Source organism: Populus alba, chromosome 4, assembly GCF_005239225.2.
Source record: "Populus alba chromosome 4, ASM523922v2, whole genome shotgun sequence".
Lineage (NCBI taxonomy): Eukaryota > Viridiplantae > Streptophyta > Magnoliopsida > Malpighiales > Salicaceae > Populus > Populus alba.
In genome coordinates, this window is record NC_133287.1 from 10,211,380 (window position 1) to 10,347,072 (window position 135,693).

The 135,693-nt window shown below is 32.4% G+C and overlaps 6 protein-coding genes and 1 pseudogene across 12 annotated transcripts; 4 read left to right on the plus strand and 3 right to left on the minus strand.

The window, feature by feature from the left end:
- Nucleotides 1-19,146: 19,146 nt before the first annotated feature.
- LOC118039032 (6-phosphogluconate dehydrogenase, decarboxylating 2) lies at nt 19,147-20,888 on the minus strand. The gene has a single exon (XM_035045595.2). It carries the CDS (start codon nt 20,886-20,888, stop codon nt 19,422-19,424), a length of 1,467 nt encoding a protein of 488 aa, XP_034901486.1. The 3' UTR covers nt 19,147-19,421.
- Nucleotides 20,889-28,284: 7,396 nt separating this feature from the next.
- On the minus strand, nt 28,285-31,020 carry LOC118039033 (6-phosphogluconate dehydrogenase, decarboxylating 2). Of its 2 annotated transcripts, none has more exons than XM_073408747.1 (3): nt 30,909-31,020; nt 30,756-30,806; nt 28,285-30,094 (listed from the first exon to the last, which is right to left on the minus strand). In XM_073408747.1, the coding sequence occupies exons 1-3, from the start codon at nt 30,951-30,953 to the stop codon at nt 28,604-28,606; spliced, it is 1,587 nt and encodes a 528-aa protein (XP_073264848.1). In that variant the 5' UTR covers nt 30,954-31,020; the 3' UTR covers nt 28,285-28,603. The 2 variants fall into 2 exon arrangements, with proteins under 2 accessions (XP_073264848.1, XP_034901488.1); XM_035045597.2 differs by having other exon boundaries at nt 28,285-30,077; nt 30,909-31,009.
- A 12,481-nt stretch (nt 31,021-43,501) lies between these two features.
- On the plus strand, nt 43,502-44,932 carry LOC118039007 (phenolic glucoside malonyltransferase 1). Its single transcript, XM_073408898.1, has one exon. The coding sequence runs from the start codon at nt 43,502-43,504 to the stop codon at nt 44,930-44,932; it is 1,431 nt and encodes a 476-aa protein (XP_073264999.1).
- Nucleotides 44,933-46,527: 1,595 nt separating this feature from the next.
- On the minus strand, nt 46,528-48,560 carry LOC118039034 (6-phosphogluconate dehydrogenase, decarboxylating 2). 3 transcript variants are annotated; one of them, XM_073408439.1, is made up of 3 exons: nt 48,433-48,560; nt 48,280-48,330; nt 46,528-47,618 (listed from the first exon to the last, which is right to left on the minus strand). In XM_073408439.1, the coding sequence occupies exons 1-3, from the start codon at nt 48,475-48,477 to the stop codon at nt 46,590-46,592; spliced, it is 1,125 nt and encodes a 374-aa protein (XP_073264540.1). In that variant the 5' UTR covers nt 48,478-48,560; the 3' UTR covers nt 46,528-46,589. The 3 variants fall into 3 exon arrangements, with proteins under 3 accessions (XP_073264540.1, XP_034901490.1, XP_073264541.1); XM_035045599.2 differs by having other exon boundaries at nt 46,528-47,601; nt 48,433-48,536; XM_073408440.1 differs by lacking the exon at nt 48,433-48,560 and having other exon boundaries at nt 46,528-47,670; nt 48,280-48,401.
- A 12,459-nt stretch (nt 48,561-61,019) lies between these two features.
- LOC118039008 (phenolic glucoside malonyltransferase 1) lies at nt 61,020-65,869 on the plus strand. Its single transcript, XM_073408899.1, has 2 exons — nt 61,020-62,380; nt 65,707-65,869. Exons 1-2 carry the CDS (start codon nt 61,020-61,022, stop codon nt 65,867-65,869), a joined length of 1,524 nt encoding a protein of 507 aa, XP_073265000.1.
- Nucleotides 65,870-81,856: 15,987 nt separating this feature from the next.
- LOC140954241 (uncharacterized) lies at nt 81,857-105,715 on the plus strand. 4 transcript variants are annotated; one of them, XR_012169661.1, is made up of 5 exons: nt 81,857-82,141; nt 82,267-82,336; nt 82,463-82,522; nt 82,615-82,690; nt 82,840-82,875. XR_012169661.1 is itself a non-coding variant. In XM_073408606.1 (3 exons), exons 1-3 carry the CDS (start codon nt 82,064-82,066, stop codon nt 89,303-89,305), a joined length of 441 nt encoding a protein of 146 aa, XP_073264707.1. In that variant the 5' UTR covers nt 81,857-82,063; the 3' UTR covers nt 89,306-89,361. The 4 variants fall into 4 exon arrangements, 1 of the variants encoding a protein (XP_073264707.1); XR_012169663.1 differs by lacking the exons at nt 82,463-82,522; nt 82,615-82,690; nt 82,840-82,875 and adding an exon at nt 105,697-105,715; XR_012169662.1 differs by lacking the exons at nt 82,463-82,522; nt 82,615-82,690; nt 82,840-82,875 and adding an exon at nt 88,890-89,361.
- Nucleotides 82,639-85,182, plus strand: LOC118039030 (beta-glucosidase 12-like; annotated as a pseudogene).
- Nucleotides 105,716-135,693: the final 29,978 nt, after the last annotated feature.

The window sequence follows — 135,693 nt, forward strand, 5'->3', positions numbered from 1 at the left end:
ATTCGCTGTGGAAGTCTAATTACTTTCATGCTATAAATACAAAGTCTATCAACCCCATTATATTACACTGAAAAAATAAAAGTTAAAAAACTAGTGAGAGAGGGAAAGAGAGAGAGGGACTTTATTGGAAATGAGGCCTTCTACCAGCTCAACAGCTGCAGGTTCTGCTCATGGGGGATTCTGGCATTGGAATTCCCCTGTAGCTTACGTCTTTGTTGGTCTTGCATTCATGTTGGGTCTTATCACAGTATCATTAATAATTCTTGCTTGCTCCTCCGGAAAATCTTTCTCCAACTCATCAACAAGCGAGGCTGGAGATGAAAAATCAGCAAAACAAGTGGAAATACAGGTGGAATTTGAGCCAAGTATTGTTGTGATCATGGCTGGGGATGATAATCCCACATACTTGGCCAAGCCTGTCTCTTGCAATTGTCCCCGTGAACAAGTTTAAGTTGATCTAGCTATGTATCCGTCTAGCTTCAACTTGGAACTAAAGACACCCTCCTTTTGTAGTTCTTGTTTAATTTGCTTTTGTAGGGATTCAGTTTTGGCTTTTGTTCTGTTTTTTAAATTTGCGGAATATGCAAAATCATGAGTATAGAAATCAAGTGATGATATTTTCTTGATGGTGTAATCATTCCTTTTCGTTTCCATTTTTATTGGTTATTAAATTTTGGGATTGTTCTGTTTAATGTTTATTTGATATCATATGATTAGAGCAGGAATCAAGCTGCAATAGTGCGTCAAATTCATCAAATCCATCTCTGAATTTGGAAAAGGAGTTAATGGTAAAGAATTCTTGAAGGATTGAGGAAGCAGTCAAACGTTAACAGCACAGGAAGAGGAAAAAGTACAAAGGCTAGTCTTCAACATTTTCTCCGTTAAATTAAGGTTGTTCACATTGATTTGTATCGGAATTTGAAGAAGAAATTAGCTAGAGAAAGGGATCAAAGAGAGCAGCGGACAAAACTGCTAGGTCAAGATACCATGGACTCGAAAATATTGATGATGTAAATATGATCTTTTATGGGTCAATCTGTCACACATCAAATTACAGCTATGACATAATGTTTCTTTCACAATAATGCTATCTTTGAGGCATGAAGGTGTTGTTTTGGTAATTGAGGTTTAATGGTGTTTTTGAAAGTTTTTTTTTTTAAATTATTTTATATTTTTAAATCATTTTGATATATTAATATACAAATAAATTTCTAAAAATAAAAAATATTATTTTAATATATTTTTAAATAAAAATTAATTTGGAAAGTAATATTTATTACCACAACATGTCTTTCACGGAAATTTGAAGGGTCATTTTTTCCACTTCTTCAAACACGATAGGCACATAAATAATCATTTAATCTGTTCATCAATAGTAATTTCAAAGTTTAATTAAACTGCCTTGTATAACAAAATTGTAAGTGCGTTGCAAGATGTTATAAGTTTATTTGCATGTCTCTTCCAAAAAAAAAAAAAAAAAAAAAAAAAAAAAACTATCTATGTACATTAAGTTTACAGCATATGCTCCACTGCATTACAATCTCTTTGACATTTGAGGTCTAATCATAGCAATTCTCGCCTAAAACCACATGTTACTATCATTGACAGAAGGAATGAAAAATATGATTTGTTTTCTGTGTTGGATTAGGTTAACGAGGGATGTAACGGGAATTAGCATTTACTAGCTAGACCCGCGCTCCAACGCATATCAGATTTTTTTTTTTGAAAGATGTAACTAAAAATTATGGGGAGTTTATAAAAGAAATTTAATATCATGACATGGAATATTTATATACTTGTGTTCAATGAGTTAATAAAATTAATTTTTTATTTAATCAAATAATAGTAAAAATAGATATACACATGACATTTATTATATAAAATCAAAGAGAAAAAATATTACACGATACTTATTAGAGTTACTAAAGAAAAATAAATATTTTTACTTTTAAAAATAAAGTTCATAGATGAATTAAATACTCTCTTTAAAAATTAAATGCATAAAAATAACTATAAATTAATTTCTATATAAAAAAGACTAAATAAAAAAATAGAGAGAAAATGCATTAATTTATATATAAATAAAAAAATATTTTTTAAAAAATATATATTAAAAAAATCATCAGTTCGACTCAAACTTTGGGCTAGATTTGCTACCCACAATCATTGATACACTACCAGAAAATTGATAAATGTAAACGGAAATACCGAGGGAATATTTTCGTCGGTAAATTTCCGAGGGATTTTACCGACGGAAATAATCCCCCGATATATACCGAGGGACAATGGGAACAAAATTTAAAACAAAGCAAAAATAAAATAATGACGTGTCATTTTTACCAAAAAACTTATCGACGAAGTCGGTAAAATCCGTAGGTAAACTCATTGGTAAACTGTGAACATTGTTCATCATGTCAATTACAAAGGAAATAACCGACGAAATTTTTCATCGGTATTTTCCAGAGAGCTCCAGAACTATTCACTTTCCAATTGCACAGTTAATTGTTGTTCTTTACAGACAAAATCACCGAGGGATTAAAAAGTCATCAATGTTATCTAGCAGTTTTCTGAAAAAAATTCAATTGATTTAATATTTTCATTTAAATATTACAGACGGAATCACCGACAGATTGAAAAATCATCGGTGATTGTTGGCAGTTTCTGAAAACCTTTTATGAAATTGAAAATTTAAATTAAATATTACAGACGAAATTACCGATGAAGTAATTAAAAATATTAATATTTAATTATCCGTCGGTAAAACCATTACTAACATGCCTTAATAAAAAGCTTGAATCCTCTTATTTCGCAAGAGACAGGCTCATTTCTTATTCGTTTTCTTCTTCGTTTCTTCTTCTACTACTTCTTCTTCTTTTTCACTATATGTAAAAAACATCAATATTTATTTATTTCTCTTCTCTCCTCATCTCCTTCTTTTCTCCTCCATGCTCGGGTATGTCTTCATTTGCTTTCTTCTTTTATCCTCTTTGTTTTTTTTTTTTATTATTATTAATATGCTTTACGAAATTTTCTCTCTCTCCTTAGCTTCACTTGCCACTACATTAAGGTAAGATTTTCTTTTTTCTTCTTTTTTCATGATTGTTTTCACTATATTTTTTTTATTTTATTTTTATTTGTTTTTGTTCTTAATAATTGTATAAATGTTGTTGTGAGATTATTTTTTCATATGTGATCAATTTTTAGTTGATTTATTTATAGGATTTTTAAATTTTTAGCCATTGCAACTTTATTTTTTTCATATGAATTTTTTTAGTTGAATTTATTTTTTGGTTTTATTTATTTGTTGCAAATTTGTTTGAGTTGATTTTCTTATTCTTTTTTCCAAGCATTTTGAGTATATATTATAGAGTGTTGATTTATGTTAATTTAATTATTTTATAATTTTATAAAATGGATTTTTTAAAAAATATTTTTAAATAATTACCGACCGAATTACAGATAACATTTTTTGAGGATATACCGACGGAATGAAGCAGATAATTTTTTTTTACGCTTCTGTTCCGTCAGTAAATCCTTTGGTAATAATATTTTTTATTACCAACGGATTTACCGACGGAAAAAAAATTACCGATGAAAGATTAACTGACAGAGCATTTCCATCGGTGATTTTGTTGGTAAATTAATTACAGACAGAATATGTGTTTTACGCCGACAGAAAAATTCTATCGGTGAAACTGTTAAATGTTGTAGTGATACATTATAGAGGAAACTAAAAGGTATTCATTGTGCATGCTTGCATTGTGAATTCCATCACAAAACATTGTGCACCCAATATTCATAGTTTTTATGTCCTCGTAATTACAATTTCAAAGGGTTATGGCTTGCATTACACCGCGAGCCAAAAACTTTTTTTTATCGATTAAAAAAGAGATACCTAGATGATGCAGGCGTGTTTTAAAGAAGCAAAAAAGTGTGACTTCTTGATTTAAATGGATACTTGGCATATGGTGATATTTGTCCAGAATGTGTTGGAATAAGGTTTGGAAACCTTGATGTTGAAATTTCTAAATGGAAAATGTGTATGTGTATGAAATTTTAAGAATTATCATTGCTAATAGTTTGAAAATGATGATTGAATGAGAATTGAAATGAAATATTGATATTAGTTACATTGTTGATGATAAAGGTATCCCTAGTCATATATGTGAGGCTAAGAGGATATAATAACAGCAAAGAGAGACAACATGCACACAGGATCAAGGTGAGTGCTCGACACCTCATCTTTTTAGAATTTATACAATTTTGATTTATATAATTTAGAATCTTTATGCTATAATGTAATTGTGAATTGATATTGTATTTGATGGGATTGTGTACTAATGTTTCTATGAATATAATGGGATATGATGGGATTATATGCTAATGTGATTATAAACTGAATTGGATACATTGAAAACTATGTGTTAATTTGATTGTGAGTTTAAGGATAAGAAAGGAATGATACTTAATTACCATGGTATCAATGACTAAGGACAAGATATAAATTGATATTTGATAATCAATTATCGGTATGTAAGAATATAGCAAGTGTTGATGTTTAATTGCCAAAAGAATGACAACCAAGGAAGCGAAATATGAATTGGTTAATGATAGGATGATGATGTAAGTTCTCCTTTATAGTAATGTTACAAATAAATTATGTTAAGTGATGATGATGATGTGTAAACATGAGACTAATATAAATGGTTACTTCAAGGATTGTATCCAAAAAATCGGTAACTAAAAAAATGAAATATTAATTAGTTGATCGAGGAGTCAGAAATTGAGAAAAAGAATTGCTATGTAGTGACGTGTAGTTGTAACCTTAGAATTGAATGTATTATGTAATTCTCCGTAAAGACAACGTCGAAAGTGACAAATGATTAGTTGATAACCCTAATTTAATCCATTGTATTAATTGCATTCCAGTTCTCAATTTCTAAAACTTATTTACAATTAAGTCACAATTGATTAATCATTTCATTTTAGTTACTGATTAATGATTCTTTTGTGTGTGACTCATTAGGTTCCCTAATAAATTGGTCTAAATATAATTCATAATCCTAAACAAAATAAAATAAAAAATTTAATTTATTATTAATTCAATAATTAATTAATTTATATTTGAAGATCAGGTACAATATCTAGCAACTTATCATAATCTTCTAAATATTAGAAAAATCATAAGTGGTTTGACTTAATCATTTAGTGAGCAAGTTTCTCAGTGTAATTATTATCCTTTCATCAAGAATGTTCTGATTTAGATATTATAGCATGAAGTATGTCTTCTTTGTTAAATTATTTTTGTCCTCAATACTATAGTTATTGATTATTTGAATAAGATTTGAAATTATTTCAAATCTCATTCTATCTTAGCCAAGGATTTCACAATCAATACAATTTAAGAACATATGTAACATTTTTTCTAATTCATCTAAGGTGATGAATTCTCTCATGATTACTCAAATATCTTTATATAATTTATGTTATACCTAATATATGCTCATTTGTTACCCTTGATTAGGACAATATGTAGTCTCTTCATATGATTTTTTTTATGCAAGCTGGTTCAATATACGTGTCATCTAACAAGTACCTACATATTAGTTTCAGGTATTTTTCATAACTCTACTTCTTTTTTAATCAAAATATAAGATGGATTAAAGAAAGAAGCAAGGCTGGAGAACCAGCGAATTACAATATACATGTAAATATACACAGAAACAAAGAAAAACATGTAACCTAACAAACTAGTTACAACAGGGCCAACAAAAAACGAGACCTTCTAAATCATGAACAACCAGAATTATTAGGGAACAAACTCCCTATTAGAACAAGCCACGCAGGGCCAAATGAAGTCAGCCAGCATTGGTTAGGTTGAGAACCTTTTCAAAGAGAAGGTGCCTAGCCTAAACAACACGCAAAAGAAAAAGGGACATAATATATACCAGTCTCAATAACTTTAATTAATATCTAATTTTAATAGAATTTTGATCATGGATATTTAAAACAATGCTTTAATACAATATAAATCTTATAATTATAAAATTTTTTATAATTTTCTTTATAAATTATTTTTATCTCATAGACTTTATCTTTACTCTAAATTCATTATTCAAATATAAGATTCATTAATTAATCAAATATAAATGAATATTAAAAATAAAAAAATTATTAATAATTCATATATTCTATATGAATAAAATAAGTGTTATATATAACTATCTGATTTGTTGTATGTCATATTCATTAACATTATACACTTATTAATGAATCACAAACCTTATTTTATTATTTTGTAAATGTGAAGATACTTTAACTATACTATCTTTAATTAATAATCATGGTAAACACGCATTTTTATACAAAAGGACCATGTAAAAAAAAAATTAATTTTTAATTCCTAATTTGCTACTACTTCTAAATCATTTTTTATGTGTGTGTGAATGCTTTTATATTTTAATGTATTGATAGGTTCCCAACATATAATTTTCAATTGCGTCATTAATTAGTTATCTCTCCTTTTAATGCCAAAAAAAAAAAACACAAAACATATAGTTGACAACAATATTTTGATAAAGTTTCATCAAAATATATATATATATATATATATATATATTATTTTGTTATTTTTGTATCACACTCCTTCAAATGTTTAGAAAAGTAAAAGTACGAATTGTAAGTGATGGTGAAATGATAAGTATACCGGAAAAAAAAAAAAAGATTAGTTCTAAGGAAATGTTTTTACCAAAAACTTCCCATGTTTTTGAATTAATATATTCTTATACTTGGATATGAATTTGGTACATGCACATAAAATATATGTAAGTCCAATTTATATGTAAGAAAATACTTCTAACACTTTTATTGATTTTAATAGCATTCATTATGCTTATTAATGTTTGTACATTAAGAGTTAATGAAATCCATACATAGTGAAGGACGACAACATATTCTATCATAATTGAGTAATCTTCATTTACACCTACAAAGAACATCTCTAAGTAAATAAGAAATTAAAAAATTCAATAAATTTAGAAAATTGCTCCGTAAGTTCATTTTTTACAAAAGCATAATCCAATTAAACTTTTTACAAACTTTTTAAAAATTTGAAACGTTATGACATCTATTACAGGTAACTAAATGGTTTATAAATTTTAAATGGATAACATATAAATAATTAAGATATATATATATATATATATATATATATATATATATATATATATATATAAGGATCGAAAGGTTACTCAATTCATTACCGCACCAAAAACAACATCTATTTATGTATCAGGCTCTTAGACGTAGGTTGGTTTTGGGAAAATGTTGGATTTATGTTTTTGGGCTTGTTTTTCTAGTTTTTATTCTTTTTAAGGAAAATAAAAACTAAAAATAAAATCTAATCGAAAAATCAAGGCAAATCTAGGACCAAATGACTTCCTAATCTTCATGATTTGTAAGAGTATAATGAGATAAAGCCAAATGAAGTAAAATAAAGTAAAGTATAGATCAAAAGCAAGCATTTACGTATTATAATTAATGATTTGTTTGGCTTTGAAGGTTGGGTTGTGATTGTGATTGTGATTTTAGTTTTAATTTTTATGGTTGTAGTAATGATTGTTAAAAATGGATGTTGGGTTCAAAAAAATTGTTGACATAAAATTTATGGATAATAAGGAAAAAAAGTGCTTGAAATTTTTTAAAATGAAGCTTTTAAGTTCTTGATCATATGAGATCATACAGATTCCATTAATTTGTTTTACAAAAACCAAGAACAGCAGCAAGTTCAAAAGTTTCTAGCATTTATTTAATCACAACTCCTTATAAACATTAGGGAGCACGAAACAAATGCTAATGATTCCAAAAATAAAAGTTGAACCAATGATATCACTCACCATTAACAAAGGTGGCATATAGTGAAAGCACAAGGAATCTTCTCCTCAAATGCAAATGCAATATTATTAATTAACATTTTAGCACTATGGCAGCAATTAACAGCAATTAACAATTAAAAGCCAGGTCTTTCTTCAATTTGATCCTTACATTTGCGAGGATTTTTTTTTTCAAACTATTTTTTTTTTTAATTTCATCCTCTAATATTATATTTATTAATTATTGGACTTCATAATTTATTTTAATCTATTTTTTATGAAATTACTTGGTTTTATGACCTGAGTCGCGAGTTTTGTAGGTTAGTCATATTGACTCAAGTTTTTTTTTTTGTCATTTTGAAATTATTTTTTTTTCTCAAATTCAACATTGAGTTGACTATAGATTGAGCTTCATAATTTTTTTTGATTTGTTTTCTATTGGTTATCATAGTCTCATAATCTGAGTCGCGAGTTTTGCAAGTTAGCTAATTTGACTCGATTTTTTCCCGTTTTTTTCAATTGAATATTGTTTTTTCAATCTCAACCTTTAACATTCAATTGATTAATAATTAAAATTTATAATTTGTTTTATTTACTTTCTATTCAGTTATCTTGATCTCCTAACTTAGGCTTGACAGATTAACCTAGGTTGACTCAGGTTATTTTTTTGATTTTTTTTTAATTTAATCCTTTGATATTAGGTTGATTTGAAATTGGACTTCATAACCTTTTTTATTTTTCTTTTTTTCTATGGGGTTATCATGGTCTTATGAATCGAGCTGCAAGTTAAACCAATTAACTCGAGTTTTTTTTCTTTTTTAGTTGATTTTTTTTTTCAATTTCATCCATCAATATTGATTTGTATAATTTATTTTGATTCGTATTCTATGAGGTTATTTTTATCTCATCAATATTGAATTTGACAGATTAACCTAGATTAATCTATTATGCAGTTGTTTTAATATTTTAAAAAAGACATCATCTTTAAGTCAACTATTTTTTTATAGGTCGTGTGAGTTGTATTTGAAGCTCTAAACTTGACCAAGTCATACAAAATCAATCTTCATGTAATATAATTTTTTTTCTACTAAAAAACACTATAACAACACTGGATATTTTTTTATATTTTAAAAAAAAGTTAATCAAACTCACAATGATACAGTAGTAACCTAAATAATTAAGGTGCCCAAATGAAATCCCAAGCAAACTAAATTTAATTTCCTCTATATATATATACGAGTCACCTACCTCATCCCATTGCTCTTGCGAAACCCTCTCTCTATCTCTAGAAGATATATAAATAGATACCAAGAATCCACAAAAAGAGAGAAAGATGAGGGCTTCAAATGATCCTACATCAACCATAAATCTATGGCGTTCTCCAATACCTTACCTCTTTGGCAGCTTAGGCATATTGTTATCAATCATTGTTGTAGCATTGATAACTTTAGCATGTTCTTACTGCAGAAAACACTCGAGGAATTCTTCAAGTGAAGATGAACAACAAAATCCGGCCGCAATACCTATAAGCATGCCGGTTCTTGATGCAGAGCCAAAGATTGTTGTCATCATGGCCGGAGAGAACAAGCCAGCATATCTAGCAACACCGATCAATTCTTCAGCCATGAATTGTAACCAGCTGGGATAGCTTTCTGATCATTTCTTGGTTCAATGTCAATGGCCAATATGCTAACAAAGATTTACGATGCCTTCTTCTTCTTTGATCTTTTGTTTAATTTGTGTTAGCATTTGCAGGAAATACGTAAAATATAATTGTTGAGTAGCAACGGATTTTTCATTTTTTTCCTGAAAAAACAGAGTATTGATTAACCTAATGCAAGAACACTATTTCCCTCTCTCTTTGTCCAAATTTGCTAAACCTGTATTCTTTTCTTTTTCCCAGTTAATCAAGATTATTAAGACATTTAGCCAGCTATAAATGATTAACTTTTTCATCCTCTAGCTGGGACTTTTTGGAGTTGTCAAATAACCTAGGGTGCACAATGTTGCTGGTTTACCTCTCATGGAAACATGAAAATTCACTTATTCTTATCGTGGTGATCACTGAGAAATTATCTATAATTTCCTCTTTTATTTTCGCATGGTTTTGATGAATTTCTCCTTTAGTTATATCTCCATGTTTTGTTCTTCTTCTTAACATCTTCAATTTTTGTTTGCTTTCCTGTCTTTTTTTCATCTCCACTTTTCCCATATCATCTCCCACCGAGGGAATGAAATGACTATTATAATGCTATTATTTATTTTTATTAACAAAAACTAAAAAAATGGTATTTTTACTTTAACTTTCTAAAACTTTATAAGATACTATTTATTGAAATATTATTTTTTTAATTTTATTATTCAATCTTTAATTTATTATGAAGCTATCTTTATAATTTATTATGATTTGCTTTTTATAATGTCATCCTAATTTCAAAACTCATGTTGCAGATTTGACAAGTTAACCCAATTGACTCATGTTATTTTATTTTGGAATTGATATTTTTTTTAATTAAATCCTTAAACATTGGGTTGATTAAGAATCAGGTTTCATGATTTGTTTCAGCTTACTTCTTATGAGTTTATCTTGGTTTCTTAGCTTAGGTTTTGCGAGTTCACCTGGGTATAGTCATGTTTTTTTTGTTTTGTTCTTTTTTTAGATTGATTTTTTTTTTCAATTTCATCATTCAACAATGGATTGATTGAGAATTAAACTCCATAATTTATTTTAATTTGTTTGCTATGAGATTATGTTAGTGTCATGGATCTAAATCACGAGTTTGACAGATTAACTAGATTAACTCGAGTCTTTTTTTTTTAGTTTACTTTGTATGAGATTATCCTGATCTCATGACCTTGGTTATAAGTTTGGCAAGTTAACCTGGGTTGAATCAGATCATTTTGTTTGTGTCTTTTTTTTAATTGATTTTCTTTTCAATTTCATTCTCCAACATTGGATTGATTATAAATTAGATTTTATAATTTATTTTAATTTACTTTTTATGAGATTATTCTAGTCTCATGACTTAGGTCATGAGTTTTGCTTTATATTATATTATCCAAGTGGCATGAATTAGGTCACAAATGTTTTTAGTTAATCTGAGTTGATTCGATATATTTATTTTAATATTTTATTTTAAAAAAATATCTTAAATTTTTTAATCAAACTATATTTTTATCAATTATCCATATTATTTTTAAAATCTACTAAATTGATTTGATCATATATTGAAATCATCACCAACATCATTTATTTTTATTTTTAATAAAAAAAAACATTAAAATTTTATTACACTTGATGGTACAAATCATCTCTCACCGGGAGATGACTATTTATAATGCTTTAATTACCATGTCGGCAGAGCCAGGTCATCGTACACTTGGATTGACTGTTAATAATAAGCTAACGATGAAATGAGAAGAACATCGTTTGGTAGGGGAGAGTACAAATCTCCTCTCAAACTCTCATACCCATTTCAATTAGAAGCCTACCTATCAATTTTTTTATTTTTTTTGTTATGAATATCCGGGCCAACTTATACATATTATTTTTTTTAATTAATTCTCTACTGGCTAAATTTTGACTTAAAATTCAAGCTCATAAAATTATTATTTTTTCACTACTTATTTACTAGTCTTGGTGAAAGCTGACTCTAAAGTTTATCTCTTTATTAGCAAAATCTTGAGTGGTAAAAATCTTACACGTCCAAATTTGCATAAGAATTTTGGTTCAAAAAGTTACCTTATATCATGGCATGGTTAATTGATCAAAATTTGAATAGGTGGAGAACTCACTTGGGATAATCTATAGGCGGAGAGGACCCAATTGGAACATAGATGATAGTTTGTGGACATATTAATTTGTTCCTTTCCCAAGTTCTTATGTAAAAAAATTTAGAACAAGCCATCATTCTTTTAATTTTATTTTTTAAAAAAAATGGTCTTACATTTGAAGCAAACTTTGAAAGTAAAGAAATTTTGTAGCATGAACACACATGATTACTTGGGACTTAAGTGGATGGAAGATGCTACACCACAACATACAGAAAGGACCTCGGATTTAGCACGTTCATGTTAGACATTAGGACAAAAACCACAATAAAAAATAAAAAAAAAGTATACATAAATATATGAGAAGTTTTTCATGTGAAATGTCTAGATTCAATTAATCATGAGTACTATAGTAAATCTTTTAAGTAGAATCTTCCTTCATTGAGTGAGTTTGTGACCTTAAATTTAATTATATGAATTTCATACTTCGAAGCTCGCCAAATCTTGTTAAAAAATGTTGGCAGCAATACGTAGTTATTATGCAAATATATATGAAGAGATATTTGATTAATTAATTGCAGTATCAACTTAAACATCCTCAGTATATTACCCGTTGCAGAAGAACTGGCCCTTGATTGTGAACTATGCCGATAGTACGTCACAAAGATTTTCCTGCAAGGAAACCCTGGGAAATATCATTGGATAACAGGGCATCTAGGCATGTGAAGGCCTTTATCTTCAGACGCTTTTTAAGCCATTGACATCCATATTTATCAGCAAAAGTTTTTCTTTTTCCAAAAAACAAATAGCACAATAGTATGAAACTGTTGAGAAAATAATACTATTTGAAAAATACCAGGTTAAAGACGGGTAAAAGAGGAGGAAAATCACAGAAGCAATTTCCACCACTCCCAACCTACCTTATCTTCCTATCTCCTCCACCATTCCTCCTCCATCACCGCCATAAATAGTAACCCCTCCACCTCTTTTACCACCACCATAACAACAACAATTATCTAACCAAGCCAACCAAAAGTCCACCCAAGCGTGTATGTGAACATGTACTTTAGATTTCATATTGTAGGTTAGGAAAAAAGAAAAGAAAGAATTTTAGAGCAATAAGAAGAGGGAAAGCTTGAAATCGATGCTTCATAATCGTTTTCACCAGAAATAGAGGCCCACGATTGCTATCTATGTTGCTTTTTGTAATCTTGCTTCTTTTATTTTAAAATCAATGGGTGATATTGTCTCAAAGGGTAATACTCTTCTCACTAAAGTTAATTACCTGTTGCATGACCTTCAGGTTTTCACCTATTTTTTTTTAAAAAAATCATATGCTAAAAGCCCAATTTAAAAGTGTCGGTGATTGAGAATATTGCTTAATGTTAGTGGATGCGGCGGCATGAAAGCGCAAAAGGGTTAATGATGTTCTAGTTGAAATTGACTGAGAAAAAGGTGGTAATTGAACTGTGCATAATGGGGGTGGGGTGGCATTTACGCTGTTGCTCTAACAGGAGCTGATGTACAAATTCTGTCTAGGTGTGATTATATCGTTGGGCACATTTATCATTTGGATGGCAAGAAATGAAAGGGAAATATTTGCAAACACATCTTAAGAAATAGTCCATGCTTTCATGGAGCTTGGAAGGCTGGTGCTCCTGCTAGAAGAACATGAAAACATCAATATTGCGAAGCAATGATGCATGATTGTCATTATTTAACAAGAGGGCCCCACTGGATCAAACAAAGCGATTGTGGGTTGAAATTGATCAAGATATGATGACATTGATCAAGATATGATAATTTTAAGATAGCAGCCTGTCTGTTGAAAATTTGTAAGAGTGGAAAAGACCTCCTAGACTAATTTAAAAAAGAAAAAGCATGGCTATATAAGCTTGGATAGTAATTTAAAAATAAATAAAGTATTTCGGATATATAGTATTTTAAGAATTGGACAAAAATGTTCAATCCGTTAAGAAAAAGGTTAATCTACCATTAAATTGATCTAGGTTCATATATTAATATATTAGATAGTTTTGTAAATGAATTGTCGGATAAATTGATCATGATAAGATAAGTTCACCTCTGAATTATTGAAAATCATTACGAATTTATTACAGATAGCAGCCTGTTTGTTGAAAAGTTTGTGAGAGCCAAAAAGACCTTCTAAAGCCTTGTTTGTTGCTCGCTGGAAAATATTTTTTCACTATTTCATAAAGAAAACTGCAATCAAGCAAGCTAATCTCCAGTTATTGAAGTATGATTATTGTAACAACATATCCACACATATACAACCCTGACAAACCAAAATACAAGTCTCCAACCAATCATGAAGGCTTTGATTCAGCACATATTCATAAACAAGAAGGCTTTCTGATCGTGTAATGCTTAATTGCAAGCTTTACCCAGATAAGCATAGCCAACAATTAGAACAAACTTGTACTAGGATCTGAATGAAATAGTTATTGGAGAATTTATTGAGAATGTAAACAAGCTTTCAAATATCTTAGAACAACAGTTTGGTGACTAAGGTTTTATGTTTAGCTGAAGAGAGATGGAAAATGAGCCCCAAAATAATTTTGGTTAGAAAATGTGTGTTTTTATGGTTGATATGGTTGGAAAGAGAGGAAGATGAAGAGGGATTGCTTGGTTAATTTAGGTTCTTAAAGGGGTGTGATAGGTTGCTGGAATTTCTTGGTAAATTTGGGATTGAATTGGTTGCCATTGTTTAATTACCAACCACCCAAGCTTTTTGCATATTTGAAAAGGAAAAGGAAGGGAAAAAAATGGCTTCAATTATTTCTTATGGGCTTACTAGATATTAAGAAGAAGAAGAAGAAGAAGAAGAAGACTATAGAGGTTAGGGTTTTGATAGATTAATGGCAAAGTTGTAATATTAATATTATAATGGCTATTTAGTCATTAAATGAAATATAATGGTGTTCTTGATATTTTTTTAAAGATTTTGTATGGCACGGCAGCACGAGGATATAAAGTGTTATGAAGTTATAAACTTTAGGATATAAAATATAATTTTTTTAAAAAATAAAAAAATAAAAAAACAAACTATAGAAGGCTCAATGCATGTAATTAAATTAATTTTCTATAGTTAGTTTTTGTCCTCAAAGTTTTAATTTTCTTAATTAATATAATTAAATTTTATCTTGCCAAATCAAACAACAATTTAATGTTAAAATATTTTTTTTGACATTTTAAAAACCCTATAGAAAATATATTACAAAATAAATTGTGAGCATGAAATCTTATTTAACCTAATTTATAAAGATAAGATTGAAAAACAAATTGTTGACCAATAATAAAAATTGCTAAAAGGATTAAAATAAATACATTGTATTATTTTAATAAACAATGCAATATGAGAACAGCTAAAGTGAAATCAATAGACCTTTACAATTATAAGAATATGGTTTCCCAAAAACTAGAATTATAACAAATCAAGAGGAAACAACCAAAACAAAAAATAATTATGAATTATTGACACTCTAATAAAAAAAATAATCAAGGGGACAAGTTAGTACCAGATTATTGACACTCTAATAAAAATAATTATGAATTGAAGATATGATATATACATATTTATATAATATTTTTTTTAAATATTGATTTTATGATATATTGAATGATATTTGTTTTTTAAGCAATCTAATGTTTAAAAATAAAATGAAAAATACAATTTTTTTGGCTTTTTTTGCCATTTGAATTATTAGTCTAAAGGAACATAAACCTGCCAACTACCAAGCACACCAAATTGGCCGACCAATCAGCACTAGAGTCATCTCTAATTCCAATTTTTACGCAAAGTTTTTGCTCAATCCCTGGTGGAAACAGAGAATAAGAACACAAAAAAACAAGTCATCCTGATGTAACAAAGCCGCTATCAAGCATTTCCCATTTATTCTTACATGTGAACAAAACTGAGAAGTGTAACGTAAATATTCTTAAAGTAGGATTGTTTGAGATAACGTTAATTTCACTTTTTAACTATGATCCAGTGAGACCAACAAGAAACTTTAGCTGCATTCTTATCCAGGAAACTAAAAGACACAAGCCAGCTTTAAAAGCAGAAAACAAGAAATGACAGAACAAAAGCAAGCAGATCTTAGGTAGCCTCCCATATTTCTAATCTAGAATATCAAGAACTCTGTTAGGTACCTCTCTGCGATATGACCTTTCTTTCTGACAAGACAGAGAATTAAAGGCTTGAAAGGAAAATGAGAAGTGTGGAGGCTAACCAGTTCTGCACTAAAAGCTGGCTTCACATTTAGGAGGACAGTGACAAAATGAAAATGCTTTTATTATTTAAGTCTTCTAATTAAATAAAGACCAACAGAGAACCTCAGTTGTTGCAGACCTTTATTTTTTATTTATGATAACCTGTATTTTGGCTGTTAAAAAGGATAGCTTTTGACAATAATGAAGGGGAAAAAAAAAAGAAGGCATGAATGTGTGTTAAAGCTCACTCTAGCTCACCATAAAAAGGGGTTTTGTGTAGTCCTCAAAATACAACTTTGTTTCTCAAGTCTGTCTCTCCCTCCCTTCTTTAGCCATCCCAAGCATAAAGACAGCATAAGTAATTTTCCCAGCAAGAATTTCTCAGCTTCATTCAACTCTGCCCTCGTCAGAATGGATTCATCCAAACATATTTTAGGCTCTGAAGGGTGCAGCAGCAGCGAATCTGGGTGGACAATGTACCTCGCCTCTCCCATGCAAGAAGATGATGAAGAATGCAGTTATGATGCTAATGACTACAATGCTCGCAATGTGAGTAAAAATTATCGCTCTGCTGCTGATGGAGACAGTGATGACTCCATGGCTTCTGATGCTTCCTCTGGTCCCCATCATCAAAACACCCATGAGAATGGTCATGGGGCAGTACATTTTAAGTTCAGCAAGGGTGGTCTCTTCAACCTCCTTTCCTCAGCCAAACCAGAGAAAAAAGACAAGAAGAGTGATGAAGACAGTGCCAAAAAGAGCCGGAAACTTGATGCTCCCAGAAAACACAAGTAGTGGTTCCTTTAGCAGAGAGCAAGATTCACAAAATTTGAAGGACACAGACAGATGGGAACAATGTAATTTTTATCATAGATAATGGAAACATACTCCAGATATTATCTCCAAAATATTTATGTTCAAGATTCATTGGATCGATGAAATTAATCTGAGACCTGCACATTCAAGTGATACAAAATATAGAAACTATTTCTCACCTATTCAATTTAACAGCATACACCGTTTATAAATCTGATTTACTGTCTGACAACATTCAGCACATGTTGATCGTTGCATCAAATTCCATCCATTTAACCTATAGTGTATGCTCTTCTGGATGGAAATAAGTTTTTTTCTTTTTTCCCTCCTGGCAGGAGTATTGAATATTGGTTTGGTTGATTGAGATTCAAGGATAAAATGATTCCAAGTTAGTTTACAAGAAAACAATAATTTCTCGGCAAGAACTTCTCGATACAATGCATTGTATATGGTTTCTGTAATGTCTTTGTGTGTGCGTGCGATGAATGAACAGAGTATGCTGTGCTGGAAAGAAGAGTGATCGACCTAGAAGGACAAATGCCAACCATGAGAAGCAACGTGCACATTTCCAGTGACAGAATAATGGCTCCTTACATAACCAAATCTTCGAGCAAGGGATGCAAGTGCAACAGCTAGGAAACTACAGAGTATGGGCTGTCCTTCAAATGCACACTATAAAATCTAGTGTCGTTAATTAAATAATAAAACACATAATTCAGGAAGCCTCTATTCTTCAAATGAAAATAAAGAGAGGAAAAAAAAAAGAAAAAAAGAATTAGCATGCTTTATAAAAGAGAGAAAAGAACGAAAAGAAAAGAAAAGAAAAGAAAAAAGTAATTAGACTAGAGAGCTCCACTTATACAAAGGGTTAAGGTCAAATGATACTCGACAGTAAGTCAACAGCAATGCCATTGTAGAAAATAAAAGTCAATGAAGTGAAATATTTGTCCTTCCTTCCCTCAAGTTTAGGCTATGACTACATCACTTCCTTGAACTGTAGTTTTTAGGCCAAGAGAATCCTTTATAATGTCAAAAAAATATACTTAATAATTCCTCATTAAAATTATTTTTTTAAAAAAAATTATCTGTTTTTTCTTATAACCTATGAAGAAAAGCACTATGAATTGAATAGTGTTTTTTTTTCCTTTAAGTTTTTTTTTGTACTCTAGTGATTGATTTTTTCTTTTAAATTTTGTCCTTCCTTATTATATTAATTAAAAGTTTAATTTGATAATTTATTTTGATTTATTTTCTATATGGTTATAACAGTGTCAAAAAAATCCTAATATTTGGTTAATGCTTGATTTTGTAAAAAAAAAAAATCTATTTTATTATTGTAAATAATTAAAAATACAAGGACCAAAATTGACAAGGAAGAAAATATATGGAGTTTTTTTTAAATTGTTCATATAATGCCTTTTTAAAAATTTTAGCCTTTAGAAAGCTTTCATATTCCTCTTTTTTTTTTTTTTAGTTTGAAGCATTTATTTTTCAGTTTAAAATTTTATTTTATTCATATTTAAATCTTAAATTTAACAGAGAAGAGAGAGTCACATAAAAACGATGGAAGAAAAAGAAAGTGGTTGGTTGGTGAGGTATAGTGAACAAAAAAAAGCTAAATTTGATATCAATATGTTTTTCTTGATTAAAAAAATATCATTGAAATACTTTTAAACTTTTGTATTGTCATAAAAAATTATATCAAGCTTGAGAAAGACTTTTTTTATTATTTAATTGTGTTTTTTTTACTGATTTATTGGATATTTTAAATTGAGAAATTAATTTATTAAGATTTTAAGAATATTTATTAAATATTTTGATAAAAATATACTTAAAATAGTTTTTAAATAAATAAACCAAGCATGATTTTTCAATCACCTAAGTGGTGGTTAAAATGTGGAAATTAGGTGATGGATCACGTATAACTGCAAACGGCACAACAAGTGCAACGGGCCAACTAGATAGTTATAAATTATAGAAACATCCACCAACTATTGTACTCTCTATAGAACATCCACCGGCAGAGTTTATTGTCTTTATTGAGAGTCTTGATCAAGCTTGCCAGCACTAGAGAAAGAAAGGTTTAATTCTTCAACTGCCTTGCAATCTTGAACCACTCAGTAATCTGAATTTATATATTATTTTAATTATCCGTACCATGAGCTGATTGGTTGGTGGGAATTGGGAGCTTGGGGTTTTCACCTAACGATGTATGAGCCTTAAATTTTGTACAAGGTTGAATGCATTACTGAACTGTCGTTTTCATGTCGAGAGAACAGAACCTCCTGATTCTTGGATAAAAGTAAACTTGATAATCGCGATCACGCCATCCTCCGTTTTTTTTTTTTTTTTTTAATATCAATATAGTTAAACAGAGATGCCATGAGCCTCATCTTGAGCTCTGTTTCTGGAAAAAAAAAAATTGCTGAAGAACAGCAAAGCAAGGAATACCACCGAAAGAGAAATTATTGCTCGAATATCTGACTTCAAACTGCTCCTCAAAAGCACCATTACATATCTCTTCAAACCAGAAAAGAGCTTAAATGAGGAACCTGGTGGCGCTAAAATACAGAGCAGTAGAACCACCAAGAAAAACCACAGCATATAGAAGAACGGAAAAGGGTCTAAATATTCGAATGGATCGAGATGAATCTCATGAAATAGAGTCCAGGGGAGAAGTTATTGTCTTATTGAGAGTCTTGATTAAGCTTGATAGAACTAAGGAAAGGTTTAATTCTTCAACTGCCTAGCAATCTTGAACCATTCAGTATGGAAAGACCCTTCCACGTCGACCCTTTCATATGTATGCGCGCCAAAATAATCTCTTTGAGCTTGGACCAAATTTGCAGGCAACCTTCCCCTCCGGTAGGTGTCAAAATAGGCGAGACTGGATGACATACCAGGAGTGCTAATGCCGGAGTTGATTGCAAGACACACAACCCTGCGCCACGCAGACTGGCGGTCAATAATTTCCTTTGCAAACTCTGGATCCACTAGAAGGTTAGCAAGATCAGGATTCCTATCATATGCCTTGTTGATTCTGCCCAGAAATACAGATTGGATAATACAACCACCCTTCCAAATCCTAGCCAGTTCTCCCAATTTCAAGTCCCATCCCTTCTCAATACTCATTTCACGGATCAGATTCATCCCCTGTGCATAACTACAAATCTTGGATGCATAAAGAGCTTGTCTGACATCATCAATCAGATGCTTCTTATCCACCACCTGGCCAGTTAAAATATCCCCAAAACCACCTGCTTTGAAGACTTTAGCGGCCTCCACGCGTTCCTCCTTCAAACCACTGAGGAACCTTGCATCCAAAGAAGATGCAATTGTAGGAGCTGCTACGGATAGATCAGCAGCTTGCTGCACAGTCCATTTACCTGTACCCTTCATGCCAGTTTTGTCCAAAACCTTGTCAACCAGATACCCTTCATCCTTATCATCTTTAATTCCAAATATATCTGCTGTGATTTCAATCAAGAAGCTAAGAAGCTCACCCTTGTTCCATTCTGCAAAAACACTACGGAGTTCTTCATTTGACAACTTTCCAACTGATTTTAGTACATCATAAGCTTCAGCAATCAACTGCATATCGCCGTATTCAATTCCATTATGAACTATCTTGACAAAATTACCAGAACCCCCTTTGCCGATGTAAGTCACGCAGGGGCCACTATCAGGAACTTGAGCTGCCACTTTAAGAAGGATGTCTTCGATGGACTTGAAAGCCTCGAAGGAACCTCCAGGCGTCAATGAAATTCCATTACGTGCACCCTCTTCACCACCTGAAACTCCCATTCCAAGGTAGAGCAAGCCCAATTCAGCCATAGCCTTTTCTCTCCTCTCAGTGTTCTCATACCACTCATTTCCACCATCAATGATACAATCTCCCTTCTCCAAGTAGGCAGAAAGAGTCTTTATGGTTTGATCAACAGGTGACCCTGCCTTGACAAGCATAATTATCACTCGAGGCTTTTGTATTGACTTCACAAAAGATTCAGGATCATGGAAGCCATATAAGGGAAGATCTCCCTCTTTTTTAGCCCTCTCAACAGTCTCATCAACTTTGGAGGTAGACCGATTATAAACCGAAATGGGGAAGCCTTTCTCCGCAATATTAAGGGCCAGATTCTGGCCCATGACAGCCAGACCAGCGAGGCCTATTCTTGTTGGTTTTGGGGGTGCGGCCATCGTTACCCTGTCCAAAATTATCTGAGGATAAATTCCATAACTTTGAAAATTTAATTAATATTAATTAACAGAAAACCTAAAACACATATGGTTTTTCCTTAGCATTTCATAATGAAAACCTCAATTTTCCCAAGAGAAGGATCAATAAATAACATTAGGTTTTGGGGTTAGATCAGTCATTTTATATTATCTGGGAAAAATACAATCACTTAAATAACATTATGATCAATAAATAATGAATTGATGTGTAGTGACTTTAAAGACAATTTCATTTTTTTATGCAAAGTAAAATTACATCACTGTCCTCAGGATCAAGAAATTTAAAACTTCCTCGCGAGGGCTTTTTGTTCTTTTGGTCTTAATGTTTTTTTTTTTTTTTTTGCTCATATTGACTAGAGAAGTTTATTATTTTTATAAATATAAAATATCAATAAAATAAAATAAAAAAATGGGTGGCACGTACCATGCATGAGTATGCAAATGGATGTTGTTCATACCTTTTGGGTAGACTATGCATCTAATATCATTTTCCTAGTGGTACAATGTGTGTACGCGCGACGAAGCAACGATTGAGCTATGGTAGATTTTTTTTCTTTTCCTCCCTTTATCTCTCTTTTTTCTTTTTAAAGTATGAATATGTTCTATTAATTTTTTTATATCCAATTTAATCATTATTCTTTTGATTATTGTTTGTTTTATTTTTTATTTTATTTTTATTGATTTTTCTTCTTCAATTCCCCTCTCATCATTTGTTTTAACTTGATCTTTATATCAAATTTGATTCTTATTCGTTTTATTTTTTAACCATTTTACTAATTGAATTTTTTTAAAATTTCATCCCACAACATTTAAATTTAATTTATTTTTATATTGAGTTTGGTTATTATTCTTTTTATTGCTATTTTTTGTATTTTTTTATTGCATATTTTTAATTTCATCCCTCAATATTTTTTTTATTAAGAATATTTTTTTTGTTTGCCTTCTATAAGGTTAGTACTGGCCTTGTGACTAGTGTAATGAGTTTTTAAAACTTAACACGGGTTGACTTTGTCTTTTTGAGGTCGTTTTATAAAATTGATTTATTTTAAATTTTATTCTTTAACATTTAATTTTTATGTATTGGTTTTTTTTTTTTCACTTTACTTTATGTAGGGTTATCTTAATCTTATATCCATCAGCTCGAGGTTGGTGGATTAACTCGGGTTGACTCGAATATTTTTTTATTTTTTTTTTAAATAATATTTTTAAATTTCATCACTCAACATTTTTTTATGAAGATGTTTGCTTTATTTTTTTTTTCTTTTTGCCTTATATATGTGGTCAAACCTAGCTTCATGACCACAGTCATTAGTTTTAAATGTTAAAACATGTTGACTTTAGTCTTTTTTTTAAATAGATTTTTTTTTCAATATTATCTTCCAACATTTAAATTTTTTTGAACTTTCATTTCTTTAGTGTTATCCCAAATTTGTGGCCACGGTTGTCAAGTTGGCAAGTAAACCCATGTTGACTTAAATCCTTTTTTTATTATCATTATTGATTTTCTTAGTTTCACTATTCAATATTGGGTTGTTTAATAGTTAGGTTTCATATTTTTATTCAATTCACTTTCATTAATAACCTATTTTTACATTTTATTGGCATGAATAATCATTTGAAAAAATAAAAAAAATTATTTTATGAAACAAATTTATTAAATACAACTGAGTACATGACTTATGTTGCGAGATCAAATATCTTAGTTTTAAGTATATCTTGATCAAATATTGATTTATTTAATTAAATGCATCTATAACTATTTTGATTTATGATTGAGAATTTTGTAATATCTAAAAACACGTTGGAAAAGCCTGTATATTCTATTTTTTACTTAAAAAAATAATCTGATATGTGACAAAATATGGGTCAAATAGCTAGTAAAAAACACTAAAAGATATGTTGCTTTTACTATGATCTACATCAAAAAATACTATTCATTAAAATAGTGTTTTTTTTTCTTTGATTGTTTTTTTTAATCTATGTTTTGTTTTGCCTTTTACTGTCCATTATTTTTTTGTGGTTTGCCTTTTAAGTGTTTATTTCAAATTCATGACCCGTATTGCAAGTTAATTTGACATATTAACTCGATTGACTTATTTTTTAGCTGTTTGTTTTTTTTTTTAATTTCTAGCCTTCAACATTGAGGGTCATGAGTTTTGTAGGTTAACTCATGTTGATTCAGATCATTTTTTTTAATTGATATTTTTTTTTAAATTTTATCCTTTAATATTAGATTAATTTAAAATTGAGCTTCATAACTTAATTTCTACTTGTTTTATATAGGGTGGGGTTATCATGATCTTGTGACTTGATTCGTGAGCTTTATAGGTTAACCTGGATTGACTTGACCCAACTCAATCCAATATATTGTCATCTTAATATTTTTTTTTTAAATAATCATCTAGAATTTTTGTAGTTAAATTACATTTTTATTGGTTGTTTGAGTTGTTTTTGAATCCGTCAACCCAACTGAGTTCCTTTGGGTCAATTCCCATAAGATTTAATTTTTTTTTCTACAAGAAATACATTAGCAACACTTGGAATTTTTTTACATTATAAAAAAGATGAATTGATCTTCAACATATCACGAGCAAAAGATCTTTTTACATTGATAACCAACTTTTTTTTTCATTTTTTTAAAAAATTTATCCTTATATTTTGTTTCCTTTTTGCATTTAATTCTTTTTTTGACATAATTATTTGAAATAAAATTTTAAATTTTAGTGGAAAGAAAAAAAAATTAAAAGAGAGAGGATGAAAATGTAAAACAAGCAAAAAATACATGGCTAGTCTCAAGGTTTTTAAAATTTTTATTTTGATTTAAAAATTCATATTAATCCCTTTTTTAGTTTCCCAGTTTGATATATGAGAGAGAAACTCACCAAAAATATAGTGAAAGGAAGTGAAAGTCGTTGGTTATTCAAATTTTAGCTACTAAAAGTGAGGATATTTATGTCAATGGATTCCTCTTCTTGAGAGAAATGCAAAAATGTGGTTTTTTTTTCTCTAAACATGATGGAAAAAATAGATCAAGTTTCATTTGATTTTTTTATATGGTTGATTTTTTTTTAGAGTGATTTTGAGGTGTTTTTTGGTTTATTAAGTTGTTTTTTTTAGGTTTATATTATCTTATGAAGATGTTATGAGGTAAAAACAAACAGAAAATTGAGTTTAAGGGATTGAAAAACATGGACTCTTGATTTTCCAATCATTAAAGGTGACAAGAAAAGGGCTAGTTAGCAATAGACCACTTATCATTGCAAACGACCTATCAAAAACGAGAAAAAAAAAAAAGTGCAGGCTTGAGCTTTTAATTAACGCAAAGTGTGTGGACCTAGCCCATCAACATTTGGCCTTTTTGTATTTTTTTAATTTTTTTTTCATTAGTTATTTATATTTAAATATTGATTTTATGTCATTTATCTTATTTTTTTAAACAAATTGAATCAGCTTTGTTTTATAAATAATGGTTAATCTTTTTATATTTTTTTAGTTGCATGATAATTTGAAAAGTTTAGTTTGATTTATCTTGAATTTTCTTCCTCTTATATTTTATATGAATTAGATGTATTTGTATCGATTTCATATAAAAATGAAAACCATTTATTATTAGTGGCAATAATTTTTCAAATATAACCACTTTTTTTTTTTTTTAGTTTATGATCTCTTTTATTTGTGTATTCTTTAGAGTTAAAGTTTTTGATTAGATTTTCAAACTTGATTAGAGGCCGATTTAATGAGATGAATTTTAAATTTGTAGCATAAAGATGCAATTAAAAAAGAAAAGATCAAACTAAAAACCAAAAATAAAATAAAATCAGTATGGCTTAACCAAAATTCACGCAAGAAATTCTCTTTTTGTCAACATATTCTCCATTGACTTCTCTTTTGGTCCCTTTATTTTTAGCATTTTATGTTTTGGACCAAAATTTTATTTTATTACATTTTAGTCCCTGAATTTGAGATAAGAGAGAGAAAGTCGCTAAAAAATAAGGACTGAAAGAGAAAGTTATCGGCTGACAACATTCTAGTAATAAAAAAATCAATCTTAGTAACAATTAATTTCATTTGATGAGATTTATTTCATTATGGTGTTTTTTAATCATTCATCTTGTCAGCAAAATAGATTAGGATTCGAGAAACTTTTTATTCAGGATATTTTTTTTTCAGTTTTGTGACTAATTGAAGAGGTTATATATGGGTTTGTTGAGGTACACGAGTTATATATATGTGTGTGTGTGTGTGTGAAAAGCTTGTAAAATAAGTTTATTAGGTCTAAGAGGTTGAGAGCATAGTTATTAAACCCGGCTTGGAGGTTGACCTAGCCAAGGGTTCAGGTCTCGGGTTTCATGGGTCAACTCGGGTCAACCAAGAAAAAATTAATATATATATATATATATATATATATATATATATATATATGAAAAAATCAATGTAAATATAGGTTATATATATTATAAACAATGAAGTTTAAAAGAATATTTTAAAAAGTTTTTTTATCCCACATTAAAAAGATATTATGTTAAGTTTCTAAGTTGAAGTATTTAAATCAAATTTTTTTTTTATCCTATATTAAAAAAACATAACTTATTCCATGGAAACATAGAGTAGATGTACAAAAGAGCTTCAAATTCCATATTGAAAAAATACTATGTTATCCTTTTAAATTGAAGTATTTAAACCAAAAGGTTTTTTTATCTCATATTGAAAAAACATAATTTTTTTTTTTGGAACATAGAGCATATATACTAATAGGTTTCAAATCGCATATTGAAAAAACATAATTTTTTTTCATGGAAACATAGAGTATATATACAAAAAGGCTTTAAATCCCAAATTGAAAAGATACAATGTTATCCTTTTAAGTTGAAATATTTAAACAAAAGGTTTTTATCCCACATTGAAAAAACATGATTTTTTTTCTTGGGAACATAGAGTAAATATATGAAAGGTGTTATCTTTTTAAGTTGAAGTATTTAAACCAAATGTTTTTTATCCTACTTTGAAAAAATATGACTTTTTTCTTGGAAACACAGAGTATATATATTAATAAGTTTCAAATCTCACATTTTAAAAAAAACAAACGGGTCTCGTCCGAGTTCACTCGGGTCATGGGTTGATCTATCGAGTCGCCAGAGTTTGGCCGAGCTGTTACTACAGCCGGTCTTTTATTACACCTAGACTGGTCCAGCCACATGATCGATTGAATCTCAATCTACTTGCCGGGCCAGGCCGGATTTAATAATACTAGTTGAGAGTAGACTTCCTAGGCACCTTGGGTTGCCTAAAAGTCAATAATAAATACATATCATTTGTTTTTTTAAATAATAATAATAATAATAAAAGCTAACAATGTATCATTTGCTTATTCTATTAAATGTTCTATTTAATAATATAATGACATTGTTTTTATAATAGTAGTTAGAGCTCTTTTTGTCCAGCCCATCAATACTATTTTTTTTTTTTCTAAAGCTTTATTAGTTGTGTTTCCTGTGCATGTCTATTTTTATTCTATGTTTCCTGCACAAACGTATAATTAGATAGCAAATTAGACTACAAAAAGTTTGTGCAAGCAGTCTATTATTCTTATATTTTTAATTCATACACATTGACATTATCAAAATTAATATTTTTTTTATTTATTAAAAGTTATTTTTTAATATTTAGGAAAACAATCCAGAAAAAAGGAAGTGCATTAATAAGATAATGAGGTTTTGATTAGAGATTTGCTTTTTCTTTTTTACCATTATTTCAAAGGGTCCAAATTTTATTTGATATTTATTCTAATTGTTTTTTTTTTATCAAATAAAGCTCATAGCACATAAAAGCTATATTTGTTTTAGAGGAAAACAAATTGATAAGAAAAGAAGGGATTAGAATAGTAAATTATTTTGTTTCCATGGAATTTAAATTATTATATTTCTTACAAAAAAAATATTGATATATAAATAAATAAAGTAGTTTATTGCAGCACAAAAATAAGAATCTTAATCAGCATCTATATCTTGTCTTTCTAGTATGGTTTTTAGATAATGCTAACAACTCTTTTTAATACCTATTTACTTATATAATTTTTTATTTATTTAATTAAATATATGTAATAAATTTTTATTTAAGAATTAAAATTTAATTTTGGAACTAAAAGATGCCTAATAGCTCCATTGTAATTTGTTTTTTACTTTAAAAATTAACTTCTAGCATACCGCAGGCAAATCAAAAGCCAAAACTTGGAGGCTAACATGAGTTTTTCTCAACGAAAAATAACTAGATCCTCACCTATACCGCATGTCTATTTTTAGTTGTGTTTCCTGTGCATGTCTATTTTTATTCTATGTTTCCTGCACTCACGTATAAGCAGTCTATTATTCTTATATTTTTAATCCATACACATTGACACTATCAACTAAAAATCAACATGAGTTGTTATCAACTAGATCCTGACGATTATAAAAACCCTTCTCCTTTTTCTTCTCCACTCAGATATCCGAAGAATAAAAAAACAAAAAAAAAACTACAAAAAAAAAAAAGAGTCGCATCTTTGTCAAGCAAATAAGAAAAAGCACACACCTTGGAAATGGGTTCTGAAAAATTAAAGATCTGGGAATGGAAGAAGGGCGAGAAATTAGTAGATAGCTTAAAACAATAATATTAAAGAAAGAGAAAGAAGGGAAGGAACACGTAAGAGCAGCATTTGCTTACCGTGTAGAAGTGATAGTCAGAAACGTAAGACTTGATGATGGAGCTTTTCATTTGTCTGAATTTATATATTATTTTAATTATCCGTACCATGAGCTGATTGGTAGGTGGGAATTGGGAGCTTGGGGTTCTTACCTAACAATGTATGAGCTTTAAATTTTGTACAAGGTGAGTGCAAAGATGCTCGAGCTTCGAATTCCATAACTGAACTGTCGGTTTCATGCCCACAGAACATAGCCTCCTGATTTTTTGATAAAAGTAAACTTGATAATCGCGATCACGCCAACCACCGCTCTTTTTTTTTTCTTTTTTTTTTCTATGATATATTAAAATAAATAATATTTTTTATTTTAAAAAATTATTTTTAATATCAATATATTTAAACAGAAACGCCAAGAGCCTCATCTTGAACTCTAAAAAAAAAAAAAAAAAAAAACCCTCATGCAAGGTTTGGTTTTTGTTACTTGGTGAAAAGTTGGCATAGCATGGGTTTATCTGGCTATATAACAAATGAAATCAAGTAATTGTTGCAGCATTCAAACATTTTACCCGCCTTATAAGTAATAAATTCAAATGTAAATCCGGAAAAGTATAAACCAACATCCATTGCATGGCAATATTGTAAAGTAAATAAATTGCTGAAGAACAGCAAAGCAAGGAATACCACCGAAAGAGAAATTATTGCTCGAATATCTGATTTCAAACTGCTCCTCAAGAGCACCATTACATATCTCTTCAAACCAGAAAAGAGCCACGAAGCGCTTAAATGAGGAACCTGGTGGCGCTAAAATACAGAGCAGTAGAACCGCCAAGAAAAACCACAACATATAGAAGAATGGAAAAGGGTCTAAATATTCGAATGGATCGAGATGAATCTCATGAAATAGGGGTGGCGAAAGTTGTACCCAGCATAGAGTCCAGGGGAGAAGTTATTGTCTTATTGAGAGTCTTGATTAAGCTTGATAGAACCAAGGAACGGTTTAATTCTTCAACTGCCTAGCAATCTTGAACCATTCAGTATGGAAAGATCCTTCCACGTCAACCCTTTCATATGTATGCGCACCAAAATAATCTCTTTGAGCTTGGACCAAATTTGCAGGCAACCTTCCCCTCCGGTAGGTGTCAAAATAAGCGAGACTGGATGACATACCAGGAGTGCTAATACCGGAGTTGATTGCAAGACACACAACCCTGCGCCACGCAGACTGGCGCTCAATAATTTCCTTTGCAAACTCTGGATCCACTAGAAGGTTAGCAAGATCAGGATTCCTATCATATGCCTTCTTGATCCAGTCCAGAAATACAGCTCGGATAATACAACCACCCTTCCAAATCCTAGCCAGTTCTCCCAATTTCAAGTCCCATCCCTTCTCAATACTCTTTGCACGGATCAGATTCATCCCCTGTGCATAACTACAAATCTTGGATGCATAAAGAGCTTGTCTGACATCATCAATCAACTGCTTCTTATCCACCACTTGGCCAGTTAAAATATCCCCAAAACCACCTGCTTTGAAGACTTTAGCAGCCTCAACGCGTTCCTCCTTCAAACCACTGAGGAACCTTGCATCCAAAGAAGATGCAATTGTAGGAGCTGCTACGGATAGATCAGCAGCTTGCTGCACAGTCCATTTACCTGTACCCTTCATGCCAGTTTTGTCCAAAACCTTGTCAACCAGATATCCTTCCCCCTTATCATCTTTAATTCCAAATATATCTGCAGTGATTTCAATCAAGAAGCTAAGAAGCTCACCCTTGTTCCATTCTGCAAAAACACTATGGAGTTCTTCATTTGACAACTTTCCAACTGATTTTAGTACATCATAAGCTTCAGCAATCAATTGCATATCGCCATATTCAATTCCATTATGAACCATCTTGACAAAATTACCAGAACCGCCTTTGCCGATGTAAGTCACGCACGGGCCACTATCAGGAACTTGAGCTGCCACTTTAAGAAGAATGTCTTCAATGTACTTGAAAGCCTCAAAGGAACCTCCAGGCATCATTGAAGGTCCATTACGTGCACCCTCTTCACCACCTGAAACTCCCATTCCAAGGTAGAGCAAGCCCAATTCAGCCATAGCCTTTTCTCTCCTCTCAGTGTTCTCATACCACTCATTTCCACCATCAATGATACAATCTCCCTTCTCCAAGTAGGCAGAAAGAGTCTTTATGGTTTGATCAACAGGTGACCCTGCCTTGACAAGCATAATTATCACTCGAGGCTTTTGGATTGACTTCACAAAAGATTCAGGATCATGGAAGCCATATAAGGGAAGATCTCCCTCTTTTTTAGCCCTCTCAACAGTCTCATCAACTTTGGAGGTAGACCGATTATAAACCGAAATGGGGAAGCCTTTCTCCGCAATATTAAGGGCCAGATTCTGGCCCATGACAGCCAGACCAGCGAGGCCTATTCTTGTTGGCTTTGTGGCAGCAGCCATAGTTAGCCTGACAATATGATCTCTCTAATGAGATAAATTCCAAAAAGTTTGTGAAACGCTAAAAGCAATTCAAGAATCTTGGCAAAAAAAATATAAATAAATAAATAAATAAAGAGTTTGGATTGTTAAAATAAATGCTAGCAAACATATTTCTTTCACATTCCTTTCAATTTTGGAACATATTGCGAGGCCTAAAGTTAAAGATCAAAACAAATGACGGTAAGATTTTCAAATGAAACTTAATTCGACCTGTTACTCAGAAGGCCATGATTAGAAAAAAACAATGGATCAATCCGTTTAATTTGAAAGTAATCAACTTTTAAAAAATGAGAAGAACCAACGAAGCTGTTCAACAAGAATCTGATCAAGAATTTCACAAGTTCATCAAAGAAATCATTAAAAACTTTGACTTTTCAAACTGTACTATGATCACAACAAAACCAAATTCACTAGCAAGATCATGCAGAGATCTGCAAATCCCAGATCATCAATTCCTTAATAAATCTCAGAAACATTAAAAAATCAAAAGCCAAACTTGGAAGCTAATAGGAATTGTTATAAACTAAATCCTGACAATTATATTCTCCACTCAGATCTCTAAAGCAAAAAAAATATATAATTACAAGACAAGAATATACTAAGAAAGTACCATCTTTGTCATAAAGCAAACAAAAAAAGTACGCACCTTGGAAATGGATTCAGGAGAAATTAAGGAAAACCCAGGAAAATCAAAGATCTGGGAATCGAAAAGACAAGAGAAATTAGTTGATAGTTGACAACAATAATGTTAAAAACAGAAAGAAAGAAGGGAAGGTACATAAGAGTAGAAATTGCTTACCGGGTGGAAATAACAAAAAAGACTTGATGATGATCTGCTCTTCATTTGTCTGAATTAATAAGCGGGTCAAATTTGGCCACCCATAGTATTCTCTAATTGGTTGGTAGGAAATGGGAGTTGGTGACCGTTGCCTTTTATTTTGCTACCTTTTCCATATCATGAGCCCAATTTTTAGAAGGGGTGACTGATGGGCCTACCTATCTTTAAGTGCCCATGGTTGGTTTCTTTTATTTCGAAAGAACAGGCTTGAATCGAGAAGAATGTCATTAATTTAAGTTGGCATTTTTTTTTAAAGAAATGTCTTGAGTTTATCTCAAAGGAAACAAATTAGAACTTGGGATTTTTACTTAATTTTTAAATTTTTAAGAGGTTGAATGGAATTTATAATGGAAAGAAAATTGATTTTTCCCTCAACCATATGACACAAGTCATGTTGTGGACGGAGAAATTTTATCAAAGAATAATTATCAATACTTATTTAACATGAGAGAGATAAATATAACGAGAAAAGAGAAATAAAAGAGAGAATTGAAAAGGTTATTTTATGGTTAGTTAAATATATTTTTATGAGTATAAATATTTTTTTTATTTTATATTTGTTTCTATATTTAAAATAACCTTTTAATAATTATTGGTGGTTGCCAATTAAGTATTTTAAATTTCTTTTACTCAATATAAAAGCTTGTTTATATACAATAATTGCATCATAATAAATATAATTTAGTAGTAAAAGTGCGATTTGTTCTATTAATTTTACCACTAAGAATTTAATGCAAAAAAATACAAAGAATTAAAAGGAGATTAAGATTGATATCTCATTAAGAAGTTATTGATCACTCTTTTTGCATGGAAGTATAGATCATAAATATTATATCATTGCCATGGAAGTATTAAATCCCATCCAATTATACATTTTTGGGTTAATGGGCTGATTTATAATACAACACATATATTATTATCTTTTTATCATCAATTATTATAAAAATATCATTAAAATAAATTAACAAAAATACTAAGTCTCTTAGCAAAGTTACTATGCACACAAACACAAATTATTATTCATATAAAAAATGTAATGATAAATTTTCCTTTACATTATTAAAGTTTGACCTACCAGTTAATCTTTTCATTATAATCAATTAGTTATATAAAATTGATCAAGGTAAATCGATTTTCTCATATAATTTTTGCATAGTAAAATGACTTCAAAGCCCTAAAAAACAAAAATTGTTAATCTTGCTTCTAGATGCTTATTCATCTTTTTTTTCTTTTGTAAGCACAATAGGAGCTTTTTTGTATTTTCATTATGTTTTTTTTTTTTTTTTTTTTTTATAATCAAGTTGATTTAGGAGTAATTTAGTCATTCAAAATATAAACTTGAGCAGCACATTTGGCCGACAGACCACTGGTTTGGTATCGAAGATGTTTTTTTTTTTCTTTTCTCTCTCCTTCTCGATTCGCACCTGACCCTTAAAATTTTTAAAGCAGTTCTTTAATTTGTTTTTTTCTTCAGATTTGATCCATGTTCTTTTGATTATTATTTATTTAATTTAAAATAATTTATAAAATTGATTTTTTTTCAACTGCATCCTATTTTGATTGCTATTTGTTCTATTTGAGAAAGTTTTTTCAACTGCATCAATTTTTTTCTTATCAGATTTAATCCTAATTCTTTTTTTTTTTTTTTTACTTTGGTAATTTTTTTTAGATTGATATTTGTTTTTTGATTTCACATTTGAAAATTAAATTTGTTGAGAATTGAGTTTCTTGATTGAACTTAGGTTTAAAATTTCACAGATTGCGATCTTAGGGGATTAACCTAGGTCTAGAAGATTCATCCGGCTTTGCTTATTATTTTTTTTTATTTTAAACTCATGTTTTTTTTAGTTTCATCATTTGACATTTATTTAATTGGAGATTAGACTTTGTTATTTTTTTATTCGCTTTCCATATAAATTTTCATTGGTTTTGAAAATAACCTAAGTTATCTCAAGTTTTTTTTATTTGTCATTTGTTGTTAAATTTAGCTTCTTTTTTTTTTTTGTTAAATTAAATTAATTGATTAAATATAAGCATGGGATACTTGTTTTGTGATATTTTGTGTTTGTTATATGTGTTTTTACTCTTACAACGTGTACGACTTGTTTCAATGTCATCATCAAGCTTTTTATAGTGGTATTGGAACTGATTCGGTGAGCTCTTTCTAGTGGTAAGACGGTATCCATTATAGAGCAACGATGAGTCTTAAAATGGGCTTTTCTTTCTTCTTCTTTCATGTACTATATTAGCAACTTATTTTTCATAGCTAATTATTGTCATTTTTATCACTTTATTTATTGTTGATTTATTTTTAATTATATTATTAAATTAATTGAACCAACGTGACTCTTAGAATTTTCCTTGATTCTTTAAAGCTTCGGTTTCGTATGAACATCGCTTTTTCGTTGTCAATTTTCTTTTCCAGATTATTTATTATAATTGTATTTTTTTATTTTTACTATTTAAATTTATCGAACTTATTAAATATAGTCAAGACAATTATCAAAGTTTTTTTTTTAATGCCTTTTTACGAAGTCTTTACATATTGTTTTTACATTATAAAACATTTTAATCATCCCAACGACACAACGCAGGCCACCCATCTAGTTTGAATCTAAATATTTAGTGTTATATTTTAGTTCTATTCACATACCATATCTCGTACTGTTCCCAAATGATATATGCAACTATTTACTTTAAGCTTAGAACAAGTTGGAGTTTTACATGTTGCTGCAAAGGCGCAAAGCTGTACTTTGTAATTTGAAAAAACGGCCCAAATGTTTTAGGCTTTTTTTTTAAGCACATTTGGGAATATATTTGAGTGTTTGACGTCTATTGAGTAAATGAAGAAATGAAGTAAATAAAAATAATTTACATTATAAAATATTCTGAACACATTGTAGCAATTCATATATATATATTTTTCAACCTTGACCATATATTTTTTTTCATCCTCAGCCAATTTTTTATTTATTTTCACGTACTTTCCCTTTTTCTTTCTTCATTTTCCCTATAACTTTTATAATTTTAATTTTGGTTTTAAGAATCATTTTCTAAACATTTCAATGGATTTAGCCATATTCTGTCGATAAAAAAATTGATATTGGTTTCAACAAATTTCTTTTAATAAAAAAGATTTCATTGATGTTTTTTTGATTCATCTTGCATGAAAAAGTAGATCGGAATCGAGAAAGAAAATGTTGTCCAATTTGATTTTGTATTTTAGAACCCTTTTTGGGTTGATAAAATAGTTTTTTTGTAGTTTTAAAGGTATTTATTATATATTTTTGAATGAAAATAAATTGAAAATAAATTTTTATGTTAAAAAAATCCTTGAAATTCCAATAGCCACGATGATTGTTAGATTCTGGATAGACAAAATATGTGTTGTTTGCTATAAGCTTTTTTTTAGGAAAAAAAAAGGCGGACGACATGTTATATAATAATAAAATAAATCTTCTTTGGCTTTTCTTTTTTCCTTTTTATCTTTGATTTGATTTTATTGTTCAATATTATGTTTTTTTTTATTGACCTTTTTTTTTTCAATTTTTATCCTTCAATATTTGATTTATTTTAAATAGAGTTTCATAATTTATTTTAGTTTGCTTTCTATAGGATTATCGTAGTCTAAAATAAACTTCCTATCATTGGATTGGTGCTTAATTTTGAGAGTATCCATTTTTGTTTTTGTATAATTAAATAAAAATTATTTAAAATAAAAATTTATTAAATTTATTGAAATTCATGACTTGGATCGCGGGTTTGACTAATTGACTTGGATTGACTGAGAATTAAACTTTATAGTTTTGCGAACATATATTTTTGTTTTCATATAATTATTTATAAAATAGTTACAAAAATTATGAAAAATGCTCCATTGAGGGACCATGATGATATGTGCAAAGGAACAAACCCTCTAGAATATATTTTATAATTAGATGATTATATCGTGCTACATTGCAAGGTCATATAAAAAAACTTTTTAACATAAATTAAATATGCAAGTGTTGTTACCATGTTTTCTACCAATAAGAAAAATTTTAATCATGAATTCAAGATTTTATGCATACATTTACTAAAATAAATTGAGGATTATATACACGAATAAATATTAAAAAAAGTTCTTAATGCCAATTAAAAACTAAGTTGAAAAGCCGAGAAACAAATACAAAAGAAGATATTTGATCTTGTGCTGCAATAGACCCTTCAATTTTTTATTTAATTACATGACAATAGTTTTTTTTATAGAAAGAGTAATGATTTAAATTCCATTAAAATAAACTAATTTTCTACTATAATTCTTTCTTTTCTTAGTAATATTTTAAATTTGAACAAAAAATCCTAACATTGTTTTATATGTCATTCATTAAATAAAGATAAAAAGAAATCAGATCCCATACGAAAAAAAATTCAAAATTGACAATTTAAAATGTGGATAAAGAAATACTTCTCTAATAAAAACCCTTTTATCTCATTACGGGCTCAGTTGTTTTCAGAAAATTTTCACTAGAATATTTGAATTTTGGAAAAAATCTTGTCTTAATCCCTAAACAAAGTTTTAATTAAAAAAATAATATTACAATAATTTTATATGAGTATATTAAAAATATAAGAACAACACAACACTTACGTTTTGTCGCAAGAAACATTTTTATAGTGTTATTAAAACCTTCTAAGCAAGTCAACATGGATACCTCTTGGTTCTACATCTTGCCTCACTCGAGTTTTAAATTAAACCTTGTATGAGTTAATCGTACATGACCAGATTAATTTGACAAGTCAAAAACAACTTATACAACTTGGTCAAAACCTAGATCATCTTAAGAAAATAAATCAAAACATGGTCATTTTATTCAAATATTCAAATAGTAAAATCTTGGATCGATTAACCCATAAAAAATATGCCCTAAGTTATGAACATGGTTTGGTTTAATAACTTTATTTTTGTAAATTTTTTTTTATTTAATTATTCGATAATAAAAATAGATGCTCTTATAAAAGTCACCAAAAAACTATATAAAAAATAGAATAATAATGATGGGTGGTATAAAAAGAAAGTTTGCAAATTTTATGAAAAGGTCCTTATAATTCTATTTAAAAACAAAGCAAAAATTGATTGGTATTTAATAAAGTAATACCTCAAATATATTTTGAATTAGTTTAAGAATTAAATAAATATTATATCTAATATATTTTTAGTTATTTAATTTTAAATAAATAAATTTTCAATTAAAATAAAGATAAAAATAAGATAGGTGCGTTAGTCTAAGAGCGTGTTTGACAGTGTGGTAGCGGTTGCTTTTCAAATAGCTTTTTGTGCCGAAATACATGCCAATGATATTTTTTCATTTTTTAAAAATCATTTTTGACATCAGCACATCAAAACGATCCAAAAAGTACAAACCGAACTTAATTTTAACAAAAAAAAAAAATTTTAAATTTGCACCAAACGCAAGTGCAAACGCAGAGACAAACGGTTTCTAAGTGACTTAATACTTTTAGCCCATTATCAGGTTAGGTTTGTGTGCCTAAACTCTTATTTTATTTTATTTTAAATGTTATGTTGTTTGTAGCGGCTGGTGAAGCGTTGCCCATTGGTTTTATTTTGGCCATCTCAACTAGCTGGAATCTTGCTGAAAAATCAAGTCCCTTCTCTTTGAACACAAAAGACCATATTTTAAGCATTATTTCATCTAAAAACATTTATAAAACACCTTTATAAACATCAATAAAACCTTATCTAACCTTTAAAAAATGTTTAATTAGTTAAAAAACTGAAAAAAATCTCTTGATTTTAAAAAAATCCTGAAGCATGCTCTATCTTTTCCAACAATATTATAGGTAAAAAAACATCTCAAATGATTTTTTATTGTGAAATGAAACTATTTACATAAAAAAAATAACTATTTTGGTGGCTGAAATATGGTCATTCAATAATTTTCTCTCTCCTTCCTGGTTGTACGGTGACTCTATCTCTTCTTTCTCTAATACAAAAATCGAATCATGAGAAAATTGAAATTTTAGATCAAATATAAAAACCTTCAGAAAAAGGGATTGAAAAAGCAGAATAAAAAAGACTTTGGAGACCAAAATTCTTAAATATGCACCTAATGTATAGTGTAAAAAAAAAAGAGAGATTGGATGTTTGTTTCAAAGTCAATTTTGATCCTTAAAATTTTAATTATTTTTAATCAATAATTGTTTTTGGACAAATCAAGCATCAAATTAATGCAAGATTTTTTTTTTTTAATATTGCAGGAATCTCAAATCAAGTTAACCAAAATAAATCATCTAGTTTAATTCCAAATAAACTCAATATAAATGGATTATATTGAAAAATAAATATGTGACAAAAGAAATTAAAGGACTAAAAAAAGAGGAAAGCACTGTGCAAGTCTATAGTGCTTCCCCTTATATACTATAATGTATTACTAATGACTTTTAGTTAGTTTTTCAATTTAATTTAAACAAATTGAAAAACTAATTCTTGTACCCTAATCTGAGTTAAATTTTAATTTAAATAAAAAGATATTGGTTGGGCTAAATCAATTAACCCGTACTAAATTAATTCGAGTCCAATCTAAATTTGGCTTATGAACACCAAATATAAAGAAAAATGAAGCAATGTCCTTTTAATAATAAAATAAAAATCATTCCAAGAAACCAATATCCCGGATTTTTTGGAGTCAAATACCAAGCTACATCTGATAATTATGAGCCAGACGGGCTTGATAAATAAAGATAACTGCTATGCTAATTGGTTGATGAATTTGAGTTAGATTTTTTTTTTTTTTTTGCAAGGGACTTTTATACTTGGTCATGCATTCTAATTTTTGTGTCCATTAAATGAGTGCTCAAAAAAGGATCAGGAAGGGAAAGTGTGCAAATGCTCTCCAAATGTACAATAGATAAGAAAAAAACAGAAAACTAATGCCAAAGAGTATGCAGACTCCTTGAAAATCTGAAATAAAGGTTTGGAGCAAAGAATTAACCGTGTAATGATATATATATGTCCTTCTCCTCCCAAGTTCCGGAGGATTTCCACTGATCACATCCAATACTTTAAAAAAGAGAAACAGAAATAAATGAAGAAGCAAGCTATGTTTTTTTTTGCTTCTACTTCTTCAAAAATGATTTTCTTACAAGCAGGTTGTTAAGGATTATGTACAGAACAAACTATAAGCATCCTTTGCAGATAAATAAGCTTACTGCATATCTCCCCTTCGCTGCATATCTCATCTTCTATAGAGTCTTCGTTGACACACCTTCAGTTGAAACGAATGTTCCAATCTTTGTATTTACATTAAATGCAACTCGTACTTTACTTATAAAAGAGTTCACGATAATTAAGAAATCATGTTTAGTAAAATTCTATATGGTATTAGAGCAAATTCTTTCTCCAACGAGACTTTCTGATATGGCCTCAATTGCAGATGCTGTCATCGTAAATTCTGAGATTCATGGCAATGGTGATACTCATCACATTGCCTTCAATACCAGTTCTCAACTTCCCTTGAAACTAACACCCTTGAATTTTTCTTCCTGGCATGCTCAATTAATGTCCTTGATCATAGGCTATAACCTCCAAGCAAGGGGCTAGGAATATTTTTTATCCTAGGCTATTAAATAAATATATAAATATTTTTTAAAATTAATTATTAACTCATGTACATGAATTTTTGAAATTAATAGTAAAGTTTTAATTCAAATACACTATCCAAAATATTAAAAAATAAATTTGAAAGTACATAAATTAAAACGAAAGTAAAAATAAACTCACTATTAAAATTACATCCTTTGATGTTTTGTGAAATATAATTCATCTATAATCAAATCTGAATCAATATTGTAACAACCCCTCAACCAAGATAAAATAACAATCTCATGTCAACTGGAAAACAAAGTAATTAAATTTTTTTCCTCTTTTAATTCCTTCTTCCTTCACTTGATTCTTCTCTAGATTAGTGTTTTATAAGTTGGACTTTGTAAGTTTACAATGTTATTCTCTCACTTCTTATTTTTTTCCTTGGAATTTTTTTATGTTTTTCCCTTATTTTTTTCTATTTTTCTCTCGCCGTTTCTTTTCTTTCTTTTTCTATTCTGCTTCTGCTCAGTCGGCAACATATAAAAGGAAGGAGAAGCTAATTTGTTTTATTTTTTTAATGGCAAATAACCATTTTACTTTTAATGAGTCATTTTGCTTTTATTTGACGGTTCTTTTTTTTTTGTTAGCACTACCAAGCTCCGTTCATCCTAAAATCTTAACTAGATTTTATTCAATATATTTTAAGATCCCTCGTAAAATTTCAACTCAATCTGATGGTCGGATTGAAAATTATGTCCAATAACGTAAAACTAATCAAATTGTGATTTTTCATCAAATTTTTAAATTTCTTCAAAAATTCTGAAATTTTAATCCAAGCTAAAACATCATATTAGAAGGATCCATGCAAATTTTCAGAATTTTTTAATAACTTAATTGAGAATTATAAATTTTTCTTACATAAAACTAGTAAAATAATATTGATAGAATCTTGACCTAGGCTAAAGCCCACCTCAGCCTTTGCCATGCCTCCGCCTATGCCTCCAAGGATATATTTATGGAACTATTGTTTGTCCATCACAAACATTACATGATCCAACTACTGGATTGTCCTCTACATGCATTTCAAATCTTGGATTCGGCGTTGTTTTCGACAAGATAACTTTTCATACAATCCTTGCATCTGTTTCTGAACCAGTACTACCACTAATTGCTACTTCCTCTGCTACTTGCAATGCCTGGTTAAAAATACAATGATTGTATGCAAATCAATCATGGACTCATGTCATGCAACTCAAGGAAGAATTCTTCGCGGTGACTGCCATGATGGTGTTTATCCACTACCACAACTATCACAAATCAAGAAACCTCCAATGCTTGCACTTATTGGTGAAAGAACTTCTCTTGACATTTGGCACACACGTCTTGATCACCCCTCTAACAAAATCTATCGTTTTATAATTAATCATTTCTTTCTTCCTGTTTTATGTTCTTGACAATCTTTATCTCTTATTTGTTCAGCTTGTTAATGTAATAAAAGTCATTAATTGTCCTTTTCAAAAACATCTCTTATAAGCACTCATTCTCTAAAATTATTTATACAGATATATAAGGGCTAACAACATCAAATTCTATTGATGGTTTTTGATATTATTCTTTATTAATGGATCATTTCACAAAGTCCTGCTGGCTATTTTTGATTCATCATAAAAATGATGTTAGATCCATATTTATTCGGTTAAAAGGATTTGTTGAAAAATAATTTGGCTTTCAAATTAAGAATTTATACTCCAATAATAAGGGTGAGTATTAGTCTTTGTCAATTTCTATCCTCTAAGTCTATAAGCATAATCACCACTACTCCACATACACCATAACAAAATGGGACAAGTGAACGTCAACATCATCACATTGTCGAGATAGGTCTCACGTTGCTTCATCAAGCGCATCTTCTACTGTCATACTAGATGTATGCATTTCAAATTGCAATTTATCTTATCAACCATATGCCAACACCTATTCTACAAAAATAAAAGTCCTTTTGAAAGCCTATTTGGTCGTCCACCAAATTATCAAAAACTTCATACTTTTGGATGTCGATGTTTTCCATGGCTCAAACCTTACAATCACAACAAAATGCAACCAAAGTCTAAGCCATGTATTTTCCTTGGTTACTCAAGCACTCAAAACGCATATACATGCATGAATATTAATTCATCTCGTCTCTATATTTCAAAACACGTCATCTTTGATGAAACTGTCTTTCCCTACACTTCCTCTACCATTGTGTCACCACAAAAAACTGTCAGGGCATGATACTCTCCACCATACCAGTAGTACCACGTCCAGAACAAACACCACCCAGACACTCATCAATGACAACTACTCCTCCTGTTGTTCCTTCATCTACACCACTTATACAGATTCCAGTCCTCCTCTCTGCACCATCAGAGAACAGGTCAGGCACACAGCTACCATCCTCAAACCTCTTCACTTGAAAATCACAAGTTTTACCCTTCTCATTCACTCCCTAGTCACCGGCCACCTTGGATCCTTTACCCGTTAATTTTTATTTGTTGTTCTTACATAATTTCACATCCAAGGTAACCCACAACACTCTAATTGATCCAATTCTAGATAATTTTACATTTTTTTTTTCCAAATTGTATTCAAGAAACTAATTTCAATTTAAGATAATTGCACAATTTCAAACTGAATTTAAGCTAATTCATAAAATTGAGTTTATGACTCCTTAGTTTAGGATAATCTAAATTTCAATTCTTAATTGGTTGAAAAATTCCACCCCTTCCCTCCGAGCATGCAGCCGCCCCCCACTCCTTTTCTTCTTATAATTTTTATATTTGTTTCTTGCAATTTCTCTTGTTAATGATGTTTTCCTTACAAACTTATCCAAGACTTGTAAAATTTTGTTAAGCTTTGGTGTGTCTCTCTCAATTTTTTTATGGAAAAATATGAAATTCTCCCCTTTTCTTAGTGTTTTCTGCTGGCTTCAAGGAGGAAGAAATGTTGTAGTTATAATCTCATTATTCTTAATTACACTTTGACCCATTTCATTTCCTTTTTCACAATTTGAGTCATACTTCTTTTGTCTTTAATAATATTTTTAATTAATTGAATTATTCATATATTTTTATATTTTTTTGTATAAGTTTGTTCTCAGGGTTTTACAATTTTACTTCTTCTTTCTTCTCTTCCTTTCTCTCAACACAATCAACGTGGTCTGTTGTCTTTCTCAATTTTACAATCCACAATATTATTGTGTGTTGAGCTCGAATGAAAGCTCAAGACCTTTAAGTTTCTTTGTAATTTTTTTTATCCACCCAATCACTCTCTAACTATATTCATGATATGAGCGTAAGTATGATTATTAATTAATAATTGTTTTGCTTACTTTCTAACCCAAGCACATATAAAACCTATCCAAGCGATAATTAATAATATGCAATCAATAGTTATAACCTTCGTAAATAAGAATTAAACAAATCAGATATTTTAGGCTATTTATATAGTTTTTTTTTTCTAAATAAAAGAAATCATATGACATCTTTGTTATTATACACGCAAAAACAAAACCTCATAAAACTCGTTTTTATCTTTTTGTTGTTGCAGACTTTTTTTGTTGACATGTTTTTTAATTCTTCTATGTTATGTTAGTTTTTTAAAATTTCTAAAGGAATGCTTTGAGCTATTTATTAAAAATAATTAAATTTGAAATTTATCAAATTATAATATTTGTTTTTTAAATATGAATGATTGTATATAAAGTTTGATGATTTTGATTATATTATTATGTTTGGTTCTTAAAGTGTATAAAAGAAATTTAAGGGATCATGGGTCTCTTAGTTGGTTTTTAATTCTTTTAGTCTCATTGCTTTAGATTTGTGTGTGTTTATCAAATTTTAAAAAAATTACAGTAACAAAATATGGTTATCCAAAGACTTAAATGTTACCATGCATCATATAGATGCATATTATTGCATACAATTTATACTAGTACAATTCAAGATATAATAGAAAGGGTTGAAGCAACAGGTGCTAAAGCTATAATAGCATCACAATGGTTCCAAATTTGGTTACCCTTGGCTACAACAAAAGTTACCTTTTCCTTCGGCACTGTTGAAATGAATAATTTTATGAAATCATTATGACAAGCTTTTCCAGTTGTTATATGTTTTTGGCAACAATATTCTGATGGAGTATTGTTGTTGTATATACTATTAGAGATTTCTATTGCACAATGTTTTGTCACCTTTGCATGACACTCTTTCAAATATTGAGAAAACTTTGGATTTTCTTTATAAGTACGAATTGCAAATCCTGGTGTAATGATAAGTATATCAATAAAAAAGAATAGAGTTGAAGAGATGTTTTTGCTAAAACTTCCCATGTTTTTTATAGCAATATATTCTTGTACTTGATAACAATTTGAAGGATGCAAATAAAATAATATCCTACAAGTCTAATTTATAGGTAAGAAAATACTTCGAAACATTTTATTAATTTGATAGCATTGATTAATATTTGTATGTTAAGAGTACATGAAATCCATTGCAAGAAGTTAGTTCTTGTTGAAAAAGAGTGTTCAAGAGGTTTTAGCATTCAAGTATAATTAAGTAATTATGAGTTACATTTATATAAGAAGACTAATTCTAAGAAAAAGATTAATAAATTTAAAAAATTGCTCAATAACTTCACTACGTTAGTGTAATAACAGAATCCAATTAGAGTGTTTACAAATTTGTTAAAATTTGGAAACATTCTAACATCCATTGCAAGCTAATTGAATGGTTTATAAATATAGAGATAACATACAAATTCTAGTTATGTTAATATTATTATGTAACTCTTGTTTTTAATATGAACTTAATGCATGCATTTATCTCACCTTAATTGTAACTCTTACTAGTAATAAAATGCTACAACACACTATAAAAGATTGTGAAATTTTTTTGGAGTTCTCAACTCATCACGTCTAGCTTCTATATATTTCATGGCTCCTCAAGATTCTGTTAAAGTACTAGAGCTCTGCCAAGTTGCCCCGGCCTGCAACTCACCCGAGTCAGTCACCAACTTCTCTCTCCCTCTCACTTTCCTAGACATTGCTTGGTTCAAATTTCCTCCAGCTCAGCAAATTATATTTTATGAGCTCACCGAGTCAAGTCCTACCTTCTTCAATTTAGTAATCCTCCCCAGGCTAAAAAAATCACTCTCCCAAGCACTATTCCATTTTCTCCCACTTGCTGGCCACCTAGTGTGGCCAGAAAACTCCCAAAAACCCATCCTCTTATACACTCTAAATGATGCAATTTCACTCACGATAGCCGAGTCAAATGCAGACCTCAGTCATCTCTCAGGGAATGAAACTCGGCAAGCAATCGAATCGTTTCCATATATCCCTGAGCTACCAACATCTGACACTAAAGCTTCAGTGATCGCTTTGCAAATAACATTGTTTCCTAACAAAGGGTTTTCTATTAGCATCGTTTGTCATCATGGAATTCTTGATGGGAAATCTGCTACAACTTTCATCAAGGCATGGGCCTATATATGCAAACACCTAGAAAATGATCAACAACCTTCGTTACCTAGTGAGCTAACCCCATTTTTGGACAGGGGAGTTATCAAGGATGCACATGGACTTGAAATGATCTTCTTGAACCAATGGTTAGCACTGACCAGGTCGGATATAAAGTCCGACTCTCGAAGCTTGAAGTTGGTGTCAAACATGGCAGTGTCACCTGACGTAGTTCGAGCCACATTTCAGTTGACTCGTGAAGACATAGAGATCTTAAGGGAAACAATATCGTCCCAGTTGGAAAAGGTCCATAAAGAAGAGCTAAAACCAACAAAACAACTGGACTACATGTCAACTTTTGTACTTACATGTGCTTATACAGTAGTTTGCATGGTGAAAGCCAGAGGAGGGGATAATAATAGAAAGATTTACTTTATATTCTCAGCAGATTGTAGGGGCAGATTAGACCCTCCGATTCCACAAAATTATATTGGTAACTGTATTAGCAGCCAACACATTGTTATCAAGGCAGGAGTTTCCATGGAGGAATGCGGGGTTGCAATGATAGCAGAGAGGATTAGTGGCATGATAAAAGGGCTAGAGAAGGGACTTTTTGAAGGAGCTAAGGAGAGACTACTTGAACTGGCTTCTATAGAACCGGGTGCAGAAATCATTGGGGTTACTGGATCCACCCGATTTGAGGATTACAGCTGGGATTTTGGATGGGGAAGACCCAACAAAGTGGAGTTTACAGGAAATGCTAGGGGAGGAGTTATTTCTTTGGCAAGGAGTAGAGAGGGAAATGGTGGTGTTGAGATTGGTTTGGCCTTGAAGAGGCATGAAATGGAAAATTTAGTTTCGTTCTTTGTTAACGACCTCAAAAATTTTGCACAAATCTCAAAATAGTTCTTCAAATTATGATTCAATTCTCAATAAAGCTTCAAAGATTTTCTCACTGGGCGTCGACAGATTCAGTAAGTCAAATTTCAGTCCCTAATCTGTTGCAAGAGTTTGATTATGTATTTTCTTATGATTATTTTTTTTCAAAAAAATGAGGGAGTATAATAAAAAGTGGATCTCTGAGGTCTTAATTTATTGTGCTAATGAATGTAATGTAACTTGTTTGTGTAAAGTTACAACAACCTTGAGGCATTTTAGTCGAATAATGCTATAAAGTTTTGCACTCTTAATCATAATTCAGGCTCTGCTTTCCTTGCCAACAGACCCATGCCATGATGGTTAGCTTAATCATAATGTAGTGGCCATATCTGGCCATGTTCCAGCATCTGTAGCCAGATAGGTTTATCATCCAATAGCAGGTGCTACTCTATAGCTCTTCGTAATGCTTTCTTAAAACCTTAGAGTAACTCATGTAGAAAATATATTTTTTTAGATAAATATTTTAAAATACCCACATATGATGATATGGTTAAATATAATGTATTGGGCTAGAGGAACTCCAACCAGGTTATATATATTTAATAATATAGAAGTATAATTACTGTTCAAAATATTATTTTGTTTTATTTAATATAAATATCAATACATAATCAATGCTATAATTATTTTTTTCAAATTATAAAGTAACTTAACGAATAATAATTATAAAAGCATTAATTGTTTTACCCTGTGAAAATGGATGTACAAAATACATTTGTAAATATAGAAGTATTAACAACTTGTAAAAGTTTTACCTCTATCAACATGCAAGAAGACTTCGAAGAGAACTCGGCATTAAATGAAAGTCCTCAAGTAATTCTATTTTTATTATTTTTTTTAAGGCAGTGTTTGGTTATAATTTTTAGGATAAAAATGATAAAGGTAACATAAACAAAAATATATTTAGTTGAAGCAATATAATAACTCTTGAACTTTCAAGAACTTTATCCTCATTTCCAATATATAATCAAGTATATAAAAATCTTCATAAATTCCTTTTTTTTTTCTTGTAATTCGATTCAAATTTCATAACCTAAAATAATATGGTTATACTCCTTTAAGGTTTTTTAAATCTTTATCGCAGAATCTCTTCTAAAAAAGAACATTCTCAAGTGTCAACATATGCAACCAAACACATATCAATACTCAATTCTTGATCCAACCATATGAGATTATATCTCATCAACAAAACTTCATCTCAACCATAATTTTCATCACCCTTCAAGCATAATCACAAATGTTGTTTTAGCAACAAAGGCATTTGCAAATGAATTTAGAAAAATGACTTTTACACCTTAGAAATTGTAAGCATTAAAATTAATAAAACTTAAGTTAACTCTTACATATGTACTAAAACAAACATTGAGATTCCATTATATGAAAATATAAATTCTATTATTTACAATAATAATAAAAAAAATATATCACAATATTCATAATCACTACCAAGAATTACTAAAGGAATCATAATAATAGGTTATTGCTCCTAGCATATCTGAGATGTTCCTAAGACAAACAATTAACATTTCAATGCTTTCAAATATTAACACAACATTAGGACATACTATCAATAATTATTTTTTTTATAAAAAAAGTTAATCTACAAAATACTTGAAGACTTTAGTTAAAATATCCCAATCAACTGCTTCTTATCCACCACTTGGCCAGTTAAAATATCCCCAAAACCACCTGCTTTGAAGACTTTAGCAGCCTCAACGCGTTCCTCCTTCAAACCACTGAGGAACCTTGCATCCAAAGAAGATGCAATTGTAGGAGCTGCTACGGATAGATCAGCAGCTTGCTGCACAGTCCATTTACCTGTACCCTTCATGCCAGTTTTGTCCAAAACCTTGTCAACCAGATATCCTTCCCCCTTATCATCTTTAATTCCAAATATATCTGCAGTGATTTCAATCAAGAAGCTAAGAAGCTCACCCTTGTTCCATTCTGCAAAAACACTATGGAGTTCTTCATTTGACAACTTTCCAACTGATTTTAGTACATCATAAGCTTCAGCAATCAATTGCATATCGCCATATTCAATTCCATTATGAACCATCTTGACAAAATTACCAGAACCGCCTTTGCCGATGTAAGTCACGCACGGGCCACTATCAGGAACTTGAGCTGCCACTTTAAGAAGAATGTCTTCAATGTACTTGAAAGCCTCAAAGGAACCTCCAGGCATCATTGAAGGTCCATTACGTGCACCCTCTTCACCACCTGAAACTCCCATTCCAAGGTAGAGCAAGCCCAATTCAGCCATAGCCTTTTCTCTCCTCTCAGTGTTCTCATACCACTCATTTCCACCATCAATGATACAATCTCCCTTCTCCAAGTAGGCAGAAAGAGTCTTTATGGTTTGATCAACAGGTGACCCTGCCTTGACAAGCATAATTATCACTCGAGGCTTTTGGATTGACTTCACAAAAGATTCAGGATCATGGAAGCCATATAAGGGAAGATCTCCCTCTTTTTTAGCCCTCTCAACAGTCTCATCAACTTTGGAGGTAGACCGATTATAAACCGAAATGGGGAAGCCTTTCTCCGCAATATTAAGGGCCAGATTCTGGCCCATGACAGCCAGACCAGCGAGGCCTATTCTTGTTGGCTTTGTGGCAGCAGCCATAGTTAGCCTGACAATATGATCTCTCTAATGAGATAAATTCCAAAAGTTTGTGAAACGCTAAAAGCAATTCAAGAATCTTGGCAAAAAAAATATAAATAAATAAATAAATAAAGAGTTTGGATTGTTAAAATAAATGCTAGCAAACATATTTCTTTCACATTCCTTTCAATTTTGGAACATATTGCGAGGCCTAAAGTTAAAGATCAAAACAAATGACGGTAAGATTTTCAAATGAAACTTAATTCGACCTGTTACTCAGAAGGCCATGATTAGAAAAAAACAATGGATCAATCCGTTTAATTTGAAAGTAATCAACTTTTAAAAAATGAGAAGAACCAACGAAGCTGTTCAACAAGAATCTGATCAAGAATTTCACAAGTTCATCAAAGAAATCATTAAAAACTTTGACTTTTCAAACTGTACTATGATCACAACAAAACCAAATTCACTAGCAAGATCATGCAGAGATCTGCAAATCCCAGATCATCAATTCCTTAATAAATCTCAGAAAACATTAAAAAATCAAAAGCCAAACTTGGAAGCTAATAGGAATTGTTATAAACTAAATCCTGACAATTATATTCTCCACTCAGATCTCTAAAGCAAAAAAAATATATAATTACAAGACAAGAATATACTAAGAAAGTACCATCTTTGTCATAAAGCAAACAAAAAAAGTACGCACCTTGGAAATGGATTCAGGAGAAATTAAGGAAAACCCAGGAAAATCAAAGATCTGGGAATCGAAAAGACAAGAGAAATTAGTTGATAGTTGACAACAATAATGTTAAAAACAGAAAGAAAGAAGGGAAGGTACATAAGAGTAGAAATTGCTTACCGGGTGGAAATAACAAAAAAGACTTGATGATGATCTGCTCTTCATTTGTCTGAATTAATAAGCGGGTCAAATTTGGCCACCCATAGTATTCTCTAATTGGTTGGTAGGAAATGGGAGTTGGTGACCGTTGCCTTTTATTTTGCTACCTTTTCCATATCATGAGCCCAATTTTTAGAAGGGGTGACTGATGGGCCTACCTATCTTTAAGTGCCCATGGTTGGTTTCTTTTATTTCGAAAGAACAGGCTTGAATCGAGAAGAATGTCATTAATTTAAGTTGGCATTTTTTTTTTAAAGAAATGTCTTGAGTTTATCTCAAAGGAAACAAATTAGAACTTGGGATTTTTACTTAATTTTTAAATTTTTAAGAGGTTGAATGGAATTTATAATGGAAAGAAAATTGATTTTTCCCTCAACCATATGACACAAGTCATGTTGTGGACGGAGAAATTTTATCAAAGAATAATTATCAATACTTATTTAACATGAGAGAGATAAATATAACGAGAAAAGAGAAATAAAAGAGAGAATTGAAAAGGTTATTTTATGGTTAGTTAAATATATTTTTATGAGTATAAATATTTTTTTTATTTTATATTTGTTTCTATATTTAAAATAACCTTTTAATAATTATTGGTGGTTGCCAATTAAGTATTTTAAATTTCTTTTACTCAATATAAAGCTTGTTTATATACAATAATTGCATCATAATAAATATAATTTAGTAGTAAAAGTGCGATTTGTTCTATTAATTTTACCACTAAGAATTTAATGCAAAAAAATACAAAGAATTAAAAGGAGATTAAGATTGATATCTCATTAAGAAGTTATTGATCACTCTTTTTGCATGGAAGTATAGATCATAAATATTATATCATTGCCATGGAAGTATTAAATCCCATCCAATTATACATTTTTGGGTTAATGGGCTGATTTATAATACAACACATATATTATTATCTTTTTATCATCAATTATTATAAAAATATCATTAAAATAAATTAACAAAAATACTAAGTCTCTTAGCAAAGTTACTATGCACACAAACACAAATTATTATTTCATATAAAAAATGTAATGATAAATTTTCCTTTACATTATTAAAGTTTGACCTACCAGTTAATCTTTTCATTATAATCAATTAGTTATATAAAATTGATCAAGGTAAATCGATTTTCTCATATAATTTTTGCATAGTAAAATGACTTCAAAGCCCTAAAAAACAAAAATTGTTAATCTTGCTTCTAGATGCTTATTCATCTTTTTTTTCTTTTGTAAGCACAATAGGAGCTTTTTTGTATTTTCATTATGTTTTTTTTTTTTTTTTTTTTTTTATAATCAAGTTGATTTAGGAGTAATTTAGTCATTCAAAATATAAACTTGAGCAGCACATTTGGCCGACAGACCACTGGTTTGGTATCGAAGATGTTTTTTTTTTTCTTTTCTCTCTCCTTCTCGATTCGCACCTGACCCTTAAAATTTTTAAAGCAGTTCTTTAATTTGTTTTTTCTTCAGATTTGATCCATGTTCTTTTGATTATTATTTATTTAATTTAAAATAATTTATAAAATTGATTTTTTTTTCAACTGCATCCTATTTTGATTGCTATTTGTTCTATTTGAGAAAGTTTTTTCAACTGCATCAATTTTTTTTCTTATCAGATTTAATCCTAATTCTTTTTTTTTTTTTTTTTACTTTGGTAATTTTTTTAGATTGATATTTGTTTTTTGATTTCACATTTGAAAATTAAATTTGTTGAGAATTGAGTTTCTTGATTGAACTTAGGTTTAAAATTTCACAGATTGCGATCTTAGGGGATTAACCTAGGTCTAGAAGATTCATCCGGCTTTGCTTATTATTTTTTTTATTTTAAACTCATGTTTTTTTAGTTTCATCATTTGACATTTATTTAATTGGAGATTAGACTTTGTTATTTTTTTATTCGCTTTCCATATAAATTTTCATTGGTTTTGAAAATAACCTAAGTTATCTCAAGTTTTTTTTATTTGTCATTTGTTGTTAAATTTAGCTTCTTTTTTTTTTTTGTTAAATTAAATTAATTGATTAAATATAAGCATGGGATACTTGTTTTGTGATATTTTGTGTTTGTTATATGTGTTTTTACTCTTACAACGTGTACGACTTGTTTCAATGTCATCATCAAGCTTTTTATAGTGGTATTGGAACTGATTCGGTGAGCTCTTTCTAGTGGTAAGACGGTATCCATTATAGAGCAACGATGAGTCTTAAAATGGGCTTTTCTTTCTTCTTCTTTCATGTACTATATTAGCAACTTATTTTTCATAGCTAATTATTGTCATTTTTATCACTTTATTTATTGTTGATTTATTTTTAATTATATTATTAAATTAATTGAACCAACGTGACTCTTAGAATTTTCCTTGATTCTTTAAAGCTTCGGTTTCGTATGAACATCGCTTTTTCGTTGTCAATTTTCTTTTCCAGATTATTTATTATAATTGTATTTTTTATTTTTACTATTTAAATTTATCGAACTTATTAAATATAGTCAAGACAATTATCAAAGTTTTTTTTTAATGCCTTTTTACGAAGTCTTTACATATTGTTTTTACATTATAAAACATTTTAATCATCCCAACGACACAACGCAGGCCACCCATCTAGTTTGAATCTAAATATTTAGTGTTATATTTTAGTTCTATTCACATACCATATCTCGTACTGTTCCCAAATGATATATGCAACTATTTACTTTAAGCTTAGAACAAGTTGGAGTTTTACATGTTGCTGCAAAGGCGCAAAGCTGTACTTTGTAATTTGAAAAACGGCCCAAATGTTTTAGGCTTTTTTTTAAGCACATTTGGGAATATATTTGAGTGTTTGACGTCTATTGAGTAAATGAAGAAATGAAGTAAATAAAAATAATTTACATTATAAAATATTCTGAACACATTGTAGCAATTCATATATATATATTTTTCAACCTTGACCATATATTTTTTTCATCCTCAGCCAATTTTTTATTTATTTTCACGTACTTTCCCTTTTTCTTTCTTCATTTTCCCTATAACTTTTATAATTTTAATTTTGGTTTTAAGAATCATTTTCTAAACATTTCAATGGATTTAGCCATATTCTGTCGATAAAAAAATTGATATTGGTTTTCAACAAATTTCTTTTAATAAAAAAGATTTCATTGATGTTTTTTTGATTCATCTTGCATGAAAAAGTAGATCGGAATCGAGAAAGAAAATGTTGTCCAATTTGATTTTGTATTTTAGAACCCTTTTTGGGTTGATAAAATAGTTTTTTGTAGTTTTAAAAGGTATTTATTATATATTTTTGAATGAAAATAAATTGAAAATAAATTTTTATGTTAAAAAAAATCCTTGAAATTCCAATAGCCACGATGATTGTTAGATTCTGGATAGACAAAATATGTGTTGTTTGCTATAAGCTTTTTTTTAGGAAAAAAAAAGGCGGACGACATGTTATATAATAATAAAATAAATCTTCTTTGGCTTTTCTTTTTTCCTTTTTATCTTTGATTTGATTTTATTGTTCAATATTATGTTTTTTTTATTGACCTTTTTTTTTTCAATTTTTATCCTTCAATATTTGATTTATTTTAAATAGAGTTTCATAATTTATTTTAGTTTGCTTTCTATAGGATTATCGTAGTCTAAAATAAACTTCCTATCATTGGATTGGTGCTTAATTTTGAGAGTATCCATTTTTTGTTTTTGTATAATTAAATAAAAATTATTTAAAATAAAAATTTATTAAATTTATTGAAATTCATGACTTGGATCGCGGGTTTGACTAATTGACTTGGATTGACTGAGAATTAAACTTTATAGTTTTGCGAACATATATTTTTGTTTTCATATAATTATTTATAAAATAGTTACAAAAATTATGAAAAATGCTCCATTGAGGGACCATGATGATATGTGCAAAGGAACAAACCCTCTAGAATATATTTTATAATTAGATGATTATATCGTGCTACATTGCAAGGTCATATAAAAAAACTTTTTAACATAAATTAAATATGCAAGTGTTGTTACCATGTTTTCTACCAATAAGAAAAATTTTAATCATGAATTCAAGATTTTATGCATACATTTACTAAAATAAATTGAGGATTATATACACGAATAAATATTAAAAAAAGTTCTTAATGCCAATTAAAAACTAAGTTGAAAAGCCGAGAAACAAATACAAAAGAAGATATTTGATCTTGTGCTGCAATAGACCCTTCAATTTTTTATTTAATTACATGACAATAGTTTTTTTATAGAAAGAGTAATGATTTAAATTCCATTAAAATAAACTAATTTTCTACTATAATTCTTTCTTTTCTTAGTAATATTTTAAATTTGAACAAAAAATCCTAACATTGTTTTATATGTCATTCATTAAATAAAGATAAAAAGAAATCAGATCCCATACGAAAAAAAATTCAAAATTGACAATTTAAAATGTGGATAAAGAAATACTTCTCTAATAAAAACCCTTTTATCTCATTACGGGCTCAGTTGTTTTCAGAAAATTTTCACTAGAATATTTGAATTTTGGAAAAAATCTTGTCTTAATCCCTAAACAAAGTTTTAATTAAAAAATAATATTACAATAATTTTATATGAGTATATTAAAAATATAAGAACAACACAACACTTACGTTTTGTCGCAAGAAACATTTTTATAGTGTTATTAAAACCTTCTAAGCAAGTCAACATGGATACCTCTTGGTTCTACATCTTGCCTCACTCGAGTTTTAAATTAAACCTTGTATGAGTTAATCGTACATGACCAGATTAATTTGACAAGTCAAAAACAACTTATACAACTTGGTCAAAACCTAGATCATCTTAAGAAAATAAATCAAAACATGGTCATTTTATTCAAATATTCAAATAGTAAAATCTTGGATCGATTAACCCATAAAAAATATGCCCTAAGTTATGAACATGGTTTGGTTTAATAACTTTATTTTTGTAAATTTTTTTTTATTTAATTATTCGATAATAAAAATAGATGCTCTTATAAAAGTCACCAAAAAACTATATAAAAAATAGAATAATAATGATGGGTGGTATAAAAAGAAAGTTTGCAAATTTTATGAAAAGGTCCTTATAATTCTATTTAAAAACAAAGCAAAAATTGATTGGTATTTAATAAAGTAATACCTCAAATATATTTTGAATTAGTTTAAGAATTAAATAAATATTATATCTAATATATTTTTAGTTATTTAATTTTAAATAAATAAATTTTCAATTAAAATAAAGATAAAAATAAGATAGGTGCGTTAGTCTAAGAGCGTGTTTGACAGTGTGGTAGCGGTTGCTTTTCAAATAGCTTTTTGTGCCGAAATACATGCCAATGATATTTTTTCATTTTTTAAAAATCATTTTTGACATCAGCACATCAAAACGATCCAAAAAGTACAAACCGAACTTAATTTTAACAAAAAAAAAAAAAATTTTAAATTTGCACCAAACGCAAGTGCAAACGCAGAGACAAACGGTTTCTAAGTGACTTAATACTTTTAGCCCATTATCAGGTTAGGTTTGTGTGCCTAAACTCTTATTTTATTTTATTTTAAATGTTATGTTGTTTGTAGCGGCTGGTGAAGCGTTGCCCATTGGTTTTATTTTGGCCATCTCAACTAGCTGGAATCTTGCTGAAAAATCAAGTCCCTTCTCTTTGAACACAAAAGACCATATTTTAAGCATTATTTCATCTAAAAACATTTATAAAACACCTTTATAAACATCAATAAAACCTTATCTAACCTTTAAAAAATGTTTAATTAGTTAAAAAACTGAAAAAAAATCTCTTGATTTTAAAAAAATCCTGAAGCATGCTCTATCTTTTCCAACAATATTATAGGTAAAAAAACATCTCAAATGATTTTTTATTGTGAAATGAAACTATTTACATAAAAAAAATAACTATTTTGGTGGCTGAAATATGGTCATTCAATAATTTTCTCTCTCCTTCCTGGTTGTACGGTGACTCTATCTCTTCTTTCTCTAATACAAAAATCGAATCATGAGAAAATTGAAATTTTAGATCAAATATAAAAACCTTCAGAAAAAGGGATTGAAAAAGCAGAATAAAAAGACTTTGGAGACCAAAATTCTTAAATATGCACCTAATGTATAGTGTAAAAAAAAAAGAGAGATTGGATGTTTGTTTCAAAGTCAATTTTGATCCTTAAAATTTTAATTATTTTTAATCAATAATTGTTTTTGGACAAATCAAGCATCAAATTAATGCAAGATTTTTTTTTTTTAATATTGCAGGAATCTCAAATCAAGTTAACCAAAATAAATCATCTAGTTTAATTCCAAATAAACTCAATATAAATGGATTATATTGAAAAATAAATATGTGACAAAAGAAATTAAAGGACTAAAAAAAGAGGAAAGCACTGTGCAAGTCTATAGTGCTTCCCCTTATATACTATAATGTATTACTAATGACTTTTAGTTAGTTTTTCAATTTAATTTAAACAAATTGAAAAACTAATTCTTGTACCCTAATCTGAGTTAAATTTTAATTTAAATAAAAAGATATTGGTTGGGCTAAATCAATTAACCCGTACTAAATTAATTCGAGTCCAATCTAAATTTGGCTTATGAACACCAAATATAAAGAAAAATGAAGCAATGTCCTTTTAATAATAAAATAAAAATCATTCCAAGAAACCAATATCCCGGATTTTTTGGAGTCAAATACCAAGCTACATCTGATAATTATGAGCCAGACGGGCTTGATAAATAAAGATAACTGCTATGCTAATTGGTTGATGAATTTGAGTTAGATTTTTTTTTTTTTTTGCAAGGGACTTTTATACTTGGTCATGCATTCTAATTTTTGTGTCCATTAAATGAGTGCTCAAAAAAGGATCAGGAAGGGAAAGTGTGCAAATGCTCTCCAAATGTACAATAGATAAGAAAAAAACAGAAAACTAATGCCAAAGAGTATGCAGACTCCTTGAAAATCTGAAATAAAGGTTTGGAGCAAAGAATTAACCGTGTAATGATATATATATGTCCTTCTCCTCCCAAGTTCCGGAGGATTTCCACTGATCACATCCAATACTTTAAAAAAGAGAAACAGAAATAAATGAAGAAGCAAGCTATGTTTTTTTTGCTTCTACTTCTTCAAAAATGATTTTCTTACAAGCAGGTTGTTAAGGATTATGTACAGAACAAACTATAAGCATCCTTTGCAGATAAATAAGCTTACTGCATATCTCCCCTTCGCTGCATATCTCATCTTCTATAGAGTCTTCGTTGACACACCTTCAGTTGAAACGAATGTTCCAATCTTTGTATTTACATTAAATGCAACTCGTACTTTACTTATAAAAGAGTTCACGATAATTAAGAAATCATGTTTAGTAAAATTCTATATGGTATTAGAGCAAATTCTTTCTCCAACGAGACTTTCTGATATGGCCTCAATTGCAGATGCTGTCATCGTAAATTCTGAGATTCATGGCAATGGTGATACTCATCACATTGCCTTCAATACCAGTTCTCAACTTCCCTTGAAACTAACACCCTTGAATTTTTCTTCCTGGCATGCTCAATTAATGTCCTTGATCATAGGCTATAACCTCCAAGCAAGGGGCTAGGAATATTTTTTATCCTAGGCTATTAAATAAATATATAAATTTTTTAAATTAATTATTAACTCATGTACATGAATTTTTGAAATTAATAGTAAAGTTTTAATTCAAATACACTATCCAAAATATTAAAAAATAAATTTGAAAGTACATAAAATTAAAACGAAAGTAAAAATAAACTCACTATTAAAATTACATCCTTTGATGTTTTGTGAAATATAATTCATCTATAATCAAATCTGAATCAATATTGTAACAACCCCTCAACCAAGATAAAATAACAATCTCATGTCAACTGGAAAACAAAGTAATTAAATTTTTTTCCTCTTTTAATTCCTTCTTCCTTCACTTGATTCTTCTCTAGATTAGTGTTTTATAAGTTGGACTTTGTAAGTTTACAATGTTATTCTCTCACTTCTTATTTTTTTCCTTGGAATTTTTTTATGTTTTTCCCTTATTTTTTTCTATTTTTCTCTCGCCGTTTCTTTTCTTTCTTTTTCTATTCTGCTTCTGCTCAGTCGGCAACATATAAAAGGAAGGAGAAGCTAATTTGTTTTATTTTTTTAATGGCAAATAACCATTTTACTTTTAATGAGTCATTTTGCTTTTATTTGACGGTTCTTTTTTTTTGTTAGCACTACCAAGCTCCGTTCATCCTAAAATCTTAACTAGATTTTATTCAATATATTTTAAGATCCCTCGTAAAATTTCAACTCAATCTGATGGTCGGATTGAAAATTATGTCCAATAACGTAAAACTAATCAAATTGTGATTTTTCATCAAATTTTTAAATTTCTTCAAAAATTCTGAAATTTTAATCCAAGCTAAAACATCATATTAGAAGGATCCATGCAAATTTTCAGAATTTTTTAATAACTTAATTGAGAATTATAAATTTTTCTTACATAAAACTAGTAAAATAATATTGATAGAATCTTGACCTAGGCTAAAGCCCACCTCAGCCTTTGCCATGCCTCCGCCTATGCCTCCAAGGATATATTTATGGAACTATTGTTTGTCCATCACAAACATTACATGATCCAACTACTGGATTGTCCTCTACATGCATTTCAAATCTTGGATTCGGCGTTGTTTTCGACAAGATAACTTTTCATACAATCCTTGCATCTGTTTCTGAACCAGTACTACCACTAATTGCTACTTCCTCTGCTACTTGCAATGCCTGGTTAAAAATACAATGATTGTATGCAAATCAATCATGGACTCATGTCATGCAACTCAAGGAAGAATTCTTCGCGGTGACTGCCATGATGGTGTTTATCCACTACCACAACTATCACAAATCAAGAAACCTCCAATGCTTGCACTTATTGGTGAAAGAACTTCTCTTGACATTTGGCACACACGTCTTGATCACCCCTCTAACAAAATCTATCGTTTTATAATTAATCATTTCTTTCTTCCTGTTTTATGTTCTTGACAATCTTTATCTCTTATTTGTTCAGCTTGTTAATGTAATAAAAGTCATTAATTGTCCTTTTCAAAAACATCTCTTATAAGCACTCATTCTCTAAAATTATTTATACAGATATATAAGGGCTAACAACATCAAATTCTATTGATGGTTTTTGATATTATTCTTTATTAATGGATCATTTCACAAAGTCCTGCTGGCTATTTTTGATTCATCATAAAAATGATGTTAGATCCATATTTATTCGGTTAAAAGGATTTGTTGAAAAATAATTTGGCTTTCAAATTAAGAATTTATACTCCAATAATAAGGGTGAGTATTAGTCTTTGTCAATTTCTATCCTCTAAGTCTATAAGCATAATCACCACTACTCCACATACACCATAACAAAATGGGACAAGTGAACGTCAACATCATCACATTGTCGAGATAGGTCTCACGTTGCTTCATCAAGCGCATCTTCTACTGTCATACTAGATGTATGCATTTCAAATTGCAATTTATCTTATCAACCATATGCCAACACCTATTCTACAAAAATAAAAGTCCTTTTGAAAGCCTATTTGGTCGTCCACCAAAATTATCAAAAACTTCATACTTTTGGATGTCGATGTTTTCCATGGCTCAAACCTTACAATCACAACAAAATGCAACCAAAGTCTAAGCCATGTATTTTCCTTGGTTACTCAAGCACTCAAAACGCATATACATGCATGAATATTAATTCATCTCGTCTCTATATTTCAAAACACGTCATCTTTGATGAAACTGTCTTTCCCTACACTTCCTCTACCATTGTGTCACCACAAAAACTGTCAGGGCATGATACTCTCCACCATACCAGTAGTACCACGTCCAGAACAAACACCACCCAGACACTCATCAATGACAACTACTCCTCCTGTTGTTCCTTCATCTACACCACTTATACAGATTCCAGTCCTCCTCTCTGCACCATCAGAGAACAGGTCAGGCACACAGCTACCATCCTCAAACCTCTTCACTTGAAAATCACAAGTTTTACCCTTCTCATTCACTCCCCTAGTCACCGGCCACCTTGGATCCTTTACCCGTTAATTTTTATTTGTTGTTCTTACATAATTTCACATCCAAGGTAACCCACAACACTCTAATTGATCCAATTCTAGATAATTTTACATTTTTTTTTCCAAATTGTATTCAAGAAACTAATTTCAATTTAAGATAATTGCACAATTTCAAACTGAATTTAAGCTAATTCATAAAATTGAGTTTATGACTCCTTAGTTTAGGATAATCTAAATTTCAATTCTTAATTGGTTGAAAAATCCCACCCCTTCCCTCCGAGCATGCAGCCGCCCCCCACTCCTTTTCTTCTTATAATTTTTATATTTGTTTCTTGCAATTTCTCTTGTTAATGATGTTTTCCTTACAAACTTATCCAAGACTTGTAAAATTTTGTTAAGCTTTGGTGTGTCTCTCTCAATTTTTTTATGGAAAAATATGAAATTCTCCCCCTTTTCTTAGTGTTTTCTGCTGGCTTCAAGGAGGAAGAAATGTTGTAGTTATAATCTCATTATTCTTAATTACACTTTGACCCATTTCATTTCCTTTTTCACAATTTGAGTCATACTTCTTTTGTCTTTAATAATATTTTTAATTAATTGAATTATTCATATATTTTTATATTTTTTTGTATAAGTTTGTTCTCAGGGTTTTACAATTTTACTTCTTCTTTCTTCTCTTCCTTTCTCTCAACACAATCAACGTGGTCTGTTGTCTTTCTCAATTTTACAATCCACAATATTATTGTGTGTTGAGCTCGAATGAAAGCTCAAGACCTTTAAGTTTCTTTGTAATTTTTTTTATCCACCCAATCACTCTCTAACTATATTCATGATATGAGCGTAAGTATGATTATTAATTAATAATTGTTTTGCTTACTTTCTAACCCAAGCACATATAAAACCTATCCAAGCGATAATTAATAATATGCAATCAATAGTTATAACCTTCGTAAATAAGAATTAAACAAATCAGATATTTTAGGCTATTTATATAGTTTTTTTTTCTAAATAAAAGAAATCATATGACATCTTTGTTATTATACACGCAAAAACAAAACCTCATAAAACTCGTTTTTTATCTTTTTGTTGTTGCAGACTTTTTTTGTTGACATGTTTTTTAATTCTTCTATGTTATGTTAGTTTTTTAAAATTTCTAAAGGAATGCTTTGAGCTATTTATTAAAAATAATTAAATTTGAAATTTATCAAATTATAATATTTGTTTTTTAAATATGAATGATTGTATATAAAGTTTGATGATTTTGATTATATTATTATGTTTGGTTCTTAAAGTGTATAAAAGAAATTTAAGGGATCATGGGTCTCTTAGTTGGTTTTTAATTCTTTTAGTCTCATTGCTTTAGATTTGTGTGTGTGTTATCAAATTTTAAAAAAAAATTACAGTAACAAAATATGGTTATCCAAAGACTTAAATGTTACCATGCATCATATAGATGCATATTATTGCATACAATTTATACTAGTACAATTCAAGATATAATAGAAAGGGTTGAAGCAACAGGTGCTAAAGCTATAATAGCATCACAATGGTTCCAAATTTGGTCACCCTTGGCTATAACAAAAGTTACTTTTTCCTTTGGCACTGTTGAAATGAATAATTTTATGAAATCATTATGACAAGCTTTTCCAGTTGTTACATGCTTTTGGCAACAATATTCTGATGGAGTATTGTTGTTGTATATACTATTAGAGATTTCTATTGCACAATGTTTTATCACCTTTGCATGACACTCTTCCAAATGTTGAGAAAACTTTGGATTTTCTTCATAAGTAAGAATTGCAAATCCTGGTGTAATGATAAGTATACCAATAAAAAAGAATAGAGTTGAAGAGATGTTTTTGCCAAAACTTCCCATGTTTTTTATAGCAATATATTCTTGTACTTGATAAAAATTTGAAGGATGCAAATAAAATAATATCCTACAAGTCTAATTTATAGGTAAGAAAATACTTCGAAACATTTTATTAATTTGATAGCATTGATTAATATTGTGTATGTTAAGAGTACATGAAATCCATTCAAGAAGTTAGTTCTTGTTAAAAAAGAGTGTTCAAGAGGTTTTAGCATTCAAGTATAATTAAGTAATTATGAGTTACATTTATATAGGAAGACTAATTCTAAGAAAAAGATTAATAAATTTAAAAAATTGCTCAATAACTTCACTACGTTGTAATAACATAATCCAATTAGAGTGTTTACAAATTTGTTAAAATTTGAAAACATTCTAACATCCATTGCAAGCTAATTGAATGGTTTATAAATATAGAGATAACAAACAGATTCTAGTTATGTTAATATTATTATGTAACTCTTGTTTTTAATATGAACTTAATGCATGCATTTATCTCACCTTAATTGTAACTCTTACTAGTAATAAAATGCTACAACACACTATAAAAGATTGTGAAAATTTTTTGGAGTTCTCAACTGATCACGTCTAGCTTCTATATATTTCATGGCTCCTCAAGATTCTGTTAAAATACTAGAGGTCTGCCAAGTTGCCCCGGCCTGCAACTCACCCGAGTCAGTCACCAACTTCTCTCTCCCTCTCACTTTCCTAGACATTGCTTGGTTCAAATTTCCTCCAGCTCAGCAAATTATATTTTATGAGCTCACCGAGTCAAGTCCTACCTTCTTCAATTTAGTAATCCTCCCCAGGCTAAAAAAATCACTCTCCCAAGCACTATTCCATTTTCTCCCACTTGCTGGCCACCTAGTGTGGCCAGAAAACTCCCAAAAACCCATCCTCTTATACACTCTAAATGATGCAATTTCACTCACCATAGCCGAGTCAAATGCAGACCTCAGTCATCTCTCAGGGAATGAAACTCGGCAGGCAATCGAATCGTTTCCATATATCCCTGAGCTACCAACATCTGACACTAAAGCTTCAGTGATCGCTTTGCAAATAACATTGTTTCCTAACAAAGGGTTTTCTATTAGCATCGTTTGTCATCATGGAATTCTTGATGGGAAATCTGCTACAACTTTCATCAAGGCATGGGCCTATATATGCAAACACCTAGAAAATGATCAACAACCTTCGTTACCTAGTGAGCTAACCCCATTTTTGGACAGGGGAGTTATCAAGGATGCACATGGACTTGAAATGATCTTCTTGAACCAATGGTTAGCACTGACCAGGTCGGATATAAAGTCCGACTCTCGAAGCTTGAAGTTGGTGTCAAACATGGCAGTGTCACCTGACGTAGTTCGAGCCACATTTCAGTTGACTCGTGAAGACATAGAGATCTTAAGGGAAACAATATCGTCCCAGTTGGAAAAGGTCCATAAAGAAGAGCTAAAACCAACAAAACAACTGGACTACATGTCAACTTTTGTACTTACATGTGCTTATACAGTAGTTTGCATGGTGAAAGCCAGAGGAGGGGATAGTAATAGAAAGATTTACTTTATATTCTCAGCAGATTGTAGGGGCAGATTAGACCCTCCGATTCCACAAAATTATATTGGTAACTGTATTAGCAGCCAACACATTGTTATCAAGGCAGGAGTTTCCATGGAGGAATGCGGGGTTGCAATGATAGCAGAGAGGATTAGTGGCATGATAAAAGGGCTAGAGAAGGGACTTTTTGAAGGAGCTAAGGAGAGACTACTTGAACTGGCTTCTATAGAACCGGGTGCAGAAATCATTGGGGTTACTGGATCCTCCCGATTTGAGGATTACAGCTGGGATTTTGGATGGGGAAGACCCAACAAAGTGGAGTTTACAGGAAATGCTAGGGGAGGAGTTATTTCTTTGGCAAGGAGTAGAGAGGGAAATGGTGGTGTTGAGATTGGTTTGGCCTTGAAGAGGCATGAAATGGAAAATTTAGTTTCGTTCTTTGTTAACGACCTCAAAAATTTTGCACAAATCTCAAAATAGTTCTTCAAATTATGATTCAATTCTCAATAAAGCTTCAAAGATTTTCTCACTGGGCGTCGACAGATTCAGTAAGTCAAATTTCAGTCCCTAATCTGTTGCAAGAGTTTGATTATGTATTTTCTTATGATTATTTTTTTTCAAAAAACTGAGGGAGTATAATAAAAAGTGGATCTCTGAGGTCTTAATTTATTGTGCAAATGAATGTAATGTAACTTGTTTGTGTAAAGTTACAACAACCTTGAGGCATTTTAGTCGAATAATGCTATAAAGTTTTGCGCTCTTAATCATAATTCAGGCTCTGCTTTCCTTGCCACAGACCCATGCCATGATGGTTAGCTTAATCATAATGTAGTGGCCATATCTGGCCATGTTCCAGCATCTGTAGCCAGATAGGTTTATCATCCAATAGCAGGTGCTACTCTATAGCTCTTCGTAATGCTTTCTTAAAACCTTAGAGTAACTCATGTAGAAAATATATTTTTTTAGATAAATATTTTAAAATACCCACATATGATGATATGGTTAAATATAATGTATTGGGCTAGAGGAACTCCAACCAGGTTATATATATTTTAATAATATAGAAGTATAATTACTGTTCAAAATATTATTTTGTTTTATTTAATATAAATATCAATACATAATCAATGCTATAATTATTTTTTTCAAATTATAAAGTAACTTAACAAATAATAATTATAAAAGCATTAATTGTTTTACCCTGTGAAAATGGATGTACAAAAATACATTTGTAAATATAGAAGTATTAACAACTTGTAAAAGTTTTACCTCTATCAACATGCAAGAAGACTTCGAAGAGAACTCGGCATTAAATGAAAGTCCTCAAGTAATTCTATTTTTATTATTTTTTTAAGGCAGTGTTTGGTTATAATTTTAGGATAAAAATGATAAAGGTAACATAAAAAAAAATATATTTAGTTGAAGCAATATAATAACTCTTGAACTTTCAAGAACTTTATCCTCATTTCCAATATATAATCAAGTATATAAAAATCTTGATAAATTCCTTTTTTTTTTTCTTCTTGTAATTCGATTCAAATTTCATAACCTAAAATAATATGGTTATACTCCTTTAAGGTTTGTTAAATCTTTATCGCAGAATCTCTTCTAAAAAAGAACATTCCCAAGTGTCAACATATGCAACCAAACACATATCAATACTCAATTCTTGATCCAACCATATGAGATTATATCTCATCAACAAAATTTCATCTCAACCATAATTTTCATCACCATTCAAGCATAATCACAAATGTTGTTTTAGCAACAAAAGCATTTGCAAATGAAATTAGAAAAATGACTTTTACACCTTAGAAATTGTAAGCATTAAAATTAATAAAACTTAAGTTAACTTTTACATATGTACTAAAACAAACATTGAGATTCCATTATATGAAAATATAAATTCTATTATTTACAATAATAATAAAAAAAAGATATCACAATATTCATAATCACTATCAAGAATTACTAAAGGAATCATAATAATAGGTTATTGCTCCTAGCATATCTGAGATGTTCCTAAGACAAACAATTAACATTTCAATGCTTTCAAATATTAACACAACATTAGGACATACTATCAATAATTATTTTATTTTATAAAAAAAGTTAATCTACAAAATACTTCAACACAACAAGTAATCTATAGGATCATCATCTTTGAGGTTAAATTCAATTTTATTTTTGACTATCCTTCATGGAAATCCATACTACAAAATATATCTTCTACAAAAGTCACAATAAAAATGTAATCCCTTAGACCTTACCAAAATGTTTCTTATTTGTATTATTATATTCTATAGAATTATTGTTTATTCATACCATATAGAGATGAAGGTGAGTCCCCATTTGAAAACCTTTATTCTCCTTGTTTCCATATGACATTCGCCAATATTCCAGTTATATGACCATAATTTATATCTAAAATATTAGGTGGCAACTCGAAACCTTTAAACTATAAAAGCATAAGAATTACTTGTTCTTTCCACACCCAAGTTTGATCCAGAAGGATAATTGTCATGACATAATACACATATGATAGAATGATGACTCTATTGTAGATGAACCTATGAACTAAGCTTTGTTGTATGCCTAATTGTTGTGCTTTGTTTTTGTTGGTCTCTGCATTTATTTTCAACATGCATTTTATACATATTGCCCATGCATTTTATATTGGATATGGATTAATGTCTCATGCATCACATGCTTTAATTTTTTAGAGCACACACAAGCTTCTATTTTAGATGAGGGATTAACGGTTTACCTTATGACTATTGATCAAGGTTTAGGTTCATGAAACACCAAACTCAGATCTGAGTGTTTTCTTAGTAATTGTCGCGGGGTGCCGCGACGTCGTCTGGCGACGACGGAGGCTCCTTGTCGTGCCTCCTGTTGTGTTGGGAATGCTTTTTGGATTTAATCATTATGATTAATGTTTAGGAGTCGCCACCTAGTATTATGGTCACTAATAACCTATGGTCTGCGAGAGTCTGAGTAAGGGACTGGTTGTGCAAGGGGAAGACGCATCACTCCTAGCGCACCCTACCTAAGGTAAGCTACATTGTTGTTTGATTGTTTTTTGTTAGTCTTTCTAAGGCTCAAGGTAGATCTCTCTTCATGAGAGAGTCTCCACCCTATCGAGTTAAATCCTAACCATTCTAAAATATGAACTTTAGCGTCGTATTTTTACACTTTGTAGCTTTAATACTTGAGGGTGTACTTTATCGTGTAATTTTACACCCCACAAATATTAAAGTCTACATTTGGATCCTAAAAAAAAAGATTGGAAAAATATTTTTGACATGTTGGCCAAATCCTAATGGATAATCATAAACCGGTTACGATATCCATTTTAATTAAAAAAAAAAAACATGAAAAAGATGCAATTTTTTTTTTTTAAATATGCTTGGAAAAATTTTAGGATCTGGTCGTATGCAATGAAATATATATTTTTTTCTTTTTGAAAATGCTTTGATTTTTTTTTTTGAAATATTTCAGAGAAAACCGAGTATTTTAATACCGGATTTGTATTTTATAATGTAAATAAACGACCCGATATTATGCAAAATGGATAGAAAAATATTTGAGAAAATCACAATTTTTTTTAAAATTATTTTTGAATTTTTTTGGATTTTTTCATTTTTTTTTAAGGAAGTGTATAATATAATATTATATATTAATTGCAGAATGAGAATAGTAAGTTCACGTTCTGCATGCAACTTTGTTGTTGCAGACTGCAGAGTAGAATAGGAGGCAACCTTGCGGAGGAGAAGAAGCTGTTGTCACCGGCCTGGCGTGAGGCTGGAGGTGGTTTGGGTAGTCTCCCTGAAGCTGGTGGCGGCGTCTATGGAGGAGTCGGTGCTGCTGATACCGGAGAAGGAAGAAAACAAAAATAGTGCTGTTGCTGCTGCCGCCGTGGAGGAAAAATGAGAAGCACCAATGGGGAGGGAGAAGTGTGGTGGAGACAATGGTTGTCCAGCTGGTGGTGACTGTGGTGGTGGCGGCTGAAGGCACAGTTGAGTAGGAGAAGGAAGGAGGGAGAGACGACAGAAAAGAAAAAAAACAGGGGAGGTGGCTGGTTTTTTTCCGATTTTGGACCCAATTTTCTCCTCCCTCAGGCCATCAAAGGAGCCTCTATTTATAGGTGGTGGAAGAGGGTAACCTCGTCTACACCGGGGTAAAATTTCATCCATTGATTCAGTTGGGAAGGATCCCAACCGTTGGCTCAAAGTAGACATCCTGAGTTGTCATTTCTGTAGAAAAAGCTGCCTGAGTGGGCATGTTCAGGCCGGCGCTGACGCCGATATGCTGTCATTCAGATTGAAAGCTTCACATAGGGATGTAGAGTGACTATAGAGGATCATTTTCGTGCAAGTTTGATTAAATTTTGTGGACGTTTGATGCATTAAATGCAGCTGCAAAGTAGGCTACCAAAGTAGTTTTGTCCGGGTAAAAGAAGAAGACAATGAATAGTGACCAGACGATGCGTCGTCTGGTCTTTTTTTTTTTTAAAATGTAAATGGCGGCATTTTGGACTAAATTAGGGATTTTTACTGAATTTCAATTTAGTCCCCTGTCTTTCAATTTCTTTTAATTGAATCCCTAATTGAGCCTTAACTTTTGATTTAATGCAATTAAGCCCCTGTTGAACTTCAATTGAAACCCCGAAGTTACACGCGTTTTACAATATGGTCCTTGGTCTTGGAATTTGTCAATTTACCCCCTAATTGACCATTAAACTTTCAATTTCTTCAATTTAGCCCCTGATTTTTGTCAATTAAGCCCCTAAAGTGTGGCGCCTCTTGCAAATTGGTCCCTGGATGCGAATGTTGTCAATTTAACCCCTAATTGACCCCAAAACTTGATTTTTCTTGCAATTTTGCCCCTGAGTTCTATCAATTAACTTGGTAAAAATTAAATTTGGTCTTTTAAAATTTTAATTTTCTTAATTAAGCCCAAATTAAGCTCCTAAACTTAATTTTTTCACCAATTAAACCCCGAATAAAATTAATTTGACCCATTTAAAGTATAATTAAGTCATTGCACTTAATTAAATCCTTCAATTGGACCCCAATTAATTCTTAAACATAATTAAAATTCAATTTGGCCTATGGTTAAATCAAATTGGCTTATTAAAAATTTAATTATGTTCTTGGACTTAATTTTTCACTAATTAAGCCAAAAATAAAATTAATTTGACCCATTTAAAGTATAATTAAGTCCATGCACTTAATTAAATCCTTTAATTGAATCAAAATTAATTCTCAAACATAATTAAATTTCAATTTGGCCCATGATTAAATCAAATTGGCCTATTAAAAATTTAATTATGTCCTTGGACTTAATTTTTATTCAAATTCATCCAATAATCATTTAATTTGACCTTGAATTTGCATTGTATCCTTATTGTTTGGGCATAATAGGGGACAATTAGGCCTTGAATTTCCTCCAAAAATTGCAGCTTGATTTCCCGACCTACCTTCTCCATGTTGCCAACCTTTATTTTATTTTTTTGATTTTTATTTTGAAAAACAAATATTTTTAGGGAATAACCCAGAATTGGGTTATGACAATAATGATGGGATATATGCCTTAACTTTAGTTTTTTGCAATTCTCCTAAATTGTCCTTGTAAGGACCGTCACTAAGAAAATCTAAGATCATTTTAAGACCAAGAAAAAAACCTACCAATGTTTTACTTAATGACTAGAACCTGTCTATAGGTAAATGCTCCTAAATATTCTTGTTGCACTAAGGGCCAGCCTAATCATAAATATCATGTATTGCAGGATTTTGAGTTGAAACCATGGCTTCCATAAAATACATTTTTTCAAGAATTTAGGCAAGAATTTGAGTTTACCAAGTCTATGGAGGGAAACTATTCAATAATCAATGCTAATGAATTACCACACATTACCATGATGAATCATACTGTGAATGACATGGAGAAATTGCTGTACATCATGGGATATTCGGATGAGATCGTATTTGAAAAACAATATAGAAGGATAACTCAATTAATAAGACTCTTAGTACAAGCAACAACCATAAAAACACTATTGTATTTTTGAAAGAATAATCTTGATTTGTTATGTGTGGTTGAAATTAAATTGGTGGTTATTGATGATGGTGTTATTAATTCCATTTGGGGTGTATTTCTAAATTATGGTTTGTTATTCATCACGAGGGTTTATATATCCATAATGCTTTTCTGGCTATGAATGGTGTGATAATTCATATTAAATGTAATTTTGTTCAAACTATGCTTTCATTGATAATTTTATGAAAGAAGATTTATGGAATCCTTTTGAGAAATTGAAAGCCAAAATCTCAAAACCATGATGTCTTATGAAACTATTTTTCCTAATGATTGCAAAGGTGGGACAACTACCATATGTCATATGAAAGCATTTTGTGACGGCAAAAATGCTTTTGAATTGCAAGAATTACTTTTACTAAGTAAAACATTCACCTGATCTAAGGGAAATTGGGCTAGTCATATTGATATGACTTTTTTTTATCTACTAATTGGTTGAACAAACTTCTTTTTCCCTCCTTGGGCCTCCTAAATTCACTTCTAATCATATACCTGTTCATTGATGATAGATATAACTAACATGGGTCCTACGCCTTTTAGGATTTTAAGTTGCTGGTGGTTGAGATATGATTTTAGAAAAGTTTTCCAAGTTTTTCAGGGATCTAGTATGGCCACTGTCAATGGTCATGGAAAAGTTATGAAGGCTTTTGAAGTTTAAGGGGTTTAAATTAAGGAGGAAATGGCTTAATTTGTAAATGCATCCTTATTTTAATACGGTTGTTTGATTTGAGTGAACAATTGTGATGAACTATTGACAAAAATTCTGTGTTCTTGTCAAACACCTAAAATCCTAATCCAGGAAGGATGATCATTGTGATTGCCACATAAATTCATCATTATATATAAAACCTAAATTTTTTATTTTTGTTTCCTTTGGTCTCATAATAAACTTAATTATATATGGAAGCAGAAAAAGATACATAGTGGCCAAACAACATATCGTCTAGACTAAATCCTACAAATTAGGGTTTTTAATTTTAAATTTGGCAAATTTCAATTTAGTACCTACTCTTGCAATTTCTTTTAATTTCACTCATAATTGCCTCATGAACTCTTTATTTTATGTAATTTCATCCCTGCTAAACTCAATTGTCATCACTAAAGTTAAGTGCCTTTTACAATATGATTCTTGGTTTTGATTTGTTCAATTAGACCTCCAATTGACCATCAAATTTTTATTTTTTTTCAATTTGGCCTCTGATTTCACTGATTTCAAAATGTTTTGGATTCAATCAAAATAATTAAAGATACCCTTGAAAATTTCTAGTTGAAGGGGATCGTAGAGATTTAGGATTTCAGATCAACTAAGCTAAAAAGAAAGATAGTTGTGCAGGAGAATAGCTGTGAGAATATGATTTTCTTAGGAGCTAAAGATAAAATCCAATGTTCAAGTTAAATGTGATCTCTAGATTGAGATTTCAGGTTAACCCCACCAAAAGAATTGTCAGATTGGGATTTCAAGTTAGCCAAAATATTTTTCAGATTTTGGTTCTAGTTAAAATGAATCATCGAATTGGAATTTCAGGTCAATCGAGATGCAAATAAAGATTTTGGTTCTAGTTAAAGGGAATCATCAAATTGGAATTTCATGTTAGCTGAGCTGTTTCATATTTTTGTTTTGGTTATAGAGGATGATCGCCATATGAGGATCTTGGGTTGACCGAACTTTTAGCAAAGATTTTGGTTTTGATTAAAGGGGGTCTCCAAACTGAGATCTTAAGTTGACTGAACTTTTGACATAGAATTTTGTTATGGTTATAAGAAATTGCCAGATTAGAATTTCAGGTTAGTACAGGTTAGTAGAGCTATGTGATATTTTTTTTGGTTAAAGAGGATCAATATATTAGAATCTTAGGTTGACTGAGCTAAATATAATAATTTTGGTTAAGATTAAAGAGAATCACTAGATAGTAATGCTGTCGACATCATCCTCGCGTAACCAAAAAACCACCCTCTCATTGTCGGCCACGATAACCATATCTTGTTTCAGCCAACCATGTTGTCCCTTACCACCACCTAACCAACACCTATTTCTCCATTTTCCTTTAGCCATATTCACTGCTAAAACCAGCAACCCACACTTTCAACTGAAACCCCCCGTCTTCTCCTCTCTGAGTCGTTTTCACCTTCATGACCATCACCACCTACAACCTACTGATTAGATATTAGCCTTTTGACCAACAACAGCTCCTTATCTACCAGCCACTATCAGCTAAGCCAAAAACATACCCAAAAAAACCCTTTTTCTCTTATTAAGCTAGGATCAACCATGACCGACTACCATAACCAGAAACCATAGCCTCATCCCTTCCTTTTCACTACTAATAGCATTTCAAATTGATGGAGACAAACCGAGAAGAAGTTCAAAACAAAAAAAATTAAATAAATCTAAAAATAAAAAACAAATCAAACTGTTTCAAATTAAATTAAACTAAAAAATTATTTGTTATTTTTTTTTATGGTGTATAGATAGAAATCTCCAACAAGAATTCAAACAATGTAATGTAGGATAAGCTAAAAGTTTGTTCATGTTTTTATGTATTCATGCTAACATAAAGACTGTAATTTGTTCTTTTTGTTGATATTGAAAATAATTAATCTTTTATACGTGGATTCAGACTAGCAATAATGACACTAACACAACCTTTAATTTATATACATTCCTTAATATATTATATGTGGATTCGATTGTGTAATATTTAACAGATTTACCATAAAACCCCGTACGTGCCAAAAAAACTCTATATTATCAAATCTCATGTTTTACCTGCTTTTAATTTGGCTATGATGTTAAAGGGTATAATTTAATTGTTTAGATTTTAAATTTATTTTTCTGAGATCATTAGTTTAAGTTACATAGATTTCAAGGTTATTGAAGGTATATACAGTCAATAATTTTAAAATACATAAAATTAATCAAGATATCTATAAATTAATTTTAATATTTATATTAATTAAAAAATAAAAAATACATTCAATAGGGATGTGGCTGCTGAATTAAGCTGAAAGTAACCGACAAATCTCAAGTACAAGAGGCTTGACTTGACTAATTCAGCAGAATTTAATTACGATGGGCCATTGAATTCAAGCTACGATAGCGATTCGTCTACCCTACCAAGGAGTCGTACGGATAATGTTAGAGCTTGAAAGTACAAAGAAATTACGAGGGAGGTCCTACGGTGCCAATGGAGAAATCCAAAGGCACCACTTTTGAATCAGTCTCAACTAGTTGAATGCTCGAAATCGATGACAAATGGAAAATTCTACGATGGTTTTTTAACAAACAATATCTCAAGGCAGTTTGCTTTGTAAATTAGAGTGTCATTAATTTTAAGATGACAATGCTTAATTAATTAATTAATTAAGTAAATAACTTAATAAATGAAATAGATAGACATAAGATGTTGGAGACAACGTGTGCAATGAAAGTCAACGGAAACTTATCCAGACAAGATTAACCTTAAAAGTATATTAAAAGTATTTATGAGGTACTTTTCTCCACGTCAATATACACTTCATTCTTCATATAATAATAAGAGAAGTTACCCCGCAGCTCATGGTTGAATTGTTGTCCTGACCATGGAGTCGATCCTAAGAATAACCTCATCTAGAGTTTTCAATCAATAAAATCCGCAAGCCCATCAATGGAATGTCATTTTGTCATATCATAATCCACTCCATCACGTTGATAAAATCCTGCTTTATATATCTCTCTATATTATAATCCTGCTTTCTCTTAATTTCATATACCCATTAGTTATAAACCACAGGTTTATAAAAGAGATCGTGGATAGAGAGACCATGTATCGTTTGCTATTAATGTATTAAACTCACGTAGCATAGTGTTTCATCATTTAGAGACAGACATAGCCTATACAAAGCAAGTGAGTTCTTGTTCATGAGAAATAATGGACAACACATGATCAAAAGGATGTTTTGTGGAGTAAAAAGTTTTGATACCAGGAAACTATTTGGGTTTAAGTGTACTAGTTTGCAGTGGAGGCAAGAGTGTTTCATTAGTAGGGTATAGAGATTTATGGGGTGGCCTAGACTCGGTAATTGGAGTTTAAGAAGGAATAAGGTTTGCAGACATTGAACTGGATGTGCGTGTGACACTGATATATTGACCTCGGTACTTAAATTGGTGAAAAATCAAGAGTGTAGGTTCATTACTAGGATATGAAGATAAAAGGGGTAGCCTAGACTCGTAATAGGAGTTTCAGAAGGAACAAGGTTTGCAGGCATTGAACTGGATGTCTGTGTGGCACTGATGTTGACCTCGGTACTTGAATAGGTGAAAAATCATTATTTTTTGAAAGATGGGAGAATAAACTTTCAGAGCATATTGATAATGGAATACAATCCGAGAATTTAAAAGGAGAAGACAAATCAGGAGTAAAAAAACCATATTAGCTGATGAAAAAGAGTTCTCATCAAAGATAACATTACATGAAATGTAAAATCTACCGGTGTTTATGTTCGGACATCTATATCCTTTATCTTGTATAGAGTATTCTACAAAAATACATTTTTTTTTAACTTTTAAAACATAGCTTATGTTTTTCACATGGTGAGTGTAAATAATAACAACTACATCCAAAAACATGTAGATCACTATACTTAGGAACTAATTATAAAGATATCAAAGGACCTAGTATTGCCACATGTCAAGAGATTAGAAAATCAAGTGGTTAAAATATTATTAGTATTGTTAGACAATTAAAAAAAAATGTTAGCATTTATTAGTGAAAATAAATGAAAGGTTAGAGAGGTTAGAAAACATGAAAAAGATTCCAACTATAGCTTGATATAAAGGTATGTAACTGTGTGAAAAATGATTAACAAAAATACAAAATATCCTCTTCTCTCCATTCATCTAAAACTCTCTCTGCTTCTCTTTACTTCTTTGTTTGCTTATGTGTAATTCTGCTATCTTCATATGGTATTAGAGCTTGAGAAATGAGTAGCCAAGCTAAGTTGAGCCAAATCAAAGGGCATATGAGTTGTTGCTCCAATATCAACCACCCAAAATTGCTTATGTGGTGTAGAAGAAGAAAAGTTTGCATGTATGGCACTAAGATTGGTGGAAGGAGGTCTGCCTTGATAAGAGAAGTTGCCTATATAATAACACTGAAAAGCAAAATGCCTAACTTTCTAACAAATCTAACATTGGATTGAAGAGGTACGAGTAAAAGGTTGATTATGTTGTTGATAACATTCAGCAGCTACATGACCTTTCTTGCTGTAGATTTGACAAGTAGGAATGTTAGTGCTAGGACCAAGAATGCCAGGACTAGAAGAAGGATGAACTTGATGAGGTTGTGGACCAGATTGGTAAGGACCATGACCTCGGCCATGACTCCTAAAATAAGAGCCTTGATTACCAGAATAACCACCATTGGTGAACATTGCATAGGGACCATTGAAACCACTAGTGTATCCATGGAACACATCATGATAACCATTAAAACCCCCATTAAATCTAGAGGAAAATTTGCGAAGATAGAGCAGACTTGGAGCTAGAAGGATACTCTTAAGGCTGAGAATTAGAATTACTTTCATCAAGAACAAGAGCTTTGCCTTGATATGTCTGATTTTGAGCCATCATTGCAAATACAAATGGGAATGTAGAATGAGTTTGCTCAATAGTGGCTTCTTCAATAAGCAACTGAGACTGAAAATCTTTAAGAGATAACACATTATCTCTGCCTCGAACCATGTACCTAAATGTGTTGTAGTCAGAAGGAAGACCATCGAGAGCCAAGATCATAATACCATCATCTTCAAAATAAACTCCTGCTGCAGAAAGACCGTCTCAAGCATCTTTGATCATTTTCAGATATTGAGATACATATTGTAAACCCTTCTTGATAGTCTGAAGCTCACTTTTCATCTTAAAGAATTGTGTTTTGGTAACTGTAGAAAATCGATCCTTCATTTGAACCCATATATCATAAGAACGGGCACATCCAATGACATAGGAAATCGTAGTATAAGAGAGAGCGGCAATAAACAACTGCATTAATGCTCAATCATGCATTTTCCAAACTTGATAGTCATCAGTTGCAACACCCTCAAGATCAAAGTTTGCATCAAATCGACTAGAAAAATTCCTTAAACCATCAACAAATCCTAAAATGCCATGACTCTCAAGAAGAATTTGCATATGAAAGTGCCATGTGGGATAATTTGTATCATCAAGTTTGACTGTCACAACAGTAGAAACCATAGGAGCAAAGAAGTAATACGAGATTGAACAATTTGGAGTTGAGTAGTCACCAATTTTTAGAATGTAAGAAGTTGAAGTAGAAACTCGAAGAGTAAAAGAAGAATTTTTCAGTGAGACAATATATCAAACAAATAGTGGATATATCAAAGAGCACGAAAGAATTGCATGAATGAGAAGATAATGAAGCAAAAAACAGAAGCAGAAACTAGAGAGTGCGGAAGTAGAGGATCACAAGATCAAGCATTGAGAGCTCTGAAACCATCACTGCTGCAGGGGGTTCAGGTTTGAGCATTTCTAGTATTGGCTCTTGTATTTTAGATGTTTGACACTGCTCTTTACAATTAAAACAAGTTTTGCATATGCCTAAGTTGTCTTAACATTTGCTATTGGTTCATAGGTTATGTAAAGATAACAATTACAAATTTATTTGTGATGCATTTGGATTTTGGATTCAGGACAAGATCACAGGGAGTATTCTTTTCAAGGGACTGTGTAGAGCTAGCTTGTATCCTATTCCCAAATTCCATTTACTTCATATACCTCAAAATCAGTCTGCACCACTTGTTTAGAAGGTAAATTTGCCAAACTTCCTTTTCCAGTTTTTTATTGTTGAGGAAGCTTTGAAAAAAAGGTTTAGGCATTAGCCATAGCATGCTCTGATAGCATACTGGAAAATGCATATATAGTTGTAGTTACAATATATAGGATCCCTCTTTACAATATGTTTAACAAACTATCGTAACAAACAAGAAGATCCTTACAACTTAAACTTCAGAGTCCCATCATGAACTTGTCATAATCTATCATATTGCTACTAAATTTTTGATTTATGTTTGAGTTTGGTGTTTTCTTGCTTTTGAGTCAATTTCAAATAATAAATAATTTGTGCACTTCGGTATCTCACTTTTACGTGCCTAGATATTTGCTTTACTGTTAACAGAGTCTATCAGTTTATGCATGCTCCTACAGATTCTCATTGGGCTGTCGTGAAACGCATCTTGCGTTATCTTCGGGGTACGACATCACATGGCTTACATATTACTCACAGTTCTTCTTTTGCCTTACATGGTTTTACAGATGCAGATTGGGCAGGCAGTGTTGAGGACAGAAAATCTACGGGTGGTTACCTTATGTTTTTTGATCAGACGCCGATTTCATGGAAATCCAGTAAACAACGCACAGTTGCTCGCTCTTCTACTGAAGTTGTGTACAAAGCCTTAGCTGATGGCACTGCTGAGGTTATTTGGCTTCAATACTTATTAACAGATCTCCAGCTTCCATCTGCTTCTGCTCCTATTATCTGGTGTGACAACCTTGGTGCCACTTATTTGTCTGCGAATCCTGTTTTTCATGCTCGCACAAAACATGTTGAGGTCGATTATCATTTTGTCCGAGATAGAGTTGTAAAGAAGGAGATTCAGATTCGTTTTATTTCCTCTCAGGATCAACTTGCTGATGTCTTCACCAAGCCACTTCCTACTTCTTCATTTACTGCTTTTCGTTTCAAGCTTCGAATTGATCCTCCACCCTCAGCTTGAGGGGGCATATTATAGAATATACTTATATAAGAAATACTGTAGACATACTCTTGTGTGGTAAACTCCACCATTACTATTGTATATTGCCCTACATATATATATACAAAGGGTTGGCTACCCATTAGGTTAAACATCCCAATTATTCTCAACTTAGAGAGATAATATAATGACTCTAAAGCTTTCAAGAGCTTTATCCTCATTTCCAATAATCAAGTACCTTAGACTTTATTTGCAAAGCCTAAAACTCTATTCCACAACATGATTTTGTGTTAATGGTCAGATATAATAGTTTCTTTTATTGCCACCTCTTAAGTTTCAATTCATTAAACTTTTCAGATTTCTCACCATGCACGATAGAAGATGATTGTAGAATTCTCACTGCCAAAGTAGTACTTGTTGAAGAAACATTGATTGGCACAACCAAATCTTGAGTAGAATGAGTAAAAGACACTATATAATCTATATATAAAAAAAATAGTCAATATTATTTATAAATAAATATTTTAGCTCCACAATAAACAAGTAATAAAATTAAAACATGTAAAAGAGGAACTTTTAAAATAAAAATATTTAAACTATGCAAGATAAAATCCACAATCATTCATTTTCTTGGGTTACTATGTTAAGCCCTATCTTGTTCACTAAGATTTATTCAATTATCATTATTTCATTTATGAATTGTATCGTATACAAAAATAGTATTATGTGAATAATACTTTCAATATGTAAGTTCTCAAAACAGGGGTTGGGCCAACATCGATTATTTTTCAAAAACCAAAAATAAATTCCAATTTTTTTTCTCAAAAATCCTTTCAAAATTTATGATTTTCTCATGTATTTTTCTACCAATTTTGATTAATATTAATTTATATTTATGCTATAAAAATATAAAATAGGTATTAGAATACCCGACTTTCTTTTAAATGCTGCAAAAAAAAATTATATAGAAAAAAATAAAAAAATATCTTGTTTTAAAAATATTTTGTTATGTTAACTTTCTAATTTAGTTTTAAAAATATGATAATAATCATTTTTATTGTTATGTTGATCCAGATTAACTCGGGTTGACGCTCTCGACGTATAACTTATGCTTTTCCTAGATTGATTTTCAATTTAAATTTTAAAAATTATAATAATATATTTTTTTTATCGTTATGTTTCCGGAAGTGACCGACAAATCTCAAGTACAAGAGGCTACCTTACTAATTCAGCAGAATTTAATTACGACGGGGCATTGAATTCAAGCTGCGATAGCGATTCGCCTACCCTACAGGCCGCTGTCGAAAGTAGTCGTACGGATAATGTTAGAGCTTGAAAGTACAAAGAAATTATGAGGGAGGTCCTCCGGTGCCAATGGAGAAATCCAAAGGCACCACTTTTGAATCAGTCTCAACTAGTTGAATGCTCGAAATCGATGACAAATGGAAAATTCTACGACGGTTTTTTAACAAACAATATCTCAAGGCAGTTTGCTTTGTAAATTAGAGTGTCATTAATTTTAAGATGACAATGCTTAATTAATTAATTAATAAAGTAAATAACTTAATAAATGAAATAGATAGACATAAGATGTTGGAGACAACGTGTGCAATAAAAGTCAACGGAAACTTATCCAGACAAGATTAACCTTAAAAGTATATTAAAAGTATTTATGAGGTACTTTTCTCCACGTCAATGTACACTTCATTCTTCAATATAATAATAAGAGAAGTTACCCCGCAGCTCATGGTTGAATTGTTGTCCTGACCATGGAGTCGATCCTAAGAATAACCTCATCTAGAGTTTTCAATCTATAAAATCCGCAAGCCCATCATTGGAATGTCATTTTGTCATATCATAATCCACTCCATCACGTTGATAAAATCCTTGCTTTATATATCTCTCTATATTATAATCCTGCTTGCTTTTGAGTCAATTTCAAATAATAAATAATTTGTTTTTTAAATTGATGTCTTGTTTAATTTAAATATATTATGGTGTTTTTGCTGAACGTGGCTTTAGTCAAATTTTTCAAAGGTTTAATGGCAATTTTGCAATCAATTTTGATTTCCCCTCTTTTTGTTTTCATCCTTTCATATTTAATATTTGAAAGCAAGGTGCTTTTTTTCGTAGTAAACGAATCAATTCTCTCCTGCAAACAACAAAACAACAAAAATTCTTTCTTTAAAAAATTACAATTTCTATTTTAATTTGGCATATTGCTAAGCCTCTTCAAACATAAATTATATTTGCATATTTTATCATATTAAAAAAGTCACAAAAAATAGTCTTATATATTTGCATGCATTTTGAATTTAATAATTAGCTTATTAAAGTCATGAGAACTTCACCTATATTTCAAAATTTAAAAAATTATCTTGTTCTTTCTTAGTATGTAGGATTACAAACTTATACGTAAGATGTATTTTCGATATTAAATTCAAAATACAAAAAAATCTACTTTAATATCGGGAATTAGGAACTTATATGTAAGATGTAATTCCAATATTAAATAAAAAAGATAGTTTTTGTAATTTTTATATTGATATTAAAATTGTTAGGTTTTTTACATGATAATATAAGAACCTCTTTGCTAAAAAGAATTTTTTTAATATTATAAACAGACCAACAGTGTAAAAATTTTTGAATACAATTTTTATTTGGGGACTGTTGAAAAGGAAAAGATTTTAGGAAGCCACCACCATGTGGATGGGTGAAAACAAAGAGGCTATTGTTTATGGGACCCGACAGAGCTAGGCAGCTTGATTTTGTATAAATATCAAATTCTGCAGCACCAGCAGTCCAGCTTTCTTCTTCTCCAACAGTGCAACCCTCTTCTCTTGCAGTGTCTCTCCTGCTTTCCTCTACTACGTCACCGCCTGGATTCTCCTCTGCCATGGCTTGGTGAACGCCTCCTCTTGCAGCCCATGTTTGCTGCCTCTACTACCGCAAGCATTATCTCTCTTTCTCACACTCATCAAGTCATCTCCCTCAAATTAACAAACACCAATTATTTATATTGGCGTATGCAAATGCTACCTTATCTCCTAGGCCAAGGAGTTTTTGGTTTTGTTGATAGCTCCAACACATGTCCATCAACACATGTTCTTGCCCATGATGGTATCTCTCTTCAGGTAAATCCGTTTTTTCAAACCTGGAAACAACATGACCAACTCATTCTAAGTGCTCTTCTTTCCTCCCTATCTATGGAAGTTTTGCATCTTGTTGTTGGTTGTCAAAGTTCTTGTTTAGCTTGGGGCACTCTTGAGCGAGCTCTCGCTTCCACCTCCAACTCTCGTATTATGCAACTTCACGGCTCTCTTCAAGATCTTCGACAGGGTGATGAATCAGTAACTCAATTTATGCAAAAAGCGAAGGCCTTATTTGATGAATTGGCCGCTGCTGGTCGGCCAGTTTCACTTGAAGATTTCAATTTATATGTGTTTCGTGGTCTTCGGGGAGAGTTTAAAGACTTAGTTACCAGTCTTATTACCAAGGCTGAACCTTTATCATATGCAGATCTTCACAGCCATCTCCTCACACATGAATTTCTTCACAAATCTTCTACTTCCATACATGCTCCTCTGCTGCCCACACCCAGCATTCCATCTTCTGCTCTTGTTGCATAGCGCCAGACTTTTGGCAATTTTGGCCGTAGTAAGGGCCGCTTCAACGGTGGCTGGCGTCCCAACCAGTCCAACAGCAGAGGCAACCGATTTGCTGGCTCCAGACCTGATCATCGCAGCTTCCAAAACTCCTCCTTCGGTGACAATAGGCAAGGCTCTTGGCAGCGTAATAGGGGGTAGAATCCACGCTGTCAACTGTGTGAGAATTTCGGCCATACAGCTCCCCATTGCCCTCAATTCCAGCAACGAGGTTATGGCCAACAACCTACTGCCAACCTGGTGCAGCGCAATCTCTCCTCAACCGGTTCTGTTGATTGGTTTCCAGATACCGATGTCAATCAACACGTCACACCTGATCTTGCCACCTTGACCGCTTCAAAACCGTACCTTGGTAATGATAATTTGCATGTTGGTGATGGTAAGGGCCTTCCTATATCTCATCTTGGTCATACAAAAATATATACACCACATCGTTCTTTCACCTTATCTAATGTTCTTCATGTTCCTGCAATCACAAAACCTCTGCTCTCTGTTCAGAAATTTTGTCTTGATAATAATGTGTATTTTGAATTTCACCCTCGTGTGTTTTATGTCAAGGATTTCAACACCCATGAAGTCCTTCTCTCAGGTCAGAGCAAAGATGGTCTTTATGCCCTGACCAAGTCTTCTGTCACGTCAGTTCCTCAAGCCTATTGGTCTCCCTGCACTTCTGCCTCTGCCGATTTATGGCATCGTCGACCAGGTCATCCTACTTCACGTATCTTTCAATTGTTAATCTTGAAAAATAAGATTATTTGTAACAACATCCTATATTAGAATCCTATTCTGATAGATACATGAGTAACTATAATGATTACAACATCCTATATTAGAATCCTATTCTATGTTCTTTCCTAGTATGTAGGATTACGAACTTATACGTAAGATGTATTTCCAATATTAAATTCAAAATACAAAAAAAATCTACTTTAATATCAGGAATTAGGAATTTATACGTAAAATGTAATTCCAATATTAAATAAAAAGATAGTTTCTTTAATTTTTATATTGATATTAAAATTGTTAGGTTTCTTACATGATAATATAAGAACCTCTTTGCTAAATTTTTTTTTTTTATTATTATAAACAGACAACAGTGTAAAATTTTTTGAATACAATTTTTATTTGGGGACTGTTGTATTGTCTTCGTGGAAAAGGAAAGATTTTAGGAAGCCACCACGATGTGGATGGGTGAAAACAAAGAGGCTATTGTTATGGGACCCGGCAGAGGCAGCTTGATTTTGTATATATGCACGTTTTATCCATAGCTAGTGGTAATTGGCAAACGAGGAACGCACGCATGTTACGAAATTGTTTGATTTTTATTAAAATGGTCGTGCATGACACACGGATGTGTCCTAAAATACCTTCAAATGTCTAATTTTGAAATTCTTCCATACGATTCATTTTTTCCTCTAACCCAAAAACTTATTTTGATTATTTGAAACTTCTTAGAAATTATGAAGTAATGCGTTCTCACCAAGACAATAAAAAAATGGAGAAAAAGATAAGCATTATGAGATAACTTTGTCAAAGTCAAAGAAATCAATATTCCTTAATTTAAACTAAAAAAAGAAAGAAAAAAAAGTCAAGAAAATGCTGCTTGTACACGCTGGAATTGCCCTATAAAATGGTCGTTCCATCTAGGGGTGTTTCAAAAAAAACCGACCAAAACCGATTAAACCGAAAAACCGAGAAAAAATTAACCGAAAAAACCGAACCGGTAGAAAAAACCGAATAAACCGATTAAAAAATTAAAAAAACCACTCGGTCCGGTTCGGTCTCGGTTTAAGCCTTCTTAAACCGATTAAACCGGACCAAACCGAACCAATTTAATTAAATCTAAAAATATATATTAAAAAAAACATCCTAAACTTAATAATTAATACCCCTTTCCCAAAACCTTTCCAGCTACCCCTCCCCTTTTCCCTCCCCTTTTCCCGGCTTTCCCCTCCCCCCACAAAATAAAACCCAGCACTCCCAATCCCCACCCACACAACCTTTCCCTCTAAACATTTCTAAATCGTGTGATTGCATTGGAATGTCCATCACAAGTGTAGAAGGAGGGTCCCACATCCAGGACCATGATGATTGTTATTACCAAAGCTCTAATTTTTTTCACTTAAATAAGAGGAGAGGACAGGACAGAATAGGACATGTTTTATCTTATTTAATTGATTTCGGTTTTTCTGGTTTTTAAAGCTAAAAAACCGACCCGAACCGAACAAAACCGGTTCGGTTTGAACCGGTTATCGGTTCGGTTCGGGTTATATTAATAAGGAATAGAATTTTCCGGTTCGGTTAAATTTTTATGTTAAAACCGGACCGAACCGGACCGTGAACACCCCTAGTTCCATCCATGCCATCTTGCATCAAATCTCTGTAACTCACCATCTCTCCTATCGAGGAAAAGGAAAAGCACAGAATCTCTGCCTCATTTACAAACTTGCGTTACATTCTTTTGTACCCAAACAAACCTCTGTTTCACACACTAAACCCAAGCCTTATTTATCCAAGTGCCAGCTTCACACACTAAACCCAAGCCTTATTTATCCAAGTGCCAGCTTCAATACTTAGACTGCAATGGGAAGCATTGATGACTTCAGCCGTTATTCTTTCCCAGATGATTTTGTTTTCGGAACATCCTCATCAGCTTACCAGGTACATCCAGACTCTAAATTTTGCTGCTTCTAGTGCAGTAATTAGGAGGGGACAGCAGAACATTGTTTAAAATAATACTAGTTATGTTAATTAATTTTTCGTTATTATTTTATTATGATATGCAGTACGAAGGTGAAACAAACAAACATGGTAGAGGACCGGCTATATGGGACACTTTCACTGAGGAACATACAGGTACCAATCTCTCTCATTAAAATTTGTACTGCCCTCGCTAAAAGTTGAATAGAATTATGTTAATGTCCTAAGAAAACCACCATTATTAACTTTAAAATTAAATAATATTACTTTCAACGTTTGCAGAGAGAATAAATGATCATAGCAACGGAAATGTAGCTGTTTGATTTCTATCATCGCTATAAGGTATGGGAGTTCTTCATCATATTTTCGTTGTGGTTAACTATATGATGTATGCAAGTGTAATTTTTCTTAAAAAAAATTGATAAATGTAACAGGAAGATGTGCAAAGAATGAAAGAAATGGGAATGGATGCTTTCAGATTCTCCATTTCTTGGTCTAGAGTATTACCACGTAAGTTTTTATATTTTTTGAAAATTTGTTCTTAACATAGTGATAATAGTAATCACAATAGCAGGATTTGACTTTGACATCTGTTTTTCACTTACTGAATTTCCATTTGATATATAGCTTTCCATTGGATTTTTTTTTGGAAAATGCAGATGGCAGGTTAAGTGCTGGAGTAAACGAAGAAGGCATCAAATTTTTATAACGATCTCATTGATGACCTCCTTAAGAATGGTTATAACCTTTCCCTTCCCTTCAATTAATCATCACATTTTGCCAAAAATTGATGCGAAAATTCGTATACAACAAAAGGTTTATCTTGGGCGCTCCATCTGATTATATATATGATGTTTTGTAATATATAGGTTTGCAGCCTTACGTCACTCTCTTTCACTGGGATACCCCACAAGCTTTAGAAGATAAAATATGGTGGTTTCTTAAGTCCTAACATTGTGTAAGTAGCAACCTTTCGTTAATGATGCTTCAAATATCCAAACTTGTTGTAGCTTCGAAATATTATAATCTAATCTGTCATTCTGGAGACTTTGTGGACCTATGCTTCTCTAAAATTTAAAACATTCCTATAAATTTTCTCACATAAAACATTGATTTCCAGAAATGATTTCCGAGACTTTGTCGACCTTTGTTTCCAAAAGTTTGGAGACCGAGTGAAGAAAGTGGATTACTTTGAACGAGCCATGGATGTTCAGTGTTCAAGGTTATGACATGGGCACGATGGCACCCGGTAGGATTTCTGTCGTTGTAAATGATCCACACCGATCCTTAAACACTGGTGCCACTGAAGTGTATACGGTTAGCCATCATTTGTTGCTTGCTCATGCTGCGGCAGTGAAACTATACAAGGAAAAATATCAGTCATGTCAAGGTGGACAGATTGGGATAACACTTGTTTCTCACTGGTTTGAACCTTACTCAAAACAGTGAAGCTGATCAAAATGCAACCAAAAGAAGCCTCGACTTCATGCTTGGCTGGTTAGTATTTTTTTATATATATCAAATTCAAAAGTACTTTTCTGAACTCTTAATTCTGCTAGAGAAGACCTGGTATATATGTATAAACAGAAGGTAATCAGTGTTTTTCTTCATGTTGGCAGGTTCATGGATCCTTTAACTAATGGTGACTATCCACGTAACATGCATGATTTTTGTTGGTGGAAGATTGCCCGAGTTCACTGCCGAGGAATCTAAGATGCTGAAGGGATCGTATGATTTTATTGGAATTAATTACTACACAACATATTATGCTCAAAATATTGATGCAAATTATCAGAGTGTTGGATTCATGTCCGATGCTCGTGCTAGTTGGACAGGTAACTAATGATTGATATCTTTTCTTTCTTATTCATCTTATTTTTTTCCAATTACATAACATCAATTAGATGATGTTTTATCAAGTATTAATTCATTCATTTTCTCTGTTTTTTCTTAATTTTTGCAGGAGAGAGAGATGGAATCCCAATAGGTCCACAGGCTGGTGTAAAAATGGCTTTATATTTATCCCGAAGGCATCAGCAGGCTTTTGAATTACACCAAAGACCAATACGGGAACCCAACAATTTACATTACTGAGAATGGTATGGTTGAAATGAACGATCATACATTGTGCTACGTTGAAGCTTCTTAGTACTTCTCTAACACTAAGTGTGTTCTTAATGCTTTATTTTACTGATTTTTTTTCAGGGGTTGATGACGTAAATAGCAATGCTTCATCACTAAAGGAAGCTCTTAATGATCCCATAAGAGAAAAATCTTACAAAGACCACCTCAAGAATGTTTTGAGATCCATCAAGTGAGTTAATTTTTTTCATTTATTAACTAATGATCATTGATAATAAGTTTTTTAATCCATAGCAACAATTATATTATTAGGTTACCAAATCCGTCTAACTGGGATTCAATATCTATTTATTGCAGTGAGCATGGTGTTGATGTTAAGGGATTTTTTTGCTTGGTCTTTAATGGACAATTTCGAATGGGGAAGTGGTTATGCTGTGAGGTTCGGCCTCTACTATGTTGATTTCAAAAATGATTTGAAACGATATCCTAAAAAATCAGTCAAGTGGTTCAAGCAGTTTCTTAGAAGAGACTCCCACAGCCCTATTCCACATACGTATCCTCTGATTACTTCTAATGAAACGTCGAAAATTGAAGATAGTTTGGTTCGGGATGCTAAAAGGCCAAGAAACGCCTGAATTCCTTCGGCAGGATCTGAAGTCAAAGTTGTTAGCATCTGCAAATTGGGCTTTAACGGCTGAGAGATAGAGCTCTCAGCATTAATTAATTCAGCAGAATTTGGTCACCACTTCATTCATTCAAGGCTGTGGTTAAGAATAAAAATTCATGGTTCTGGTTTTCCTTTGTTTTTGTTTAATTATGGTTTTAGAATTTAATTTGATTATTTTACTGTTGTATCATTTTTTTCATTCGATTAATATTGATTATGATTCGTTTAATAATAATACAAATCTTCTGCACCATCATTGATTATGGTTTGTTTAATATTAGTTGTTTTTTTTTCCGAAAGAAAAACGTAATATTTGACCCTAAAAAAAAAAAAAAGAAATGGATGATCAATGAAAACGAATACAAATGAAATGGACAAGCCGAAAAGACCATGAGATTGCAAAGAACAAGATATTCCTATTGATGAAATAAGGCTAGCATATTTTCTATGGCAACACCAAGATATATCCTATCAAGCAACAAATCTAGACCAAATGTGTTTGTGATTATGAAATGAATAAGCAGGTATGTCATAACCCATTTTTGGGTTATTCTCCAAATTCACCTTTTCTCTTCCAAAAAATCTCAAAATATATATTCAGACTAAAATCTTTAAAAATCTAAAAAAATTATAACATTGAGATGAGGATGTCGGAGCGCCCAGAACATGGCTAAAACTTGGTTGAGGAGGTTAGGAAATACAAAGATTGAAAATAGATAGTATATTTTTTGACATATGAAGAGCCATGTTTGACAAAAAAAAATTCAATTTGAAGAAAAAAGGTACAAAAACAAATAATTATGGACTTCATTAAATTTTATTGGAGGTTTAAGTTCATTATAAAAGTTCCAAAGGAAACAGTAACTTTAGTTGCAGCTAAGGGTGACCAAATTTGGAATCATTGTGCTGCTATAGTAGCCTCGACACCTGTTGCTTCAACCTTTTCTATTCTACCTTGAATTGTAACCTTGAATTGTACTAGTATAAGTTGTATGCAATAATATATTTCATTGAAGTTTTTATGATGAAATTACAGTTGATGTAGAATGGCATCTTCTCTTGTTCGCTTTAATTCTTCCCAGTCTCAATCTCAACCTCTTCTTCATATTTTTTTCTATCTTTCCTGAAGTTTTCTTTTTGTTAAAGGAGAGCTTAACAGTATTTTCTCCACCATATTGAATTCCCTCACATCATCTCTCCAACCAGCCTCAACGCTGTGAGGGGTAAAAAAGAATGGGATTAATTGGGAGAGTTTAAAACCTTTTTATTTGATTTTTTATTCTTTTTTTTTCTTGTATTTTTATTTTATATTGATTTATAAAAAGAAAAATTAAAAAAATCAAAAGAAAAAAAAAAGTAAGAAGAAAGAGTCCGTGATCCAATTTCTAAATCTCAATATTGATTCTTGTTGATGATCTTAAAAGCAAATGTATTGTTACACACAAAAGAATCAAATGACATGATCCATAAGTTAGCTTAGATGAGAGATGTTTGTAAGTTGAAGGTTTAATAGTGGAATACAAATAACAACGTTAGCATTGATATTAGCCAATAAAAACATGCTCGTTAAGTTCACATTAAAGACCAAGAGTTACATAATACTACTAACCAAACTAGAGCTTGGAGGTCACCTATACTTGTAAACCATTTAATTGGATTATGCTATTATACTAAAACAACGAACTTATTGAGCAATTTTCTAAATCTATTAATTAGTCTTTATGTAAATCGCAAACCTTGGTACAATGATAAGTATACCGATGAAAAAAAATACTGTTGAGGAGATGCTTTTGCCAAAACTCCCCATGTTTTTTATAAAAATATATTCTTGTACTTGGATAAAAATTTGATGAATGCAAATAAAATAATATCATGCATGTTCAGTTTATAGGTAGGAAAATACTTCAAAACATTTTATTGATTTGATAGCATTGATTAATATTTGTAAATTAATAGTTGATGAAATCCGTTTTGGAAAGTTAGTTCTTGTTAAAAAGGATTGTTCAAGTGGTTTTGATTGCAAAGTATTTAAGTATGATTAAGTATTAATGAGTTACATTCATTGAAACACTAATTCTAAGAAAAAGATCAATAAATTTAGAAAATTGTTTCAACAAGTTCATTGTCTTAGTATAATAGCTTAATCCAATTAAAGTGCTTACAAATTTGTTAAAATTTTGAAACATGCTTGTTGTTTTACCCAATTTTTGACATATGTTTTGATAATTTTTTTTTAAAATAATAATAATAATAAGGGTTTTACATGTGGCTATAACATATAGCATCAGGGCTTAATATTAAGGAAAGTTAATATTCTTACAAACTGAAGAAAGGCTTGACAGAAAGAAAGTTGAGGTTGAAATCCAAACGTGACCAAAATTGAAAGATTTAATTAAGTTTAAGGACTTAATTAAATTTCAAATAGGTTTAATTGACTTAATTAAAGTGAAAATTAAGTTTGAAAGTCAATTGGGCAAAAACTTGGAAGAAATAAATTAATTATATGGACTTACTTATACTTTTAATGGGTCTCGTGGATTCAATAAAGGACTCAATTTAAGAAAATAAAGTTTGGATGCCTAATTCAGATCAATTCGCTATTTTTTTAGCAAGATGGTTATGGAAAAGGGTAACATAGCAGTTCCAATGGGGTTGATCTGTTGATGTCATCTTTTACAAGAAGGATTCCACACGAAAAAATTTAGAAGAGTTAGCCATCTAATTTCTAAATTTCACTATTGATTCTTAAGGATAATCTTAAAAGGAAAGGTATAGTTACACGCTTAGAGGAGAGACGTTTATAGCTTGAAGGTTATTCAGTGGAATACAAGTAACAACATGAGCAATAATATTAACTAATAAAGACCTGTGCTCACTAATAATGCCTATGTAGGATTAGGGTAGTTACAAAATTTAATGAAGGACGCTGTATAGTTAGTTGGAATTGTTCGTTTGTTACTTGCATGGATAGTTAAAACTACTATGTTATTACAATTGTGTTGGAAAAGTAGTAGGAGGATGGAACTGCAGTTGAAGCAGAATTACATCTTCTCTTGTTCGCTTTAATTCATCCCAGTCTCAATCTCAATCTCTTATTCTTCTTCTACTTCTTCTTCTTATCTTTCCTAAAGGGTTTGTTTGTTTGTTTTGTTAAAGGAGAGCTTAACACTATTTTCTCCACCATATTGAATTCCCTCACATCATCTCTCCAACCAGCCTCAACGCTGTGAGGGGTAAAAAAAGAATGGGATTAATTGGGAGAGTTTTAAAACCTTTTATTTTGATTTTTTTTTCTTGTATTTTTCTTTTATATTGATTTAAAAAGAAAAATTTAAAAAAATCAAAAGAAAAAAAAAAGTAAGAAGAAAAGAGTCCGCGATCCAATTTCTAAATCTCAATATTGATTCTTGCTGATGATCTTAAAAGCAAATGTATTGTTACACGCAAAAGAATCAAATGACATGATCGATAAGTTAGCTTAGATGAGAGATGTTTGTAAGTTGAAGGTTTAATAGTGGAATACAAATAACAAACGTTAGCATTGATGTTAGCCAATAAAAAACATGCTCGTTAAGTTCACATTAAAGACCAAGAGTTACATAATACTACTAACCAAACTAGAGCTTGCAGGTCACCTATACTTGTAAACCATTTAATTGGATTATGCTATTATACTAAAACAACGAACTTATTGAGCAATTTTCTAAATCTATTAATTAGTCTTTATGTAAATGTAACTCATAATTACTTAATTATGCTTGAATATGTTTCTATCAAAAACCACTTGAACACTTCTTTTTTAACAAGAACTAACTTCCTGAAACGGATTTCATCAACTCTTAACATACAAATGTTTAATCAATGCTATCAAATCAATAGAATGTGTTGAAGTATTTTCTTACCTATAAATTTGACTTACATGGTATTATTTTATTTGCATCCATCAAATTTGTATCCAAGTACAAGAATATATTTCTCTAAAAAAAATGGGAAGTTCTGGCAGAAGCATCTCCTCAACACTATTTCTTTTTATGGGTATACTTATGATCATTACACCGGGGTTTGCGATTCGTACTAATGAAGAAAATCCAGAGCTTTCTCAACATTTGGAAGAGTGCCACACAAAGGTGACAAAGCGTTGTGCAATAGAAATCTCTAATGGTATATACAACAACAATACTCCATCAGAATATTGTTGCCAAAAGCATATAACAACCGGGAAAGCATGCCATGATGATTTCATAAAACTATTCATTTCAAAAGTTCCGAAGGAAAAGGTAACTTTTGTTGCAGCCAAGGGTGACCAAATCTGGAACCATTGTGCTGCTATTGTAGCCTCGGCACCTGCTGCTTCACCCCTTTCTATTCTACCTTGAATTGTAGGGGTTTAAGTTGTATGCAATAATAGGTGTCTTTATGGTGCAAGGTGACATTGAAGTGATTGGATAACCATTTTTGTTACTTCCATCTTTCTTTCTTTTTTACTATGTTTTGTTTTCTCATAAGACAACCTCATGGGTGGAGCACTTGTTGGATTTGATATAAATGTTTATGCATTTAAATACGAAGCTTTATTTTCATTTTGTCATAAGACAACCTAACGGGTCGAGCATTTGTTGGATTTGATATAAATATTTATGTATTTAGATATGAAGTTTTATTTTTATTTTCTCATAAATGGGCTGAGCTCGGGACACAATAATTTTGTGGATTGTAATAATAAAAAAAAAAATCTTTTCCCAAGTTTTACTTTCATTTTATTCCTCTTACATTGGGTTTTGTTTTAGGATCAAACTTGATGGTCTGTTTCACTTGGGTTTATATAGGGTTCCAGCGGTGTCAAGGAAAAAATCTTACACTCAGTTGATGCTTGATATCATAACCCAATTTTCGGATCTCCCCAAGATTATTTGATAAAAAAAGTACATTTTTTTCATTTAAAAAATCTAAAAAACTCATAAAATAAAAATTCAAAAATATTTTTTGAAAACGAGGAGATAAGTTTATAAGCTTTAACAGGTCAAAAAGCCAGAAGAATAGTTCACATCGTGAGTATTCTTACAAGACAAACTGAAGAAAGGCTTGACAGAAAGAAAGTTGAGGTTGAAATCCAAACGTGACCAAAATTGAAAGATTTAATTAAGTTTAAGGACTTAATTAAATTTCAAATAGGTTTAATTGACTTAATTAAAGTGAAAATTAAGTTTTTGAAAGTCAATTGGGCAAAACTTGGAAGAAATAATTAATTATATGGACTTACTTATACTTTTTAATGGGTCTCGTGGATTCAATAAAGGACTCAATTTAAGAAAAATAAAAGTTTGGATGCCTAATTCAGATCAATTCGCTATTTTTTAGCAAGATGGTTATGGAAAAGGGTAACATAGCAGTTCCAATGGGGTTGATCTGTTGATGTCATCTTTACAAGAAGGATTCCACACGAAAAAATTTAGAAGAGTTAGCCATCTAATTTCTAAATTTCACTATTGATTCTTAAGGATAATCTTAAAAGGAAAGGTATAGTTTACACGCTTAGAGGAGAGACGTTTATAGCTTGAAGGTTATTCAGTGGAATACAAGTAACAACATGAGCAATAATATTAACTAATAAAGACCTGTGCTCACTAATAATGCCTATGTAGGATTAGGGTAGTTACAAAATTTAATGAAGGACGCTGTATAGTTAGTTGGAATTGTTCGTTTGTTACTTGCATGGATAGTTAAACTACTATGTATTACAATTGTGTTGGAAAAGTAGTAGGAGGATGGAACTGCAGTTGAAGCAGAATTACATCTTCTCTTGTTCGCTTTAATTCATCCCAGTCTCAATCTCAATCTCTTATTCTTCTTCTACTTCTTCTTCTTATCTTTCCTAAAGGGTTTGTTTGTTTGTTTTGTTAAAGGAGAGCTTAACACTATTTTCTCCACCATATTGAATTCCCTCACATCATCTCTCCAACCAGCCTCAACGCTGTGAGGGGTAAAAAAAGAATGGGATTAATTGGGAGAGTTTAAAACCTTTTTATTTGATTTTTTTTTCTTGTATTTTTCTTTTATATTGATTTATAAAAAGAAAAAATTAAAAAAATCAAAAGAAAAAAAAAAGTAAGAAGAAAGAGTCTGCGATCCAATTTCTAAATCTCAATATTGATTCTTGCTGATGATCTTAAAAGCAAATGTATTGTTACACGCAAAAGAATCAAATGACATGATCGATAAGTTAGCTTAGATGAGAGATGTTTGTAAGTTGAAGGTTTAATAGTGGAATACAAATAACAACGTTAGCATTGATGTTAGCCAATAAAAACATGCTCGTTAAGTTCACATTAAAGACCAAGAGTTACATAATACTACTAACCAAACTAGAGCTTGCAGGTCACCTATACTTGTAAACCATTTAATTGGATTATGCTATTATACTAAAACAACGAACTTATTGAGCAATTTTCTAAATCTATTAATTAGTCTTTATGTAAATGTAACTCATAATTACTTAATTATGCTTGAATATGTTTCTATCAAAACCACTTGAACACTTCTTTTTAACAAGAACTAACTTCCTGAAACGGATTTCATCAACTCTTAACATACAAATGTTAATCAATGCTATCAAATCAATAGAATGTGTTGAAGTATTTTCTTACCTATAAATTTGACTTACATGGTATTATTTTATTTGCATCCATCAAATTTGTATCCAAGTACAAGAATATATTTCTCTAAAAAAAAATGGGAAGTTCTGGCAGAAGCATCTCCTCAACACTATTTCTTTTTATGGGTATACTTATGATCATTACACCGGGGTTTGCGATTCGTACTAATGAAGAAAATCCAGAGCTTTCTCAACATTTGGAAGAGTGCCACACAAAGGTGACAAAGCGTTGTGCAATAGAAATCTCTAATGGTATATACAACAACAATACTCCATCAGAATATTGTTGCCAAAAGCATATAACAACCGGGAAAGCATGCCATGATGATTTCATAAAACTATTCATTTCAAAAGTTCCGAAGGAAAAGGTAACTTTTGTTGCAGCCAAGGGTGACCAAATCTGGAACCATTGTGCTGCTATTGTAGCCTCGGCACCTGCTGCTTCACCCCTTTCTATTCTACCTTGAATTGTAGGGGTTTAAGTTGTATGCAATAATAGGTGTCTTTATGGTGCAAGGTGACATTGAAGTGATTGGATAACCATTTTGTTACTTCCATCTTTCTTTCTTTTTTACTATGTTTTGTTTTCTCATAAGACAACCTCATGGGTGGAGCACTTGTTGGATTTGATATAAATGTTTATGCATTTAAATACGAAGCTTTATTTTCATTTTGTCATAAGACAACCTAACGGGTCGAGCATTTGTTGGATTTGATATAAATATTTATGTATTTAGATATGAAGTTTTATTTTTATTTTCTCATAAATGGGCTGAGCTCGGGACACAATAATTTTGTGGATTGTAATAATAAAAAAAAAAAATCTTTTCCCAAGTTTTACTTTCATTTTATTCCTCTTACATTGGGTTGTTTTAGGATCAAACTTGATGGTCTGTTTCACTTGGGTTTATATAGGGTTCCAGCGGTGTCAAGGAAAAAAATCTTACACTCAGTTGATGCTTGATATCATAACCCAATTTCGGATCTCCCAAGATTATTTGATAAAAAAACATTTTTTCATTTAAAAATCTAAAAAACTCATAAAATAAAAATTCAAAAATATTTTTTTGAAACGAGGAGATAAGTTTATAAGCTTTAACAGGTCAAAAAGCCAGAAGAATAGTCACATCGTGATATTCTTACAAGACAAACTGAAGAAAGGCTTGACAGAAAGAAAGTTGAGGTTGAAATCCAAACGTGACCAAAATTGAAAGATTTAATTAAGTTTAAGGACTTAATTAAATTTCAAATAGGTTTAATTGACTTAATTAAAGTGAAAATTAAGTTTGAAAGTCAATTGGGCAAAACTTGGAAGAAATAATTAATTATATGGACTTACTTATACTTTTAATGGGTCTCGTGGATTCAATAAAGGACTCAATTTAAGAAAAATAAAGTTTGGATGCCTAATTCAGATCAATTCGCTATTTTTTAGCAAGATGGTTATGGAAAAGGGTAACATAGCAGTTCCAATGGGGTTGATCTGTTGATGTCATCTTTACAAGAAGGATTCCACAGGAAAAAATTTAGAAGAGTTAGCCATCTAATTTCTAAATTTCACTATTGATTCTTAAGGATAATCTTAAAAGGAAAGGTATAGTTACACGCTTAGAGGAGAGACGTTTATAGCTTGAAGGTTATTCAGTGGAATACAAGTAACAACATTAGCAATAATATTAACTAATAAAGACCTGTGCTCACTAATAATGCCTATGTAGGATTAGGGTAGTTACAAAATTTAATGAAGGACGTTGTATAGTTAGTTGGAATTGTTCGTTTGTTACTTGCATGGATAGTTAAACTACTATGTATTACAATTGTGTTGGAAAAGTAGTAGGAGGATGGAACTGCAGTTGAAGCAGAATTACATCTTCTCTTGTTCGCTTTAATTCTTCCCAGTCTCAATCTCAATCTCAATCTCTTATTCTTCTTCTACTTCTTCTTCTTATCTTTCCTAAAGGGTTTGTTTGTTTGTTTGTTTTGTTAAAGGAGAGCTTAACACTATTTTCTCCACCATATTGAATTCCCTCACATCATCTCTCCAACCAGCCTCAACGCTGTGAGGGGTAAAAAAGAATGGGATTAATTGGGAGAGTTTAAAACCTTTTTATTTGATTTTTTTTTCTTGTATTTTTCTTTTATATTGATTTATAAAAAGAAAAATTAAAAAAATCAAAAGAAAAAAAAAAGTAAGAAGAAAGAGTCCGCGATCCAATTTCTAAATCTCAATATTGATTCTTGCTGATGATCTTAAAAGCAAATGTATTGTTACACGCAAAAGAATCAAATGACATGATCGATAAGTTAGCTTAGATGAGAGATGTTTGTAAGTTGAAGGTTTAATAGTGGAATACAAATAACAACGTTAGCATTGATGTTAGCCAATAAAAACATGCTCGTTAAGTTCACATTAAAGACCAAGAGTTACATAATACTACTAACCAAACTAGAGCTTGCAGGTCACCTATACTTGTAAACCATTTAATTGGATTATGCTATTATACTAAAACAACGAACTTATTGAGCAATTTTCTAAATCTATTAATTAGTCTTTATGTAAATGTAACTCATAATTACTTAATTATGCTTGAATATGTTTCTATCAAAACCACTTGAACACTTCTTTTTAACAAGAACTAACTTCCTGAAACGGATTTCATCAACTCTTAACATACAAATGTTAATCAATGCTATCAAATCAATAGAATGTGTTGAAGTATTTTCTTACCTATAAATTTGACTTACATGGTATTATTTTATTTGCATCCATCAAATTTTTATCCAAGTACAAGAATATATTTCTCTAAAAAAAAATGGGAAGTTCTGGCAGAAGCATCTCCTCAACACTATTTCTTTTTATGGGTATACTTATGATCATTACACCGGGGTTTGCGATTCGTACTAATGAAGAAAATCCAGAGCTTTCTCAACATTTGGAAGAGTGCCACACAAAGGTGACAAAGCGTTGTGCAATAGAAATCTCTAATGGTATATACAACAACAATACTCCATCAGAATATTGTTGCCAAAAGCATATAACAACCGGGAAAGCATGCCATGATGATTTCATAAAACTATTCATTTCAAAAGTTCCGAAGGAAAAGGTAACTTTTGTTGCAGCCAAGGGTGACCAAATCTGGAACCATTGTGCTGCTATTGTAGCCTCGGCACCTGCTGCTTCACCCCTTTCTATTCTACCTTGAATTGTAGGGGTTTAAGTTGTATGCAATAATAGGTGTCTTTATGGTGCAAGGTGACATTGAAGTGATTGGATAACCATTTTGTTACTTCCATCTTTCTTTCTTTTTTACTATGTTTTGTTTTCTCATAAGACAACCTCATGGGTGGAGCACTTGTTGGATTTGATATAAATGTTTATGCATTTAAATACGAAGCTTTATTTTCATTTTGTCATAAGACAACCTAACGGGTCGAGCATTTGTTGGATTTGATATAAATATTTATGTATTTAGATATGAAGTTTTATTTTTATTTTCTCATAAATGGGCTGAGCTCAGGACACAATAATTTTGTGGATTGTAATAATAAAAAAAAAAATCTTTTCCCAAGTTTTACTTTCATTTTATTCCTCTTACATTGGGTTGTTTTAGGATCAAACTTGATGGTCTGTTTCACTTGGGTTTATATAGGGTTCCAGCGGTGTCAAGGAAAAAATCTTACACTCAGTTGATGCTTGATATCATAACCCAATTTCGGATCTCCCAAGATTATTTGATAAAAAAGTACATTTTTTCATTTAAAAATCTAAAAAACTCATAAAATAAAAATTCAAAAATATTTTTTGAAACGAGGAGATAAGTTTATAAGCTTTAACAGGTCAAAAAGCCAGAAGAATAGTCACATCGTGATATTCTTACAAGACAAACTGAAGAAAGGCTTGACAGAAAGAAAGTTGAGGTTGAAATCCAAACGTGACCAAAATTGAAAGATTTAATTAAGTTTAAGGACTTAATTAAATTTCAAATAGGTTTAATTGACTTAATTAAAGTGAAAATTAAGTTTGAAAGTCAATTGGGCAAAACTTGGAAGAAATAATTAATTATATGGACTTACTTATACTTTTAATGGGTCTCGTGGATTCAATAAAGGACTCAATTTAAGAAAAATAAAGTTTGGATGCCTAATTCAGATCAATTCGCTATTTTTTAGCAAGATGGTTATGGAAAAGGGTAACATAGCAGTTCCAATGGGGTTGATCTGTTGATGTCATCTTTACAAGAAGGATTCCACAGGAAAAAATTTAGAAGAGTTAGCCATCTAATTTCTAAATTTCACTATTGATTCTTAAGGATAATCTTAAAAGGAAAGGTATTTTTACACGTTTAGAGGAGAGACGTTTATAGCTTGAAGGTTATTCAGTTGAATACAAGTAACAACATGAGCAATAATATTAACTAATAAAGACCTGTGCTCACTAATAATGCCTATGTAGGATTAGGGTAGTTACAAAATTTAATGAAGGACGCTGTATAGTTAGTTGGAATTGTTCGTTTGTTACTTGCATGGATAGTTAAACTACTATGTATTACAATTGTGTTGGAAAAGTAGTAGGAGGATGGAACTGCAGTTGAAGCAGAATTACATCTTCTCTTGTTCGCTTTAATTCATCCCAGTCTCAATCTCAATCTCTTATTCTTCTTCTACTTCTTCTTCTTATCTTTCCTAAAGGGTTTGTTTGTTTGTTTTGTTAAAGGAGAGCTTAACACTATTTTCTCCACCATATTGAATTCCCTCACATCATCTCTCCAACCAGCCTCAACGCTGTGAGGGGTAAAAAAGAATGGGATTAATTGGGAGAGTTTAAAACCTTTTTATTTGATTTTTTTTTCTTGTATTTTTCTTTTATATTGATTTATAAAAAGAAAAATTAAAAAAATCAAAAGAAAAAAAAAAAAGTAAGAAGAAAGAGTCCGCGATCCAATTTCTAAATCTCAATATTGATTCTTGCTGATGATCTTAAAAGCAAATGTATTGTTACACGCAAAAGAATCAAATGACATGATCGATAAGTTAGCTTAGATGAGAGATGTTTGTAAGTTGAAGGTTTAATAGTGGAATACAAATAACAACGTTAGCATTGATGTTAGCCAATAAAAACATGCTCGTTAAGTTCACATTAAAGACCAAGAGTTACATAATACTACTAACCAAACTAGAGCTTGCAGGTCACCTATACTTGTAAACCATTTAATTGGATTATGCTATTATACTAAAACAACGAACTTATTGAGCAATTTTCTAAATCTATTAATTAGTCTTTATGTAAATGTAACTCATAATTACTTAATTATGCTTGAATATGTTTCTATCAAAACCACTTGAACACTTCTTTTTAACAAGAACTAACTTCCTGAAACGGATTTCATCAACTCTTAACATACAAATGTTAATCAATGCTATCAAATCAATAGAATGTGTTGAAGTATTTTCTTACCTATAAATTTGACTTACATGGTATTATTTTATTTGCATCCATCAAATTTTTATCCAAGTACAAGAATATATTTCTCTAAAAAAAATGGGAAGTTCTGGCAGAAGCATCTCCTCAACACTATTTCTTTTTATGGGTATACTTATGATCATTACACCGGGGTTTGCGATTCGTACTAATGAAGAAAATCCAGAGCTTTCTCAACATTTGGAAGAGTGCCACACAAAGGTGACAAAGCGTTGTGCAATAGAAATCTCTAATGGTATATACAACAACAATACTCCATCAGAATATTGTTGCCAAAAAGCATATAACAACCGGGAAAGCATGCCATGATGATTTCATAAAACTATTCATTTCAAAAGTTCCGAAGGAAAAGGTAACTTTTGTTGCAGCCAAGGGTGACCAAATCTGGAACCATTGTGCTGCTATTGTAGCCTCGGCACCTGCTGCTTCACCCCTTTCTATTCTACCTTGAATTGTAGGGGTTTAAGTTGTATGCAATAATAGGTGTCTTTATGGTGCAAGGTGACATTGAAGTGATTGGATAACCATTTTGTTACTTCCATCTTTCTTTCTTTTTTACTATGTTTTGTTTTCTCATAAGACAACCTCATGGGTGGAGCACTTGTTGGATTTGATATAAATGTTTATGCATTTAAATACGAAGCTTTATTTTCATTTTGTCATAAGACAACCTAACGGGTCGAGCATTTGTTGGATTTGATATAAATATTTATGTATTTAGATATGAAGTTTTATTTTTATTTTCTCATAAATGGGCTGAGCTCGGGACACAATAATTTTGTGGATTGTAATAAAAAAAAAAAAAAATCTTTTCCCAAGTTTTACTTTCATTTTATTCCTCTTACATTGGGTTGTTTTAGGATCAAACTTGATGGTCTGTTTCACTTGGGTTTATATAGGGTTCCAGCGGTGTCAAGGAAAAAATCTTACACTCAGTTGATGCTTGATATCATAACCCAATTTCGGATCTCCCAAGATTATTTGATAAAAAAGTACATTTTTTCATTTAAAAATCTAAAAAACTCATAAAATAAAAATTCAAAAATATTTTTTGAAACGAGGAGATAAGTTTATAAGCTTTAACAGGTCAAAAAAGCCAGAAGAATAGTCACATCGTGATATTCTTACAAGACAAACTGAAGAAAGGCTTGACAGAAAGAAAGTTGAGGTTGAAATCCAAACGTGACCAAAATTGAAAGATTTAATTAAGTTTAAGGACTTAATTAAATTTCAAATAGGTTTAATTGACTTAATTAAAGTGAAAATTAAGTTTGAAAGTCAATTGGGCAAAACTTGGAAGAAATAATTAATTATATGGACTTACTTATACTTTTAATGGGTCTCGTGGATTCAATAAAGGACTCAATTTAAGAAAAATAAAGTTTGGATGCCTAATTCAGATCAATTCGCTATTTTTTTAGCAAGATGGTTATGGAAAAGGGTAACATAGCAGTTCCAATGGGGTTGATCTGTTGATGTCATCTTTACAAGAAGGATTCCACACGAAAAAATTTAGAAGAGTTAGCCATCTAATTTCTAAATTTCACTATTGATTCTTAAGGATAATCTTAAAAGGAAAGGTATAGTTACACGCTTAGAGGAGAGACGTTTATAGCTTGAAGGTTATTCAGTGGAATACAAGTAACAACATGAGCAATAATATTAACTAATAAAGACCTGTGCTCACTAATAATGCCTATGTAGGATTAGGGTAGTTACAAAATTTAATGAAGGACGCTGTATAGTTAGTTGGAATTGTTCGTTTGTTACTTGCATGGATAGTTAAACTACTATGTATTACAATTGTGTTGGAAAAGTAGTAGGAGGATGGAACTGCAGTTGAAGCAGAATTACATCTTCTCTTGTTCGCTTTAATTCATCCCAGTCTCAATCTCAATCTCTTATTCTTCTTCTACTTCTTCTTCTTATCTTTCCTAAAGGGTTTGTTTGTTTGTTTTGTTAAAGGAGAGCTTAACACTATTTTCTCCACCATATTGAATTCCCTCACATCATCTCTCCAACCAGCCTCAACGCTGTGAGGGGTAAAAAAGAATGGGATTAATTGGGAGAGTTTAAAACCTTTTTATTTGATTTTTTTTTCTTGTATTTTTCTTTTATATTGATTTATAAAAAGAAAAATTAAAAAAAATCAAAAGAAAAAAAAAAGTAAGAAGAAAGAGTCCGCGATCCAATTTCTAAATCTCAATATTGATTCTTGCTGATGATCTTAAAAGCAAATGTATTGTTACACGCAAAAGAATCAAATGACATGATCGATAAGTTAGCTTAGATGAGAGATGTTTGTAAGTTGAAGGTTTAATAGTGGAATACAAATAACAACGTTAGCATTGATGTTAGCCAATAAAAAACATGCTCGTTAAGTTCACATTAAAGACCAAGAGTTACATAATACTACTAACCAAACTAGAGCTTGCAGGTCACCTATACTTGTAAACCATTTAATTGGATTATGCTATTATACTAAAACAACGAACTTATTGAGCAATTTTCTAAATCTATTAATTAGTCTTTATGTAAATGTAACTCATAATTACTTAATTATGCTTGAATATGTTTCTATCAAAACCACTTGAACACTTCTTTTTAACAAGAACTAACTTCCTGAAACGGATTTCATCAACTCTTAACATACAAATGTTAATCAATGCTATCAAATCAATAGAATGTGTTGAAGTATTTTCTTACCTATAAATTTGACTTACATGGTATTATTTTATTTGCATCCATCAAATTTTTATCCAAGTACAAGAATATATTTCTCTAAAAAAAAATGGGAAGTTCTGGCAGAAGCATCTCCTCAACACTATTTCTTTTTATGGGTATACTTATGATCATTACACCGGGGTTTGCGATTCGTACTAATGAAGAAAATCCAGAGCTTTCTCAACATTTGGAAGAGTGCCACACAAAGGTGACAAAGCGTTGTGCAATAGAAATCTCTAATGGTATATACAACAACAATACTCCATCAGAATATTGTTGCCAAAAGCATATAACAACCGGGAAAGCATGCCATGATGATTTCATAAAACTATTCATTTCAAAAGTTCCGAAGGAAAAGGTAACTTTTGTTGCAGCCAAGGGTGACCAAATCTGGAACCATTGTGCTGCTATTGTAGCCTCGGCACCTGCTGCTTCACCCCTTTCTATTCTACCTTGAATTGTAGGGGTTTAAGTTGTATGCAATAATAGGTGTCTTTATGGTGCAAGGTGACATTGAAGTGATTGGATAACCATTTTGTTACTTCCATCTTTCTTTCTTTTTTACTATGTTTTGTTTTCTCATAAGACAACCTCATGGGTGGAGCACTTGTTGGATTTGATATAAATGTTTATGCATTTAAATACGAAGCTTTATTTTCATTTTGTCATAAGACAACCTAACGGGTCGAGCATTTGTTGGATTTGATATAAATATTTATGTATTTAGATATGAAGTTTTATTTTTATTTTCTCATCAATGGGCTGAGCTCGGGACACAATAATTTTGTGGATTGTAATAATAATAAAAAAAAATCTTTTCCCAAGTTTTACTTTCATTTTATTCCTCTTACATTGGGTTGTTTTAGGATCAAACTTGATGGTCTGTTTCACTTGGGTTTATATAGGGTTCCAGCGGTGTCAAGGAAAAAAATCTTACACTCAGTTGATGCTTGATATCATAACCCAATTTCGGATCTCCCAAGATTATTTGATAAAAAAGTACATTTTTTCATTTAAAAATCTAAAAAACTCATAAAATAAAAATTCAAAAATATTTTCTGAAACGAGGAGATAAGTTTATAAGCTTTAACAGGTCAAAAAGCCAAAAGAATAGTCACATCGTGATATTCTTACAAGACAAACTGAAGAAAGGCTTGACAGAAAGAAAGTTGAGGTTGAAATCCAAACGTGACCAAAATTGAAAGATTTAATTAAGTTTAAGGACTTAATTAAATTTCAAATAGGTTTAATTGACTTATTTAAAGTGCAAATTACGTTTGAAAGTCAATTGGGCAAAACTTGATGGTCTGTTTCACTTGGGTTTATATAGGGTTCTAGCGGTGTCAAGGAAAAAATATGACGCTCGGTTAATGCTTGATATCATAACCCAATTTCATATCTCCCAAAATTATTTGATAAAAAAGTACATTTTTTCATTTAAAAATCTAAAAAAACTCATAAATTAAAAATTCAAAAATATTTTTAATCTTAGTGCTCCTACCATTTTGTGTGATAATTTTAGTGATACCTATCTCTTTGTATATCCTATCTTTCATGCTCGTACTAAGCATGTTGAAGTGGATTATCACTTTTTCCGTGTTCGTGTTGCCAAGAAAGATATTAAAATTCGTTTAGTTCCCTCTCGGAATCAACTTTTCGATGTCTTCACTAAACCGCTTCTTGTTGCATCCTTTACTGCTTTTCGTTTCAAGCTTTGGGTTGATCCCCCACCCTCAACTTGAGGGGGCATATTATTGAATGTATATCATGTATCTATCAGAATAGAAAATTAATATAGGATGTTGTAATCCCTATAGTTACTGTAGTGTTCTGCTGTGTGTATATAAATAGAAAGGTTGGCTAAGGCATAACCTAATACATTCCATTATTCTCAACTGTTCTTGTTAAAAAGGAGTGTTCAAGTGGTTTTGAGTGCAAAGTATTTAAGTATAATTATGTACTTAAGTATAATTAAGCATTCATTGAAACACTAATTCTAAGAAAAAGATTGATAAATTTAGAAAATTGTTCAATAAGTTCATTGTCTTAGTATAATAGCTTAATCCAATTAAAGTGCTTACAAATTTGTTAAAATTTTGAAACATTCTGACATCCATTGCATGCTAATTAAATGGTTTACAAATAGAGATAACATACAAACTATAGTTACATTAATATTATTATGTAACTCTTATTCTTTAATGTAGGTTTAATGTGAACTTAACCTATGTATTTATCTTACCTTAAATGTAATTAGTACCAGTAATAAAATGCTACAGCACAATATAAGAGATTATGAACAAGTTTTGGAGTTCTCAACTAATCGAGTCTATCTTCTATATATTTCATGGATCCCTAAGATTTGTGAAAATTCTAGAACTTTGCCAAGTTGCCCCAACCTGAAACTCACCCAAGTCAGTCACGGACTCCTCTCTCCCTCTCACCTTCCTAGGCATTGCTTGGTTCAAATTTCCTCCAGCTCAACGAATTATATTTTATGAGCTCACCGAGTCAAGTTAAACCTTATTCAATTTAGTAATACTCCCCAGGCTCAAAAAATTACTCTCCCAAACACTATTCCACAATCTCCCACTTGTTGTCCACCTAGTGTGGCTAGAAAACTCCCCAAAACCCATCCTCTTATACACTTCAAGTGATGCAATTTCACAAGCCATAGCCGAGTCAAATGCAGACATGGGTCATCTCTCAGGAATGAAACTCGGCAAGCCATCAAATTGTTTCCATATTTCCCTGAGCTGCCTACATCTGACACTAAAGCTTCAGTGATTGCTTTGCAAATAATAGTGTTTCTTAACAAAGGGTTTTCTATTACCATCGTTTGTCATCATGGAATTCTTGATAGGAAATCTGCTACAACTTTCATCAAGGCATATGCTTATATATGGAAACACTTAGAATATGATCAATAACCTTTGTTACCTAGTGAGCTAACCCAATTTTTGGTCAGGGGAGTTATCAAGGATGCATATGGACTTGAAATGATCTTCTTGAACCAATGGTTATCACTGACCAGGTCGGATATAAAGACAAAAACAATAAAAATAAAATTTATTTAGTTTAAGAGACAGAGATAATATAATGACTCTCGGGCTTTCAAGAGCTTTATCCTCATTTCCAATAATCAAGTACCTTAGACTTTATTTGCAAAGCCCAAAACTCTATTCCACAGCATGATTTTGTGTTAATGGTCAGATATAATAGTTTCTTTTATTGCCACCTCTTAAGTTTCAATTCATTAAACTTTCCAGGTTTCTCACCATGCATGATAGAAGATGATTGTAGAATTATCACTACCAAAATAGTACTTGTGTAAGAAACATTGATTGGCATAACCAAATCTTGAGTAGAATGAGTAGAAGACACTATATAATCTATAAAAAAAATAGTCAATAATATTTATAAATAAATATTTTAGCTCCACAATAAACAAGTAATAAAATTAAAACATGTAAAAGAGGAACTTTTAAAATAAAAATATTTAAACTATGAAAGATAAAATCCACAATCATTCATTTTCTTGGGTTACTATGTTAAGCCCTATCTTATTCACTAAGATTTATTCAATTATCATTATTTCATTTATAAATTGTATCGTATACAAAAATAGTATTATATGAATAATACTTTCAATATGTAAGTTCCCAAAACAACGGTTGGGCCAACATCGGTTATTTTTCAAAAACCAAAAAAGAATTCCAATTTTTTTTCTCAAAAATCCTTTCAAAATTTATGATTTTCTCATGTATTTTTCTACCAATTTTGATTAATAATTAGTTTATATTTATACTATAAAAATATAAATCAGGTATTAGAATACCCGACTTTCTCTGAAATATTGCAAAAAAAATTGTATAGAAAAAAAAACAATAAAACAATATCTTGTTTTTATGCATGCAACCAAGTCTCTTAAAAAATATAAGAAATTTCATACGTATTTTCATACAAAACAAAAATTAAAAAGAAATATGAATTAGCATATATTTTTTTCTTTTAATAACCAGTTTATTATAGTCATGAGAATTAGGCCCATATTTCAAAAATACCATAAAAATATCTTATTTTTATGCATGCAACCAAGTCTCTCAAAAAATATAAGAAATTTCATATCCTATTTTCATACAAAACAAAAATTAAAAAGAAATATGAATTAGCATGCATTTCTGGCTTTAATAACCATTTTATTAAAGCCATGAGAACTAGGCTTATATATACCAAAAAAATATTTTGTTAAACGTATTCTTGATATTAAAAAGATAGTTTCTTTTATATATACATTAGAACATATATGTTTTTACCCGATAAGATATGAATCTTGTTACAGATTAGGACTTTTTTAAAACCTTAGATAGACCAACAATTAGAAAACACGACAATACCTTACTTTTTTATCAGACAATTAAACAATGCAGCTTACCTTAGGTAGGGCGTATTTGTGGTGTTAATAGCTTTCCTTTATGCAACCCATCCCTATACCCAATCTCTAAGACCAATTAGGGTTTCTAGTGACCAAAATAGTAGGTGGCGACTCTCATTCCTGCTTTTCACAGATAAAAGATAAGAATTCCTTGTCTCCTCCAATTTCTTTATTTCTAGATATATACATGAAGTGGAATATCGCCGCAACGCCACACATGTGCGATATATATTATTTTATTCGAACTTTTTTCTTATGCCCCAAAATGGGTAATAACAAGAATATCCCAGTAATTAAGTTCGCAATGCTTATTATTACAAAAAAGGATAAAAAAGAATGTGATGTTATGAGCCAGTTGAGTTTCAATTATGATCCCACTAAGGTAGCATTTCATTACTATTTGAAGAAAAAATAAAGAAACGAAGACAATAAAGATTGAGGAGACAATATAAAAAGAAGATGAAGATAAAATTGTATTTGGTAGTGGTGTACAAGACAAAGTATTTGTCTTTGTATTATGCTTGGTTATGGTCAACAAGACAAAATAAAATATGAAAAATATCTATTTTACCATTAATATGTCAAACTTATATATTTTAAAAGTAACTAGATTTTTTTTTTTACTTTAGTTTATATTGAGTGTCAGAATTAATAATATTATAATAACTCTAGTTATAAAACCAGGATTGTCCATGTGGGTTGACCCGAAACCTTGTTGACCCAATGTGTAGATTGCATCGAGTTTAAGAAAAATAGAGTAATAATTAATTTGACCAGACTCAATCAAAATCCCAGGTCGACCCGGGATAAAACACAAGTTAAGAACCCGTTGACTTTTTATGAATTTTTTTGTGGTAAAAACAAGGTTGCTTTTATTATTTTTAATTTTTTTTAAGGTTAACCAGTATGGCCTTCCCAACTTGTAACCGAGACTTTGCCTTTGACGAACTCTTAAGTCAGGTTTAAAAACTATGATAATAATCACTTTTATCTATACATTGACTCTAGTTAACCTCAGTTCACCCTATAGACCCGTGACCCGAGCCTTCCCTTAATTGACTTCTAAATTGGGTTTTAAAACTATTAGAATAACAACTTTTATTCTTTTATTGACTTGGATTAACCCTAGTTAATCCTCTCGATCTGTGACTCGGGCTTTCCTTTAGTTAAATTTTGAATTAAGTTTTAAAAATATAATAATAACCACTTTTATTCTTTCATTGACTTGGATTAACCTTGGTTAACCCTCTCGATTTGTGACTCGGATCTTCCTTTAGTTAACTCTCGAATTGAGTTTTAAAAATATGACAATAATCAGTTTTATTGTTATATTGATCCAGATTAACTCGGGTTGATCCTCTCAATATATAACTTAATTAAGCTTTGCCTAGATTGATTTTCAATTTAAATTTTAAAATTATAATAATAACTGTTTTATCTGATGTTTCATCTGCTTTTAATTTGATCATGACCAAAGAGTATACAATTGGGATGCGGCTGCTGGATTAAGTTGGAAGTAACCGACAAATCACAAGTACAAGAGGCTTGACTTGACTACTTCAACAGAATTTAATTACGATGGCGGGTCTTTGTTTTAAAGTTATGTGATCGAATCTAGAGATGGGGCATTGAATTCAAGCTACGATAGCGATTCGTCTACCCTACAGGCCGCTGTCGAAAGTGGTCGTACGGATAATGTTAGAGCTTGAAAGTATAAAGAAATTACGAGGGAGGTCCAACGGTGCCGATTCGTCTACACCACTTCATGACTAGATTCAGTCTCAACTAGTTGAATGCTCGAAATCGATGACCAATGGAAAATTCTACGATGGTTTTTTAACAAACAATATCTGAAGGCAGTTTACTTTGTAAATCAGAGTGTCATTAATTTTAAGATGACAATGCTTAATTAATTAATTAATAAAGTAAATAACTTAATAAATGAAAGAGATAGACATAAGATGTTGGAGACAACGTGTCCAATAAAAGTCAAAGGAAACTTATCCAGACAAGATTAACCTTAAAAGTATATTAAAAGTATTTATGAGGTACTTTTCTCCGCGTCAAAATACACTTCATTCTTCATGTAATAATAAGAGTAGTTACCTCGCAGCTCATGGTTGAATTATTGTCCAGACCATGGAGTAGATCCTAAGAATTACCTCATCTAGAGTTTTCAATCAATAAAATCCGCAAGCTAGTGTGCTTTATATCTCTCTCTATATTGTCATCCTGCTTTCTCTTAATTTCATATACCCATTAGTTATAAACCACAGGTTTATAAAAGAGGTTGTGGATAGAGAGACCATGTATCATTGGCTACTAATGTATCAAACTCACGTCCCATAGCGTTTCATCATTCAGAGACAGACAAAGCCCATACAAAGCAAGTGAATTCTTGTTCATGAGATATAGTGGACAATGTTAATATGTATTTGTTGTTGTATATGTAGAGAGATTGAGTGAGATACAAGAAAGAGAGAAAATGAAAGAATCTTTGCTTTTTATTATTTCATACGTCTTGAACTGCTTTAGTTAGTTAGTTATATATTTATACATGCAGCTGTAACAACTTTAACTGCATGTAACTAACTCTGCTCACTAACTAACTAACTAAGAGCTAACTAACTGACTGAATGATGATGAGTGCATGTACTCTAACATCCCCCCTCAAAATTAGGCGTGTGAAGAACTAAGTCTGAGATTGCAGCAATGAGTGTGAAAGAGAGGAGCACTTAACCCCTTGGTGAGAATATCAACAAATTGTTCCTGTGAGGAAACAAATTAAACTAACAATTGCTTCTGGGATACTCGTTCACAAACAAAATGCACATCAACCTCAATGTGTTTGGTTCGTTGATGTTGAACAAGATTAAAGGATAGAGCAATGGCAAAGAGATTATCGTTGATGCTGAATAAGATTAAAGGATAGAGCAATGGCAGAGAGATTATCACAGAAAAGAACAGGAACATGAGGTAGTGAAATATTCAGAAAAGCTAATAACTGCTTGAGCCAATCCACCTCAGCTGTAGTAAATGATAAGGCTTGATATTCAGCCTCTGTTGATGATCTGGACACAGTTTGTTGCTTCTTGGAGGACCACGATATAGGATTGTTCCCTAAAAATATGACCAACCCAGTAGTGGAGCGTCTGTCATTAGGGTCCCCTGCCCAGTCAGCATCACTAAATGCCTTGAGCTGCAAATCTCCTTTAGTGTAAGAAATACCAAGATTCCAGGCCCTAGGTGCCTGTTTTAAGCCATAGAGGGATTTATGCAATTTGCACACATGGTAAGGATGTAATGAGTTTGCAAAGCCAGGGGGCTGGGACATGTAAACCTCCTCTTGAAGAATGCCATGAAGGAATGCATTCTTGACATCTAATTGGCAGAGAGGCCAATTGAAATGAGCAGCAAGGGCCAGAACTAGGCGAATGGTGGCAGGTTTCACCATTGGACTAAAAGTGTCACCATAATCCAAGCCATGTTCCTGACTAAACCCTTGAGCAACCAACCGTGCTTTGTGTCTAGCAATAGACCCATCCGAATGGCGTTTGATCTTCAAAATCCATTTACACCCCACTAAGTTCCTTTGTGCTGGTAAGGGAACAAGACTCCAAGTGCCCTAAGTATGTAATGCATTAAGTTCATCTTGCATGGCCTATAACCACACAGGAGCTTTGATGGCAGATTTGTAAGTTGTTGGCTCTGTCAAAGATATATCAACCAGGCTAGAATCCTGAATACTGGATAAGAAAGCCTTCCTTTTATGAATGCCACTTTTGCTTCTGGTTTGCATGGGATGCAAATTGAGAGGAGGAATGGTCAGGACCACTTGTAAGTTGTCAGGATTAAACATATAATGGATGGAGAACTAGGAGAAACTGCAGATAAACTAGGTGGATGTTGGGAAGGGGAACCAGGGCTGGAAGAAATAACTGTGTTCTCTGTATTAACAAGAAGCATAGGACATGTGGAGGAAGAAGAGGGTGGTGAGGACTGAGCAGTGAGCGAGGATTGTGAGAATTCAAGATATGGAAAGTGTGTTTCATCAAATACAACATGTCTGGAAACAAACAAACACATAGTAAGCACATGATAACACAAATAACCTTTGTACTTGATGCCATATCCAAGAAACACACACTTGGAAGTTTTGGGTTGTAGTTTGTTATGGTTATAAGGACCAAAAAGAGCAAAACATGCACAACCAAATATCCTAAGGTGATTAAGATCTAGAGAAGACCCAAATAACATCTCAAAAGGAGACTTGTGAAGAAGAACAGGAGTTGGCATACGGTTGATGAGGTATGTAGTTGTTAAACATGTATAAGACCAAAATTGAGATGGTGGTTTAGCTGTGTGCAATAGAGTGATTGTGGTTTCCATAATATGTCTATGTTTCCTCTCAGCCACCCCATTTTGTTCAGGAGTGAGTGGGCAAGAAAGGTGATGGACAATGCCTTTGTCAAAAAGAAATTGTTTTAAGCGATGGCAGGTATATTCCCCCCTATCAAACTGCAGAATTTTAATAGTAGCTGAATATTATGTAACCAAAAAGGAATAGAATGCAGCAAACGTAGAGAACAAATTAGACTTATTTATTAGGGGAAACAACCAGCAAAAACGTTTACATTCATCAACAAAGATAGTATAATATCTATAACCATCCACTAAGATACACGGTGCAGGTCCCCATAAGTCAGTATGGATAGTAGAAAAAGGAGTAGTAGAGTTATGATGATGCAAAGAAAAGGGCAGTTTGCTAATTTTCCCTGCAAGACAGGGATGGCACATCATAGGGGAAGAAGATTTGGGAACATGAATATGAGCTTTATTCAGCATAAGGGAGACAACAGAATTTGTGGGATGTCCTAACCTATGGTGCCATAGATTGGACTGAACTAGTTGGCCAAGAAAAGCCTGAGCTGGCAAAGGCTGAGTGGAAGATAAGGATGAAGATGCATGGATAGGATATAGGCCATTACTGCACAAGCCTCTGTAAAGAATCCTCCTTGTGGCTTTGTCCTAAATCCAAAAGCAAGAGGCATAAAAAATAAGCCAGCAGTTATTATCAAGGCAGAGCCGATGGACTGATAATAAATTCTGAGTTATTTGAGGAACAAGTAGCACAGAATTTAACTTGAGTGAAGACATAGAAGAATTAATGATAGACTGACCAACATGAGATACTGTCAAACCTTCACCATCGGCAGTATGGATTGTGTCAGCTGTTGGATATGGTGAGGCCAATGTCAGATTTTCACATAAGTTGTCATATGATTGGTTGCACCAGAATCAGTGAGCCAGACTTGAGATGATCCTGAAGAAGGGGATGTTATTAGTGCACAGTGAAGCATAGTGTGCATGGCTTGCATGGTAGGCTGAGGTGAAGCATAGTGTTGGAAAGGTGAAGGAGCTCGATATGAGTGTTGCTACCTAATTTTTGACCCATGTTTTGATATATTTTTCAAAAAAATCCAAAAAAAAATTGAGAAAAACAAAGAAAATCCAAAAAATATGTTTTTTAATATATTTTCGTCATTTTAGCATTTTCAACGTCGTCTAAAAAAGAATTTAAATTGTTAAAAGATTTTCAAACGCGTTCGACTTTTCACGCGTCATTTTTAAATCATTGATTTTCCGCATTTAAGTCGACGTTGATATTGCTCGTTTTCAAAAAATACAAAAAAATAAGAAAAATCAAAATTTACAAAAAAGAAAGAAGTTGAGGGACCAAGTTGAAAAACCTAGCAACATTTTGCCTATAAATACTGGTTTCCTCAACACATTTAAGGGGGGGGGCAATTTTGACAACATAAAAAAAAATACAGAAAACCCTAACCTAAACCCTCTCATGCACAACCGCCCCTTCCCTAAAAATCCAAACACAGTCGCCGCCCCTGGTTGGAATTTTTTGTTTCCTACAGCCGCCAGCCACAAACACAAGCCAAACGGCAGCCATCTCCCCCTTCACCGACTCCCACTCACAGCCGACCCCAACAGCCCCATCACAGGTCTTCTTCCCTCTCAGCCGTCCCCTCAATCCTCCACGTCGTTCCCCCATTTTCTTCTCTTTTCCAGCCAACAAAACCGGAGCAGCCACCACAGCCGTTTCTCTCCTTCTCTGCCATTCTGGGCACCTCCCCCCCCGACCATTTCGTTTCCCCTTTCTCCTCTCGGCTGCGGTCTCCCTTTTCTTCTTCTCCATCAGCGACCAAACTAGGTCCTCCCTCCATCCGAAACTTCCCCCTCAGCAGCCTCTTCTTCGGCGGTTCCTTCAACAGCAACGGCGAAGCAGCACCGAGAACCAGCCGTCCACAGATCCACCGGCCACCGACAGCTGCAGACTGGACAAAACCCAAAGAGCCAGCAGCGCCGTCCACACTCTCTCGGCCTGCCCCCCAACACAGATCGGCCACAGAGCCGTCCGCCTACACAGATCGACCACCGGCAGCAGCATACCCGCCGCCAGAACTGCCCAACATCGGTCACCGAAGCCGGCCAACAGCCGGATCTGTCACCGGCAGAGGAAAACAAACCGAAAAAAGGAAGGGATAATCAGATCTGAAAAGTAAAGAAAAATTAAAATCGACTGGATGTGGTGTTTGTTTGGCTTTGCAGGTGACACTATCCTCACTGCCGGCAATGAAGGGAAGAGGGGAGGAGGTCGTTGCAGACCCCCCTGTTTCCGGTTGGTTTTCACGGCGGCGCGTGGGTCGCGGCGCGTGGACCCACGCGCCGCCACTGTCCCTGCTGTTCCAGAGGTCTTCACAGCACTATTCCAGCGACTCAGAGGTTTCCAGCACTGTCCCGGATTGTTTTGGGTCATTTTTTGTAATTTTAGAATTGTTTAATGTAATTTTTGTTTAATGTAATATTTATTTAGTTTTGAGTTTTTTTTGATTTTGTATTTTGTAAATATGGATGTAAAAGAAAAGAAAAGAAAAGAAAAAGAAAACAAAAGAAAACAAAAGAAAAGAAACAAAAATAAAATAGTGAAAGTGTATGTGTGTGCTTGTATTTTGTTTTATTTATTTGTACATATTTTTTAATGATAAAATTGTAAATTTATTAAAGAAGAATTTAATATTTTGATCGGATCACGGTTAAGAATTATTAACTTATACGTAAGTGATATTTCTAATTTCCGACGAAAAGACAATTATTAAAACTTCTTTAACACGTCAAATTCGCGAAGCAGCTTACCTCAGGTAGGGTGTGTTAGGGGTGCTGATACCTTCTCTAACCACAACCAGTCCCTTACCCGCGAATCTCTGACAAGACCAGTACATCAGGTTTCCTAGTAGCCCTCAATGAATTACTAGGTGGCGACTCCAACGAATCGAATTCAAACACTACACAACAGAGATAAATCGCCAACCGATGCCGCGCGCCTGATTTTTTTTGGGGTGCGACAGAATGGCGACTCCACTGGGGAAGGTATTGTTTTTAACATTATTGGACTAAGCTTTGAATATTTGATGTGTTTAAGTTTTTGCATTTTTATCTTTTTTGTTAATATTTATTTCCATGCATTTTATAGAATTGTCTCATGCATCACCTGTATTTATTTTTGAAAGCACACACAAGCTTCTAGGTTAGGTGGGGAACTAGCGATCTGCCCTAAGACTATTGGTCAGGGTTCAGATGCGTGAAACACCCGACTCATATCTGAGTGCCTGCTTGGTAATGGTGGGTACACGTGCCTTAACTATTCCTTGCAACGCCCCCATACTGTCTTTACGAAGAACGTCACTGGGCAGATATGAGACCCTTTTGAGACCAGATAGAAAACCTACCCCTGTTCACATAATGAATAGAACTTGTCCTTAGGTTGTATGTGCTATTGTTATTTGCATAAGGGCAAACCCTTCTTGAAGCATCTTGAACTCAAGACTTGTGGGTGACACATTGGCCGACACTCTGAAAATTTTCATTGTAGAGTTTGGGCAAAAATCACGATTCTTGTTCCATCATGCAAGAGTTACGACCATATTGTCACCTCTCGAAGGGTGAGTTCGTCATATAGATTACATGTTCATACATTTTTCATGCATGCGCCAGAATGAAAAGTAGGTCCCCTTCAAGTCTACAACACCCGACTTTGAATGAAGAAAAACACGGGAGATGAAGAGTATGCTCGTCATAATTTTTGGAGACATGTGTGACTTGCTTCTAGCTTACTCGGGTAGATACTGAAAAATAACTCTAGGAAAGTTCCTTCCAACCGACCTATCATCTTTGTTCAAAGCCCAATAATGACTCTGCCCGAAGAAATTGGGGGCAAAATTTGTCAAGAGCCTCAGCATAATCATGTATTTCTGCAAAAGCTTTGGTGGGAAGGCTGACCGAAGGGGAATTGCACTACCGGTGCATAATGGAGCCTATTCTTGTTCTACAAAAAAAAAAAAAAAAAAAAAAAAAAAAAAAACCTTAGTTTGATCATGCCTACAAAATTTCTTGATTTTTGTTTCAACCTGTTTCAGTTTTTGTTGGTAACTTGGCTCGAAATTCCACAACACTTTCCTTGTCAAATGAGCCTTTCTTGTTAATAAGATCATGTGTTTTTGACATACCTTCATTTTTGTTGTTGTTTCATGCAAATAACATATTGAGCATAACCTTTAAGCATGAAACCATCACACCAAGAATCTTTGGGTATGTTTCCTTCCTTTCAAAGCTATGCATGATCGCACATGTTCACAAGGATTTTTGGTGATTCAAAGTTTAGTACAGAAACTGAAATCATGTTGATGTTTGTCCAAAGCAAACGAGTTCTAGAAATTCAGGTGATTCCTTAGAAAGGTAACCATACACCTAGAAAAACCCAAAAAAAAAAGAAAGAAAGAAAGAAAAAAAAAAACAACAAAAATATAAAGTGACTCTAAAGCTGAGTTTTATTTGAATGAATAATGAGAAATCACATTGTATATTCGTATGAAAGCATTGCTTACCGATCCTAAATGCATGAGTTTGAAATGAAGAAAGGCCATCCTTGATAATCCTTTCACAAGGCTTAAATATATCATTTGTAGTCCCCTTTTGAGCCTAATAACTATTTCTTGAAAAAATAACCTTGGCTAAGATCACACCCCACATTGGGGGCAAGTGCGATGACATAGAAAAAACCTTAATGATTGAAAATGCCCACGCAACAGGGGGCATAAAAGAAAATTCTCAATCGTTAAAGGTGCCCGAACAAAGCTTGGGGGCATGAAGAAAAATCCAAAGGATCCATAAGTTTTGAGCCAAAAAAAAAAAAAAAAAAAAAAAAAACAATATGATGATGCTCAAAACCATATGAAGAAAACAAAAGCAAAGAGAAAAAGCCCAAGCCCAACACAAGGGGGCACGATAGACAATTTTCGAAGGACATTTTAAATGACAAAAGGTCAAGAAACAAGCATAAGTGATCCTTAGTTTTGAAAATCCCTTAAACACTTTTTGAGCCTACAAATATCATTTTCTTCATAACCAAGAGCCCAAGCCTACATTGCGTGCCTAATCAAGCCCTTTCTGATCAAAGGCAAGCAATCTGGATCGGTAGGCAGTGCTTTCTCATGTGAACGAAATCATTATTCATGCAAATAAAATGAATGCTTTCAAGACCGATTCTTTGAAACTCTCATATTAAATCTTGAACCATTTCGACCAGCCAAATGTCACTTCATATTTTTTCCAAAAAAAAGAAAAAAAAAAGGTTTTTCATCACTTCTGATAACCTCTCCATAGGAAACACTTGAATTTCTTCAGAACGAGCTTGCTTTGAATCGATGTCAAAATGATTTCTGTGTTTGGAATAACGTTGGAATTTCAAAAATTCTGCATGAAAACAACTCCTTGTCAAACCTTCCTTCACATAGCCTCGTCCACAAACCCGAATTGAATACTTGGGGGCATGATCAAGCTAGGGAGCAATAAAGAAACATATGATAGGGCATGGCTCCATGATTCCCATTCTAAGAAAATGTCGAGCAAAGTTGGCAACCCTTGAGATAAAGGGGCGGAGGACAAAGAAGTACGATGATATCAAGTCTTTCCTAGAGGTAAAAATCACAAGAGATGACTCAAGTAAGCAAGAGCGAAGAAGCCATCGAAGTTCACTGCCAACACTCCAACTTTTGAGAAAAGAAACACACCATGAAGAAAGGGGGACCTATTTTTCTCAGGTAAGTATACATGCATATTGATCATAATGCATTGCTTTTAACATTGTTAGGTCGGTGTTTCATCATCATCTTTTGGGTAGTGTGTTTTCTAACCCTACCTCATTTTGAGTGCGCCTTTGAGCTCTCACCTCTTTTTGTGAGCGCCTTTGAGCTATCATCTCGGGTAGTGCGTTTTTTCTAACCCTACCTCATTTCGAGTGCACCGTTGAGCCCTCACTTCTCAGGTAGCGCGTTTTCTAACCCTACCTCATTTCGAGTGTGCCTTTGAGCCCTCCCCAACATTTTTCTTGGGTAGGTCACCCATTACAATGAGACCACACTTCATATTCTTTCCATCTGGGTAGGTCACCCATCATAATGAGACCATTTTTTTTTTCACATTCTTTCCACCTGGGTTGGTCACCCATGACAATGAGACCGCGTTCTTCATATTTTTTCCATCTGGGTTGGTCACCCATTACAATGAGACCCCACTTCATATTTTTTTCATTTTTGGGTAGGTCACCCATTACAATGAGACCGCACTTCATATTCTTTCTATTTGGGTAGGTCGCCCATCACAACGAGACCGTTCATCATAATTTTTCCATCTGGGTTGGTCACCCATTACAATGAGACCACATTTCATATTTTTTCCATTTTTGGGTAGGTCACCCATTACAATGAGACCGCACTTCATATTCTTTCTATTTGGGTAGGTCGCCCATCACAACGAGACCGTTCATCATATTTTTTCCATCTGGGTTGGTCACCCATTACAATGAGACCCCACTTCATATTTTTTCCATTTTCGGGTAGGTCACCCATGACAATGAGACCGCACTTCATCATATTTTTTCCATCTGGGTAGGTCACCCATTACAATGAGACCACACTTCATCACATTTTTTCCATTTGGGTAGGTCACCCATTATAATGAGACCGCACAACACATTCTTTCTATTTGGGTAGGTCGCCCATCACAACGAGACCACCTTTTCATATTCTTTCCACGTGGGTAGGTCACCCATTACAATGAGACCACACTTCTTCACATTTTTTCCATTTTTGGGTCGGTCACCCGTACAATGAGACCAGCATTTTTCTAGGGTTCGTCACCCGTACAATGAGACCAACATAGGGTTCGTCACCCGTACAATGAGACCAACATAGGGTTCGTCACCCGTACAATGAGACCAGCAGCACTAGGGTTCGTCACCCGTACAATGAGACCAGCATTTTTCTAGGGTTCGTCACCCGTACAATGAGACCAGCATTTTTCTAGGGTTAGTCACCCGTACAATGAGACCAGAATGAGGTCGCCAGATGGGATCTCATGTAGCTTTGGTTAAAGGGAATCGCCAGATGAGATTTCAGGTTAACCGAGTTACGCATATTTCGTTCCAGAATGAGGTCGCCAGATGGGATCTCATGTAGCTTTGGTTAAAGGGAATCGCCAGATGGGATTTCAGGTTAACCGAGTTACGCATATTTCGTTCCAGTTGAATGAGGTCGCCAGATGGGATCTCATGTAACTTTGGTTAAAGGGAATCGCCAGATGGGATTTCAGGTTAACCGAGTTACACATATTTTCATTCCAGTTGAATGAGGTTGCCAGATGGGATCTCAGGTAAACCCAATGTGTGGGCAGGTCGCCCGTGAAAATAGACTATTGGGAGAGTGTGGGTCGGTCGCCCGTGAAAATAGACTAGGGTGAGTATGTGTGGGCAGGTCGCCCGTGAAAATAGATCAGTGTGAGTGTGTGGGCAGGTCGCCCAACATAATGAAATCATTTCCCTTTTGTTTTCTTTACAAAGCTTACTATGCAAAATTTTGAGGAGTTTTGCTTCGTAAGCATTGTAAAGAGGGGGCATCTGTTGCTACCCAATTTTTGACCCATGTTTTGATATATTTTCAAAAAATCCAAAAAAAATTGAGAAAAACAAAGAAAATCCAAAAAATATGTTTTTTAATATATTTTCGTCATTTTAGCATTTTCAACGTCGTCTAAAAAAGAATTTAAATTGTTAAAAGATTTTCAAACGCGTTCGACTTTTCACGCGTCATTTTTAAATCATTGATTTTCCGCATTTAAGTCGACGTTGATATTGCTCGTTTTCAAAAAATACAAAAAAATAAGAAAAATCAAAATTTACAAAAAAGAAAGAAGTTGAGGGACCAAGTTGAAAAACCTAGCAACATTTTGCCTATAAATACTGGTTTCCTCAACACATTTAAGGGGGGGGGCAATTTTGACAACATAAAAAAAAATACAGAAAACCCTAACCTAAACCCTCTCATGCACAACCGCCCCTTCCCTAAAAATCCAAACACAGTCGCCGCCCCTGGTTGGAATTTTTTGTTTCCTACAGCCGCCAGCCACAAACACAAGCCAAACGGCAGCCATCTCCCCCTTCACCGACTCCCACTCACAGCCGACCCCAACAGCCCCATCACAGGTCTTCTTCCCTCTCAGCCGTCCCCTCAATCCTCCACGCCGTTCCCCCATTTTCTTCTCTTTTCCAGCCAACAAAACCGGAGCAGCCACCACAGCCGTTTCTCTCCTTCTCTGCCATTCTGGGCACCTCCCCCCCCGACCATTTCGTTTCCCCTTTCTCCTCTCGGCTGCGGTCTCCCTTTTCTTCTTCTCCATCAGCGACCAAACCAGGTCCTCCCTCCATCCGAAACTTCCCCCTCAGCAGCCTCTTCTTCGGCGGTTCCTTCAACAGCAACGGCGAAGCAGCACCGAGAACCAGCCGTCCACAGATCCACCGGCCACCGACAGCTGCAGACTGGACAAAACCCAAAGAGCCAGCAGCGCCGTCCACACTCTCTCGGCCTGCCCCCCAACACAGATCGGCCACAGAGCCGTCCGCCTACACAGATCGACCACCGGCAGCAGCATACCCGCCGCCAGAACTGCCCAACATCGGTCACCGAAGCCGGCCAACAGCCGGATCTGTCACCAGCAGAGGAAAACAAACCGAAAAAAGGAAGGGATAATCAGATCTGAAAAAGTAAAGAAAAAATTAAAATCGACTGGATGTGGTGTTTGTTTGGCTTTGCAGGTGACACTATCCTCACTGCCGGCAATGAAGGGAAGAGGGGAGGAGGTCGTTGCAGACCCCCCTGTTTCCGGTTGGTTTTCACGGCGGCGCGTGGGTCGCGGCGCGTGGACCCACGCGCCGCCACTGTCCCTGCTGTTCCAGAGGTCTTCACAGCACTATTCCAGCGACTCAGAGGTTTCCAGCACTGTCCCGGATTGTTTTGGGTCATTTTTTGTAATTTTAGAATTGTTTAATGTAATTTTTGTTTAATGTAATATTTATTTAGTTTTGAGTTTTTTGTGATTTTGTATTTTGTAAATATGGATGTAAAAGAAAAGAAAAGAAAAAGAAAACAAAAGAAAAAAAAAGAAAAGAAACAAAAATAAAATAGTGAAAGTGTATGTGTGTGCTTGTATTTTGTTTTATTTATTTGTACATATTTTTTAATGATAAAATTGTAAATTTATTAAAGAAGAATTTAATATTTTGATCGGATCACGGTTAAGAATTATTAACTTATACGTAAGTGATATTTCTAATTTCCGACGAAAAGACAATTATTAAAACTTCTTTAACACGTCAAATTCGCGAAGCAGCTTACCTCAGGTAGGGTGTGTTAGGGGTGCTGATACCTTCTCTAACCACAACCAGTCCCTTACCCGCGAATCTCTGACAAGACCAGTACATCAGGTTTCCTAGTAGCTGACACGACCAAAAGCTTGATGTCTTTTCCCAAGTGCAGGAGTGTCGAAGTAATAAATAACCCGGCAAGACCGGGGTCGAACCACAGAGAGGTTAATTGTATAAATTATAAATAACAAGACAACAACAACAACAACAACAACAACAACAATAATACTCAGTACGTGGCGTTGTTATACCTGAGAATGATCTAAAGATCGGGTCACAGGTTTCCAGCCTATATACTGACTTTATGAAAAAGATCAAAGATATATATTATATAATATAAACAGAATGTAAATAATAATAATAATAACAATGATAATAATAATAATAACAGAAGATGAAGAAATTAATGAGAACTTTGAGATAAAAGATTAACGTAAGGATTAAACAATGATAAAAACAAATGTCAAGGTTAGAGGATCCACTAATGGTACTTCAAACAAGTATAATATAAACTCTTATTACTCAATTGGAAAACCACACATAAAGGAGGTTCCAATCAGATTATAAATTGTTAACATGATTACATTAATTATCTTATTCGAATAAAGCTAAATACTTGTAAATGTTGGCAGGCATTCATGATTATAACTTATGTTAACAACAAATCAAGTTCCTTTCATAGCTCAGGTGTCGGTTAAACCATACAGTATGGGCTATGAAAGTGCCAAGTATTTGTTGTACCAAGTGTTACACAACATAAATCTAGATTAATCATTTAACAAGCAGAGTATTAAAGTGAACAAGATAACAAATATAAAAATGTTAGTATCCATCGTTAAGGTCCATGTTAAGTTTATATTATACTTATTCTTACACCATTAGTGTGCCCTTTTCACCTTGACATAATTAACTTAGCTAAACATAATGAAAGAAAAAAACATAAATAAACAAGATAAGAACATAAATGAGAAAGAAGTTAACTAAGTAAAAGAAAGGAAATGAAGTGCATAAACTTGATATTAATGAAAGCAAGACATAAGCAATACAAAGAGAGAAAGCAATAGCATGATCTTGATCTGGAAACCAAGATGCCTCAATACATGGTAAGTGCCTCCTTTTATAGGCCAAAATTTGGAACTATTGATTTGTTGACTAATTGATGAGTGGGTGGCCACATCTTGACTAGATAACAATCCTTATCTTCTTGTCTGATCAAGACGTCATTGATAACATCATAATTTTCCCAGAATCCTCAAGAATGTTCTAGGAAATTGTCTCAGCTTTCCAAACAAAAAAAAATGAGGTCATTTGGACTTCTAGAACTCAAGATATGGGCTGAACACTAAATAGTGTTTGGGCTGCAGGACAGCTTCGGACTTCTTCGTTGTTCCTTCAATTTGGACTTCAAAACGACCTTTTCAAATCTTGGGCTCCTCATGAAAGTTGTAGGCCTTTGTCTTACCTTTCCATCCATATAAAAGTGGACCTAAATCCGAAATCTAGAGCTCCAGATATGATCCAAATTACCGAGCAATGTTCCGGTTTGGACTGCACCGACATCTCTTTTCTAAGTTTGGCCATCTCTTTGTCCTTTAACTTTCAATGCTTAAACTCATCAATCAATCCTTTTATTTATGTGATAGTCCTGCATTTAAAATGAGCATTTACCATAAATTAAGGTATCTTATAATATCAAACTTGTTATTATAAAACATGCTTTAGTTAAGGAGTTATTGATACTTCAAGTGCAAAATGATGATATAAAACCTTGATAACATGCACTTTTAAGTATTAATCACACCCCCCAACCAGCTTATTACTAGTCCCTAGTAATCTAAAGCGTTTAAAATAGAGAAACAATTTGCAAGTTCCACAAAGCAAGGCATTCATCATTCAACTTCCATTAATCTATCCAGATAAACAAACTCTCATTAAATTTATATTCCTGCTTCATACTTCGTAAACAAGATATTAATAAACCTTCTTTTTGTGTGCTCAATGAAAACATAGATGATGGGGCTTTTGTTGGAAGAAAACAATATTATGTTCAAATGTTTAAGGTGAACTTCCTTGGGTTGGGATTATTATTTTTTTTCTTCTTCTTCTTTTTTTTTTCTCTTTTTTTTTCTTTTTATTTATATACACATACAACTTAAAACACAATGTATCTTTAACCCGTGTAACGAGTTTTAGGCTAATGACTCCCAGACCAGTTGATCTTAGGGCATTAGGTGTTGAGACACCCCTACGAGCTTAACAACTCGGGTTGCAGATACTGATACGTAGATAGTGCAATGTTTGATTCCCTTAAGCTTTTCTCCTTAACCCATGTAACAAGCTTTGGGCCAATAGCTCCCAAGTCAGTTGACTTTAGGGTATTAGGTGTTAAAACACCCCTTCGGGCTTAATTGCTTAGGTTAGGGAGGCTACGAAACCAAACTTATCCACGTTTTATTATCATCAATACTATCTTTTTTTTTTTTCTTTTTTTTTTCTTTTTTTTTTCTTTTTTGCAAATTATATACTATCCTTTTCCCTTAGTTGTTACCTTCAACAAAAGAACATAATTAATGTAATAATCCAATGTGCAACCCACAATCATATGTTAAAGTGTGTGTGTGTGAAAATGAAGGTTTAATAATACTTGTTAAATGAGTATAAAAGCAGAATCAAGTGATAACAATGTGAGAGTTTGTAAACCTGAATATTTCAAGAAGTATTATGATAGACCTTGTAATGAAACTTACTAAGATGCGTCTCTAGAGTCAATAAAATTGATTCCATACTCTGCCATCCTAATAACAATTTTGTCAAATGGTTTTAATAATAGCAAAAAACAGTTAGCAAGTTAGTATTTTTTTTTTTTTTAAACTACTACCCTCTCCCCCCAACCAAAACGAGACATTGTCCTCAATGTTCGAAGGTAGAAAGATAGAGTATAGAAGACATCACCTGAAACAGCGAACAATGACAAACCTGAAACACACTTAAACAAACATAAGAAGTAACAAAACAAAATAATATGCTATTAATAAAACCAAAAGACACAAGGTTTCACAGATGAAGGCTCAAATCTAATCTAAGCTTTTTACGGCTTTCCTTAGTTGACCAATCTAGACGACTCATGCAGGGATCAATGACAGGGATGAAAGATTGTAGTTGGTCAATCAATTGTTCAGCAGTAGCAGCAGAGATTATGATTCGTCGTGCCGAAGATGTTAGAAATTCCTGTTCCACAGCTTGATCAAGGAAAGACAGCAACTTATCATAAAAACCATTAACATTTAACAAAACCTATGGGTTTATGGTGAATGTGCAGTTGGGCCCAAGATGAAATATGAAAGATCTCTTCCAATGTGCCCAGACCACCTGGTAAGGCAATGAAGGCATCAGCATGGTTAAACATGGTATTCAGTCGGTCAGACATTGTTGGGACCTGTAGTTCTTCTCCAATTGTTTTTCCAATGATGTCCCCATTTGCTAAAAGCTTTGGGGACAACCCCCAAAACTTGACTGCCTCCTAAAAATGCAGCCATTGACACACCTCCCATTAACCCAAGGCTACCTCCCCCATACACTAAATGAATCTTTCTCTCAGCTAGTACCCGGCCAAGATGATTTGCTGATTCTAAAAAACTCTTTTTCTTTCCCAGGACTGGATCCACCGAAAACACAAATATTTCTTATATGATGACTTGAGGAACCTGCCATTTCTACACACTTCTATATTTGATGAATATATGGGATGAGTAGAAATGAAGGGAAGGAAGAGAAGAATTTATAGATGAAAAAGTGAAAATGCAATCATACCACCTATATGTAGGCCAGCTGTAGTCTTACAAACTCTCTCTCTCTCTCTTTATTAATTATTTTATTTTGAAAAAAGCATGTATGTACAGGTAGTTGTGATTGTGGCTCACATCTTCCCTTGGTTTTACGTCCAAGAACGGCTTAAACGCCCTCTATGGGTCGAGGATAGGCTTCCCATCTAGTTTTCTTAAAAACTGGCAAACAGGGTCTTTTTTAGTCAGATTCCCAAGACTAAGTCGATCATGTTCTTTATGGAATTGTGGCCATAAATCATGAATTACACGATGCACATCTCCACTAGGATGCGTCTCAAGGGTCAACAAAAGATTATCTAAAGACCCCTTACTCAGGCCATCCTTAATGAATTGTATCTTATCTTCACGGTTTACAGATACCATTCCTAAAGAACGACATGTCATATTACAAGTCCATCTAGCACATCGATGACAAACTTTCAGTCGTTTTGCACGACGTTTCTTTGCAAAAGTGCTTTTACCTGTTCCAGGCATGTGTGAAATGAAAGAATTGGATGACTCACCTGATAATCGAACCTTTGCTTCAATTAACCAACGGATATCTTCAGGAATTCCATGATTCATTAACAACCTCAATCTTGCACACCTCATTGTCAGGAATGCATCTTCGAAATATTTGATCATGACAGTATTTGAATAAATAAGGGTCATCCCAATAAAAGTTCTTACTTCGTTCAAGAACTTTCTTTTGTCTTGGGTACTCCAATGAGCTGGCAATTGTCCTGAAACAAGAAAATTAACAATATTAGCAAACCAAGGCATCGTAGAGACAGAAAATAAAGATTCATCAGGAAAGTAGTCATCGATTGGTGTAATGTCAGATCTCGAATCGGTTGTCAATCTTGACAAATGATCCGCGACAACATTTTCGGTGCCTTTCTTGTCTTTTGATTGTGATATCAAATTCTTGAAGTAACAAAATCCACCGCACCAATCTAGCCTTAGAATCTTTCTTAGAGAGAAAGATATTTCAATGCTGCATGATCACTAAAAACAATAACAGGTGAGCCAACAAGATAAGATCTGAACTTGTCACATGCAAATACTACTGCAAGTAATTCTTTTTCAGTGGTAGTGTAATTCATTTGAGCACTATTTAAAGTTTTACTTGCATAGTAAATCACATAAGGTTTCTTATCTTTCCTTTGTCCCAAGACAGCACCCACGGCATAATCACTAGCGTCACACATTATTTCAAAAGGTAATGACCAATCAGGAGGTTGAATGACAGGAGCAGAAGTAAGCAAGTTTTTAAGTTTAACAAAGGCTTCCTCACAATGTTCAGTCCATTCAAAAATATTATCCTTTGTTAGAAGGTTACTCAAGGGCTTAGATATTACACTAAAATCTTTGATGAACCTTCTGTAAAAACCAGCATGTCCTAAGAATGATCTAACATCTTTAACAGATTTTGGTGTTGGTAAGTTGGCAATTAACTCGATTTTAGATTTGTCAACCTCGATTCCTTTCGATGAAACAATGTGACCAAGTACAATGCCGTTTGTTACCATAAAGTGACATTTTTCCCAATTCAGTACAAGATTCTTCTCTTCACACCTGCTCAAAAACCTTTTCTAAGTTAGTCAAACAATCATCAAATGAATCACCAAAAACAGAAAAAATCATCCATAAAAATTTCAAGAAAACGTTCAACCATATCACTGAATATGCTAAGCATGCATCTTTGAAACGTGGCTGGTGCATTACATAATCCAAAAGGCATCCTTCGATATGCAAAAGTACCAAATGGACATGTGAAAGTAGTCTTCTCTTGATCTTCCAATGCAATTCAATTTGATTGTAACCTGAATAACCATCTAGGAAACAATAAAATTCATGACCTGCAACTCTTTCTAGGATTTGGTCCATGAAAGGTAAAGGGAAATGATCTTTTCTAGTCATTGAATTAAGTTTCCTATAGTCAATGCACATGCGCCAACCAGTAACAGTCCTAGTTGGAATTAACTCATTTTTCTCATTCGTTATCACAGTGACTCCAGACTTTTTTGGGTACAACTTGGGTAGGACTTACCCATTTGCTGTCAGAAATAGGATAAATGATTCCATTATCTAGAAGCTTAATGACTTCATTTTTCACTACTTCTTTCATATTAGGATTAAGCCTTCGTTGCATTTCTCTAGAGGGTTTAGCATTTTCCTCCAAATAAATCCTGTGTGTGCAAATCAAAGGCTAATTCCTTTTATGTCAGCTATGTCCATCCTAATGCATTTTTGTGCATTTTCAGAGTCTGTAATAAACTTACCTTCTTGATGCGCATTAAGTTTGGAAGAGATTATTACCGGAAAAGTTTCATTTTCTCCCAAAAATGAGTATTTGAGATTAAATGGTAACGGCTTCAATTCAGGTTTTGGTGGTTGAACACTTGAAGGTATGGGCTCAATTGATCGTGGTGGCAATTTCTTCAATTTGTGGTTTCCAATTGCATGCCTTTGATTCCTGAAAGTAGACCATTTGCAAATCATCAGATTCATCAATCTCAGTTTCACTAGAAGTGGTTGAAATTGATCATGAACTAATTTTCAATAAAGTCCACTTCCTGTAAATCATTATCATCTGCAGGTTGCTTGTAAATGTTGAAAATATTCATCTCCAATGTCATGTTTCCAAATGATAGCTTCATCAGTCCATTCCTACAATTAATCAATGCATTAGAAGTGGCAAGAAATGGACGTCCTAAAATGACAGGAATTGAATTACATGCTTCAACAGGTTGCGTGTCCAAGACAACAAAATCCACAGGATAAATGAATTTATCAACTTGTACCAACACATCTTCAATTATTCCTCTAGGCACTTTTACAGATCTATCGGCGAGTAAAAGAGTTACAGAGGTTGGTTTTAACTCACCTAGATTGAGACTCTGAAAAACTGAATATGGAAGTAAATTCACACTAGCTCCAAGATCAAGTAAGGCTCTTTCAATTTTATGTTCTCCAATAAAGCAAGAAATTGTAGGACAACCAGGGTCTTTATATTTCAAAGCATTATTGTTCTGAAGAATGGCACTTACTTGTTCGGCTAAAAATGCTTTCTTTTTCACATTCAATTTTCTCTTCACAGTGCACAGATCTTTCAAAAATTTAGCATAGGAAGGAACCTGTTTAATAGCATCCAACAAAGGTATATTGATCCTTACCTGTTTGAAAATTTCAAAGATTTCAGAGTTGTGACTAACTTTCCTTTGTTTGATCATGGCATGAGGAAATGGAAGTGCTGGCGGGGAATCAGCCTTTTCTTTGCAATGTTCAGGTTCAACCCCTTCCTTACCCTCAGAGATAGACTCATCATCTTTCTCACAAGGTTCAAGAATAGGTTTTTCAATAACCTTACCACTACGAAGAGTGATGACTGATTTGACTTGATCCATGTGTTGGCTTCCAGAACTACTTGCATTTGCATTGTATTGCCCCTTTGGATTTTGTTGTGGTTGAGAAGGAAACTTACCTTTCTCTTGGAAACTGAGAGCAGATGTTAATTTTGCAAGAGCATCTTTAAAATCGGTCATGCTTTGAGCAAGTTGAGTGTTGATTGTCTCCTGCTTTTCAATGAATGCATGCAATGTTTCCTCAAAATTTCTTCTAGGAGGTGGAGCATAAGGAGGTGCATATCCATGAGAATTTTGGAAATTATGGTGTGCTTGAAACGGTGGATGTGAAGTTTGTGCATTGTTGCTATCACTCTTCCAACTAAAATTTGGGTGATTTCTCCAACCAGGGTTATATGTTTGTGAGTATGGGTTATGGTTGGGTCTTTGGAAACTGTTTAAAGCATGGGCTTGTTCATGGAGGCATTCCTTGAAAGAAGGCAAAGTTGGACAATCATTGGTTGCATGCTCATTTGTTTCACAGATTTGACACACAATGTCTTGAACAGATTTTAATTGACCACTCTTTTTTTAATTCTAGTGCCTCGACTTTTCTAGCTAAAGATGCAAACTTGGCTTGGAGTCATGATCTTCCCTAAGGTTGTGCATACCCCCACTAGATGTATGAGGTTGAGTTTTACCTGGTGCCTCATAAGTACCTGTGGTGTCCCAATTTTGAGCATTTTCAGCTAGCAAGTCTAGGTACTCCATTGCTTCATTAGGGTCTTTATCTTCAAAAGTTTCCATTGCACATCAATTCAACCATTTGCCTATCTCTAGGTGTTAAACCCTCATAAAAATGTGAAACCAATCTCCATGTTTCAAAACCATGATGTGGGCAAGTATTAAGCAAATCTCGATACCTATCCCAACATTGGTAAAATGTTTCTCCTGGCTTTTGAGTGAAAGTGATGATTTGTCTTTTGAAAGAGTTTTTCTGTGAGATGGAAAAAACTTCTTTAAAAATTGTTGTTGCATATCATCCCAAGCATGAATGGATCCTGGTCTCAAATTTTGTAGCCATGTTTTAGCTTTATCTTTTAATGAAAAAGGAAAAAGCTTTAATCGAATGGTGTTCATGCTACAATTTGAGTCATTATAGGTATTACAGACCTCCTCAAATTCCCTTAAATGCAAGTATGGATTTTCTAAGTCTAAGCCATGAAAAGATGGTAAAAGTTGAATAATGCCTGGCTTAAAATTAAAATGAGATGCATCAGGAGGGAAAACTATGCATGAGGGTGCACTTGTTCTTGTGGGATTCATGTGGTCTCTAAGTGTTCTCATACGGTTATTCTCATTATTCTCATTATGAAGCGATTGATTATCTTCTTCGGCCATATTTTCTGAAAATGATGAAGATACCCTACAAAGTCGACCACTTAATGTACGTGACCAAACTCTCATGCACGTGTAAGAAGAGAATAAAAGGAAGAAAAGAAAATAGAAGAAAAAGAAACAAAACAAACAAAGAAAACAAAAGTTAAATAAAATGAAAAGTGAAAAAGAGAAACTAAATTAAATATTATAATTTATACAAGAATTTACCTCCCCGCAACGCGCCAAAAAACTTGACACGACCAAAAGCTTGATGTCTTTTCCCAAGTGCAGGAGTGTCGAAGTAATAAATAACCCGGCAAGACCGGGGTCGAACCACAGAGAGGTTAATTGTATAAATTATAAATAACAAGACAACAACAACAACAACAACAACAACAATAATACTCAGTACGTGGCGTTGTTATACCTGAGAATGATCTAAAGATCGGGTCACAGGTTTCCAGCCTATATACTGACTTTATGAAAAGATCAAAGATATATATTATATAATATAAACAGAATGTAAATAATAATAATAATAACAATGATAATAATAATAATAACAGAAGATGAAGAAATTAATGAGAACTTTGAGATAAAAGATTAACGTAAGGATTAAACAATGATAAAAACAAATGTCAAGGTTAGAGGATCCACTAATGGTACTTCAAACAAGTATAATATAAACTCTTATTACTCAATTGGAAACCACACATAAAGGAGGTTCCAATCAGATTATAAATTGTTAACATGATTACATTAATTATCTTATTCGAATAAAGCTAATACTTGTAAATGTTGGCAGGCATTCATGATTATAACTTATGTTAACAACAAATCAAGTTCCTTTCATAGCTCAGGTGTCGGTTAAACCATACAGTATGGGCTATGAAAGTGCCAAGTATTTGTTGTACCAAGTGTTACACAACATAAATCTAGATTAATCATTTAACAAGCAGAGTATTAAAGTGAACAAGATAACAAATATAAAACATGTTAGTATCCATCGTTAAGGTCCATGTTAAGTTTATATTATACTTATTCTTACACCATTAGTGTGCCCTTTTCACCTTGACATAATTAACTTAGCTAAACATAATGAAAGAAAGAAACATAAATAAACAAGATAAGAACATAAATGAGAAAGAAGTTAACTAAGTAAAAGAAAGGAAATGAAGTGCATAAACTTGATATTAATGAAAGCAAGACATAAGCAATACAAAGAGAGAAAGCAATAGCATGATCTTGATCTGGAAACCAAGATGCCTCAATACATGGTAAGTGCCTCCTTTTATAGGCCAAAATTTGGAACTATTGATTTGTTGACTAATTGATGAGTGGGTGGCCACATCTTGACTAGATAACAATCCTTATCTTCTTGTCTGATCAAGACGTCATTGATAACATCATAATTTTCCCAGAATCCTCAAGAATGTTCTAGGAAATTGTCTCAGCTTTCCAACAAAAAAAAAATGAGGTCATTTGGACTTCTAGAACTCAAGATATGGGCTGAACACTAAATAGTGTTTGGGCTGCAGGACAGCTTCGGACTTCTTCGTTGTTCCTTCAATTTGGACTTCAAAACGACCTTTTCAAATCTTGGCTCCTCATGAAAGTTGTAGGCCTTTGTCTTACCTTTCCATCCATATAAAGTGGACCTAAATCCGAAATCTAGAGCTCCAGATATGATCCAATTACCGAGCAATGTTCCGGTTTGGACTGCACCGACATCTCTTTTCTAAGTTTGGCCATCTCTTTGTCCTTTAACTTTCAATGCTTAAACTCATCAATCAATCCTTTTATTTATGTGATAGTCCTGCATTTAAAATGAGCATTTACCATAAATTAAGGTATCTTATAATATCAAACTTGTTATTATAAAACATGCTTTAGTTAAGGAGTTATTGATACTTCAAGTGCAAAATGATGATATAAAACCTTGATAAACATGCACTTTTAAGTATTAATCACACCCCCCAACCAGCTTATTACTAGTCCCTAGTAATCTAAAGCGTTAAAATAGAGAAAACAATTTGCAAGTTCCACAAAGCAAGGCATTCATCATTCAACTTCCATTAATCTATCCAGATAAACAAACTCTCATTAAATTTATATTCCTGCTTCATACTTCGTAAACAAGATATTAATAAACCTTCTTTTTGTGTGCTCAATGAAAACATAGATGATGGGCTTTTGTTGGAAGAAAACAATATTATGTTCAAATGTTTAAGGTGAACTTCCTTGGGTTGGGATTATTATTTTTTTTCTTCTTCTTCTTTTTTTTTTTCTCTTTTTTTTTCTTTTTATTTATATACACATACAACTTAAAACACAATGTATCTTTAACCCGTGTAACGAGTTTTAGGCTAATGACTCCCAGACCAGTTGATCTTAGGGCATTAGGTGTTGAGACACCCCTACGAGCTTAACAACTCGGGTTGCAGATACTGATACGTAGATAGTGCAATGTTTGATTCCCTTAAGCTTTTCTCCTTAACCCATGTAACAAGCTTTGGGCCAATAGCTCCCAAGTCAGTTGACTTTAGGGTATTAGGTGTTAAAACACCCCTTCGGGCTTAATTGCTTAGGTTAGGGAGGCTACGAAACCAAACTTATCCACGTTTTATTATCATCAATACTATCTTTTTTTTTTTTTTTCTTTTTTTTTTCTTTTTTTTTTTTTTTTTTTGCAAATTATATACTATCCTTTTCCCTTAGTTGTTACCTTCAACAAAAGAACATAATTAATGTAATAATCCAATGTGCAACCCACAATCATATGTTAAAGTGTGTGTGTGAAAATGAAGGTTTAATAATACTTGTTAAATGAGTATAAAAAGCAGAATCAAGTGATAACAATGTGAGAGTTTGTAAACCTGAATATTTCAAGAAGTATTATGATAGACCTTGGTAATGAAACTTACTAAGATGCGTCTCTAGAGTCAATAAAATTGATTCCATACTCTGCCATCCTAATAACAATTTTGTCAAATGGTTTTAATAATAGCAAAAAAACAGTTAGCAAGTTAGTATTTTTTTTTTTTTTAAACTACTACCCTCTCCCCCAACCAAAACGAGACATTGTCCTCAATGTTCGAAGTAGAAAGATAGAGTATAGAAGACATCACCTGAAACAGCGAACAATGACAAACCTGAAACACACTTAAACAAACATAAAGAAGTAACAAAACAAAATAATATGCTATTAATAAAACCAAAAGACACAAGGTTTCACAGATGAAGGCTCAAATCTAATCTAAGCTTTTTACGGCTTTCCTTAGTTGACCAATCTAGACGACTCATGCAGGGATCAATGACAGGGATGAAAGATTGTAGTTGGTCAATCAATTGTTCAGCAGTAGCAGCAGAGATTATGATTCGTCGTGCCGAAGATGTTAGAAATTCCTGTTCCACAGCTTGATCAAGGAAAGACAGCAACTTATCATAAAAACCATTAACATTTAACAAACCTATGGGTTTATGGTGAATGTGCAGTTGGGCCCAAGATGAAATATGAAAGATCTCTTCCAATGTGCCCAGACCACCTGGTAAGGCAATGAAGGCATCAGCATGGTTAAACATGGTATTCAGTCGGTCAGACATTGTTGGGACCTGTAGTTCTTCTCCAATTGTTTTTCCAATGATGTCCCCATTTGCTAAAGCTTTGGGGACAACCCCCAAAACTTGACTGCCTCCTAAAAATGCAGCCATTGACACACCTCCCATTAACCCAAGGCTACCTCCCCCATACACTAAATGAATCTTTCTCTCAGCTAGTACCCGGCCAAGATGATTTGCTGATTCTAAAAACTCTTTTTCTTTCCCAGGACTGGATCCACCGAAAACACAAATATTTCTTATATGATGACTTGAGGAACCTGCCATTTCTACACACTTCTATATTTGATGAATATATGGGATGAGTAGAAATGAAGGGAAGGAAGAGAAGAATTTATAGATGAAAAAGTGAAAATGCAATCATACCACCTATATGTAGGCCAGCTGTAGTCTTACAAACTCTCTCTCTCTCTCTTTATTAATTATTTATTTTGAAAAAAGCATGTATGTACAGGTAGTTGTGATTGTGGCTCACATCTTCCCTTGGTTTTACGTCCAAGAACGGCTTAAACGCCCTCTATGGGTCGAGGATAGGCTTCCCATCTAGTTTTCTTAAAAACTGGCAAACAGGGTCTTTTTTAGTCAGATTCCCAAGACTAAGTCGATCATGTTCTTTATGGAATTGTGGCCATAAATCATGAATTACACGATGCACATCTCCACTAGGATGCGTCTCAAGGGTCAACAAAAGATTATCTAAAGACCCCTTACTCAGGCCATCCTTAATGAATTGTATCTTATCTTCACGGTTTACAGATACCATTCCTAAAGAACGACATGTCATATTACAAGTCCATCTAGCACATCGATGACAAACTTTCAGTCGTTTTGCACGACGTTTCTTTGCAAAAGTGCTTTTACCTGTTCCAGGCATGTGTGAAATGAAAGAATTGGATGACTCACCTGATAATCGAACCTTTGCTTCAATTAACCAACGGATATCTTCAGGAATTCCATGATTCATTAACAACCTCAATCTTGCACACCTCATTGTCAGGAATGCATCTTCGAAATATTTGATCATGACAGTATTTGAATAAATAAGGGTCATCCCAATAAAAGTTCTTTACTTCGTTCAAGAACTTTCTTTTGTCTTGGGTACTCCAATGAGCTGGCAATTGTCCTGAAACAAGAAAATTAACAATATTAGCAAACCAAGGCATCGTAGAGACAGAAAATAAAGATTCATCAGGAAAGTAGTCATCGATTGGTGTAATGTCAGATCTCGAATCGGTTGTCAATCTTGACAAATGATCCGCGACAACATTTTCGGTGCCTTTCTTGTCTTTGATTGTGATATCAAATTCTTGAAGTAACAAAATCCACCGCACCAATCTAGCCTTAGAATCTTTCTTAGAGAGAAGATATTTCAATGCTGCATGATCACTAAAAACAATAACAGGTGAGCCAACAAGATAAGATCTGAACTTGTCACATGCAAATACTACTGCAAGTAATTCTTTTTCAGTGGTAGTGTAATTCATTTGAGCACTATTTAAAGTTTTACTTGCATAGTAAAATCACATAAGGTTTCTTATCTTTCCTTTGTCCCAAGACAGCACCCACGGCATAATCACTAGCGTCACACATTATTTCAAAAGGTAATGACCAATCAGGAGGTTGAATGACAGGAGCAGAAGTAAGCAAGTTTTTAAGTTTAACAAAGGCTTCCTCACAATGTTCAGTCCATTCAAAAATATTATCCTTTGTTAGAAGGTTACTCAAGGGCTTAGATATTACACTAAAATCTTTGATGAACCTTCTGTAAAAACCAGCATGTCCTAAGAATGATCTAACATCTTTAACAGATTTTGGTGTTGGTAAGTTGGCAATTAACTCGATTTTAGATTTGTCAACCTCGATTCCTTTCGATGAAACAATGTGACCAAGTACAATGCCGTTTGTTACCATAAAGTGACATTTTTCCCAATTCAGTACAAGATTCTTCTCTTCACACCTGCTCAAAACCTTTTCTAAGTTAGTCAAACAATCATCAAATGAATCACCAAAAACAGAAAAATCATCCATAAAAATTTCAAGAAAACGTTCAACCATATCACTGAATATGCTAAGCATGCATCTTTGAAACGTGGCTGGTGCATTACATAATCCAAAAGGCATCCTTCGATATGCAAAAGTACCAAATGGACATGTGAAAGTAGTTTTCTCTTGATCTTCCAATGCAATTTCAATTTGATTGTAACCTGAATAACCATCTAGGAAACAATAAAATTCATGACCTGCAACTCTTTCTAGGATTTGGTCCATGAAAGGTAAAGGGAAATGATCTTTTCTAGTCATTGAATTAAGTTTCCTATAGTCAATGCACATGCGCCAACCAGTAACAGTCCTAGTTGGAATTAACTCATTTTTCTCATTCGTTATCACAGTGACTCCAGACTTTTTGGGTACAACTTGGGTAGGACTTACCCATTTGCTGTCAGAAATAGGATAAATGATTCCATTATCTAGAAGCTTAATGACTTCATTTTTCACTACTTTCATATTAGGATTAAGCCTTCGTTGCATTTCTCTAGAGGGTTTAGCATTTTCCTCCAAATAAATCCTGTGTGTGCAAATCAAAGGGCTAATTCCTTTTATGTCAGCTATGGTCCATCCTAATGCATTTTTGTGCATTTTCAGAGTCTGTAATAACTTACCTTCTTGATGCGCATTAAGTTTGGAAGAGATTATTACCGGAAAAGTTTCATTTTCTCCCAAAAATGAGTATTTGAGATTAAATGGTAACGGCTTCAATTCAGGTTTTGGTGGTTGAACACTTGAAGGTATGGGCTCAATTGATCGTGGTGGCAATTCTTCAATTTGTGGTTTCCAATTGCATGCCTTTGATTCCTGAAAGTAGACCATTTGCAAATCATCAGATTCATCAATCTCAGTTTCACTAGAAGTGGTTTGAAATTGATCATGAACTAATTTTTCAATAAAGTCCACTTCCTGTAAATCATTATCATCTGCAGGTTGCTTGTAAATGTTTGAAAAATATTCATCTCCAATGTCATGTTTCCAAATGATAGCTTCATCAGTCCATTCCTACAATTAATCAATGCATTAGAAGTGGCAAGAAATGGACGTCCTAAAATGACAGGAATTGAATTACATGCTTCAAACAGGTTGCGTGTCCAAGACAACAAAATCCACAGGATAAATGAATTTATCAACTTGTACCAACACATCTTCAATTATTCCTCTAGGCACTTTTACAGATCTATCGGCGAGTAAAAGAGTTACAGAGGTTGGTTTTAACTCACCTAGATTGAGACTCTGAAAAACTGAATATGGAAGTAAATTCACACTAGCTCCAAGATCAAGTAAGGCTCTTTCAATTTTATGTTCTCCAATAAAGCAAGAAATTGTAGGACAACCAGGGTCTTTATATTTCAAAGCATTATTGTTCTGAAGAATGGCACTTACTTGTTCGGCTAAAAATGCTTTCTTTTTCACATTCAATTTTCTCTTCACAGTGCACAGATCTTTCAAAAATTTAGCATAGGAAGGAACCTGTTTAATAGCATCCAACAAAGGTATATTGATCCTTACCTGTTTGAAAATTTCAAAGATTTCAGAGTTGTGACTAACTTTCCTTTGTTTGATCATGGCATGAGGAAATGGAAGTGCTGGCGGGGAATCAGCCTTTTCTTTGCAATGTTCAGGTTCAACCCCTTCCTTACCCTCAGAGATAGACTCATCATCTTTCTCACAAGGTTCAAGAATAGGTTTTTCAATAACCTTACCACTACGAAGAGTGATGACTGATTTGACTTGATCCATGTGTTGGCTTCCAGAACTACTTGCATTTGCATTGTATTGCCCCTTTGGATTTTGTTGTGGTTGAGAAGGAAACTTACCTTTCTCTTGGAAACTGAGAGCAGATGTTAATTTTGCAAGAGCATCTTTAAAATCGGTCATGCTTTGAGCAAGTTTGAGTGTTGATTGTCTCCTGCTTTTCAATGAATGCATGCAATGTTTCCTCAAAATTTCTTCTAGGAGGTGGAGCATAAGGAGGTGCATATCCATGAGAATTTTGGAAAATTATGGTGTGCTTGAAACGGTGGATGTGAAGTTTGTGCATTGTTGCTATCACTCTTCCAACTAAAATTTGGGTGATTTCTCCAACCAGGGTTATATGTTTGTGAGTATGGGTTATGGTTGGGTCTTTGGAAACTGTTTAAAGCATGGGCTTGTTCATGGAGGCATTCCTTGAAAGAAGGCAAAGTTGGACAATCATTGGTTGCATGCTCATTTGTTTCACAGATTTGACACACAATGTCTTGAACAGATTTTAATTGACCACTCTTTTTTAATTCTAGTGCCTCGACTTTTCTAGCTAAAGATGCAAACTTGGCTTGGAGGTCATGATCTTCCCTAAGGTTGTGCATACCCCCACTAGATGTATGAGGTTGAGTTTTACCTGGTGCCTCATAAGTACCTGTGGTGTCCCAATTTTGAGCATTTTCAGCTAGCAAGTCTAGTACTCCATTGCTTCATTAGGGTCTTTATCTTCAAAAGTTCCATTGCAACATCAATTCAACCATTTGCCTATCTCTAGGTGTTTAAACCCTCATAAAAATGTGAAACCAATCTCCATGTTTCAAAACCATGATGTGGGCAAGTATTAAGCAAATCTCGATACCTATCCCAACATTGGTAAAATGTTTCTCCTGCTTTTGAGTGAAAGTGATGATTTGTCTTTTGAAAGAGTTTGTTCTGTGAGATGGAAAAAACTTCTTTAAAAATTGTTGTTGCATATCATCCCAAGCATGAATGGATCCTGGTCTCAAATTTTGTAGCCATGTTTTAGCTTTATCTTTTAATGAAAAAAGGAAAAAGCTTTAATCGAATGGTGTTCATGCTACAATTTGAGTCATTATAGGTATTACAGACCTCCTCAAATTCCCTTAAATGCAAGTATGGATTTTCTAAGTCTAAGCCATGAAAAGATGGTAAAAGTTGAATAATTGCCTGGCTTAAAATTAAAATGAGATGCATCAGGAGGGAAAACTATGCATGAGGGTTGCACTTGTTCTTGTGGGATTCATGTGGTCTCTAAGTGTTCTCATACGGTTATTCTCATTATTCTCATTATGAAGCGATTGATTATCTTCTTCGGCCATATTTTCTGAAAATGATGAAGATACCCTACAAAGTCGACCACTTAATGTACGTGACCAAAACTCTCATGCACGTGTAAGAAGAGAATAAAAGGAAGAAAAGAAAATAGAAGAAAAAAAACAAAACAAAACAAAGAAAACAAAAGTTAAATAAAATGAAAAGTGAAAAGAGAAACTAAATTAAATATTATAATTTATACAAGAATTTACCTCCCCGGCAACGGCGCCAAAAACTTGACACGACCAAAAGCTTGATGTCTTTTCCCAAGTGCAGGAGTGTCGAAGTAATAAATAACCCGGCAAGACCGGGGTCGAACCACAGAGAGGTTAATTGTATAAATTATAAAT

Excerpts from the sequence above, each read along its gene's own strand:
- LOC118039034 (XM_073408439.1), bottom strand. The coding sequence starts at position 48,477 with ATGAAGAGCAGATCATCATCAAGTCTTTTTTGTTATTTCCACCCG. Across the intron at positions 48,331-48,432 it reads TTTTTTGTTATTTCCACCCG|ATCTTTGATTTTCCTGGGTT; the intron begins GTAAGCAATTTC and ends TTCGATTCCCAG. Across the intron at positions 47,619-48,279 it reads CTCCTGAATCCATTTCCAAG|AGAGATCATATTGTCAGGCT; the intron begins GTGCGTACTTTT and ends TTATCTCATTAG.
- LOC118039033 (XM_073408747.1), bottom strand. The coding sequence starts at position 30,953 with ATGAAGAGCAGATCATCATCAAGTCTTTTTTGTTATTTCCACCCG. Across the intron at positions 30,807-30,908 it reads TTTTTTGTTATTTCCACCCG|ATCTTTGATTTTCCTGGGTT; the intron begins GTAAGCAATTTC and ends TTCGATTCCCAG. Across the intron at positions 30,095-30,755 it reads CTCCTGAATCCATTTCCAAG|AGAGATCATATTGTCAGGCT; the intron begins GTGCGTACTTTT and ends TTATCTCATTAG.
- LOC118039032 (XM_035045595.2), bottom strand. The coding sequence starts at position 20,888 with ATGGCCGCACCCCCAAAACCAACAAGAATAGGCCTCGCTGGTCTGGCT.
- LOC140954241 (XM_073408606.1), top strand. The coding sequence starts at position 82,064 with ATGGGAAGCATTGATGACTTCAGCCGTTATTCTTTCCCAGATGATTTT. Across the intron at positions 82,142-82,266 it reads CATCCTCATCAGCTTACCAG|TACGAAGGTGAAACAAACAA; the intron begins GTACATCCAGAC and ends TATGATATGCAG. Across the intron at positions 82,337-89,012 it reads TTTCACTGAGGAACATACAG|AAAATCCAGAGCTTTCTCAA; the intron begins GTACCAATCTCT and ends GTACTAATGAAG.
- LOC118039008 (XM_073408899.1), top strand. The coding sequence starts at position 61,020 with ATGGCTCCTCAAGATTCTGTTAAAATACTAGAGGTCTGCCAAGTTGCC. Across the intron at positions 62,381-65,706 it reads ATTGGTTTGGCCTTGAAGAG|ACTGCAGAGTAGAATAGGAG; the intron begins GCATGAAATGGA and ends TTGTTGTTGCAG.
- LOC118039007 (XM_073408898.1), top strand. The coding sequence starts at position 43,502 with ATGGCTCCTCAAGATTCTGTTAAAGTACTAGAGCTCTGCCAAGTTGCC.